This window comes from Gastrolobium bilobum, unplaced genomic scaffold (assembly GCF_033153095.1).
Source record: "Gastrolobium bilobum isolate Gb01-03AN ecotype WA unplaced genomic scaffold, APGP_CSIRO_Gbil_v1 utg12132, whole genome shotgun sequence".
Lineage (NCBI taxonomy): Eukaryota > Viridiplantae > Streptophyta > Magnoliopsida > Fabales > Fabaceae > Gastrolobium > Gastrolobium bilobum.
The window spans coordinates 96,361-215,453 of NW_026899550.1; the positions used below are offsets into that span (position 1 = coordinate 96,361).

General features: G+C 35.6%; 7 protein-coding genes across 14 annotated transcripts; 3 read left to right on the forward strand and 4 right to left on the reverse strand.

Moving 5' to 3' along the window:
• Nucleotides 1–1,016: 1,016 nt before the first annotated feature.
• LOC133291419 (uncharacterized) lies at nucleotides 1,017–40,954 on the reverse strand. 4 transcript variants are annotated; one of them, XM_061489685.1, is made up of 37 exons: nucleotides 40,832–40,954; nucleotides 39,813–40,528; nucleotides 36,325–36,450; nucleotides 36,161–36,246; nucleotides 35,442–35,550; nucleotides 34,008–34,103; nucleotides 33,692–33,754; nucleotides 33,544–33,603; nucleotides 33,261–33,329; nucleotides 26,161–26,242; nucleotides 24,609–24,672; nucleotides 24,446–24,515; nucleotides 23,136–24,368; nucleotides 21,794–22,786; nucleotides 21,370–21,705; nucleotides 20,770–21,025; nucleotides 20,578–20,688; nucleotides 20,466–20,496; nucleotides 19,983–20,373; nucleotides 18,515–18,664; nucleotides 18,206–18,427; nucleotides 17,873–18,094; nucleotides 12,295–12,942; nucleotides 11,602–11,862; nucleotides 11,168–11,515; nucleotides 9,560–9,972; nucleotides 9,043–9,472; nucleotides 6,342–7,643; nucleotides 5,376–5,636; nucleotides 5,000–5,290; nucleotides 4,799–4,922; nucleotides 4,437–4,756; nucleotides 3,518–3,949; nucleotides 3,086–3,364; nucleotides 2,407–2,955; nucleotides 2,062–2,271; nucleotides 1,017–1,365 (listed from the first exon to the last, which is right to left on the reverse strand). In XM_061489685.1, exons 1-37 carry the CDS (start codon nucleotides 40,887–40,889, stop codon nucleotides 1,246–1,248), a joined length of 11,532 nt encoding a protein of 3,843 aa, XP_061345669.1. In that variant the 5' UTR covers nucleotides 40,890–40,954; the 3' UTR covers nucleotides 1,017–1,245. The 4 variants fall into 4 exon arrangements, with proteins under 4 accessions (XP_061345669.1, XP_061345668.1, XP_061345667.1 ...); XM_061489684.1 differs by lacking the exon at nucleotides 20,466–20,496 and having other exon boundaries at nucleotides 20,541–20,688; XM_061489683.1 differs by having other exon boundaries at nucleotides 4,805–4,922; nucleotides 20,466–20,688.
• A 15,056-nt stretch (nucleotides 40,955–56,010) lies between these two features.
• LOC133291420 (WEB family protein At3g51220-like) lies at nucleotides 56,011–57,449 on the forward strand. The gene is made up of 2 exons (XM_061489686.1): nucleotides 56,011–56,154; nucleotides 56,961–57,449. Exons 1-2 carry the CDS (start codon nucleotides 56,011–56,013, stop codon nucleotides 57,447–57,449), a joined length of 633 nt encoding a protein of 210 aa, XP_061345670.1.
• Nucleotides 57,450–58,504: 1,055 nt separating this feature from the next.
• Nucleotides 58,505–60,755, reverse strand: LOC133291392 (transcription initiation factor TFIID subunit 14b-like). 2 transcript variants are annotated; one of them, XM_061489655.1, is made up of 7 exons: nucleotides 60,461–60,755; nucleotides 60,228–60,316; nucleotides 59,922–60,143; nucleotides 59,624–59,811; nucleotides 59,412–59,533; nucleotides 58,799–58,886; nucleotides 58,505–58,693 (listed from the first exon to the last, which is right to left on the reverse strand). In XM_061489655.1, the coding sequence occupies exons 1-7, from the start codon at nucleotides 60,581–60,583 to the stop codon at nucleotides 58,689–58,691; spliced, it is 837 nt and encodes a 278-aa protein (XP_061345639.1). In that variant the 5' UTR covers nucleotides 60,584–60,755; the 3' UTR covers nucleotides 58,505–58,688. The 2 variants fall into 2 exon arrangements, with proteins under 2 accessions (XP_061345639.1, XP_061345638.1); XM_061489654.1 differs by having other exon boundaries at nucleotides 58,505–58,886.
• Nucleotides 60,756–66,223: 5,468 nt separating this feature from the next.
• Nucleotides 66,224–71,024, reverse strand: LOC133291378 (uncharacterized). 4 transcript variants are annotated; one of them, XM_061489635.1, is made up of 3 exons: nucleotides 70,975–71,024; nucleotides 68,794–69,656; nucleotides 66,224–66,828 (listed from the first exon to the last, which is right to left on the reverse strand). In XM_061489635.1, exons 2-3 carry the CDS (start codon nucleotides 69,651–69,653, stop codon nucleotides 66,654–66,656), a joined length of 1,035 nt encoding a protein of 344 aa, XP_061345619.1. In that variant the 5' UTR covers nucleotides 69,654–69,656; nucleotides 70,975–71,024; the 3' UTR covers nucleotides 66,224–66,653. The 4 variants fall into 4 exon arrangements, with proteins under 4 accessions (XP_061345619.1, XP_061345618.1, XP_061345621.1 ...); XM_061489634.1 differs by lacking the exon at nucleotides 70,975–71,024 and adding an exon at nucleotides 70,068–70,910; XM_061489637.1 differs by lacking the exon at nucleotides 70,975–71,024 and having other exon boundaries at nucleotides 68,794–69,242; nucleotides 69,354–70,910.
• A 13,593-nt stretch (nucleotides 71,025–84,617) lies between these two features.
• LOC133291423 (protein WUSCHEL) lies at nucleotides 84,618–86,116 on the forward strand. The gene is made up of 3 exons (XM_061489688.1): nucleotides 84,618–84,987; nucleotides 85,112–85,209; nucleotides 85,757–86,116. The coding sequence occupies exons 1-3, from the start codon at nucleotides 84,618–84,620 to the stop codon at nucleotides 86,114–86,116; spliced, it is 828 nt and encodes a 275-aa protein (XP_061345672.1).
• Nucleotides 86,117–98,174: 12,058 nt separating this feature from the next.
• Nucleotides 98,175–98,489, forward strand: LOC133291410 (protein SMALL AUXIN UP-REGULATED RNA 12-like). The gene has a single exon (XM_061489674.1). The coding sequence runs from the start codon at nucleotides 98,175–98,177 to the stop codon at nucleotides 98,487–98,489; it is 315 nt and encodes a 104-aa protein (XP_061345658.1).
• Nucleotides 98,490–102,245: 3,756 nt separating this feature from the next.
• On the reverse strand, nucleotides 102,246–112,533 carry LOC133291412 (filament-like plant protein 5). The gene is made up of 6 exons (XM_061489676.1): nucleotides 112,432–112,533; nucleotides 106,785–106,924; nucleotides 106,487–106,685; nucleotides 104,083–106,312; nucleotides 103,824–103,884; nucleotides 102,246–102,937 (listed from the first exon to the last, which is right to left on the reverse strand). The coding sequence occupies exons 2-6, from the start codon at nucleotides 106,908–106,910 to the stop codon at nucleotides 102,482–102,484; spliced, it is 3,072 nt and encodes a 1,023-aa protein (XP_061345660.1). The 5' UTR covers nucleotides 106,911–106,924; nucleotides 112,432–112,533; the 3' UTR covers nucleotides 102,246–102,481.
• Nucleotides 112,534–119,093: the final 6,560 nt, after the last annotated feature.

The following is a 119,093-nucleotide window of genomic DNA, read 5'->3' on the forward strand; positions in this document are numbered from 1 at the left end:
ATTCAAAATTTATTGTAAAAATTACAATAATAAAAATAAAAATATTGAAATAAATATAAATCATCAAAGCCAAAACTTTCCAATGATTTTCTTATTGATATTAGGTTTAATTTTTCCATTTTTGAGTAATCACCTACACAAAGGATGCCTCCAAGCCCAAGGGAGAGAGAGGAAGTGAGGAGAAAGAAAAAAAAAAAAAATTTATATCACAAAATCGAACGATATTAAGAGAGGTAGGCAAAGGTAAGTAATATAAGGGTAGGTAGAATAACCTAAAGTTGATAAGAACTTTTATAAAAACTCCTATGAACTTTTGACAAAGAAATTTTTCTCAAAATCTATTTGTCACTTCTACTTTAAGCAAAAGAGAGAAATTAAAAATAAGAGGATTAAAACAAACACTAAGTAATGCACAAGTAAGAAACCAGATAGGACCTTTATTTATCAAGATTTATTAGGATCCTTAGATTGCAAGCAAAAGTGACCCGAAAATTTTAGTACTAGAAAATTGTTGATTAACAGCAATAATTCCGTGGTAAGACGACGCAGTAGATATGAAAGACAAGACATTTGAGTTTGAAAAACCTAGCTCAGACGGAAATGCTTGGTAGTAGAGAGTATATTTTATTTTTCAACATTTTATTCTGTGGGACAAAAAGTTCTCTCTTAATTATCAAAAGACAAATATTTTATCAAATGATGATAGTTCAGTTGACGCATTAAAATTAAGCAGGTAAGGAAAAAATATATATATCAATCCTCTCCAATACCATTTTTGAAAAATGTTTAAAATTTAAATTCTGCACCTTCCCCGAATAGGATTGTCTCATGAAAAATACATGTGATTTATCCAACAAAACAAAAAGGACAAATATTTACATTTTTATTCCGTACTCTTACTATTCCCTTTATTTAAAATAAAAAACAAAGAATTTTATCCTGTTCACTCTCTTTAGCAATTCAAGTGCACAAGATGTCTTCAACTCAAGATTTCCACATTTATAAATATTGTACGAGTAAAACCCAGTTCATTTTTACGAAGCAATATGGCTACCGGATCAAGCTCCTGTAATTACTTTTCTACAGTGGATACCGTTCTACTCTACAGAAGAGAAAAAAGAAAAAAACCTAAACTATTTACAACTGAATTTCAAAATAGTTAGTAACATTGCTCAATTCAGCTGGAATATGTACACACATTTACAGTACTGCTAGAGATACCCATGAAAAGACTGCAATTGGACCTTAGAACCAGGGATGCCATGTTGGGTCCATCATGCACAAGTTCCTTGGGTTTAAGGCAGCTTCAACCAACTCAGTAACACCCCTCTGCACGGATTGGGGTGGATCCATGACATTCTCCTCCTATATAAACACAAACGTAAAAGCTAGAGATTAAAATAGCAGCATAAAATACACCAAATTGAGAGAAATTGGTGATTCAGCCAATAGATAAACATTCTCCAAAAGCATTAAATCTACCATGTGAATTGTGCTAGAACTTCAAATCTAATCATAAGTATGAACTGGCAAACTGGTGATCAATAAGGGAATGAAGCACAGAGCAAATACCTATGCACAAGACTCCCCAAATATGCGGATATGGGGTGAGGATCAATTGAACACAATCTTACTTTTGTATTTTTACAAAGAAAATGTTTTCCATATTCAAACATGTGACCTTCGGATCACAAAAGAGCAACCTTACTACTGATGCAAGGCTTGCCCTCCAAATAAGGGAATGAGAAATCAGGAAAACGAGTGATGTCAATAGGAAAAATGAAAGTGCAAAAGCCCTCATCCATTTCTCCCCTTTCGTTATTTTAGCAATTATTACAAACATAAATAGACTAATCCAGAGGATCAAAATGGATCCCTTTCATTTTTGGTAGAATAAGGCATAAAATATTTTTACGAATTTGTTATATAACCATTTATCTCTGTTCCATCTATCCAGCAACTAAAAAGGAAACCTGATCTTAGAATTTCCAATTAAATTAGATCAAAAGATAACAATTTGAGAAAACTGAACAGTGAACACAATTTTGTTCTGTTGCTCACCTCTTCAGAAAAATTCTGAGGGGCTATTCCCTTAACCCTTGCAATAACATGTTCCACATTTGTGACAACCTTCTGTTTGAAGTCAACGGGGCTCATAGTACCACCCGCAGCAGGGGCCATGGGCATCCCAAGGGGTCTTGGTCTCCAAGACCAAGATAGTAGCTCATCACGGAAAAACATTGCTAGATGATGCCATAGATGCTGACTTTGCTGCAATACAGCAATTTAACAACGAATCAGTTGACAGCCTTACATTGCATGAATTACAATTAGAACATCAAAATATTGTAAAACATTTCGGTTGATAAACGCGCTCGCACGCGTGTGTGTGTATATAGTTCTCACTTTAGGTGAAGCCACAGCCTGTGCTGCTGCACACATTGAAGATACAATAAGGCCTTCCACTCCATGGGAGAAGAACGCTTGCATATTCCTTGTTAGCCTGAAAGGGACTGGCTCATTAAACTCTATTAGTCCATTTGCATCATATGCAGGATGAAAATCAGTTTGAAATATTTTTCCTGTGTTCTTTGCAAACAGAATCTTGTTCGGAGACCTCCCCCCAATTTGTAGCATAAAGGACATGAAACTTGAAAGGGCCAACTGGATGGCAAATTGCTTTTTAAAAGCCCACATATGGTTGCCACTTGGTAGAGTCTTGTACATATACTGTGAAAAGATGTTGTCAGTAACAAGATTTTTTGTTATTTCATTATAGGCTTGCAGACGGAGATCAACAACAGCTTCTGGAGATATTTGCCCGGATATAGCCTGGTTCAACTGCTCCTTGAAATAGGTGATGGGAAGATCAGCCTCACGGTCATTCCTAGCACAATGATTCTCATAGACCTCAAGGAAAGTACTATACATCAAATCATCTTCTACCATGCGAACCTGTCCATACAAAATTTCAAGCAGGGATTAGTGGATACTTTTAAGTAGGTAAAGGGTTTCATTTGCAGTATTGGTTGTCCTGATTCCATTTTCAAGAAACAGTGATGTATGCAAGGAAAGTCATTTTAACCTGGGACCAAACAGGAATAATTATTGGTGTGTGAATGCATATGTGACGGCGTCTCGATTCCTTGTGCTTCTCAAACATTTGGTTCATCACACGGAAAAGCTGTAATATGCGCTCATCACTTCTCGCGTTGGGTGTCAAAGACGTCTGCACAATAAAATGGCGTTGGGAACCGTCAGAGCCAATTAAAGTCAAACGCCGAAAACTGCTCCCATGCCTCCGTACAATTGGAATATCAGCTGCAACCCTATCCAACTTCACAGTATGATCTGGTGTAATTTCCTGGAACACAATGAAGTAAATAAGGAAACAAGAATCAGCATAGGATGCACCAAAGACTCTCTCAGGCTAACTTGTGGACAAACATATAAGAAATAAAATTGAGAAAATTGAAGTTTTGGCATTGTTCAAGAAAAAAAATTCAGAAGTGGTCACCTGATCAGTGAAATATTGCCCTGGAACTTCAACATCAATAACATGGAAGTCCCGCAATACCCTGCTTTCTTCTTCCAACTTCAATACTGCTGGAAACCTGTCCTCAACATTACTTTGAAGAACATTTTTCCAGTGTTTCAACCGCTCAGTCAGATGAGAGAGGGTAGATGGGAAAGTAGCAGTGCTTTCTGGATCAAGATCACGTTCAAAATCCTGTTTGTATTCCCTCACAAATTCAACATGCTTATTTACAGCATCTGCTGAAAAGCAAGCCCTACAAACACCTGAGAGCTCTTTCTTTAGAGATTGAGGAACTTCTGCAGTTGTAGCAGTTGGATATTTGTAACAGCGGTGGAGTAAAGCATTAACCACTGCCAAAAGTCTCTCCTCAGGCAGAGTGACAAATCGGGAACCAATTTCAGTTAGTAGAACCTGCAAAATGAAATGGTTCGTCATAATCATCTAAGTAACATCTAGTTCAGGCAACACTTAATCCAGATCCTATTCTCAGATACATTGGTGCAATTCATACCATATAGGCATATACAAATCATTTTTAATACTGGCGCTAGTTCAATCCACAGAAATGCTATTTCTTGAAAACAACATAAAAGATGAGCTGCCAGGAAGTACTAAACAAGTAGAAATTTTTAATACTTATCCAAGTTTACTCTATATCTATCATTCCTTTTCATGTGCCTATATCATTCCCTTAATGTCTGCTCTGCTACATTGATTCATAGGTCCATTCAATCAATTAAGTATACAATTATCTCATAGTTTCTCCCAGAAAATATAGTTTAATAATAGGCCAAGAGCAGCCATTTTTAATGCATGCGACCAGGAGAGGGAAGGTGAGGCTGCATGCATTTACTGTTAAGCAAGAGAAAGTAACTTAAAAAATCTGAATGAAGATCACCTCGAGTTCACTAGCTAAATTAGCATGCTTGCCCCTGAGAGCCTCCATTATATCTTTTGCAGCATCAAAAGCACTGGCAGCTGAAGCCACAAAACCTAAAGCACCAGCACGCCTTAAAGTATTCTGACCACTTTCATTGAGGTTTGCAGAACCTTGCTGCAAAGGTTGGTCATTTCCATTGTGCATGCTGCTTTCTGCACTAGTAGACCTTTCAGACTCTTGCCCATGCGAGTTTCCACCATCATGAGTTCCAATTCCACCAGCAGACTGTGAGCCTTGGTGAACTTGAATATCAGACGATAAGGCACTCCCACCTGGACCTTGTACCCTTGCATTTCCATCAGCCAAACCACCAAGAGAACCTGCACTAGTACCAGAGACACTTTGCTGTGTTCTTTGCTGAGCCATAGCAATTCTACCAAGTTCAGATTTATTGGCAACATCACGTCGTTCCAGCAAGTACGTGCGCAGCCAATAATACAAAGCCTGAATATCAGGAGAAGAAACTCAGGTTAATTTCAGATCGACACAATATGCCATGAACAAATGCAAACAACACATACCTGAGGATACAAGGTTGCAATTTTCAGAAGAACAAGTTTACAATGAGGAGCTTCTGTCCTCTGAAGGGAGAGCAAGAGTTGCGGAATCCAAGAAAGCCAAACCCAATGCGGTACTTGTTCATAGTACTTATCAAATGCCCTTCCAACAGGCTCATTAGGAGTATCAAAGCTAAGAAGATAAAGCACGTGAGCTAGATGACTTCTTGAATTGGACACACCAAATTTTATACCTTGCAAGAAGCAGCTGACAGCATATTCCAACCAAATCTCTTCATGAGTATCTCTGTAAGCCTAATTGAAGAAGATGATGGATAAGTATAAAGCTCAAGTTAATAGACATAAAAAGTATTAGCACGAAAAACAGACGAGGGATTACCATGTCGCAATAGCTTCCCCAGCTTATCCACCCCTTAGGCAAGTTCTTAAAAAGACTAATGGCATTCGAATAAGAAAGATTAGCACTCTCAGAGTCATTCAATTTTAACAAGAAATCCCCTTTCAGACGGAAAATTTCAGCCTTGTGCTTTGCAGGAAAATACTCTAGATTAGTGTTGCTGATCAGATTAAGACCATTTGTAAGTTCTCCCTTTGTTTCTAAATATGCCTTTGCCTGCTCTGTTATCTTAACAAAGGCTTCCTGTAAATATGTTTTAAAGAGCATATCAGATAAAACCTACACAAGTTCCCAAATGTCAGAGTTCACTGTAGTTTAAAAAAAGAAACATAATCAGGAAATAAAATGGGCATGCTAAGGCTATGTGTGTATATGGATATATGCAAACACTGTAAAGAATGCCCACGTATGCCTACATTTTCAAATACCATCCATATTAATCACTATTAGAGAAATATAATATAGAATTATTAATGCAGCTTTCACCTTTACAACTCAAGATTTTTGGTTAAATTGTTTTTTACATAGTATTAGAGCTTCTATATCGAAATGGTCACGAGTTCGATCATTACTGCTCTAATTCTATTAATAAATAATTAAATATTGTGGAGTTTCTTAGCATAGATAGGTGGACTCATGCATTGTCAATTCTTCAAACCTAATGGGTTCCAGTGTGAAGGGACACGTTAGAGAAATAATATAAATCATTAACGTGACATTCACCTAACAATTTAGCCTTTTAGGTTGAATTGCTTCTTTATAAAAACAAAACTAGAAATACAATGATAAAGTCAACATTTTATCAAAAGAATCATCCATAAGATGAATGTGAAGTCACCCCAAAAGAATTGGCTTATATATAATTTAAAACGCCATGAATAGATACCAACATATTGGCAAAAGGGAAGTAGTTCAATCTCACACCTTTAAGAAAAGTAGTTATCATACCTGCACTTCCATGGTTGAATGGCCATATAATTTTTCAAGTATGGTGACACAAACATCAAACAGGCCTTGCTTACGAGCAATGTGAGCAAGCCGGTTGACAGTCCATGCTTTGTCACGGTAGCCAAGATGATGAAGTGTTGAATTAGTGGAGCTAAAATCTTTGAAAGCATCTATAACAGAATTATACATTTCATTCCTCCACTGCAGCAAATCATACCAAACAGACATATTATCCCATTCATTTGGAGTTCTTAGTCTCCATGTCTCGAGGATGTCCTTCAGATCAGCATAAAGGTTTCCTTGCACACCACCAACCACAGAATTTCCAGTGTGTTTATTTCCATTGGAAATGTCCAATAGAATCCTAGCTGACTCTTGAACTTCAACAATTTGTTGGAATTGCTGCAGAAGGGGAATTCTGGAATGAACAGACATTTCAGGCAACTGCCACCATTGTTCTAGAGCAAGATCAACACCTTTACCAACCATGTTTTCAGCATCCCCCACACCATTTGTATTTTTGTCATGAAGGGCAAAGTATGCTTGAATCAAACGAAGTTTTGGAGTTTCTTCCACTTGAGCTTTAGGAATGACATGCTCCTTCATGTACGTCCAATCAGGCAATTTCCAAAGACCGTCAAGCAGAATTTCATAATTCTCAACAGTCTTGCCAAATTCTGCCAGTGCATCCCATTGACCAAGTTGACTAGCACAGTATAACCATTGCTCTTCCCATAGACACATCTCAGCCTTTGGTACAGTGTTGTTATATGTTCCTTGAGTTGCCTTCACCATGGCTTGATAAAAGAGACTTTGAGCACGGTGCCAGTAACCATGCTGAACAAGAGAAAGCCCAGCCCTAGTTTCTGCAGTGACTGATCTCTTCTTCCACAGCCCACACCTCATATCCTCTTCATTGAGCAAACGATAGAGCTCAGCTAGAGACTCAGAGCATTTGGAATCATTCTGGAACAACATAACATGACTTTCTAGCAAAGCCAGTGCAATGTGCCATGCATTATAAGTTTTCCCGATATATTTAATGAGTTCACTTGGCATTCTGGGTTGAGGATGGCTCAACTGAAGCCCTTCTAATAGAGCTTGCACAACATTTGGTCTGCTTGCTTGCTGCCTCTTATGGTAATCTTTAGACAAAAGAGTAATCATTGGTTTAGCAAGTGTTACTTGTTCTTCTTTATGTAATGTAACCCAGACAATTGGAAATACCAGAACCCACAAATGGTATGCAACATTAGCATCTGTATGGGCTAACTCTCTCAATGGAATTAATAGATCAGCCACCTGGAAAAATTGTTATGATTGTGTAAGTGGGGAACTATATAATATTTGCCACTCTGGCTGACAGCTAATTACAATAGGTGCCACAGAGAAACAGTGATGGAACTATAGCACTTTTCAAGTATTTGTCAATTGAAGAAAAATGCCAAAAAAAAAAGTCAACAGTTTTTATCATTGAAACAATTTTTTATTTATAAAATATAACAAATTCTATAAAACAGCAGTAAGACCTGCAATGCTATATGGAGCTGAATGCTGGCCAGCACATAGGCAACATGAGCATAAAATGGGAGTAGCAGAGATGAGGATGTTAAGGTGAATGTGTGATTATACGAGGATGGATAAGATAAGAAATGAAGATATTCGACGAAAGGTAGGAGCACTACCTATGGCTGAGAAGATGAGAGAACATAGATTGAGGTGGTTTGGGCACGTAATGAGAAGGCCCCTGGATGCTCCCGTAAGAACAGAAGTTTGTTACCAAGAGCTCAACACAATAAGAGGTAGAGATAGACCGAAACTTACTTGGGGAAAGGTAATAAAACAAAATTTAATGGAGTGGGATATAGATTGGCGGACGGTATGTCTTAGAACGGAATGGAGAAAAGTTATAAGCATGGTGGAGGGTTAGACCCGTTGTTATTCCTATGTTCCAGATGGTCCATTTTTAGTCCTTTTCCCCTCTTCTTCTTTTCCCTTTCTTTTTTACTTTTATATTTATATATATATATATATATATATATATTATTACTATTCTATTTATTTTTTTACCTTTTTTTTTCAACCTTTTTGTATCTTTCATTTGGGTTCATCTACCACCGACCCCACTTAATTTGGGATAAAGGTGTTGTTGATGTTGATGTTGAAAATATAACAATTTCTCCATAGTACAAGTGTGTCACTGCCATAGGTCCTATGTTGCACCGACACAGGACACGGAACACGACATGTTAATTCTAAAAAATGTTAGATTTTGACAAGTTAGGAAATATTTTGATATTAAATAATATTTTTAATATATATAATACAGTTTAATACATATAGCAGCCCATAATAAATAGTATAACTAATCAAATATTCAAATTCCATAACATAAATATAAAGCAAAATTAAATTTCCATGCCTTGTTAATTTTTCATATCAAATTCCATAACCGAAAATATTTGATTTATAAATTAATTTTTCATGTTTAGTTAAAAAGATAAAATAAAATAAAATTTGGATCCAAAAAAAAAAAGTCGGAAAATGTTGACCGCGTGTCAGAACGTGTCGGAGCACGTCGGTGTCCAACACGCATTTTTTTAAAAAAAGAAGCGTGTCCGTGCTTCCTAAAATAACCATGACAATCAAACTAAAAATACAAGCTATACAACCTTGAATACGACAACATCAGTCGGTCTACCTGGAGTTTGCTCGTGCTGTTAAGAAACTGAGCATGCTTAAGCACAAGGGTCTCAAATGTTAGTGGAGCATCCTCAGTTCCTTCAGATCCATCATTAACCTTTTGCTGCATCCCAGATGGTTCCAAAAGAGGGCATGTAACAAGAAGTGGTTGGACCCTGGCAGAATTTGGAGCAAGTGTTATAGGTTTATCCTCAACTAATATTGCCAAGAGAAGATCAAGGCCCTGTTTGAGCCAGAAGACATCACTCAAAGCTCCCCAATCTTGAATTTGGATAATGAATTGAAGCCTAGTGAAAAGAGTTTTCCCAAGTGACTCGTGATAGAGAGAGAAAAATTTCATCCTAATTTCAGGATCTTTAGCTCGTAAACCAAGCATAAACAGCCTTTCCACCTTCTGGAAAACCTCCTGACGCAGGGATAAATGGTATCTGGGAGTCAAAAAGTAAAATAAAATAAATAAAGACAGAATACAAGCCAAGCATAGCACAGAAAAACTTAAGATGTGCATTACTTACTTATTTGAATCTGCACAAATCCCATAAAGAAGTTCGAGATATTTACGGTCCCACTCTTCTAGAGCAACTGGAGTGAAGTTTTGTTTATCAACTTGTGAAAGCTTCTGAAGAAAAGAAACTATCTCCTTGGGAGTGAGAAAGGCACTCGGTGCAACTGAAGTTCCTTGTTTGCAGATATCATCTTCTATCCACCCTTTAATCACATCAAGTATGCAAAGAAGTACACTAGCATCAATACCTTTCTCTGAGAGCAAAGCATTCAATATTTGAGATGTAGAACGCTTGCACTCAGGAACAACCATCACTCTTTCAGTGATAAGTTTTAGGATTGATTTTATGTTTGAAATAACTGCTCCAACATCAGCACCCTGACGAGAAGATGTGACAGCTGAATCTGGATCTGTTCTCTGACCCTAATAATGTAGAACAAAATTCTTAAATCCGAAAATTGGGAAGGGAATAAATTAAGCATACTTGTTATAGATTAAAACCAGAAACAAATGACACTGGAATCACCTCCATAGACTTAACATATAGAATAAACATTGTCAGACATGTGCAATAAAACTAAAGTGGCAGGAGGGGAACGCCTGCATTACCAGTAGACATTGTATGAAGATTGATCAATGATCATACAGCTCTAGCTGCTAGATCCACTGCTCAAGTTGTCCTAATTCACTGTCTAATAGGTGAACAATTTCAGTGTATTGTGTCTTTGTTAGAGGTAACTTAATGATGGAACTAGAAAAATAACACTGAAATTATAGAGATAATGTAGGCATTGCCTCTTTTTACACACACTAATATGCAGAAAATAAACCTAGAAATCTCAACTCCCAAAGATCCCCAATTTCCCCATAAGCCAATACTAAATTCATGCATAATAAAACCTCACCCTAAATGTCTATATATACTAATCCTAACTAATAATAACTAATGGGCTTGGATATTTATTGAAGGCCCATCACTTAATTTCATGCAGTAAGAAACAAAAGATAGTTGCTACATCCAATTTAGAGGCCGAGTATTGTGCTATGGCAGAACTTACATGGTTAAAAACAAGCTCCATTCAATAATACATATTACTTCTCACCCAGTCTTTCATGAAAGGACCAAATGCAAAGATTGACTGCCTTTTTGCAGAGAAAAAGGTTCTTTCAGGCGAGATCATTTTTGGTTTTGTCAACTACAACAACCAGTAAGCTGATATATTTACTAAGTCCCTTAAAAGGCCTCAGCTTGACTTTATACAAGCTTTGTGCATACCACATATATGCTCCATCTTGAGGGATGTGTTAGAATTAAGCGCAAGTAAGAGTAGTATTAGTTACTACTGACTCACAGTCATAGGTGATAAGTACTGAATAGCTCTTAATTTAGAAGATGATTTTTCTTATAATTAATATAGTACATAATAATTGTAATATATGCATGTGTAGGCTGATTAGTGACACATGTTTCCTCTATACTTCTAATCTATAATTCTTAGTTTCAAGTTTAATTTTTACATCGATCAAAGTTGCATTTTAAGCAGTAAATTAAAAAATTAAAAAATAAATCATAAAACCAAAAAAATATAGTAACATGAGGGACCAAAAATCCACATACTTGTTTTAAATGAGAACCTGCTGATGAACCCATATCACGCTGGAGCCGCTGAAGAATGCGAACCAAAATAGAAGGATCAATGAAGTTCCTTTGTACCTCTGTCAAGGTTTTTATGACAAGTAACAGGAAACTAATTGAACTAGCATTATTATCATCACTAGCTGTTTGAGGAGCAGTGACATTGGCAACATGCTTTTGTATCAAATCATCAAGTTTCTGGTACAACAACTTAACATCAGCAGGTGTTGTAGCTGCTTCTTGAGGAAAAGCAACAAAGATCATTTTCAACAGTGAGCAAAAAGACTTGCCAGCATCTAAAAGTTTATGCTTGAAACACGGTTCAAGAATCTGGAAAGAAAAACAATGACATCACTACAAACACTGAATCATTTGGCAAATCAGAAAAAAAATAAAAAAAATGACGTTAGGCCTACTTGAGAAATCTGGTTAATGTTGTTTCGTATGAACAAGTGAGGCTGTTTCTCTAAAACTTTGTTCATGACATCCAAACCCTGCGCCAGCGCAGTGGAAGGATCCTTTGGTTGTGATGGCTGAATGCTGCTCAGTAGCTTTTCCAAATAATTAAATTTTACATTTGCATTCGGCCACACCTCTAAAGCTTGAGAAAGCAGCTCCAAAGCTTGTTTGTACATAGAACTTGCTTCTTTGTCCTTCGGCTCTATTACCAAGGCAACCTAATTCCAGAAGTCAGAGTTAATCATCAATATCATAACCTCAGAAGCAGAATGTTCTAGAAGGGATTGTTGAACATGCACTGAGAATCTTTTAATTAACTATATCATGCATACACATACTTGTCATCTCTAGACATCAAAGGGTAGGTGTAGATTGCAATAATAAGACAGAAATATAGGTTATTCTCAGAATACTTAATCTGTTCCAATGGCAGACAAGAGCTACACAAACTATTTAATCTCAGATTAGAATAAAAGAATGACAATATCGCAATGAAAGTATCAACATCACCAAAATCAAACCAAGTTGTACAGCCACAGCATTAAATAATGGATATAGCTTCTTCCAAAATGAAAAAATGTCACTAGATTTAACCTGGAAGCACCAACTCTATGTAAAAGGTAAAAAAGCAGGTTGGAAGTAAGCCTTACTCTGATCAGAAAATTGATAATCATTTCCTCCATAGCAGCATTTGGTTTAAATTCTTCATCAGGTTGAATGGCAGATCCTGGGGTTTCAATATTAGGGATAGATGATGGACCACCAGGTGACATGACACACAGGGATTGCAGACCAGGTTCTGCTTTTATTCTCTTAGCTGTATCTTCAGGAAATGTGGACCCATCCACAGATCGCTTAGAATCAGCTGAGTTAGGATTAAAGACATCATTTAATTGGCTGGAAGCATCAGAATCATTAACAACTTTCATCTCATTTTGTCTTTGCCTCTCCCAGTAAACAACTAATCCAGCAAGTTCAATGGCAAGACGTCTGTTCTCTGCTGTGGTATTATAAGGCAATCCAAGGCGACTCAGAGAATTCACCATTTGAGGAACAAACTGAGCTCTGCAGCTATAGAAGAGATCTGAATGGCGGACAATAAGTTGGAATATGTGAATAAGATTTGGTATTGAATGACCTTCTTCAACAAGGATCTTCTTAGTGTATCTTATCCATATGGGCATCCTAGAATCACCAAGGGGCAAACGGCGCGGCAGCGCTGGCATGAGTATGTCAAGAGCCTGCTTGACCAACATTTTATTTTCCGGTTGGCAAGTCCTAAGAAGAGCTACAAAAACCTGCAGTTACAAATCAGTGTTAAGGTGCTGGTGCATCATCTAGATACAGATATATAGACAACATATTTTTGCATGTCATATTAAGTTAGGTACACAGAATAAAGACAGGCTTTCAAAGCTCATCCAAATTTCAGACAAAGCCAAAAACTCCTCTTATGAGCTAGTCTCAGTAAGAAACTTTTTCAGTATAGAGGAGTCAAGTTTCGACTCAAGCTCTTGAAACTAGAACAAAAGGTAACTTCTCTTTTGTCTTGTGTATTTATTTATTTTTTTAAAATCCCAGCAAAAAGTACTCTCAAAATATGAATATAAAGACTATCTCCAACTTCTATATCAAACACAAAAAACAATAGCGATTAGAAGGAGGATGATGGATCCCCAATTCGAGTATACAGCAGCAGAAGATGGAAAAATAAAGGGAAAGACAAAGAAGCCCAAGACCAACGAAGAGAGTACTCAACAGCCCAATGAAATGAGTAATGAAAATATCAAAGCCAATGAGGAGCGTGTAACTGCTGAAGATGGGAATTCGAGAGAGAAGGAAAAGAAAAAGTTTGTTAGAAGGAGGGACACGTGGGTGGCTCTAAATGGTGAGGTAAGTGCGGGTGGCGTAGAGAAGGGAGAGTTAGTTATAAGGGAGAAAGAGGGAGATGTGAAGGGTATCTGAGAATATTGCATTGCAATAGTGGGGTTGAAAAGGGAAGCTCAATGAGGTGGTGGATTGCCTTGTTGAGGGAGTTATGATCACTGTTATCGTTTCTATAGTGTCATTAGTGTTGAGTCTTAATTGAGGGAGAAGGTGCTAGGCAGATTGGGGACGATGGTGGGAAAGGCGGATGATGGGCGAGGATCAAACAGAGCCCATTATACCAAAACGGCCCTGCCCAACAAGTCTGCTAGTGTGGAAAGCAGACCCAACGCGTTTATAGGTGGAGGACAAAATGAGCCTGGACAAAGTGGGCCAATTAACAATACTCTAAACGGATCTCCTGAAGGCCAAAACAATTTGAACCCAGCATCGAACGTGGATAGCAGTGGGGCATCTGTCAATCGAAACCCTAGCATCAATGGGGGAAATTGAGCTCGATACAGACGTCCACAACCGTAAGAACTCATCGATAAGAGAAGTATGATACCGTTGTGATGCACCATATTCTCCGAATCACATCTGTCCGAACCCCAGTCTTAATGTGCTGTTATTGGGAGTCAGAAAGACAGATGTCAGCGGTCCAGAAGCCAATCTAAACGTGAATGGGCCAGAAACAGAGACAACTCTTCAGCTGAGTGAGCATAGCATCGCAGGGCTAACTACTAACAAATTGCTCAAGTTGTGGGGCGAAATATGTGGTCGTAGAGTGGTGGTGTTGATAGATTCAAGAGCGTCGCATAACTTCTTGGTTGATCAATAGGCTTTGGAGTTAGGCATCCCAGTCTACAAGGCAAAAACGCACACGGTTACAGTGGGTAATAGGTATCAGGTTCGCAATCCAGGGAAGTGTCACGAACTCAAACTGGAGCTGTCAGGTATGTCGATTGTTCAGGATTTCTTTCTATTTAGTTTGAGTGGTGAAGGCGTCATTTTGGGTTATACCTGGCTGGAAGGGTTGGGAGAAATAAGGGAAAATTTTAAGGAGCTTACGCTTCGGGTGCCAAGGGAAAGAACGTTGGTAGAAATAAACGGGGATCCTTCTTTGTCAAGAGGAAAATTTTCCTTTAAGGATTTGGGTAAAGCCATTAAAAAAAGGGCTGAGAGGTACTATCTGGAGCTGGGTTGCAACAGTGGCGGATGATGACCCACCCAATCTCTCAGAGGGGGTAGCACAAATGGTGCAGCAACACTTGGAAGTCTTTAAGCAGCCTTCGGGTCTACCTCCCATTAGGCATTGTGATCATCGCATACTTTTGAAGGAAGGAGCCAATGTCCCCAACATACAGCCGTACCGTTATCCGTATTATCAGAAGGAAGAAATTGATAAATTTGTGAAGGATATGTTAGCTGTAGGGTGGATCCGCCCCAGTACCAGCCCTTACTCCAATCTGCCAGTACTCGTAAAAAAGAAAGACGGAAGTTGGAGGTTCTGTATGGACTTTTGGGCATTGAACCACATTACAATTCCAGATAAGTTCCCATTGCCAGTAATTGATGAGCTCCTGGACGAGCTTGGGGATACGACAATTTTTTCAAAACTGGACCTGAAGTCCGGGAATCACCAGATAAGAATGAAGCCAGATGATATTGAGAAAACGGCTTTCCGAACTCATGAGGGCCATTACAAGTACTTATTAATGCCCTTCGGGTTGCGGAACACCCCTTCAATGTTCCAATCATTGATGAATTAAGTCTTTCGGCCGTTTTTGCGTAAATACATTCAAGTGTTTTTTGACGACATCCTTATTTACAGCAAGGATGAGTAGCAACACCTTGCACATTTGCAACAAGTACTGGATATTCTTGAGAAGAACCATTTTTTCGCAAATCTCAAAAAATGCAGTTTCGCAAAGACTAAGTTGGAGTACCTTGGTCATATTATCAGTGGAACGGCGGACCCCTCCAAAGTGGAAGCAATTAAGAATTGGCCTATACCTAGCACTCTCAAAGCATTGAGGGGATTTTTAGGCTTGACGAGATATTATCGGAGATTTGTCCGTCAATATGGACACATAGCTAAGCCTTTGACTCGGTTGTTGAAGAAAGATAGCTTTAATTGGGATGAGGCAGCGCTGTTGGCATTTAATGACTTGAAAGCAGCAATGATGCAATTCCCAGAATTAGCTCTACCTGATTTTAATGTGACTTTTATAATGGAAACGGATGCATCAGGGGTAGGAATGGGGGCTGTCTTAATGCAAAAAGGGCGCCCCATAGCCTTTGAGTCAAGCGTTTACTAATACGGTGAAAAGAATGTCAGTATATGAGAGGAAACTTAAGGCTATAGTCTTTGAGGTGCAGAAATGGCGCTACTACTTGCTGGGGCGTCACTTCATAGTAAGGACAGATCAACATAGCTTGAAATATTTGATGGAGCAAAGATTACTAGTAGAAGGGTAGCAATGGTGGATTGCTAAACTCATTGGGTTTGCTTTCAAGGTGCATTATAAACCCGGTAATGCGAATTAGGGAGCGGACGCTTTGTCTCGGGTAATGGAGTGTAAGGAGTTATCTGATGTGTCGAGCCCAGATTTGCATTTGTTAGCTGAAGAGGTGTTGGCAGACCCAGACACTAAGTCCATCATGACCGAAGTCATGTAGCATCCTCACTCGCGGCCTCATTATAGGGTATCAAGGGGCTGCCTGTGGTTCAAGGACAGGTGAGCAATTTTGCGATCCTCACCACTAATACCTAAGATAGGGGGGACACTCGGGTGGAATTAGGACTTATAAGAGGTTGGCTGATGTTTTCTATTGGAGGGGGATGGGGAAGGACATTGAGAAGTTTGTGCAGAAATGTGGGATATGCCAACAACAAAAGTATCAAGGGTTAATGCCTGCAGGACTACTGCAACCTTTGCCTATACCTATTCAGATTTGGGAAGACTTATCTATGGATTTTGTGGCGGGTTTGCCAAAATCCAAGGGTGTGGACACAATCCTTGTAGTGGTAGATCGTTTGACTAAATATGCTCATTTCATGACCCTCATTCACCCATTCATTGCAGAGGATGTAGCTTTGTTGTCTGTTAAGGAGGTAATTGGATTGCATGGTCCAACTAGATCCATTGTTTCACACTGTGACAGAGTCTTCATTGGTAAATTCTGGAGTGAATTATTCAAATTGTCGGGGACGAAATTGAAATTAAGTTCCGCTTACCATCCACAAACAGATGGTCAAACAGAGGTTATGAATCGCACTCTTGAAACTTACGCTGTTTTGCAAGTGGGCACCCAAAGAGTAGGGCTAAATGGCTACCATGGGGTGAATTTTGGTTCAACAGTACTTACAACCGGTGTACCCAAATGACTCTTTTTAAGGCTGTGTATGGGAGAGATCCTCCTTCCATTGTCACATTTGATAAAGGGACAGCTTCCATAGTAGCAGTGGACCAATGGTTGGAAGCTAGGGATGCAATGTTGGTGGAACTAAAACAAAACCTCTACAAGGCTCAAGAAAGGATGAAAAAGCAGGTTGATATGGGTCGAAGGGAGGTTACCCATGAGGTGGGTAACATGGTTTATCTTAAAATGCAGCCTTACAAGCTAAGATCGTTGGCCAAGCACTTGAATCAGAAACTGAGCCCGCGATTCTATAGCCTATTTGAGGTGGAAGAGAAAGTAGGGCCAATAGCTTATAGATTAAAACTTCCTGGTTTTTCAAAGGTACATCCGGTCTTCCATGTTTCTCAACTTAAAAAAGTTGTCAACCCCAATGTACCTGTTCTCCCATTACCGAAATGTTTATCGGAATCTTTGGAGCTCCAGGTCCAACTAACACCTGCTATGGATGCGTGTTGATTGCTTAATGGTCGAGTGGAGGTACCGGTGCAGTGGGAGGGCCTCCCTGAATGTGAATGGACATGAGAAGATGTTGATGAACTACAGGAGTTGTTCCCATCTTTTCACCTTGGGGACAAGGTGAATGTCATAGGGGGAAGTATTGATGGACCCCCAATAAAAGGAAAGACAACGAAGCCCAAAACAATGGAGATAAATAAAATACCTCAAATTGATATTTTTCCAATTAATGGTGCAAGATCTGACTTCTAATAGGGTTTTAGGAGAACAGCTTCTCCTCCCCTTCATGGTTACATTTTCACAGTATACAATGAAACTAAAAATTATAGGAAGTAAACCTTAGAAATCACAAGGAACTGCCTTTCCATAAGAAAAATATTCCACTGAATCATCCGGAGAATAACTAGCAGTAGTAATCCTCATGTTTACAAGATACAATTTGAGTAGAGAAAATTTAAACAGAAGTCTAAGTTTCCACACCTGGAGTATTATTTTTTCTGGGGCTTGATATGCCTCCAAGAAATGGCAAACATTCACAAAAGCCCATTGTTTGCTTGCAGTGTCTTCACGCTTAAGATGATTCCACCCAAATTTTATTAGTTCCTTCCTATGATGAACAAGATCATTCTGAAGATATTTAAGAAGCAAAGTGGCAAGCTGCAATAGTTCTATTCTTAAAGGCTCGTCGTACTCAGCAGAAACCTACATAACAGGTATTCAGAGGCATATATGAACTCAAAAAGTTGTATCAGACACTGAATCAAGAAGATTTAAAGAGCCAAATAAGAAATTACACATAGTATCAGGAAATACCTCTTCTGGAGGATCAAGAAGTTTATCAACTATAGTCTTTATAATAGCAGGATCAACAACTTCCCAACTTTGGCCATTTTGAAAGGCATGTGCAAGCATTGGAAGAATGAGCATTTGCATTACAATCACCAAATGATCGTGACCAAGTTGTTTGGATTGAAAAAGGTTGAGAAAATGCAATAAGAGAGCCTTTTTCATTGTTGGTTGATAACCTTCTGCAACCTGAAAGGCATCAAGATAGTTCGCAGGTGAATGGAATAAAGAATAAATTGAGAATTTATCAGAAAATTCAGATCCAATTAGAAGTACCTCAATGATGTAAAACTCCTTCAGGAATGTATAGTCAATACGACTATGAAATAAGAACATGGTAAGTATATCAAAAAGAACATTCACTTCGTTTTTGTCATGCCTCAAGTAATTCAGGAAGCACTTGACAAGCCATTTACTTTCTTTAACCTGTGATTCCATAGTGACCATGAAAAAAAGTTAACACCATCATGTCAATCTGCTTAAAGACAATACATAAATGTGCAGTTAAAAATATTTAAAATTTAGAAATATACTAAGACATGATGGGATGAGACAACCATGAAAAACCAAAAGAAAATTAAAACCTGGAGATACTGATAGGAGTAACAATTATAAATGGAAATAATTTATGCAGATAATGGATACGACATACACATTTACTATCTAGGGGCACATAGTAAGTGTGCTAAGTTGCAGTTGCAGCTGCAGAATCACAACAGCAGGAAAATAATTTAAATGCAACTTAGCCTAAGATTTTTTGCTAGGAAGAATAAGCTTCTACGTTGTATGGCCTAAATTTTAAATATATTCATAAAAAGTTAACAATGCCGTCATATTAATTGGAGGGGACAAAAAAGCCGCAAATGCCAAAGCATTTGTGCTAAACCAAAATAGGCAACAAAAAACATATGTCCATGCATCTAAAAATATTCCTTATAAAGTCCAAAGTGAAGATAGCTCGAGAAAAAAGCCAGCAAAATCAGTACAAACAACTTGGTCAAGGCTGCAAATGCTAAATCTAAAAGAAAAAGTCAATTCCAAAATTAGACATCAATGATGTGCCTACTTCTCCATCTATGGTTACTACAAAAAGCAATGACAAGGGTAAATAAATGCATTCAAAAATACATGTTCGAAAGTTCGATGTAGACTCAGTCTAGTAAATTCACAGAAGTAGCATATAGAAGATGAGCTTTTAAAGCTAAATAAAAGTCATTATTTACTCTTCCAAAATGTTATAAAACCATCGTAAAACAGGATCCATGTCAACAAGGAGGGAAATTGCTGAAGAACAAAAATAATGTCTGACGCATTAGATACAAATCTCAAGTTGAAAGCAAACATTTAAATGCTTTTGTCAAATTAAAAAGTACGGGCATGACCACATCTCCAACGCCGAAGATTTCAGCAAACAGCATGATGGGATCACAAGCAAAGAAGACAATTAAAACCATTAAATATCTTAAAGATGCTATGAAATCAAAATTATTGAAGCAATCACTGAAAAATAGAAACAAGAAATCATGATAAGTGTAAAGAACCAATTCAAAGAACCCATCACTGTAAAGAACCCGGTACACCGAGGCTCTGATACCATGTAAAGAACCAATTCAACCCAAAAGCTTAAGCTGTTGGATGAGGCTACATTATTGGTTTTATATATCTCAATAATAAGAGTCTTTCCTTGATCAACAATCAACAATGACGATACAACAGTAACTTAATTGAGCTTGCTTATACTTACTTGCACTAGATTCAGCTCCTGTTCATTTTGCAGTCGGGATATTCTTGCAGGTGACTTCCAAACAAGTACTAATGTATCAAACACACTGCGATTACTTTGTAACCACCCAGGGATTAATTTGACCAGAGTTTTTACAAGTGCAAGTCCCTGAAAGTAAGCATCAGTAGATGCATTCGAACTAGGAGCAGGTGGATTAGAAGCATCCGTTGAAGAAGCAACAAGGCTCTCTTCACCTAATAAATTAGTATGAGTACTTGTGGACGCAGGAGCCATTGCCACATCAGATTTGGGCAGAAATTCAAAGAACGCACTAGCAAGTATCTTTTGTGGTGATTTTGCAAGTTCATCTCTTAATGGCTGGCCGGCTTCTGAACGAATTATATACATAAAACTGAATTTACAGCAAACAGCATGAAACAAGAAAACAAAGTCAGCACCCAATCTTATTAGGTATATGATTAAGCTCAGTATTCCAAAACTTACCGTCTGAAATATTTTGGTTCACTTAACCGAGCTAGAAAATAATCAACTGCAAGGGGAGCATATCGGTTTAAAAACTTTGTAAGTGGAAGGCGATATGGACTATTGATTTCACTGTACACTTGTCCTGGGGGAAGAGCTCCTTCCAAATCAATAGTCAAGGTTACAAGTTCATCAAGGAACTTTGAAGCAGCAGCAGGAAGCAAGTGAAAAAGCTCAATTATAGCTGCAATAATAGAGAATGAGGACATTAGTGCACGTAGGTTAAACCGCTTGCATTAAATAGGTTAAACCATAGATGTAAAACCTGCTGCAATCTTCGGTTCTTCACCAGCCTTCCATGACTTCTGACTCTGTGCCAGCTTTTCAGGCTCCAGCCACCTCTTTAGATGCTCTAAAAGTTTGCCACCCAAGGTAACATTAAACCAATTGGATAACAGTTCAAGCAGGCGGGCTAGGCCTTGCAAAAGTGGCATGCTGAGATTTTTTGTGTGCGCCAAATTGACCAATATAGGCCTAAGGCTGCTCTGTAGAAGTTCTTTGGGCATCCTTTGATTAATAACCTAAGTGACATGGTGACAAAGCAGGAAATGAGGTTAAAAAATAATACCAAGTCTACTAAAAGCATGCACATACAAAATAGAACACATCCACAAATAAGACATTGCAACAAAATCATTTGGTTGTTTTACACTTCCACCAGAAACAGTAAAAGACAATATATTGATGGAATGAACCACATAATCATGAACAAATATCCCAGACATAATAGGTGTTAAACCTTCAAATACAAAATAACAAAAATATCAGATGTAGACAGCCTCATTCCTGAACATACATCACTAGGGATATATCTGAGCGTGCATTGTGATCAAGCCACGCTATACATCATAAAAGCTAATTATACCTGTCGCAGGCCCTCCTTTGCAACAGCAACAATTTCCGGTGTCCGGCAGGTTAAAGACTTAAAAAACATCGCAATAATCTTTGTGCGTAATTCAGAATGATTTGGAGTCTTAAAATCAGCCCATGCCATTGTTGTACAGAGCAACTCAATGCAAGCTGTACGAAGTTTAGTCAATGATGTGACCATTTTGGGGTTGACAAACTTAGAAATCCATGCATTGTCATCAGACTCTGCTATTTGCAATGCATCTTGCAGGAAGTTAACTAACTCTGAAGTCAGCTTGAGAAGAGGTGGCCTCAAAGCTAGACAAAAATTCAATGCTGTAACTGTTCCAACCTACACAAAATATATAGTCAAGTCAACTAGTAAACAGATATAAGCTCAAAGAAAGATCAACTAAATAGCCAACAGAAAATAAGAATACCTGTTGATCAACATTCTTTAACTTGAGTGGCCGTATTATAAGAGGCTGGAGGAAAGGTTGATACAATGGTTCTAATAATTCAGACACCTCACTACCAGTCCTGCTTGCTAAAAGAGCCAAGCATGATTGTACATTCTTTCTCACAATGATAGATGCATTCTGGTTGAACAACTCTTGAGCAAGAAACTCAACTACTCCTTGAAAACTTTGCCTCCGTGCCTCGCTATTTGCTTCATCAGCATTGTTTACTACTCGAAGAACTTGAGTGAGCACTTGACTTGTCTCTTCCTGCTCCTTGCTAGCATATATGGGAAGCTTCTTAAGGACATATATTAGACCACGCACAATTCTTACTTGAAAAAGGCAGAGAGTTTCAACAGTGACCTTTCCAACCAAAGCACTTAGTCCCATGACCCCACCCATTTGTGCTTGCCACGTAAGTCCATAGCAACAATGCAGAAGTCGGGGAAGCAGTTGTTCAAATACAGGAACACGAACACTTGGGGGTGGAGAATATACAGGATTCATTGACGGACTAGAGACAATCATAGGCGTACCAGGCCCTCTGGACATTATGAAATCAGTATGTTTTGAACGAGCAAGGAATACAAGTGTTTCTGCAAACACATTTAAAGCACCAAGAGCAGCTTTGGCATGGAGCCTATTTTCATCTGCTAGTACATCAACTAAAGCATCCAAGAATATTAAAGGGTCAAGCTCCTTCAGATTTGAACAAGCACTAGTTTTTGGCTTATAACCAACATGAACATTATTTGAGAGTGATGAACCCCCAAGTGCAGCGGCTGACACATTGCTAGATGAAGAATCAATATGAAATATCACTGCAAAATGGCGACATATATTGACAACAAAATCATCTGAGGTATCTGTAAGATCTGGCTCACCGTTGGCAGCAATGACAGTCATTAAAAGAATCTTGAAAACAGACTTCTCAGCCATAAGTTGAGTCTTCGTCTTTACACCTAAGTCAGCCTGAAAATGAGGTTGTTATTTATTATTGCAGCAACAATAAATATACCATAACATAAACCCATCTGACATAAGCAAGTAAAAGATCAGAGAAGACAGGAAGAGACAAGTTGAAGAAGAAAGTAATAAAGGTATTAAGTTAACCCAGCATGAACATTATACAGCAACAACAACAAAAAAGCCTAATGGTAATGAACTGAGGAAGAATTACTGATCATTTGATTAGACTGTTTATGGAGGAGTGATACATGAAATTTGATGAACAGGAGTTATTTACTTCTACACATTAATCAAAAGCGATGGTACAATGTTTTATACAATATGAAAAGTACTACAACAACAAGAAACTAACCTTTACATCTGTTGAGTCAGACCTGCGTGATAATTGATCAACCTTAGAAACCAACAATGCAGAAAGCTGCTTGGATGTACATCCCTCGTCAGCAACAGTTCCAGGCAAATTGAGCTGAGATGATAAGCAAACACGAAGAAACTTTAGAGCCTGCTTCCGATAGAAAGCATCCATGCCGCAATTTCTGTTCATTACAGCTTCGACGGCAAGATTTATGCATCGATCAAGCGGCACCAAGAATGGGGTCGCGGGCTCAAATGTCAAAATCAAGCGAAGCCCATGCTCAGGGTTCTCTTTACACTCAAGTACCAGAGGCTCTTTGAGGAATCGCCTGTTTCTGCCACCTAACTTGCCAAGAAGCTGCAATGCTTTTGCCCCCCAGGGATAGGGAGCTGGTCTTAAGTGAGACCACAAGGCCAGAATCACCTCAGACATAACATTGGCCATACTAGGCTCAAGAAAGTCAGGATTTAAACTATCAACCCAAAACTCAAGCGTACGTAAACCAAGACTCACTAGTTCATCACTGCCCTTAAGACATAATACCAAAGGCTTCATAAGACGAGAAAGGTATGGTAACAGAGAGCTCAATCGGGCAGGTAAGGTCATGCAGAGCTCCAATAAAAGATCTCTCATGTCTTCTCCAGTTGGCCCTTCCAGCATAGCCAACAGCATATTAAGGCAGGGCTGCAGCATGGGGATCAAGTCCCGCAGCAGAAGTTCAAATTTGCACCCTGAAAGTGTCTTGAACATTGTACGAAGCAACTGCATGTAACCAAGAGGTCTTTCAACTTCAGTAGCATTTTTCATGCAAAATTCCATCATAACAGGCACATGAGGCTGCAAAATCCGTTCAAAATCTGAAGGTGCTTTAGCAACAGCACCAAATATAAACCGAAAGAGATGCAAAACCAGTTTCGCTGCAGGTGAATCTGGGTGCTTCAAGACATCAAGCTTACTGCTCACAAGAAAATTAACAAGCACATCGGCGAATGGCCGGTAAACTTTGGGGGCTGCAAGAAGAGTGGAGAATATATGGACAAGTTGAGTGTTGGAGATCATGCACTCAAAAAGGTCAGGCATACACAAAGAGAACATATCCATGAGATCTCGAGGTTCCATGATGGCCAAAATCTGTGAGAAGAGATGAAGCATTTCCCTCTCCTCATCTTTCTCCTTGAAAAGTGCTAAGCAATGAACACCACTTTTCAAAACACCAGAGGCTTTGCAGACCTAGACAAGACACTTTAAGTCAGCTTAAGCTATGAATTTAGAAACTCCAAAATTAAAGTTAATCCTATTTGTAATACCTCATCTTCTCTCATGCCCCTCAATGCCTGAGGTGGTGGTAAATTAGATGATGGTGAGACAAGCACCTGCAATGTTCCATTAAAAGGAAAAATCTCATACATGAGAAAAATTATATGGGAGTGAGAGGGTGGACAAATCCACGGACAGAAATTACTATACCAAGGCTTCATTACCTGAGATCTAGGGGAATGTGCATGAGTGATGCTATATATGATGGTCTTCATTCCTGAAAGTTACAAAAAAGCAGTATAATAAAAATGGGTATATCTGTCAGTCATTATAAAAGTATGTATTTTACATTGTATTTCTACTGTATTTGTATTATTATCTGAGTATGTTCACTGTAGTGCAGTGGGCAATCCATATCTGGTGCAACAGAACCTATATTATCTCTGTTGCTCCAGTAGGTGGGTGGTTTTAGGTCTGTTAGTCTGTTAGCTTGCCTGTTAGTCAGTTAGCTATTTGTTAGTCCATCTGGCATGTTTGTTGCGATCAGGTACAGCTGATCTCAGATCTAGTAGTACTCAAAGCTTGCTCAGCAAGCTTACTCAATAGATCTCTACATTCTCCTCTCAACTCCTATCCTTTTCCCTTACTTCACATATATATATATATATGTGTATATATACACATATATATGTATATATATATACATATATACACACACACACACATATATATAGGGTCAGGATCATTTTACACCAGTGTAAGTTACAAACTCAATCTTGACCGTTGATCCTACTTATATCTAATGGTTCTAATTTTTTAGTAATGTGAGTGGATACAAGTGGATCAATGATCAAGATCTATGTAGCACCGATACGACACGCGACACAAGACATGGCACGACACTCCGACATGTCAATCCTAAAAAAATATAGATTTCGACACGTTGGGACATGTTTTAATATTAAATAATATTTTTAATTTATATAGCGTATATTTCATTTAATATTCAATAATTTAACAAAAAAATGAAACTAAATTAATAATACCCATCAACACATTATAAAAGTGGAAGCTTTAATAAAAAAAGGAACTAGGATGAGAGAGAGAGAGAGAGATAATATTAGAGAGAGAGAGAGAGAGAATATCAGAGAGAGAGAGAGATCAAATCAGATTAGAGAGAGAGATCAGAGAGAAGGAGACACAAAGTAACAGGAATGACAACGATGGTGCTGAGATGATCTCTTATCTACTTAAGGGGAAAAAAGGCAAAAAAAAAATTGATAGGATCACGTGGAAACTTTATTAATATATTTTAATTTTTAAAAAAAATAAAATATTTTTACGAAAATGCCATTTGACCGTGTCGGACACAGTCAAATTCGCGTGTCGAAATGGTCAACGTGTCCGGAATGTTGACAGCGTGTCGAACACGATACTCTCTGTTTTTTGGAGTGCCCGTGCTTCCTTGATCAAGATTGAGTGTAAGACTTCTAACTCTTACACCGGTGTAAGAATATCCTACCCCATATATACATATATATATATATATATATAGGGTAGGACCATTTTCCACAAGTGTAAGTTACACTCTTAATCTTAGTCGTTAATCCTATTTATATCTAACAACTCTAATTTATTAGGTATGTGAGTTTTAATACAAGAGAATCAATGACTAAAATTTGGTAATAAGATTTCTTATTCTAACACAAGTGTAAGTTGATCCTGTTTCTATATATATATATAACGATTAAAGGAAATAAATTACCCATCACTAATGTCTTAATCAGATGTTTGCAATCATTAACTTCCTTTGAATGTTCTACAGGGACCTGCAAATTCAAAACTGCCTGCAAAGAAATCATGAGCAAGAGTCAAACCAAACAAAACTCAGATAATGGCAAATAAAATAGTACTTGATCAATGCAGAATAAAAAACAACAATAGTAATAGTATTTTTACTCAACAGGATGCATCTTATTCAACAAAACAAACTTTGCATTTACATCCGTACTAGCACTGAAAATGGTTTCATTTCCTTCTGCTCAAAACAAAAGAGCCCAAGACCTACTCTTTGGAGCATGGTAAATATTAAAATTAGAATTAGACTATCAAGTTTTCATTAAAAAAACATTTGAACCATATTAAGGGCCCATTTGGATTCGCATTTTTTAGAAAGAATTTTTTTCTAAGCTAAAGTTAATTTGAATTTGGATGTAGTACCTAAAAAGTACTTTTAACTAAAAACATTGTTCGAATGTTAAAATAAAAGTGCATTTTTTATGCATAAAATTATTAAAAAGGACATATAAAAACAAATCATGGAAGTAAGATTTGGAGTTAGGGCAATAATAATAATAATAATCATGGAAGCAAAATGTCATGGAGGCAGTGGTGGCAATTATAAGAGGGGTTGAGGTAAATTTGGATTTTGAGAAAAATATTTAGCTTCTGACTACTGCATTTTTTAGAAGCCAAAATATTTAGCCTGAAACAAAAGTCATATTTTGTCCTTTTTTTGGCCTATGTTTGTTTTGTAAAAGCTAACATCCAAACACTTATTTAAAGTGACAAGCACTAAAAAAAAAAAAAGCGCTTTCGGAGGAAAACAAACCCATCCAAACAAACTCTAGGTTCGGAAACAACAACACGGGAAAACACAGTTGAAGTTACAAAAAGAAAAATATATATTGCTATCAAAGCTAGTTGAAAAGAATAGCTGAAATCTAATATACCGATAGCTCAACTCAGTATCTAGGAAACATGTTATTGTTAAACTTCAGAATACGGAAATATGAAATAATAATATGTTGCGCATTAAGCTGATACAAAGAGATACCATATGTAGAGACCCTAATGGGCTTAAGTGAGAAGCCCAGACCTAACCCAAATCCTAAATAAGGGAAAAAATATTTATAGATATGAATGTAATCTCTACAAATCTATACAGATGATATTTCTTATTCTAACACTCCCCCTCAAGACGGTGCGTATATATTATGAACACCTAGCTTGTTACAAATGTATTCAACCCGAGGACCTCTAAGAGCTTTAGTGAAGACATCTGTGAGTTGATCATTAGAGTTGACAAATGTTGTTTTGATTTCTCCTGACTGAATCTTTTCTCGAATGAAGTGACAATCAATCTCTATATGTTTGGTTCTCTCATGAAATACAGGATTAGATGATGTATGTAGTGCAACTTGATTGTCACAAATGAGTGTCATGGGTTGTTTTTGTTCACAAAGATAAAGCTCCTAAATCAACCGCTTTAACAGATTAGCTCACAGGTAGCATTTCTCATTGCACGATACTCAGCTTTTGCACTAGATCGAGCAACAACAATTTGTTTCTTACTCTTCCAAGAAATTAAGTTTCCTCCAAAGAAGACACAATGGCCTAAAGTAGAGCGCCTATCTGAGGGATATGCTGCCCAATCGGCATCTGAATTACCACAAATTTCTATATTTTTTTGATTTGAATACAAGCCTTTCTCTGGTGCTCCATTAATGTACCAAAGGATCCTCACAGCAGCATCACAATGAGAATCACAAGGGAAGTCAAGGAACTAACTAGCCATACTAACAGCAAAAGAAATGTCTGACTTAGTCACAAAAAGATAATTGAGCTTCCCAATCAACCTCTGACACCAGTCCGGGCAATAATTCGATAGTAGGATCTATGGGTGTATCAACTGGTTTACATCCCAACATACTAGTCTCTTCTAGGATATCTAAGGCATACTTCCTTTGACAGATAGAAATGCCTGTCTAGACTATGCCACCTTAATCCCTAAGAAGTAACGAAGTTTACCGAGGTCCTTTGTTTGAAATTGACTGAACGAATACTGTTTTAACTAACGAATTCCAGCTTGATTGCTCCCATTGAGAATGATGCCATTGACATAGACTAACAAATAGATGCACTTATCAGGAGATATGAACCTAAAAAACACAGAATGATCGACTTAACTACGGGTTAAGCCAAAAGCTTGAACGACAGAACTTAAACGACTTAACTATGCCCGAGGAGAATGCTTGAGACCATATAAGGATTTACGAAGTCGGCACACCATCCCAGACTCCCCCGGAGCAACAAAGTCATGTGGTTGCTCCATTTAAACTTCTTGTAAATCACCACGAAGAAAAGCATTTTTAATGTCGAGTTGAAAGAGTGGCCAGTGACGAACAGCAGCGAAGGCAAGAAACACGCGAACAGATGCCATCTTAGCGATCGAAGGGAATGTGTCACTATAGTCAAAGCCAAAAATTTGAGTAAAACCCTTGGCAACTAAGCGCGTCTCGAGACGGTCAACATGGCCATCAGGCCCAACCTTGACAGCAAAGACCAGCGACAACCAACAATAGACTTCTCTGGAAGAGCAAAAACAAGATCCCAAGTGCCATTGGAATGAAGCGCAGTCATCTCATCAAGCATCGCTTGGCGCCACCCTGGATAGGAAAGTGCTTCACCTGTGGTCTTGGGAATAAAAATAGAAGAAAGACTGGAAACAAAGGTGAAATGAGGAGTAGAAAGACGGTCACAACTCAAAAAAGTATAAAAAGGAGAATGGTTATGGGTAATAGCCTTTGGTGAAGGAGCTGGAGAGGAAGAATCAACAAGAGAGGGCGATGAGTCAGTCAGAGTCAAGTTCACAGGAGGCATAGTCTTACGACGCTGATAGGTGAGAAAAGAACAATCCTCAGGTATGGAAGCAATAGGTCGCTCCTCTGGGATAGAGTCATCTGCAGCTGGTAAGACAAGTCAAGAAAAGGAACAGGAAGAACATGATCAACCTGTGACAACTGAGATGGGATAAATGAAAGGGTTGTTGATCAAGAAAAGTAACATCAGCGAAAACAAGATAATGCTTAAGATCAGGAGAATAACAATGATAACCATTTTGAAGACGAGAATAACCACGAAAAATACACTTAAAGGCTTTAGATGTTAACTTGTCCTTACCAGGAGTGAGATCATGAACAAAATAGGTACAACCAAATACATGTGGGGATAGAGGATAGAGAGGAGCATCTGGAAGCAACAAATTATAGGGAATGTCATTGTTAAGCACAGAGGAAGGCATGTGGTTGGTGAGAAAACAAGAGGAAAGGACTGCATCGGCCCAGAAGTGAAGAGGAACATGCATGTGAATAAGAAGAGTCAGTGCAGTTTCAATGAGATGTCTGTTTTTACGTTCAGCCACTCCATTTTGTTGTGGAGTGTGAAAACGAGTGGTCTGGCGTAAAGTACCATGTGTGGCTAAGAAATTATAAAAATCAATATAAACATATTCCTTAGCATTATCACTATTTAAAATACGAATAGAAGCATCAAATTGAATATGAATCTCGGCAGAAATTTTTTTATAAATAGAGAACAACTCAAAACGATTCTTCATTAAATAAATTCAGGTATAACGGGAATAATCATCAATAAAAGTAACAAAATACTGAAACCATAAAACAGACAAACTACGAATGGAACCCCAAATATCTGAATGAATAATTGAAAAAGGAGCATCAGCTCGTTTATTGACTCGACTGGCAAAGGAGGAGCATGTATGCTTCCCTTGCTGACATGACAGACAATCTAAAAACTGAAGACCAGATAAAAGAGGAACCATCTTCTGCAATTTTGAAAGACTGGGATGACCAAGGCGATAGTGGATAAGTTGTGGAGATTCTATGAGAGAACAAGCAACTGAAGGACGAGGCACAACCAGGTAGAACAGACCCCGTGACTTACAGCCCACTTCAATCGTCTTCCCCGTACCCGGATCCTGCACAGAAACAGAATGGTTTGAGAAGGTAACAATGCAAGTAAGAGAGTTGATCAATTTACTAATAGAAATTAAATTATGAGGGATGTCAGGAATGTAATAGACAGATGTCAAGATCAAAGAAGAGGTTGGACAAACTTGTCCAATCCCACGAACGGGGGCTTTAGTGCCATCAACAACAGTGAAGGAAGGTAAATGATCAGAATAAGTAAAAGATGTAACGAGTTCCTTAATACCACAAAGGTGATCAGTAACACCTGAGTCAAATATCCAAGGGCCAAGCGATGTAGAATGAGAAACACAAGCAACAGGATTACCAATATCTGGAGCAGAAGGATGAGACTGAGGAGAAGTATTCCTGATAAGAGTCTAGAGTGTTGCATAGACTACAAAAGAGAGAGAGATTGTACCATATGAAGCAGTATCTGACTGAACTATATTCGCAGCATGAGAGGGTTGCAGGTGAGAATACTACGTGTAACAACGCTCCTCATAATGACCAAGTTGCTGACAATAATGACAACGAGGTCGCTGACAACGTCCGCCTTGGACCCTACCACGACCACTATTCCCGCGAAAGTCAGTACGGGAAACAAGAGCAGTGGAATCAACAACAAACGATAATGCAGGAGCAGATTTCTTGTTGAGGTTCAGAAGGCGCTGATAAGTCTGTGATAAATCAAGATCCCCACTAGTCAAGATAGTATCACAGACACTATCATACTCCTCGGGAAGACCAAAAAATGTGGCAACCATAAAGAGACGCTCCACTTGTTTCCTATATGCAGAAGCATCAGTAGGGTAAGGCAACAAATCTAAGTATGCCTGCATCAAAGATCGACTTTTGCCAACATACGTCTCCATCTGAGTGTCAGATGATTTGCGCAAATCCAGAAGTTGAGACATGATAGAATAGAATTGTTGAACATCATTAGTGTAGACATGATTGGATCAATAGACTGCCAAAGAATACTCAAAAGCTGGTTGTCAATCCTTTCCCAATTAGATTTTTCTTCCTTAGGTAGATTTAACTGTGAGATGTCGCCCATACCCCTGTCCAAAGAACCAGACTTGAACAGAGGTGACCCAATTCTTGTAATTAAGAGAACCCTTCAGTTTGGAGGAGGTAATGGGCCCAACATTAGTGGAGATGATACCCGAGGAACTTTTGGGAGGAAGAAGAAGAGAATTAACCTCCGAGTGAACAAGAAAAGTTTCTGCCATTAAAATAAATCAGAAAAGTACAAAACCAAGGGAATAGAAACAAAGCGATGGCCAATCAAGAAGAGACATACGCCAAAAGTGAGACCACGAAAAACCAAGGGCAGATCTTGAAGGGGAGGGGAAATCGGGTTGTTCTGTCCTGGAATGGCAGGAAAAGGACGCCGGAACAGTTCACACGCCAATGAAAGGTGGCACGTGAGCACCACGCAGGTGTTCTGATTGAAATCGTCGCCAGAAAAGTTCTCCAGTGATAGTGAACAACGCAGTTCTGGCGGCGAACGAAGGTTTTGATAGGTATAGAAAGTGATCTGGAGGGGCACACGACTTAGATGACTTGCCGAGGGGACACACGAGAGGTGAGGGTTTGCCGGAAGGACACACGGCAAGGAAAAGAGGACACATAAGCAGTGGGCTTAGGGTTTTTGGCGAAAGCGAAGGTCCCCAGAACAAAAAAGCTCTAGTACCAACTTGAAAATATAGAAATATGAAATAATAATATGTTGCGTATTAAACTATACAAAGAGATATAATATATAGAGACCCTAATGGGCTTAAGTGAGAAGCCCAAACCTAACCCAAATCCTAAATAAGGGAAAGAATATTTGCAGATAAGAATGTAATCTCTACAAAACTATACAAATGATATTTCCTATTCTAACAGTTAAAGCACAGTAATATTTTTCCTATTTCTCCACTAATTCATCGATTACCCGATTAATCCAGTTCGAGTCAGGCAAGACCACAAGGGCAGCAAAGCTCTCCGTACCAAATTTTTAACACAATTGCGTACCCAGGAGTCAAACTCGAAACACTTGATTAAGCTAGAACTACTTTGTGCAACTAATACGCGTGCTCAATGGCAAAGCACGGAAATATTAAATCATTTTTCTTCTGTATAAAAATATTTTAGTGTAACTAGAGTGAGTACAAGCAGAAACTATTTTTGTCTCGTGCAGAACCAGTATTTTTTTCATATCATTTTGTTTGATAGGAGAGAAATAAACACTAGTACACAAGACCTTGGCACTCTTGTTTGCAACTGGAAAAAGAACAGAGGAAGAAACCAAGAGAAATGAGCAGAAACAAACGATGGAGAAAAACAGTCCCTTATTCAGAGTTTTAGTAAAAATAAGAAATAAAATGGAAGGATTAAAATCCCAATATAATAGAGTTCCTAAAACCTTCAAAGGTGGTGAGTATGTGTAGAAAAAGAAGCGCACAGATTTATAACGAAAATTAATCATTCCAACAGACGACTCTATCCAAAAAAATCATTCCAATATGAGTTAACAAAAGATGTAAACCTGATCACAAAAATCAACAACAGTTTCAATATAGAGTCATAATTAACAGTTAACCAAAAACAATCTTTATTTTCACATGATTTTATGAGGAATGTCCAACTTATTTTCAGAATGGCCTTTAATTAAATGACCTTATTGTCAATTGAGAAACAACCTAAATGGCTATCAGCATAAAGATATTTTTTATTTCCTTCCAAGTTTCACACTACTTTTTTATGTTCTCCAGCAATCCTCCTCTTAGTTTATAAGCAAATGCAAAAAGAAAATTATAAAATAAAGTGTTCCCAAGAATTAGAGTACATAGGGCATGATGATGAAGCCCGAAATTCAATGTCCCCACTTAATTTCTACTCTAATTGCAAACGTCAGCAGTTTCTCTCATTTTTCTTAACCAGTATACCATTCCTTATTCTTTTCCTTACCAAAAAAAATGCAAACATAGTATGAAGTTAAGCAAATAATGACAGTCTGACACCAAATTCAATTCTGAAGATAAATATCCAAGTGCTATCAAATAGTCTGAAAGAAAAAGATTCTCAAACAAAGATTTCTGACAACCTGCACAGGGAGTTCGAGCTTTGATCTCAAGGTAGCACGATCCTTTCCTTCCTCACCTTCCTCCAAAAGCTACATAAAAAAAAACGATATTATAACCATACCTGTTATGCTTTGCACTCAATACAAGCCAATCAGTTAACGCATGTGTTATGCTCCAACAAAATGATCACGCCCATCACCAAGAAAGGTTACCAAAAACTCATACCAATGAAACTACAAATACACAATTACATTGAGGCAATTTTTAGACATAACATGGAACTTCAAAGTAATCGCAAATAACCTGGGGAATTGTCCGCTTGAAAGTACTAAATTTCCCAACAAAAGCGTCTAGAATGCGGCCCTACAAAGCAACATAACATGTGTCAATCCCAGAAAGAGATGAAATGCAATACCAAATTGCGAAAATCAACAGAAATTATGCAACAGACCAATAGGATCCTCGCTTCATCTGTAGACTGTTGATCAACCCCTTTCTCAAAAATTGGTTCCACCTAGATCCAATAGAAACAGCATAATATAAGAAAGCTTTAGGAATTTAATCAGCTAACAAATCCTATATCTCTTTTTGTCGGGAGAAGGGGAAGACGGACACGAAAGGAAAGTTCTGCTGAAAAGGAAGAAATTACAGGAGAGAAAACAAGATATCCTCTAAAAAGATGAAAGAAAACCCAAGAACAACATAAAAGAGAAATTAAAGAAAAGAAAAATATCAACTATATTCTTGAGAAGAGTTAAGATGAGCACCAGATTCAACATCAAACGAGCACAAGTAGTGTGGATGCTCAATGATAATGAAGCGTCATGCATGTTACTTGAGAATAAGTAAATAATACGCGACAACTGCAGCCATATACAGTTCAAATTAGTAAGATCATGAGTTACGTACAAAAATCAAAATATATAAGAAAAAACAGATAAACTAACCAAAGCTCACCAATCTTTCTTTATACACAACAAAAAGACCCCTCTAGAATAGCCATTAGCTGAGCATCACAAAAAGCTCACAAGATCACTTTATCCGATATAATATGAAAACATTATCCTTGAAAAACTCAGGTAATCCTCTCCAATTACAGGGACCAGATCATTTCACGCTCACTAGGCACCAGCAAAGAACCTTCCCTTCTTTACTCCTCACAAAATCTCTAAATTTGCATTTGATAAATGCTCCAAATTCTCTGGAATCTGGAGAATATGTTCATTTGAATTACTCATTACCTTCTTTAATACTCATCCAATTAAAATCCCAACCATATGTTTGGTTGATTACCATATGCTTTTGATACGGCTAGGCCAAGTAAAAGGTTAGGAAGACATAGGAAATCATGGCTCTCAAATGCAAATGCTGACTCAGCATAGGTTAGTTATGAGAGAATCTTTTGGTTAGAGTCACACTCTCGGTGCATCAGATGAAGGCTGGTATTCAATAGGAAAAAACGTTGGGCACATCTGGAATATTGGACTGGAATTGGGAGAGACTAGAGCCTCTCTAATAGCTCTAGGCTATCTGTAATTTTCCTTCAATTTCTTGTATTTTCCTTTTCATTTCAGAACTTCTTTGTAAACATTTCATTACTGTTGTGGTTATCCAAATGTATACGGGTAGATATTGTATTAAGTTTCCATACCAGAATTAAAGTTTCCCTTTCTGTTAGTTACCTTTGTGTTGTGAATTGTCGATCTCTATCAGCTTTCAACGGTTATTTTATTTTACTTTGACATAAACTTGTATGATTAGTATAAGAGTAAACCCTCATTTAAGTCCTCTAAAATCTTTTCAAAGATCAATTTAGTCCTCAAATGATACTTTTTTGACATCAAAAGAATCCAAAAGTTACCATTCACCGGGACCAAATTGATATTTGATATCATGACCAAAAATCATCATTACAGGAACAATGTGATGTCATTAACCTTTCAATGACCAAATTGATGTTTGGAAAATCATTCTAGAACCAAACTGGGTGTTTACTCTTAGTTTACTTATATAGTGCTCTTCATGAAACAATAATAATGTAGTGCTCTACAATAATATCAATTAGGAAACAATTCTTTGAGAGCGTGTGAATATTAAAAAGAAAAAGAAAAAAATTCATGAATTTACTATTCTGCAAGAAATATCTATAAGCAACAGACAACTCCTACCTTAAATAAGATGAAATAAAAGAAAAGGCATACCTGTGATAAGGAGAGATCTTGCCGAACATGATGTACAATCTCTGCCAAAAGACTATAAGCCAAGGGCCTCAACGTCTCAAAGCATGCCCGTCCAGTCCCAACCAGAACCCTAGAAGTTTGAATATCTATAACATAAGAGAATGTCCAAAGCAGTTGTACTGCAGTCAAGTCTAGTTCATTTTATTAAACTAAGATTCCCTGTATCCTTTCTTAAATTTTTTATCTTCCTGCCAAAGATTGATTTAGATCCTCGCAACTCTAGAATCTTTACTTCTCTATAGAATCTTAATCATCTAATATTATGAGCACAAATCCAGAAGCATAATTTAAGAAGCTACATGAACATAAGATATTAAACAACCTGAATTATAACCCTCAACAATATTGATGGATAAGTTTCCAATACAAATTTAGTTCATAATGCATATAGTTTAATCGTTCTTTGCTTAATAATTATATGTGATTGTCCTAATAAATAAATTTATCACCATCTAAATTGTACCACCAGTGACCTTCCAAAACTCATACAGTTCCAACCAGTCATAAAAGAAAAGAGAATCCAAAAAAGGACCTCTTGATAAAATATTTGCCATGACAGAATAATAACCACTCCGGTGGTTATTTATGCTTCATGGAAAGTACTATCAACATGAATTCCTTATTTGGAATTCTTCCACAAAATCTAAGCATCAAGATATTGGAATAGGTCATAATGTTACCTTTCTTCCAGTAGAGTGTCAATCAGAGGAAATAAACCTCTCCTGAAATCAGTCCCAAGAACATGTTTCAGAGATATTAATAACTCCTGCATCCAACATTTTTGGCTTTAAACCAAAGAAAGAGAAACTCAATAGAGAAAAGACAAAAGAAACAGCTGTATCACCTTTCTAATGGATACGGAATCAGAACATGTTACAAGCAAATTCACAATGCTTTTACATATACTTTCTTCATGTGGCCTAATATAATCAGCATAGCTTTTCAACAGATATGTTAAAAAAGAAACTGTCTGCAATAACAAAAAAAGAAACTAGTAAGTATACAATGGATGATATCAGGAGAAGGATTAAGGAAATAAATGGATTAATAAACAGATAAAATGTGTTTTTTCAATTGTTCACACCAAAATAGCTATGATATAGTAGGATATATATCCCCACAGCATGGTGGCCACCACAAGGAGATTTCTAGTTTCCAAAATTGATTCTGCAATACAAAATCATCTCTTTACATTGGCTGGAAAATAACTTACACACATAACTGTGTACAGATAAGGAGAGGCGTAGAAACATAATAAAAGTGCACAGGTAATCGCATCTGCTTAGCAATCTGTTAGGAAACCCCCTTATTACTGGAGAGTACTCTCGGAAGGGGTTTAGAGGATTAATGTCCAAGTAAGGCAGGAGGAGTGGAAAAGCTGTTGTAACCGCTGAGGAGGTAGCAGGGGCAATAAAATAGAATGTAGGGGGCGGATAGAAGGTTAATACAGAATTAACTAAGGATTTTTTTTGTGGAGAGCACCTCTCCATACCCTAAACTACCTCCGATATCTCTAAGATATCAGCACAATACTACAAAAACAATCTGATTTTTCGTTCAAATTTTTGTGTAATCTTATTCGATATCCATCAAAGTGGTATCAAAGCTCCCGATCTGGGAGCTATGGATGGTACAGACCACATGAACGCCTTGGAGGAGAAATTCGAATTATGGCAAGAAATTCACAATAAATGGAAAGTGAACCATGAGGCTCAAGCCTAGAGATCAAATGCAGTCCAGAAGGAGATTCTGTGTTCTATACGTGGAGTAGGTAGGGACAATGACCAGCACAAGGCGGATGGAGATGCAACATGCAAGTCGAGTTGTAGCAACAAAGACACACAGAGGACCGGTCGAAAATGGTGGAGTAAGAGGACCATTCAACACATTTTCTGAGAACGAGGGAAGAAAGAGGGAGACATGAAATTACGAAAAGGGATAGCACCCCACGAAAGGGAAGTGAAGTATGCGCTAGAGGGTATGGTATATCTCAAGCTCCAGCCCTATAGGTTGAAGACTTTGGCCAAGAAGGTAAATGAGAAACTTAGCCCCAAATACTACATACCATTCAAGGTGCTAGAAAGGATAAGTGAAGTGACTTATAAGCTAGGGTTGCCTAACAACAACAAAATTCACCATGTCTTCCACGTTTTTATGTTAAGAAGGTTGTTTCATGTTAAAAGATATAATAAAATCATTCACATACCATGTTACACAACCATTTATGGGGATAGATGGTTGTGTAACATGGTATCAAAGCCTACGACCAAGTGGTTTAAAGTTCAATCTTTGTTGTAACCATTTATCAAATAAAAAGTTGAATTTAAGCACAAGATAACCGTAAATAAAGATTGGGCTTGAGCATTATCCACACTTCAAACTCGGAAAAAAATGGTCAAGTAAGGGGGCATGTTAAGATATATAATATTATATGAAGAATGGGAGCTAGTTGTTCGACCAGAAGATGTGATCAGCTTCAGATTTGATCCAGCAGGCCATCCAAAAGTACTGATCAAGTGGAAAGACCTCCCAAAATTTGAAAACTCATGGGAGACGCCAATTGTAATACATGCCCAATTCCCTGATTTCACCTTGAGAACAATGTGAAAGCTTTAGGCGGGAGTATGTTAGGAAACCACCTATTACTAGAGTGTACAATAGGAAGAGGTGAAGATGATTAATGCTCAAGCAAGGGAGGGGTTTGAAAAGTTGTTGTGAAAGCTGAGGAGGGAACAAGATCAATAAAATAGAATGAAGGAGGCGGATAGAAGGTTAAGCCAGTATTGACTACAGAGTCTCAGGCCTCTTGAATGCCTGTTATCTTTTTATTTTCTTCTTTCAACTATAATACCTATACTACCTCTGATATCCCTCCAATATAAGCACAATAATCCAAGCTACACTATGTTTTTTGGTTCTATTTTTTATTAATCTTGATCTGATATCCATCACAATCAGAGTAAACCCACCACCTATGTCTGGATGCAATGGGCTATTTATCATATTGAAATGAATGAAGAGTAATTGCATTGCTTCTTTACCCCTGTATAATTTTTGGGTGTGTTCAGGGCTCCTCACCTTCTAAAAAGTTACTAAAGTTTTATAGCAATATGCAATTGTTGCAAGAACGATGTGTATATAGATAACAAATTCATTCATTCAGTACATCCTGGTGTGCAACCCATGGTTTATATAGGAACATGATTCTCCAAGAACGCTCCTAGAAAACAGAGATCTATGCTTCTTGGTTTTGTTGTTTAGCTTTTTTGTGTAGAGCTCATTTTAGCATCTTCTTTGTACTCTTCTCCTACATTCTTCAACAAAATCTTTTACTAATACTAAACCAAAAAAAAAAACTGAAATGTCCTCTCTGCATTTTAGGCTTGTTTAGCACCCCAAGGATTTTCTCATTAAAAAAATCTAACTATTAACATCTATATGCACCATATGCCAAATACTCATGGTGTAACTTTTCAGCACCTCATACTTCCTCTTATAATCACTGATATTGAAAATTTTTAAAGGACTTCATAATTTGACACACAGAAGAGACAAAGATGGACCAAAGAGAGGCGGAAAAATAACAGCAGCAAAATTAGGACAGAAAGTATTGTCTTTAATAACTTCACTAACTTGCAACCTACTTAAATGTCACTATTTTGCAGATGAAAATTTTGAGAGAATTCCAAGCAAGTATGACACATAACTGTTGGATATTTAAGGAAAGAAGACTGGCTATTTCAATAAAAAAATGAGGTTTTTTCTTTATTTCTCCAATAAATTCTATGATGCCCCTAAGAAGTGGAAATCCTGGGGCTGTTCGTTTTCTGTTAACATTTTCAGTCAATAATTATTCACTAATAATCATATAAATGTTACCTTGTTTTCACTTTGTTTCCTACTTTCAAATTTTCAAGAGCAAGATGGTGAAATGGTGACAAGAAGAATATGTTGTTTTCACCACATCCTTCGCAAAAGTTTGAAAACAGGAAACAAAGTGAAAACAAGGTGGCATTTGTAATTATTAGTGAAAACATACCAACTGAAAATTAAAACAATAAAAAATCAAAAACCACCTTAATTTCCCTTGTAATTGGAAACCTATTATTATGAAATTTAAGTATCAGATGTTGGAAATTCAAAATCCTAATATTTGGAACATCATCACCAACATGGGGATATCAATGCTGTTATATACCTCATAAACCAAAGGTTATATAACTAGGCTTCCAAATACTTGAAGTATTAGAATATGCATTTTCCAAAAAACTCCTTATTGAAAATCTTGCAAAATATTTAGCCAACCTTCACATTTTCACCATAAGCACTTACCTTAACCTGTGCACCCTTGAGCTCAATGAAATTAGTTTTCAAATGAGGAGGAACCCTTTCAGGGCCGGGAACTGATATAGCAGTAACCATCAACGGCAATAATTGAGGAATATTTGCTTGAACAAGACGACTATATAATTGAAACAGAAACATCACCACCAGCGGACTCTCCGTAACTATCCTGAATGAACGAGTACTCGGATTAAGCTGCGAACCAGTAGTTGTGGTGGAGTTTATACCTTGATCAGAAAGAGAAGTCTCCATGGGCTTGACATCTTCCCCAGTCATTGCCATGTTATCAAAGAAATGGCTAACAGTCAATTTAAAATTCTGGTAAATCTTGCAGACAAAATCCAGAAATGGCTGGACTTCATTTTCTAGAGTCGGTCTAAAGTTCCTCAAAAGGTCAAAGATTATACGGATACAAATTAAGCCATTCTCTTCATTGTCTGTGGTAAGCACTTGCATAGCAACCTTCAAGAGATCCTGTACAAAGGGACGGAGAACTTCACTGTGTGGAAGTCTATTCAATATCTCAACGACAATATTCCGAAGCTTGTGCTCGGGATTGTCCTCAAACTGTGGCTTTGTGATTTGCAGCAGTATTGCCGAGAATGCCCGGAAGTAACACTTCAAAAAATTCAAGTACTCAGCAGTGTGAGCAATCTCCAGACTATCCCTAACCTCCATCACCATCTGCAGCCTCTCCTGAATCACTGATTTTACAACAAAAAACAAATGCTGAGCATAAACGAGAGAGAGAGAAAAAAATCAAAAAAAATGCAAGCTGAAAACAATTAAACGCTATTACAACACAAGCATATTTGAATCCATTTTCCTACAGCAAGTGAACTTAGAAATCAGCAAGAAGAAAAACACAGTTGAAAGCAACCTACGAGGTATCCCAATGTCTATATGTTTCTTTTTCATTTGTATTCCGCAATCAAACAGTTCAAAAAAAGAAAAAAACACATAAGATGCTGAATAGTGATCGTTGGAGCAAGAGAGAGAAAGCATACTGAGGTTGGACTCCACGAGATGACGAGAATGTTGCTCGAAATTCTGAACGGGACTCATCTTGTTTAGATTGCAGAAGTGAAAGGGAAATCCGAACAAGCCCAAACCCTAGCCGGCTGGCTAGCTTCAACCTTCGGAGACCAGAATATCTGAAGAGTCAATTTCGCTTTTGCTACGATTCTATTTCTAGGGTTCAATAAAATAACTAATCTAAATGCGCCGTGACCACACCAGACCAGACCAATCACTCTGTAGTACAATAAAGTTATCGGCAACAGCAAGTAGTGTTCTCCTTCTTGCGATTACGAAGCGCAACAAAAAATACTGGAAGCGATATAAGAACAATTTGCAGTGAAACCAAGTTAGAATGGAATTTGTTAGGGCTTGGAAAAAGGGTATTTGAGTAACAGTATTTTCCCTCCTCTTCCTTGCGTTGCGTCCTCTCTTAGGGACCCGGGACGTGCTGAACGGGGTTAGTGCGTTCCTTTTTATACAAACCCATGCACCATTTGGAAAGAAGGGCAGAGACGTAAAAATATTCCAACTTAGAGACTTGGCATTAGAAGCTAGAAATATGACAATTGATTAAGTTTACGGTAAGATACTCTAACCATCAATTAATATTATTATTAATGTTATTATTGATCAATTTTATTATTAGATTGATTATGTTGATCCAACGGTTATATTTATTTTTATCTTTATATGGTTAAGATTTCTTATATTTAATATTTTATATTTATTTCCATCTTATTTATGATTTTCCATATTTATAGTTGTTACAATATCCTTTGCGAAAGATTGGTAGTAACATCGAGATAATAATAAAATAAGTGGGCCGCTTAATAATACTTTTGGGCCTGGTGTTGTTGGGTATGACTCATATTTCGCATGCTGATGAGGACTCTAGTTGTCGGGGTCAGCAAAAAGACAACTTGGCCCCGTGAATAGCTGTTGTTAGGGTTTTCTGATCCTATTTATATTTTCCTTGTAAACTGAGTGACTAACGAGTGGCGGTGAGGTGAATATAGTACAGACAAGCTGGACGGAGCCTATATTGGGTGAACCAGGGTAAATCGCTCTGTCTATTCTCTCTCTCTTTTTCTTTTTCGTTTTCTTTTTCGATTTGTGTGATTGTCGATTTCCAACATTTGGTATCAGAGCCGGGTTGGGCTCGAGCGAGCCTGGTAATTGGCTAGGAGGCGGGCCGAGTACTTTGCGCTTGGGGTACTCGGATAAGGGGGAGCATACCAATGGTGGGTTTCACACTTGAGGGGAAGATTGTTGGGATATTCAAGTGTGATGATTCCCACATTGGTTGGTAATGGGCTAAGTGAAGAGTATATAAGTGGAAGGGACCCAAGAACTCAATGCCTTAAGGTTTTGAGTTGAGACATGGTGTCGGATCCACCTGCTACGGTTGGTGTAGCCTTAGCTCATTGGTGGTGGTTCCCCGCCACGGGCTTCCCCCTGGACCCGCCTGACATTGGTATCAAAGCTTTGGTTATGCGACCGGGGTTCCTGTGACAGATTGGGGTTTCGCGATTTGGAGTTTTTTCTTGGCATAGAGAAAACTGCGAAATTGATCTGGAGAGAATGTCGACTGGCCAATCACGGATCGAGGTTGAAAAGTTCGGAGGAAAAGGGTTCGAGTTATGGAAGCTGAAGATGGAGGCTCTGCTCGTTGACAGGGACGTGTGGTACGTGATCGAAGATGATAAGCCATCAGTACCAACGAAACCTGTCGGTGATGAAACGCCAGGTGAAGGCGAGTCGAAGGAGTTGAAGGCGTGGACCAGAGACGATCGAAAGGCGCAAAGCCTTATCTGGTTATGCCTGGCAGATAACGTTCTGGTGAACGTAACTTCTGAGAAGACCGCGAAGGATCTCTGGACGAAGCTGAGAGGTCTCTATCAGAGCAAGTCACTCGTGAACAAGTTGTTCCTGCGAAGGAGGTTGTATAATCTGCGGATGAGCGAAGGTGATTCTTTCTCTGCTCATTTAAATGAATTTAATACTATTTGTGCACAACTTTCGTCTATAGACATTAACCTGGATGAGGAAGACAAAGCTTGCACCTTATTGTGTTCACTCCCCAACTTTTGGGAGCACATCATTGTGTCAATTGGTACTCGTGTTAATAAACTGTCGTTTGAGACGGTTGTTGCTGCCTTATTATCTGAGGAGATGAGAAGGGTAGGTTCTGAAGGAACCAGCAATAAGGCTATGGTTGCTAGAGGGAGGAGTGGTGAAAAATCAAAGTCTGGTCACAGAGGAAGATCGAGGGGACGGTCAAAGTCCTGTGATAAATATGATAAATCTGAAATGAGGTGCTGGAGGTGCAAACAGGTTGGACATCTGAGAAGGAATTGCAGAAGTAAAAGCGTAGGTCCTGAGAAGCGGGATGATTCAAAACCTTCTGCTTCGGGTACAAAGAAGGATGATGATGATAGTATAGGGGACCTGTACATGGCGTTTGACAGTCATAATGACTGTAATGACTGGATTATTGACACTGGAGCATCGTTTCATATGACACCTCATAGGGAATGGTTTTGCACCTATGAATCATATTCTGGCGGTATAGTTAGAATGGGAGATGACACGACTCGTGCAATTGTGGGGCGTGGGAAGGTAAAGTTGAAGATGAGTGACGGGACGGTCAAGAATTTGCCGGGTGTGATGCATATTTTGGGGCTTACTAGAAATTTGATCTCCGTTGGTAGTATGGCAGATGCTGGTATTAATTTTAGCAATGACAAGTATTGTTGCAAGCTGACTCGAGGAGCTTTGTTATTGCAAGAGGAGAGCGTCATGGTAAATTGTGAAAATTGTTGGGTAGCACTGTATTCAGTGGTGAAAGCTATGCTTCAGAACAGGCGGAGGAGGACACTGTTATGTTGTGGCATAGGAGGCTGGGGCATATTGGAGGAAAAGGTCTGGAGACTCTGACATCAAAGAAGCCGGTGGATGGAATTCCGAGCTGCTCTACGGGGTTTGGATTTTGCGAGCATTGCCTGCAAGGGAAGCAAAATCGGGTATCTTTTGATTTCATAGGAGGAAGAGCTGAGGGGATTCTGGATCTGATACACAGCGACGTGTTTGGCCATACACCTTTAGCATCACATGGAAAATCAAGGTATTATGTTTCTTTTACTGATGATTTTTCAAGACATGTGTGGTTATATTTCTTGCGCAGCAAGGATGAAGTGTTCGATAAGTTCCGCGAGTTTAAGGCTTTAATGGAAAATCAGTTTGATCGAAAAATCAAGGTGCTGAGAACTAACAATGTAGGGGAGTTCTGTTCAACAAAATTTGACCAGTTTTGTGCGAGCAATGGAATTGTAAGGCAGAAGACTACGCCTTACTCACCTCAACAGAATGGGGTAGCAAAGAGGTTGAATCAATCTCTCATGGAGAAAGCACGGAGTATGCTGAGCAGTGCAGGCTTGGCAGCTGAGTTTTGGGCAGAGGCAATGGCTACTGCTTGTTATTTGAAGAGCAGGTCTCCTACATCGGCCTTGAAGGAGAAGACTTCGTATGAAGCACTGTTTGGAAAAAGGCCAGACGTATCTCATGTCAGAGTGTTTGGCTGTGAGGCATATATGCACGTACCCAAGGAGAAAAGAAACAAACTTTACAGTAAATCTGGAAAGTGTATCTTTATTGGGTACAGGGATGGCGTCAAAGGTTATAAGTTGTGGAATCCGGATACTAGAAGTGTAACTTACAGCAGAGACGTTGTATTCAGGGAATTAAAGTTGAATCAAATTTTTCCTGAAGCTTCTGAAAAGTCATAGATAGTGGAGTTGGATGTGGGTTTGAAAAAGGATACAGTAAACTCACAGGTTGAATTGGAAAATTGAATTCTGAAGCTGCTGAATATAACGAGGTAGAGGATGAATTTTTTGAAACCGAGGCTGAGGTTAAAGCACCAGTGCTGAGGAGATCCACAAGGAAAATAAGACCATATGAGAGGTATACACCTGAAAATTATATCATGTGTGCTAGTGACGATGTTTGTGCATTTAGTATTACAGGTGATGATCCGAGCACCGTAAGACAAGCTAGGAGCTCGGAGGATGCCAAACAGTGGGAGGAAGCTATAAAAGAAGAGATGAAATCTCTGATGAAAAATCAAACTTGGATTTTGGTGAATCTACCTGCAGACCGAAAAGCAATTGGTTGCAAGTGGGTGTTCAAGAAGAAGGTTGGTGCCAATGGGGAGATTGAGCGCTACAAGGCTCGATTGGTTGCAAAGGGATATTCACAGACAGAAGGAGTTGATTATGGTGAGGTATTTTCCCCTGTTGCAAAGTTAAATTCCATAAGACTGGTTTTGTCTGTAGCAACTGCATATGACCTAGAGGTGGAGCAGTTGTATGTGAAGACAGCTTTCCTTCATGGTGATTTGGAGGAGGTTATTTTCATGAAGCAACCAGAGGGGTTCATTGCAAGAGGCAAAGATGAGCTAATCTGCAAGCTGAATAAATCTCTGTATGGCCTGAAGCAGTCCCCGATAATGTGGTACATGAAGTTCGACACTTATGCTGTGAAGCTTGGCCTTGACCGCTGTGATGCTGATCACTGTGTTTATGTTAAAAGGTTAGGAGGTGACTTTGTTATTCTAACTTTGTATGTTGACGACATGTTACTCGTTGGAAACAGTTTGAAGATGATCAGCACTGTTAAAGGACTGCTAGCAAAGCAGTTTGAAATGAAAGATCTAGGCGCTGCAAATGTGATCTTGGGTATGCAGATTAAGAGGAAGCGTGACAAAGGAAGATTATGGTTAAGTCAGAGGAAGTCTATAGAGGATGTTCTGAAGAAATTCAAGATGACTGACTGCAAGCCTGTGTTGACTCCCATGTCTACTGGTTCTAAGTTATCGGCTGACCAGTGTCCCAAGACTGAAGAAGAAAAAGAGGAGATGGCGTTAGTTCCTTATGCTAGTGCAGTTGGGAGTCTGATTTATGCCATGATTTGTACTCGACCTGATATTGCTCAAGCAGTGGGAGTATTGAGCAGGTATATGTCAAAGCCAGGAAAAGAGCATTGGACGGTTGTGAAACGTGTGTTCCGTTATCTTCGTGGTATGTCTGACCTTGGGTTATGCTTTGAAGTCGTGAAAGGCTCAAGGGGACAGACATTATTAGAACTGAGATGCTTTGTGGATGCTGATTGGGGAGGTGACATCGATTGTAGAAGGTCTACAAGTGGATATGTTGTTTCATCATTCGGGGTAGCTATCAGTTGGATGAGTAAGAGGCAGAGCACTGTTGCTTTATCTACTACATAGGCTGAGTACATGGCCTTGACACATGCTGTTAAGGAAGCTATTTGGTTACAAAGGTTGTGTAAAGAGCTTGGCTTTGCACAAGGAGAGATGATCGTTGGGTGTGACAGTCAGAGCACCATTTTCTTGGCTAAGAACCCAGGTTTCCATGCGAGGACCAAGCATATCGAGATACAGTACCACTTCATCAAAGAGAAGATCGAAGACAAGGTTGTATTGCTGGAGAAGGTTGACACAAAGGTCAACAATGCTGATTTTCTGACCAAGGCAGTGACTTCAAAAAAGTTTGAATGGTGTACAACTGCATTGAGATTGAAGAAACATGCGAAGCATTCACCAAGGGGGAGAATATTGGGTATGGCTCATACTTCGCATGCTGATGAGGGCCCTAGTTGTCGGGGTCAGCAGAAAGGCAACTGGGGTCCCGCTCCCAGGTGAATAGTTGTGTCTATTCTCTCTCTCTCTCTCTCTCTCTCTCTTTTTCATTTTTGATTTGTGTGATTGTCGATTTCCAACAGGTGTCACCATGGACCGTAACAACACCTTATTTGATTATTCCATTACTATATTTATATGAGAAAAATATTTATCCTTTTAAATGACACAACTTGTGTCATTTCACTTTCACAAAGAAGTGAGACTCACACCTTTGTTTTTTTTTAATCAACTTTCTCTTCTCCTTTATCTATCTCTTTCTCTCTCTTAAAATGACACAACTTTACATCCTTTAAAATGATACACATTTTTTCCTATTTATATTCTTTTGAAATAATGGCTTCAAACACTCACTCTTTCATCTTATTTCCCCACATCAGTGCTCTGTTTTTGTTATTTTGAAATATATGTTCCATACAATCCCTTGAATGATTCACTTGTGATTTAAAATTTTGTATTTTGAATTTACAAAAAAAAAAAAAATTTGTATTTTGATACTTATGGTTAAGTTATTTTGTCAATTTATAATTGTTAGTTTAAAATCATTAAATTTTGCATTATACATCACTCATGTGATATATTTCCAGCTATTTTTCAGCATGTCTCAAAATTTTACTATTCAATACAATTTATGATTCAAAAATTAGTTTTGGGGTTCATGATTTGAAATGCAATTTGATATCCAAGTTAAATATGAAAAAAAACTCTAAAAAAGTTTCTAGGCAAAGGTTTTATAATAAGATAAGATATTTTGCCTATATTTTTTCATGCATACTTTACCTATTTATTTTCAACACCATTAGATCAGAATTTTAAAAGAAGAAAGAATGGATAAATGTTAGTTGAGAAATGAAAAAAAAGGTATAATAACATATCTCATTCATAATCTCCTTTAACCACCAAAAAAAAAAATTATGCAAATCATTAACTTGTCATAAATTCTTTAATTTAATAGAGGCAAAAAAATTTATATACAATTATTTTAATAAAAAAATGGATACATAGTTGTTTTGAACTAATTTACGGATGTATTGAACTCAGTTTCGTCCCACTTAGGCAAAACATATTTCGCCCAAATTACACGAAATAAGGAAGGGGGTTTCGCCCAAGCTAAGCGAAGCTAGTCTCGCCCAATTAGGGTGAGACTCAAGTCCTATATTCGCCTCACCCAGGCACGATTGGCTCAATTATCCCTATTTAAACCCCTATCATCTCCACACTATTCACTATCATAAACCTCTTCTCCACACTTTTCATACTCTCTTTTATTTTTTATGTTTATATATTTAAGAATGAGTTCACATTTTGATTCTGTTTGTGTTGTTTTATATTATAATGGTAGAAAAATTGAAGGCTGATGTGGTGTAGATAAGCTAGGCTAGGTTTTGATTTAAATAGGTCAGGCCTTTGAAAAAAAAATTAAGTCTGTTCTGGCCTGTGTAGGCCCAAATTACAAATCTGGGTTGACCTATATTTATAAAATATAAGTGTTGCGACTTCGACAAGTGTACCAGTCGTAAAAGTAATAAAAGTGTACTGAGTACGAGATCGTTCCCACGAGGATTGGTTTTCAAGCACTAGTTCGCTAACAACAATTTAGTTGGACAATCAAATTTAAGATGAAAAGATTGAAATTCAAAACAAGCAATAGCTTTCAATTTCAGAATTAAAAGCAAGAAAGTAAAAAGATGAATGTTTTGAAAATTAAGAAAGAGCGTAGTCAAGGTTTCGACTTCCCCCAATTTCCTCTTTACGCTATGAATTAAATAGTTAAGAATCTGCTCTTAATATAATGTCAATAAATTCTTTCTAAGTTAATTATGGCTCAATTCCTTGTTACCCTAATTCTATGTGATCTTGAAAGAATCCTAGTTCCCTGGTTATTCATCAAGAAAACATGTATTAAAATCAAGATTTCAAAATCAAGATTTCAAAGATTGCACAATTGTCCTATGTCTATCCTAAGGATTATGATGAATTTATCAAATCAGGGTTCATGCATCAACATCCTTACTGTCATACAATTTCCCTAAATCAATTTATAAGTAGCGAACTCATAGAAAACATTAAAAATAGATAAATTCATTCAAATATAGAAAGAGAATAATTTGAAGACAATTTAATTTATAGAACAAAGATTCAATTGAGTTTCATCTTCCCCTAACTACATAAAAAATCTAGCCTAGCATATTGAAATTAATAACAATGGAAAATAAAATAATTGCTCAAGACTCTATTGATGTGATGTTGTCTTGACGCTTCAGTGTTTTCATGCTCCGCAACAGGATTCATCCTCTTGGCTATTCAAACTTTCTCTATTGAATGATAAATCCCTTGACCCCAAGGCCCTTTATTTATAGAAGAGAAACATACCTTTTAATTTCTATTCACATCTTTATGAAATCTTTTCTCCGCTCTTGATTCGGATACAGAATCTAATATGGGACTGAAGTTGTACGCATGAGCGTGTTTTAGCGCTCATTAGAGGCTAAAACGCTCTCATAAGATAATTATGTCTGCCTTAGAGCGTTTTAACGCTCATAAGGGCGCTAAAATGCTCTCTTCGAGAAGAACCTTTGTTGTTGTCAGTACGTTTTAGCGCGCTGTTGGGCGCTAAAACGTGCTCCTACAGTGGATTTTGGCTATTTTGCTTCATTAGCGCGTTTTAGCGCGCTGTTGGGCACTAAAACGCTCTCCTTCAGCCTGTGAAAGACTTGTAACTTGCTTTCTTTGGACTTTCTTTGGTATTTAAACATCTCTTTTCATTCTTTTGCTCCATTAAGCATTCTTTTATGTCAAAATACCTTTAAAAGAAACAAGATTACAACATGTTAGCTCGAAATCCAATTTTTATGATTTTATAATGTAAAACCCTAATTTTAATGCAATCCACTATGTAATTCTTGCATAAATTAGCCTAAAAATATGGTAAACTAAGGGTTTATCAAAAAGCTTTGGCATAGGCCTGTTAACCTGTTTAAGCCTATTAAATATTCATTAATTAAAAATAACTAAAATAATCTAACTTTATTATTCAAAATTATTAAAATAGTTTTTTTATTTTATTTAAAATAAATAATATAATATGGGTCGACCTGTAGGCTTATAGGCCCGACATGTATAAAAATGCCTATGTGCTGCTTTCTAAATAAGTTTTTTTAAAAGTCTAGATCTATTCTATTTGACTGTTTGTAATAGGCCAAGTCTGGCCTAATATAAGGAGTGGTAAAAATGAGCCAACCCGTCAAAATTGAGCCGGGTTGGGTTGGCAAAAATGAGTTGCCAACCCGACCCGAGCCAGCTCGGAAAAAAACGAACCAACCCGCGGGTCAAACGGACCAGCTCGCGGGTTAAGTTTTTTTTATATATAAAAAATACAATATATAATATACAAAAATTGACAAAACTCACGCATGTTGTGATCGTCGTTTTTCCTTCTCTAAACCTAAGTCCCTAATCTTCTCACATCCCTCCCATTTTTATATTGTTAGGCTTTGTTGGCTGTGTTTGGTTCAAATATCTTACCCACTTGTTAGCAAGTGGTTCAGATTATTTCTTGATGTTGGTGCAGATTTTGTTGTGAAGAAAATTCGAAACTATAATATTTTGCTTTTATTTCTCATTTTGTAACCTTTTGTTTAAGTTGATGGAAGCCACATAGCTGGTGCATTAATACTACATGTTCATTTAAATAGCCTGAAAATGAGCCAACCCGCGAGCAATTTTCGAGCCAACTCGCTAACTAATTTTCGAGCTAACTCGCGAGCTATTTTTTCAAGTCAACCCACTAGTTATATTTTTTAGCCAACCCACGAGTCAACCCTAACCCGACTTGGGTTGGGTTTTCTGGCTCATTTTTTTTTCCGAACCAACCCTAACCGGGCTCATTTTTTCCAGGTTGCATGCGAGTTGGGCCGGATCGGCCCGTTTTGCCAACCCTACCTAATATAGGTGAGGCGATAAACCCCTATAGGCCGGTCTAGCCCATTTACACCCATAGGTGTAGTTTTTGAAGGCGAAAAAGGCCAACATGTATGAAATGCAACTCAACAATTGTTGAACTGCATCAGAGAAATCATCAAAAGTTAGCTCTCCAAGGTAATCAATCTTTCACTCTATTCACGACAAGATTATGACAATCTGAACAATACATTAGTTTGCAAGTGGTGGATGATGAAGACATAGATATGGTAATGGAAGAATTCTTCAACCAGCCAAGGAAAGATTTCTTAGAGTTGTACGTGGATATTGCTGGAGCAGAGGATGTCGTTTTACCCATGAGGTCAGTTACTTTTAATTCTTCACGTAATGTAACATTATCTGTTGCTCCAGTTTTTAATATGTCTGAGGAAGATGAAAATGACCCTACCTGGGTTATGGATGACGACTATGATGATGATGATGATGAAAGTATCGCAATGGAAAATCATCTTCTTGCCGAGGATGCTAGTGCTTTAGACAATGATAAGGATTGTGGTATGCTCGCGCCTCAAATAGAAGAATATCATGATCGAGGGAGTCTCAAGTTGCGGAACATCATGACATGGGATCGACTCAATTACCACAACATTATGAATGTATGTTAGTAAACAACTCGTATATACATATATGTTTATGTTTATGTGATTTTTTATTTTTGTTACTGATAAACCTCTAGTTTATCATGTTTATAGGGCTAATATTGCATGTGTTATATAGTCAAGAGCACGAATACTTATGTTTAATCATGGAAATTGAATTTTTATCTAACATCTCTTGTCCTTATTGGTTTTAAAGGCAAATTAATATAAATTTGAGCAAGAATGGATTTAAAGCTTGAAGTTGGAATTGGAAGTTCATTGTTCATCCAAGAAGTTAAATCTACAGTGATGAAACACATTCAAATGTTATTTAGCACGTTAAAATGTGATAAATACTGAGCAAATATGAAGGAAGTTTCTGGAAGAGAACATTCAAATGTCATAACTCAACATTTAAATGCTCAAACACGAAGCAAAATCTTTGTTGGAGCATATTTGAATGTCACTAGCAACATTCAAACGCGCTGAAAGAAAGGAAGAGCTCAAGAAGAGCGCATTTTAACGTGGGTTTCAACATTTGAACGCTTTGTGGCAAAACTAAATTCAAGATCTAGCGCGTTCAAATGTTGATTTCAACATTTGAATGTCCATTTGCGATGCAATTCAGATTCAATTTATAAAATCATCTAATTGAAGATATGATTGGAGATTTTAGTGATGGTTCCATAAGATCCTATGGAAAACTAAAAGATATGGTTTCTTCATTATAAATAAGGGGTTTATTCCGAAAGAAATGAGCTTTTGAACAATTGGGAGAGAGAGAATTCTAAATTGACGAGAGAGAAACACGTTCTTCATGCTTTGGAGCATTAGAAGCAGGTGGAACTCACAAAGGCACTGGAAGAATTGAAGATTCAACTGCCATCACACCAATGGAGTTTGAGGGATTTTCTTTACCTTATCTTGTTTTTGATTTTACTATGCTAGGCTAGATTTTTATGTAGTTAAGGGTAGATGGAACCCAATTGAATTCTTATGTAGATGGATTAAATTGTCTCTGTAACTTTTCTTTTTATAATTGAATGAATTTATCTATGTTTAATGCTTTATATGAGTTTGCTCCTTTTAGATTGATTCAGGGGAATTGTATGACAATAAAGATGTTGGTGCATGAATCCTGATTTGATAAATTCATCATAATCATTGTGATCTAGGGATAGACATAGGGCAATTATGCAATCTTTAGATTCTTGATATTAATGCATGTTTTCTTGGGGAATAGCCTGAGAACTAGGGTTCTTCCAAGATCACATAGAATTAATATAACAAGGGATTGAGCCTAAATTACTTTAGAGGAATTGATTGGCATTATATTAAGGGCGGTTACTTGATTGTTTAATCCATGACATAAGAAGGATATTGGAGGAAACCGAAACCTTAACTACGCTTTATTGATTTTCAATATCAATTTCTTTTTAATAGCTTGTTTAAATTCTGAAATTGAATGCTACTACTTATTTTTAATTTCTATTTTCTTCATCTCAATCTTGGTTGTCCAACTAACCGCGATTAGTGAACTAGTGATTGAAATCCAATTCTATTGGGAACGATCTCGTACTCGGTACACTTTTATTACTTTTATGACCGGTGCACTTGCCGAAGTCGCAACAATTACTATTACTAATTCATACATATAGGTAGATGGAATCCCACATTACACATATATTGATTGGAATCATCCGAGCAAACAAGAATCTTATACTTCGGCTTTCGGTTCGGGTTCAATCCAGGATCTATGGCAAATCTATCTTAAATTACCTATGTCAAACGTCATTAAATTATTAATGTTTTACCTTGTTGGTTTATCTGTAATAAAAAATGAGTCCATAATGTGCACAGTCCATCACGAAAATCATAAACAAAATAATGAAAAATTAACAAAAATAATGAAAAATTAAACCCTAAAAATGTCCATAAATATAATACAGTCCATAATGTAACAATAATGTGCACAATAATAAATACAAATAAAATCTACGACCAACGCGGCCACAAATTTTGATGCGCCTGACGATCTGGCAACTTGTGTATGTCGCGCCCACGTGATGACTCTGCAGGAAGGTCCGAAGCTAGAGCGGGAGCTGGCACTGGATCTGTAGCTAGTGCTGGATCTGGATATGGATCTGGTATTGCATCTGCAGCTGGAGCTGGTACTGCAACTAGACCCGGTGCTGTATACCGAAAATCAAGTGACGCAACATACAAGAAATCAAATTCTGTTGTACCTGGCTGTATGGGATATGATGTCGGCTGACACGAAGGCCAATCCTCTAATGAATCTACGTCTAAATCCACATGCGACCACGTGTCAACATTGCCATGAGACCACGACTGATACCTGTGACTATTGCTTTCTCGCTGAGTGGAAGTCCTCTGTTCAGATGACATGTGAACTGGATTGGCCTGATGCAATGCTGACTCTGCGAAAACGTCAATGGATGCGATGCAACCGGAGTAGTGAACATATTATCTGGCAAATCTTCTTTCTGAGTCTCTCCATAATACATGGTATGAGTGTTGTATGTATGACTATCACCGGAGGCCTGAAAAAACTAGTCATGTGTGGCCTGGGTAACTGAATAGGCTATAGAACCAGTGGCAACAGTTGTCAATGACGTCCTAACCCGCGACCCTCCTGTGTACAACGTGGAATGTTAAGAGATAATTGGGGCTCATCCGGAAGTTGAGATGGGGGTGTATGTGGTCCTGGCTCTTCCTCCCGTCCACTCTCTATAAATACCACTAACAAGCAACCAATCTCATCATGGACCTACTTCAAAGAGAAACTAGGGAACAACTTAGTAGTGGTCGCGTAATACAACATCTCGAGGCCATCAATCTGTAATTGACAACATAAACGTTATACGAAAAAAAACCATATATTAATAAGCTTTAAACTTATAAACATAAGTAACTTACACCGTGTCCAAGCTTCGCAACCCTTTTCGTCACGTAACGCTTGCCATTCAACCTATAACAAACCATGTACCTAGGTTGGGTGACATCAATCCCGCCAGTTGGGGGAGGGGGCACATCTATGTGTTGCTCTCTAATCTTCCATCTATGTATAAATGGCCTGAGCTTATGAGGCCAATTATCATCTTTTTTGCCGCGAAGAGTAATGTCATGGACACCTCTTAGCTTTCTAGGCCTAAGTGGTATCTGCTGATTCAAACTGAACTATCGCATACATTTGTCAGGTTGACAATATTTAACCGTGCTAAAACAGATAATCGGAGTCTTGGCCAACCACAAACACCGCTCACACGCTCAGATGCATGTAAGAAATGGTAGAGATCGTATGGTTGCCAAACCACCTACACCAAAAAAAGAAGCATACAATTAGTATTTACTGCCGTATATAACCACTTATCGGAATTTAAAACATATATATTATATCTCATCCCTATATAGTGTGTCTAATGTGTACTGATACCACAAAATATGATGTGCTTTGAAGTGGGGCTAAAGCATTAAACCTGATTTTCAAATTTAACAAAAATATTGATTATGATACTCGTAAAAAAAATACTTAATCAAGCATTAAAAAAAACACAAATCGGAGTCCGTAGTGCCACTTGGATAAGTGAGATCAGGAAAAAGGGAAGCAATAGGTGGGAATCTGAACCACGCCCATATCCAAAGATTGGTTCAAAATGGCTATGTATCCATTATTATTTATTAAAATAATTATATATAATTTTTTTTGTCTTATTAGCATTTTATCATGACACTCACGAAATATTCGCCACTAATGTTATTTATTTTTTGTTTTTTAATGTAGACTTGTCTACTCGAAGAAAAAAAATTATGATACACCTCAAAGACAAAAAAAGAATTAATTTTTTTTGACGGAACAGTTGCATATTCTCAATATTTTTAATTTTATTCATTTATTTTTTGGTTCTTATTAGTTTTTTAATTACAAAATTTTGGTCCATCTGGAACTAATACATTTATAAAATAGATTATATGCATTAATCTTTTATTAAAAAATGATCGTTTAATTTGATAAATAAAAATTATAGAGACTAAAACTCAAGTTGTATTTGTAGTATAAAAAAATAGTGTTTACCCAAAAAAATATAGTAATCGACACTTAAAGATAGAGACGAAAAACTAAATAAATAAAAATACAAGTGTCAAAAAAAAAAAAAATAGAGATCAAAACACAAATTAGTGAAAATTGTAGAAAACAAAATACAATTTAAACATTTTATTTTTATTAATCCGTTTTAAGGTATATATCAACAAATATGATAAAAAATATCTTTATCCTTGAAACTCGCAAGTAGTTCTAACTAGAGGGCGTTGGCAAGCATCATTTAATCATCAATTTGGACAAGGCACCAGATAGAAATTTTATTTTTCTCCTAAAATACATGAAAGTGCCCAATTTTTATGTTCTTATGAAAATTTACATGAGCTCCACTGATGCCTGAAACGGAACCCATAAATGATTTACTATTTAATGTCTCTAGTTGAAAGGAGACAAGTCCTAATCAAGGCTGCAAAAGGGTGCTTTCAAAATTTCAATTTCAAATAGATTGAACTAACTAAATTATCAAGACGGTCCAACCACCCTTGTCAACTTCAATTAACGAAATACCAGTGAAGTGGACGCGAAGAAAAGAAAGTTTTTGTGATTCTACTAAGTCTCTTTTCTAGTTAGCCCAATTATTACACCACCAATACCCATTACTAATGACCTTTGGACGAGTCCTTTTGTCTGTTACTTGTATTAAATGGAGCTTTTTGTGGTTCCTTTGCCTTCAGAATCAGACAATCACTCGTACAAGTCTTACAATCGTTTTTGGCTACTTTGTCATTCTAGCATAGTTTTCTAGTTTGCTAAAGGACAAACATATACATGGACAGGGAAGATGGTAGAATGGTGATCAGGGGACGCGCAGAGATTGACACTGATGCCCCATTCAAGTCTGTTAAAGAAGCAGTTATGTTGTTCGGAGAAAGAGTATTGGTTGGGGAAATTTATGCCAACAAGCTCAAAGAGGTTCTCCCATTTCTCTTTTTTGTTATCTATACTATTGTTATTTACCAATGCATGTTGTTCTGGACCAGACTCAGAGCTCTTACCTATTGACTAATCTCTTACCTTGTATGCAGCTCACCTCCTGCATGATAGTGAGGTCATTGAGCAAAACGGTTATAGCTTTCTCTTATGATAAGAGAATATTTTCGTACCTATATACATATATCTCTTTATTCATATGAGAGTATCTTGCATCTATTACATTTATAAGTTATTACTCTGTTATCGTTGTAAAGTTATAATGCATATTAACTCATCAATGAGGTTTGTTCTAGATACTACTCACCTTAGGCTCACCAGTTGAGTCCAATCTCCTAAGCCACAGTCTAGAACCTTCTAGAGGACACCCATGACAAGTCATAGAGGCTCACCACTAGGACATCTCCCTATCCCTGCACTGCTGTCCCTGTACACTGACAGTGGGCAGCTTAATGAGACAGCTCAGGGGGCTGACCAACGGTCTCCCCCATGCTAGAGAGGACTCTCCTCTCTAAATATCCCTTTTACACATGGAGAGGGGATCGGCTTCCCCACACCTCTCCTATGCTATTACTCTGCCTCTAGGCCGAGCTCTCACACACACTCCCCCTTGATGCACATACATGGAAAGCTTCACTAGTGCTTTGGTCTTTACCATTGCCACTATAGATACCTCCTATATCAACATACTTCACCCTCATGGGACACATTTTATGTACACTAACGGTACAAGGTTCAACCATATTGTTAATTAACTTTCTTCTGATTTTGCAATTGAAATGATTAAGATGCGAGTTGAAGCTAGTGAAACTGGGAGTGCACAATCCAGAGTGGGACCATTGTCCACTGAGCTAGAAGAAACAAAGCAAAGCCTTCAGAGAGCTAGAGAAGAGGCTAACTTCATGGCTCAATGCTTAAAGTCCCTCAAAATGGAACTTGAACAGACAAAGAAAGAACTAGAAGACACAAAGGCCAGAGAATTGATGTTGCTTCAACGAAGGGATGATCCAGAGACTGAAGACCTTAAGTTCATTGCAAATGCAACCAATGTGGGAATCAGAACACAAATGGATGAAGAGGTAACTGAGTTCCAAAAAAGAAGATACGTGAAATTCGCAAGCCCTCATGCACTAGCTCAAGTTATTCCCAATAAGGATGAATTGCTAGGGAAACCTCCTTCAGTTAAGAAGGCTAAACGGAAGCCATTAGTACCTTTGATAGGTTGGCTTTTCTCTAAAAAGAAGGGAAGCCACGAAGTCGACTCTCCCAAAGCCTAAGGAGTATAACATGCTTCAATTCCTATGAACATTTCCTTATTCACAAAAATTTGTCTTCGAGTGCCTTCATTTTCGGATTAATAATAACCCGTCATTGTTTTTTTTTTTTCTAGCCACTCTCGTTTTGATAGTGAAACGGGGAGGAAAAAGTTGCCCCCTTTAATATTCTAAATTTGTGTCTTGTATTTGCTTACTGAGCTGGGGTTGTGTTGGAGTTTGCTTAGAAGCAAAGGAATTTTTGGAATATATTATACACTTACATATTTTGTGTTTGGACTCATAGCACTCGAATATTTTATTTTATTTTGTTTATTTTAGTTCAGTATACTTTGGCTAAAAACAAACCACTCCACATTAAGCATTTTTATTCTTCTGGGTTATTCAGCACTAGCCATGGTAACTGCGATTAAAAAGTCCTATGTATCGTGGGGGTTACCCTCGAGGGATTGAAACTTGCTTGGGAATCGGGCTTATAAGAATGTTATCTCCAAAACTAAAGTAGCATGTTAACTATGTATTGCAAGAGGATTCCACAACTGTTTCATTCGGTCCTACAAGGAAGCTACACGTTGGTAATGGTATCGAGTAATGCTCCTTTTAAAACCTTGTATTTTTTTTTATTTTTTTTTGTAATGAACCTTGTATTTATTTTAGTAGCAACTATCTAGTATATTTCAAGAGATTTTTTTAAATTTAAGTAAAATATATATATAAAAAATAAATTAAAAAAAAAACTCAAGGAAAACCTTAAAATTATAAGAGATATACATAATTAATTTAAGTAAAAATTTAAAAATTTAGATTATAAATATTTAAAACTATAAAAAGATATGCATAATTAATTTTAAAAAATAAAAATAAAAATATTAAGAATAACATGTGTCATTCTTTAATGAAGAGTACACTAATTGTGGACTCTAATTTAATATACTGGAGTAAATAAAGTATATATTTGTGTATATAACCTCATGAAAAAATTTAGATGGAATCAGACATCAATATTGAGTCAAATTAAGCTAGAAAGATTATTAACTACACACTTGTTAACAATCATCTAAGTTCGGCCTAGATGATTAAAGTGAAAGAAATCTAAACTAGAGATAACATATTAAACTCCTCAAAAGTACAGCTAATACACGTATCTATCACCATTTAAGATTTTAAGCATAAATTTCACTTACCATGACCATTCTTCTAAAACTCCAATCTATTTGTCTTCTCCATATAGAAATATTCAATTCAATCTACAAGGAAGATGACGAGCATATATACATAATTATTCATCACTAATCTTCCCAGTTTAACCCTAAACGGAAGCTCCAGAAATTATTAAAATAAAAATCATGTACATTCATAACCAGAGGGCGGTTTTGACAGCTGAGGTAGCCCTTCCATCAAACTTAATTGTCTTCGTAGCTTAACAATGTGTGATTGCACCTAAGACATTGCAAATACAGTCAGCACATAAATCCCCACTAAGTTTTAAAAGCCTTAAATAATTCATAAGTAAGACATCAGTACAAGATTTAAAAAATGCTTTCAACCAGTAAGAAAGAGAAGTCCACATGTGCAGCTGGAGCAGTTAACTAAGTGCTGACCATACGCATCCAAAATAGTGCAAAACAAATATAAAATTTGGCATAAACCATGGACTACACCATTAGATTTAACCATCCAATAAAAGCCTCCTAGACTACAAACAAGAAGAATGCAGACAAAATAAAATAAGCATCTCAATTGTGAAAATATGACCTTGACCAGTTGCATATCAGGGAATTTATTGTATTTGTTTTTAGATTGTAATCCCCATAACTGCATAAAATATTGTAGCTTTAAGGAAGGAAAAAAAAGCCGCAAAGCATCCACACAAAACTTATGCAGAATAAATGCCATTACTAAATCCCTAACGATAAAACTAGCTAGTTAAATAAAACAGTCATGATAGAACAAAGCAACCATAACCTGCTGGCGAGCTGCTGCAAGTTTTAAGAGTTCATCAGCCTCTGAGAAGTTCATGAACCACTGGCTTAGAGGATGATCTTTGGTGTCACCTCTCTCCTTGTCATTCATAGCATCAATTGGTACTGCAGAAACCAAAATACGGGGAAATTTGATGGAATTATTGCGAAGGTAAAAACAGAAGAAATAATAGGAAGAACATTATAGGAACATACCAGGGCTAGGTAAATTCAAACCGACAGGAGGCCTAGGCACAACAACAGCAGGATGATTTTGCACACGTGCGAGAAATCCCTCAGAGGGTTCAGGAAAGACAATCTCATTGTAAGATTCAACAACAACAGGTTTCTTCGTTGACTGAGGCCCAGATTCATCTTCTGGATATAATTTCAAATGGTGAAACCTATAAGAACAATATCCAGTAACATAAGTTATTAAAAAATTAAAATAAAATGCATTCTCCAAGTAATCAACAAAACATAAAGGCGCCAGAATAAGCAACAAAAAACTCACAAATCCAACTGTTTTTCACAGACATCACTGTGGAAAAAGAGGGTGATGGATATTTCAAATTCACCCCAACCGCATTCAGATATTTCAAACGGTGGCGATTCAACAACTCTAGTGGGGTTATTGAAACTAGGATGCAACTGAAACACAACCCGCGTTATCACCACCCCAAGATCTTCATTGGAAGCTCCACGTACATAGACCGTCCACTTATGGGATTGAGACCTGATAGCATAAAGGATTAGAGAAAGATTGAAAGATTCAGAGACCCATAAAAGAAAAAGGGAGATAATCAGAGACAAAACTTACTCACTGGCCTTCCTACCCAGATAGAATGCAATAGTCCCATACACTATCGGGACACAAATTTCAACATCTTTAAGCCTCCTGTTCGCATTCTGAACCAAAAATGAAATCTTTATGAAATAAAATTTGGGTCCCAAGAACCAATAAAGAAGCAAGGCAACGAGATGGCACAATTAGGGTTGAAAAAATTATGCTGATCGAAGCTAAGAACCGCCAAGAAAAAAAGGGGGGGTTACCTTCTTGTCGGTATCCTCAGAGGGTATTGCAATTTTGAGGCGAGAAGGCTTTATGGCAGAGGCGCCATCATCGGACAAGTGTTCACCTTGTCTCTTCAGGGGCAATGGGTGAGAGTGAGACATTTGCCAATTGTTTGTGTTTTTGTTTCCTGGATTCAGAAACCCAGAAATTAGAGGATTGAGGTTTAGGGTTTTAGTGAGAAATTGCGGGTACTACATTACAGAAGAAGATTATGCTTTGCGTTGGCTTTTCTGTTTTTGCTTTGGTTTGATTCCTCGGCGGGTGTTCGGTTTTTGCCTTGCTGAGACCCTGCTTCAAAATGGGAATATTTTAAAAGTACAGTAAATGACTATTTTATTTGGGGCGGTTATTTTAGGCTTATTATTAATAGTTAAAAAATGAAAAATATTAATTATTACTGATTTTAATCACTAGTGTAGGAAAAGTTTAATTGAGGTTACGTATCGATATCTCACTAGAGTCAGGGAAGATCCCAACCTCTTTGAAATTTTTTGAGAAGAATTACATATCACCTACCAACAAAGTCTTTACATCGACCAACGAGATTTGAACCCACATCCTTGAAGGGTATGGACCAAACTCATAGCCAAGTGTGATCATCTTTATTGGCATCCAACACTATTCAATTAAGTAGTAAAAGTAGTAAGTCTAAAATAATAATAAGTAATTAAGTATAAAGGCTACATTGTATTCTTTAAAGGGTTTTATAATTCTCATTCAACATGAGAATTTAAACTTTCTTACACATCCTTCGATTTTTGTGCTAACATGGGTCCTACATATAATTTTTTCTAACACATGGGTTCCACATATTTTTTATTTCTACAACATAAGATTTCAATTAGCTTTCAACATAAGAATTATAAAATTGTTCTTTAAAATACATAGATAAATTTTTTGACATGAACTATATTGCAGATATGACTCATCATTTTTTTATAAGAGAAATAGACAAACTTTTAGGAGAAAGTCAATAACATTGAAGTTAAACCCTCATATATATACTTCTATGTTATTTGGATTTACTTATTTTCACGTAATATATTTTAATCTTTATGATAAAGATTTTCAAAATAATAATTATTATTTTTCTTAAATTTTTTAGACATACACTTAATTATAAACTTAGTCCTTCAAACATTAGCATATTACCATGTTAGTTTCTTCAAGATTTTTTTTTATTAAACCAGACCATCAAAAGATTATTATTATTATTATTATTGTTGTTGTTGTTGAAAGACCCTCAAAAGATTAATTTGTTTTCATATTGGTCTTTCAAAAATTTTGCAATCAAAATAGTCTCTAAAAAATTTAAAATGTTACCATATTTGTCTTTAAAAAAAGAAGAAGCAGCAGACTAAGTTGGCAATATAAACGGGGAAATTTGATAACTATTTTATTTTTGAGGGAATCCAGTAACAAAAATCTTTAAAAAATAAATGCGACATAATATATTTGAGGCAATATAAACGGGGAAATTTGATCCAGGTTCAGATTTGAGTCCGAGCCAAAAAATTATGTGTATTTTTTTTTAATCTTAGTTAGTTTAAATCATAATATATATTTTTTTTTTGGAAATAAATCATAATATATTTAAAATAGGAAAGAATTCGTTTATAAACTTTTTCAAATTATACTATATACTCCAGGAAATACATATTGTAACCTAGTGGTGTACTTTCGGAAGTACATAATGTAATTTGTAAGAGTTTGTAAATAAAAAGTTTGTAAATATAACACTCCACATTTAAATTATATTAAATATAGAGCACCTGAGCAAGCAGTACCAAGAAGAATTATAATTTTATTAAATATTTTTAATTTTACTAAAAATATTTTTTTTATACAAGTGAAAATGGAACATATAACCTAATATAACTTACCCAAATCTCTTACCAAAACTATTTTTTTTATACAAGTGGAAATTGAACATATAACCAAATATAACTTACCCAAATCTCTTACCAAAAATATTTTAAGTTTTAAATAGAGTCAAATTACAAATTGTAATCCAGGCCAAATTATAATTTTAACCCGAGCCAAATTATAATTAATTATATAATTATATATAATAAGTATAATTTGTTAAAATTTAGCATAGGTCGAGACCACACCCAGCATATATGTGGCTCTGCCACACCACCCCCCCCCCCCCAAAAAGAAACAAATAGAACAAATCATTGTTGTAAAACCTGGCCTGGCCCGACCCGACCGAGTGGACCCGAAACCCGGTCATCAGATCGGTTCGGGTTAAGCATTAGATTGATCATGCATCGACCCGGTTAAACTCGGTCAAAACCAGGACAAAAACGGCCAAACTTGGTGACCCAGTGACCCGGTCGGGTCATGCATTTAAAAAAAAACCAAAAAACTAAAATTGTTTCATCTTATCAGAAAAAATGTAAAACTCATTTTAATTATAATTTTATTTGCTAGTATACTCTTCTACAATAAGTTCAAATTTTAGTTTCAATACTGAAGAAATTTGCGGAATAATAAATTAGAGAATGTGACATATGTCATTTTAATGTAGTTGAATTTAAAAAATATGAGTTCAGGTGGTGTTTGGTTGGGGGGTTTTAAATTTGCCCATGCAAATGATGTTGGGATTATGAGAAGCATGTGTTTGGTTGGGGGAGAAATGGAGCAATACCCAGGGAAACATGATGCATGCCATTTTCAGTTTTGCCCCATTTAGCTATGCATCGATACTATTTAAAAAGCAAAGTGAGAGGTGGTTTTTTATGAAAGCTGATTAAATCACATGGGCCACAACAAATCATGCCAAATATACCCTCACCATTTTTCTTTGTTTTGCTTCTGCAGCTAAATCATCATGGGTCAAAGTTTCGGTTGGGTTCAGGATCGGCATCAGTCGATACTGCTGGTAGAGCCTTGAGGCCTAGGAAACAATACAAAGAAAAGGATAATTCCAGGAAGAGGTGCCATTTTTATGAAATATTGTTAGGTGACATGGATGCACATCAGGTACTGAACCATAGAAATAAGGTCTTTTGGCCTTTGGACCAAAGTTGGTATCGTGGTCTTGTCGATGGCTATAACAAAGAAACAAAGCTTCACCATATCAAATATGACGATCGAGAAGAAGAATGGATTGATCTCCAAACTATTTCTTTTTTTTTTTCGTTTTAAATTTTTTAATAATAGGGATATTTTCGTGGTTGTCACTTATTTCTCCATCTATATTTTACCTCAAACCAAACATAGGTTTTATAAATCTTACCTAATTTGCCCGGTAAAAATTGTTCAAACCAAACATAGGTTTTATAAATCTTACCTAATTTGCCCGGTAAAAATTGTTCAAACCAAACAACTTTTTTTACATTTTCCTACCTAACTCACTTTCCAACCATTTTCCTATCAATTACATTTTCCTAGTATTCAAAAAAAAATTCCTTAACCAAACGTCCCCTCAATGTCATTGAGAGGTATGTTTATGGTGATTCTGACTTGCAATTTAAATTGACATAATAATAACGTGCATTTTTATTTATTTATGTTTCATGTTTTTGAGCTTATTTAGTGAATCTTGTTTAATTCATTTTAGATATGAAGAATATAATTGAATTAATATGTTTATATTTTTATATATTTATATATATATATATCCAGGTCAACCGGTCTGATCAGTGACCCACCGGTCCCAGTGACCCAGTACCCTGATCTGGTTGATACCCGGGTTGAGTTTAACAACACTGGAACAAACTAAGACTTTGTTTGATTACTGTTTTAAAAACAGTTTTTAAATTTTTAGGACAAAAAAAATCATTTGGTAAGTTTACTTTGTAAAAAAAGTTTAAAAAATTCTAACTATTTTTTTATTCTTAGAATCAAATTTAGATAATATGTCTAAGTTGTTTTTTGTTTTGTTTTGATTTTTAACTTTCAAAACCAAAAAAAATATAATAAAAAATAACTATTTTCATAATTATTCTATAACAAAAATTTAAAAATAAAAAGAATCAAAACACAATCAAATAAAACTCTAGATTACACCAATCGTGGATCAATAGAGTACCCAAGCCAAGGAGCCGGAATGTAGTGCTCCGGGATCATTTTTGATTGGGTGGGAGGGAAGAAAGAAAAAGTTGGAAAGAGAAAAAAGGAAAAAGAAAAATAAAAAATTAATAAAAAAAAAAAGTGTTGCATTCTTAAAGCCCATTTGGTAGCAGGAATATATTTTATTTCCTGGGGAACTATGATAGGGGAAATAAAAATGCTATGTTTGGTAGGAAAAAAATAAAAACTTTCCTGACTCAAAATGTTTCCCGGAATTTGGTTTTCTTTGAAAAATTGTGTACAACCCCCGTCTGAAAAATTCCATAGATTATATGGAAAAGTTTCTTGCCTGGGCAAGTGGAAGAAGACCCGCAAAAATGTCGACCAAATTAACCTTGTTTATCCGTACGATCTGTGACCATAGCATTTGCTCCCTCCCTCTAGTTGGTCGCATGTCTTTGGAAGAAGATCTACTTTACTGTCCAAGGTTGGAGCTTTACCCTGTTTACCACATGACAAGGTATACTGGTGTTGCAATATTGGAATGGCCTTGTGCTTTGAGAACTTGAAACCAATGCTATTCCGCTCTTTTATGCAGAATAATTGGCACTTGATACCCTTTCTTTATGTTGAACATGCTAGAATCTGTTAGAAGGACCCCTTCAATATCATATTTCAAACAAAAGGTAAATAGGTAAATGTGGGGTTATTTTCATAAAATAATCTCACTGACTGATATTTAACAATCAACCAAACACACACTACACTCAGTAAATTTAACCATAAAATTCCAGAGAAATTTGGTCACACCAAACACCTTTTAGTAAAATTTCAGTAAAAATATATTTCTCACTATATTTCAGTAATAATTATTTTTCAGATAAATAAAAATTTCTCTTCTACCAAATGTCCCCTAAAACGTTTTCCTCAGCATGGCACTCTAATCTTGCCAACCAATGAGCACAGCTACTGCCTTCTCTTTTCATATGACTTAAATGAGCCTGCCAATCTCTATTGCACCATTCCTTGATAGTTCTCACTTTTTTCGGTACAGTGACTTCGTGAATCTAACAATTATAACTTATTAGATCACATTTATTAATTAATTAATTATTATTTTCTAATAAATTATCACTGTTAAATTGACAAAAATTAACGATTAAAATTTAATGTCAAAGAATCATGTTCCTATTTATATATATAATAAATCTTATATTAAATTTTAACCGTTGATTTCCGTATATCTGTCTGTTATAATTTATTAAGAATTAATTAATGAGTGTGACACAATAAACCACAATCATTAAATTGACGAAAATCATAATTAAATTTTGATATAAAACTTAGAGAAAAGTTATATTTACAAACTTTTTGTTTACAAACTTTTACAAACTACACTAAGTATGACCGGTTATACGTCAATCAAGAGTGTATGACCAAGTGTATGACCAATCATATTTAATGTAATTTGTAAAAAAATATTTGTGAATGAATCCTTGCCCTAAAACTAATTATTCTTAGGTGTAAATTAATCCTCTTCCACACACACACACACACATATATATATATATATATATATATATATATATATCAAGCTGACATTTTACAGAACAAACTTGAGATTATTTAAGTCGAACCTAAATTAACTGTATTCATGACATCAGTGTAATGAAGAAATGTGTTTACACAAGAAAGAAGACAGAACACCCCCCTCCCCCGTTTTTTTTTTTTGCTAAGGCAAACTGGATGGATGATCTCGAGGAAAGGTTCATACTTTTGCCTAACAGTAATTAACAATTACAATATCAACTTGGTGGTATCTATGATACTAGGTTTTTTATTCGGTCTCCAACATTTGCAGCAAAGAGTCACATCATATCTCATTTTTTTCCTGTGAAAGAGCACGCCAAGTATACATTCCAAGTACAAGCATTTTCTGCGTTCAATTTTGACAGGGACAAAAAAAATTGGCACCATAAAATAAAATAAAGGTATTAATGATGTTTATGAAGAGCCCTTTGTTTGTGCTTCTTGCGGATGAGAGGACCTTGATCAAGTTCTTTATCCAGTGAAGCTTCATTTAGATGCCTCCGGAAGTCAGCATGGAAGCAGTCAAGAAGAAAGCAATCAATCTGTCAGGTTCATTTGCATTTACATGTTTGAAGCACTCAAGGCCATTACCTTGCATTGCTCATTCAATGCCAGAAGTTGAGCCTCTTTCTTGTCAAGCAGAGCACTCAACTTCACATTCTCTTCCATAAGTTTCTGAACTTCAGCCTCTTTCTGCATTTTATCACCCTCTAATTGAGTAGTCTTTGCAACTAGCCTGCTCCGGAGCAGCAACAGGAAGTAAGACAAATAAATCTCGAGGATTGAAATTAATATTTTACTCCATTAACAAGCAAATGTATGGATATTCACATCTACATGCAACAAAAGCACAAGTATGTATTAGCACGGAAATGGAGTAACAGCCTTTTGGACCTGAACCTCGTGCCTTTTTTTTTCTTTTTTTTGAGGGGGAGTGGAATGGAAAAGAAAATGCTTCATTAGGGGATGTTGAACCCCTTGTTGGGAATTTGCAAGCAAATGTTACAACCAAATGAGTTAGGCTCACGGAAAGCCTCAATTCACATTTTGTTACAATGGGTATATCCCTTCATATATTTTCAAAAAACCATTTGTGCCCTTGTGGCTAGAACATGCTTACATTTGATTAGACAAGGAGAGACACTTCCCAATAAGTGCTTGATTTATATGTCTGGCTTGACCTATTATAAAAAAAAACTAAAAAGCCTAAAAGTTAATATGGCCTGTAAGGCCTACCAAGTTGCAAACTAAAGTTTATAGGCCCAAACCAAACTGAAATATAAAATATAAAATTTCTTATTCACAAAGATCATATGAAAATATTATTTCATCAACAACACATGAAATAATGTTCATAAAAATCACATGAAAATTTTATATATATATATATATATATATACAATTTGCACTTTCTTTACTAATTTAATTTAATATTATATTTTAAATTTTAAATAAATATTTATTATTTTTGAAATAACATCAATTATATTACTTTAGAAATTAGTGTTACAAATCATGATCTCAGATTTAAGTGAACTTTTCTAAAATAGACATATGGCCTAATTTTTAAGGGAAATAGAAGTATCATGTTGTAGGAATATGGCTATGTCATGCTATAGACACAACCAGTGTGGACCCTGCCACTTTCTTTTCTTTTTTATATTTTAAAAATGGTGGGGGTTCACATTGATTGTGTCTATAGCATGACATAATCATTTTACTACAACATGATACTTCTATTTCCCAATTTTTAAAATGGACTTTTCTAAAGGCCTAAACATGCTCTATTTAGAAAATAGAGTAGGCCAGGCTGTAAGCCGCCTGTCTATTTACACCTCTACTTCCCAACAATTTTATCAATACTAGTATTTAAAGTAATGGGATTGTAAATACATAAATCAGTTGCTAACGTCAATCAAGCAACAACTATTCAAGATATGCTGTAATTACACAGAAAGATTAATAATCCACAATTTTAGTTTGCTATTGCAGGGAAGAATAGCAGGAAAAATGCATTCATAAACATGCTAAGTTGCAAACTTCCAACAAGGTTATATTTTTAAAACAAATCCAGCAACTCTCAAAAAGGTTAAATGCTACAACACCTAAAATGGGATAGATTAATGGGATAGATTAAACTAAGTCAATTAGAACCAATAAATAAGACAGCCTCTTAAACAAAACAATAGTCAAGTTATAGTGTGTTAAAAGATGAGATTTTGTTCCAATAAAAGCATTATCGTTAACCAAATTGCAATGAAAAAAATTATAAAGAAGAATGTAGTTAACTCTTAACTCACCTTGTAGAATTTATCATAAATGTCAACAACAACTAATTTTATAGTAGTTTCTTCTTCTGTCACTAAAGGGTCCCAAATTTATTTCAGTTACAAGAACTTTGTTCCTAAAGATTGGAGACCAAGATAAACCTTGCTTATATGCATACAGAAAACCCTATCCACGTGCACAAAAAGGACAACATTATTTAACAAAAGAAGAACACTTGACCCAAGAAAAATCACATGATGACATGGCGTCAAGTAAACATATATATCAAGCACAAAAATGCAGCAGGAAGTGTCTGAGGCATTTAATTCAAGCAACTTGATGTAGGTCAAACATCAGATAATTATCAAGACTTGTAATAATAGGATATTTGCATATAACATATATTTGAATAAAATGAAATGTACTCATTCACCTTTCAAACAGCCTCTCAATAGTTTGAAATTGCTTCTCTGAAGAAAGTAAGGTTTCTCTTACTGTGATTAGACCATTCACATATGATTTCAGAGACTCAAATTCCTGCTTCACTCTACAAAGCTCGTCTTCATTTTCAGAAGCTCGCTGTCTCTGTCTGGTTGTTTCTTCCACCAAATCCTCAACTCTCTGCCGCATCTCATTTAGAATGCTATTTGTACTCAAAGCAAAACACTCCATCTCCTCTAATTTCAAAGACATATTCTTTAACTGGGCAGACTTCAGCTTAATTTCTACCTGACTTAAACTTACTTTTTTCTTCTCTAATGCAGTTTCTGATTCTGCCAATAAAACCCTTTTGACAAGAGCTTCCATCACATCTGCGACCATCTGTACAGACTTGAATATCTCACCTATATAAGCTGCATCCTGTTCATCTAAGGAACCATGCTGATGACTCATTCCTATCCAAGATTCTTCATCTGTGTCATCAAATGAAGAAAGATCAATACTCCTGGACCAACCTGATAATGGTATCCCATTTTTGTCAACAAGGCCTACCCCCTCTAATTGTTTGATGCCACAAGATGTATTAGCTAGATGAGGAACAGCCATGAGTCTAGCTTTTGATTTTAAGTAGGTCACCAATGTAGCAGCAGTCTTGACTCTTCGCCAAAGAACCTCCAACTCCTTTTTTCCATCTTTCTCTGAACCCTGTATGCAAGCCTTTACGTCAATAAGCTTTGCTTGCAATACATCCACTTGGGATTTGCTTCTTTCAATCTCCTGCTTCCATGTTTCATGTGATTGACTCAGCTGAGACTTCAAAGCTGACATGTAAACATCTTCATCTGCTGCCATGCCCTGTCCAATGTTGCACAAAAATGTTAGAACATAATATAAAAGTTATGACTAAAAGATTAGTAATACAAAGCACATGTATCAGGATAAAGATAAGCTCAAATGCGTGATATTTCATCACATTAAAACCATTAACAAGGCAATTACAACTAATAATGTATGGCAAAGCTCTATCATATCAGTAGCTTAAGTTGGATGCAGCACAATAAGTTGTAATTCTAGAACTAAAAGGATGCAGCCCAGTAAGTTGGACGCATATATTGAAATAAACTAAAACCAGATCAAGCCTTAAAAGTAAATTCATCTATACTTTAATCACATATATATCACCCAATTTCTCCATTTCAAACACATGTACTATAATCATCTATATTTTCTGCTTCTCTGAAGCTTCAGAAAGTTTATAGCATTCACCTATACTACTGAAATGATATTACACAAATACAAAGCAAAGTGCACGTTCTCCAGACATCAAATCTCCTGCAACTGGAGTTCTACATCAAACATTGTCTGGTTAGCATTTGAAAATGTCTACAACTTACAGCACATGTAAAGAATTGAATCCTCAATCCATGCTTAGGTGAAGCTAGTACTTATTTTTGAAACAATAACTCAATAAATCACTCGTCATTAAACCCCGACTAGCGATGATGGGATGAGGACAATCCTTATACGCAGCCTTATCCTTACCCTTGCATATTTGCAAAGAGATTATTTCCCAAATTTAAACCCATGACATTTCAATCATAAAGGAGCAACTTTACCAATGCTCGAGTTCTCTCTCCTAAACTATAACTCAATGGCAAACAAAATAAAGTTAACCCCGTATATCTGAAGCTTTGTTGCAAAAAAATAAATAAATAGAGAAAAGCCCAACGAACATTAATGCATCGAGGTGCAAATTCTTGTACGCCTACATTTAAAGCTATAGCAAGTTCAGTATTTTTGGGAAGCAATACAAGCAACAACTACAATCAAAGCAGCACATCGAATTGTTAAATCAACAAACGAACTTGAAAAAAAAAAAAACTGTAAATAATCTCATGGGCAGGAAGAGAATCAAATGATATTCCAAAAAATTGTTTTTTTCCTCTCTCTCCTAGCAACTGATCTCAGAGACGATGGGAGAAAAATTGAAATTCAACCCCAACCCATAATCAAACGGACATAGTTGAAATCGAATATCCACCGACCACCAAAACCAGCTAAAAGATTAAATTGCTTAAAGAATAACAAATGTGAGGAACAAGCGAAGGCAATTTTGGAATCTGAGAAAAAGGGAATTGAACAATATAATCAGATAAAAAAGAAAGAGGAGCACCTATTTTGATAAAAAGATGAGGATCCGCTGAGTTGAATGAAGATAGTGGGTTGGAGTTGGAGAAAGACTTTCCTTCTCTTTCTTACATAAAAAAAGAAAAAGAAAAAAAAAGTAAATAACCTTTTTGTTCACAATGCTCACTTTAGTCCATAGCAAATAAAAAGATCTTTCATGCAAAATTTAAAATGGACTCGTTTTAGTTCTTTTAAAACTAATATGAATTTTTTTGAATTTATAAAGATCTACGATTTCAACTAAATGAGTCCATTTTAAATTTCTCAGAGAACATAAACTTTTTTTATTTGCTACGAAACGGAAATCCTAAAATATTTGGAGGACCAAAACGGAAATTTACTACAAAGAAAAAGAAAAAAAGGACGATGAAAACCAAAATCTGCTATAAGCTGCTAGTGCTCCTTTCCCTTTTGCTCTTTTGTTTTTCTTACTCGCTTTTTTCCAAAAAGAAAATATAGTAACATTACTTGTTTTTCTTTCTAGGGTTTAATATATCTGGTAGAAATATTTTGTATCGGCCAGACACGACATCTTAATTCAGCCTACAAATAACACTTTTTGTGGGCTCAATTCTGAATGAAAATATCAATTATTAGGAATAAATCACTAGCTCAAAAATTAATTCAAAAAATAAATGTTCAATATCTTATAAATCTCACATTAATTATCATATAACTAATGTGAGACCCAAGACCTCGAACAAATAATTAAGATTCATATAGAAAATAAATAAATAAATAATAATAATTCGTTTGATTAACGTTAGTCTGTATATCCTCATTCTATTAATCATATTAATATTATCAGGTCATGTTAAATAAACGATCTCAACTATTTATAAATAAATATTATTCTTTCTTCACTTTCTATCTTTATGTGTTTTTTCTTTTATCTCTAATTAGTAATTACAATTAATTTGTTTATGGATGGTTGAGATTAATTTATGCAAAATTTATAATAAAATGCCACTATTTTATCATAATGTTTATCTTTAAATCTTTAAAGGATTAATAAGATGTATTTAATATTATTTTTTAATTATTTAAAACAGTAATAAAAAATAATAATAATGTTGGAAAGCAGAAAAGTGTAGTAGACAGATAATTGATGTATACTTATATATAAACCCAGAGAAGACTCTTCATCGTTATAAACTTTATAAGAAGGAAGGAGTCCTTAATCAAAATATATTTATTAATCAAATATAGCTTGAGTTCGACACGTTGGTCCCATCATCGTTGCCATGACTGCTGCTACTAGTGCAGTTGTTGGGTTTTAATCTACGAGAACCATGGTGTTGAAGGAGGGACATTTTGGTCGTGACCCGTTGTTGGTAGCATAGTTATCATACGATATCATCCGATTGACAAGCACACTTATACATATAGTTAGGTATATCAGAAATAAATTTGTATCGAACGATACAGTATATATATTATATGATACAAAAATTAAATCAAAAATTATAATTTTTAATATAAAAAGAAATAAATATTTGATTTATGATTTAAATTAAAAAAATCTAAAAATTATTATTAATAAGGAAAGAAAATAAAATTTTAATTTGTGATTTAAACACAAAAATCAATATGAAAAATCTATATTAATAAAAAATAATTAAATAAATATGCTAAATCTCTTCAATTTCTAAGGAAGAAATATTTTATTTTTGAAAATCATTCAAAGGGTATAAACGTCCAACGAATTCAGCCAACAAGAATGATAAGGAAAAAGATCTCAGATTGTTGAACAATAAATGAGAGATGAGTCAAATGACTACCCTAATAAAAATGATGATAAATTAGCTATGTCACTGATAGATGTTGATAGTGAAAGTAGTGATAATATTAATTTTGTTAGGGGTGTGCATGAGTCAGGTCGGGTCAGGTTTTTGTGCCGACTCGACCTCACTTAGTTTTATAGGTCAGTTATTTTGACCTGACCCGCTTTAATTTGATCTAAGTCAGATCTGACTTGGTTTGAATTTTTTTGAACTAGTTCAGAACCGGTTCGGATCTGACTTGACTTGGTTTCTGAAGTGGCTCTGATTTGGTTTCTGAAGTGGTCAAATTCAACCTGATCCGTTTTTGACTTGATTTCAAAACATGTTTTTAATTTGTTTTTTTTATAGTTATTGATTTTTTTTTTAAACTCATGAAATTTCTACGTTGCAAACGACGAAAATTTCGTCCCAATTTTTTTTTTCCGTTGGAGTAATTTTTGTCGAAAAGCGTTGAAATATTTTCTTTAATGAAATTTTTTACAAAAATAAATTTTCTATCGAAATTTTCGACGAAATTTAGTTTCCATAAAAATTTTTGACGAAAATGATTTCCTCCATCAAATGTTTTTAACGAAAAAAAAAATTCCATCAAATTTTGACGGAATGTTTTTCGTTCAAAATTTCGATGGGAATGTGTTCTGACGAAAATTTCAACTGAAATTGTTTTGAGGAAAATATTTCATTCGAAACTTTCGACGAAATTTAGATTTTCTAAAGAATTTTGACAGAATATTTTTTTTGTCAAAATTTTTAATCGAAATATTTTTTGTCACAAATTTTTGACAGAAAAGTGTTCCGTTGAAAATTTTGATGGTTATATTTTTTATTAAAAAAATTGACGAAAATATTTAGTCAGAAATTTTTTATGGAAATGTGTTTCGCTAGAAATTTCGGCGAATTTTTTTTTTCAAAAAGTTTAACGAAAATGTTTTCGCCGAAATTTAAATTCTGTAAAGTTTTTTTATAAAAAAATTTTCCATCAAAAAATTTCGATGACAATGTGTTTCGTCGAAATTTTTAATGAATATGTTGTTTTTTGAAACATTTTGACGAAATTTAGCTTTTGTAACAAAATTTGACAAAAAAAAAATTCCGTCAAATTTTTTTATAGAAATGTTTTTAGTCACAAATTTTGACGAAAAATATTGTAATCAAAATTTGTGACGTAATTGTTTTACAGTAAAACGTTTCTTTTAACGTAATTATAATTTTCTTTTTCTTTTTTTTTCACATATGGGTCTGGGTCAAGTTTTGGGTCAATGGATCATTATTAAAACAAGTCAGGTCAAAAATTGATCCAAATAAAAATTGGTCAGTATTTAAACCCAGTTCAAAAAATAAGTATTTATGGGACAGGTCAAGGTCAGATCAAGGGTAGGGTAAGTGAATCAATATTTTTTCACACCCCTAATTTTAATGATTGATGAATAAGAGAATAACTGATTTACACTTTATGTATTTTGATCGTTGGATTATTTTTGGAATTTGGGTTTCTATGATATTAATTAATATCATATATTTTAAATTATTTTTTATTATATTTTAATATTTTACTATTTGATACAATTCTCGATATACGATACGAAAAATCGGCTAAACGATATTCGATACGGTACCTATTGCGATTCAACAATCTAAGTTGGTAGTGAGAATACTTTTGAAGGCAAAGGAGGGATCTGGTTTCCTACAAAGTGGCCCATTTTATGACCGACAAGCCCGCCCAGAAACTGATTCCTTTGGGCTTAAATCTTTATGGATAGTTGTTCTCAAACTGGTTTGGCTAACGCATAAATTAAGTATTTTAATTTTGATTCCAGTAAATAATCTTGTGCATTTAATTTATCAAAAATAAAATCTTTGGGGTTTTGAAACATGGTAATAACTCTTTTCTATGATCCTTATTACACATGTAATTACCCATAATAAAAACTTGAAACAAAGAAAAAATGGATTTCACTAATTAGACCTATTGAGGATTTGTTTGGTTGAGTTGGCAAAAGTAATCAAGTAGAAATTTTCAAATAAAAATCACTGTAGACAAATTTAGTATAACAAAAATATGATAACGTGAAAAGAATTTTAATTTTTATTCGATATTATTTAATAGAGTGAAAGCTGATTCGAACATAATTTTCACAGTTCCCTGCTGTTTTGTGTCGTAGAGAAAAGGCCAAAACACATGTCTGAGTTAAAACGATTTGCTCGACGTGTATATGGCTTTAATATTTTTATAGTGAAAGTAAATAAGTTATTTATATTTATTTCTAAAATAATGTTGTTTTGAGTTGAAAAATTAAAAAATTATAATGAAAAAGACTATTATAATCTTGAAATAAATTTTAATTATAAAAGTATTTTAATTTTCGTCCTAAAATAATGTCATTTTGAGCTCAATATAAATAACTTATTTATATTGACTGCAGAAAAATAAATCCATATTTAATAACTAAAGAAATTTCCATTTGTTTTATTTTTCAAATTTGGTAATATATTTTATAATTTATGTATTTTATAAACAGTGTGTCCGACAATAAAAATAATATATATATATATATATTATATATTCAAATTTAATTTATTACCTACCGGTTTATGTTCTATATAGATAAATAAATCAGTTTTATCAAATATAATTTTTAACTATTTTTGTTCCTAAACTAAAAAAATTTAAAAAAAAATTACTTTAGTAATTTGGCCAGTTAGATTTTTTTATTAAATTCTGAGCTTAAACAAATTGATAAGAAACATGTGTCAATGTAGAAGGGGAAAAAAACTACGTGTCAATTTTATTACAATCACTGTATATATAATCTATTGATTGATAATTACCCAATTTCCTTGTAATGTGTTTTCTGAATAAGATTATTGTAAATGAGATGAGAGGCAATACAATGCATTGCACCCAAGAATGTCTCGGGTGCAGCAATGGAAATTTCACCTCGATGAACGTCTGACTCTGATACATGACTAGACTTTTCAATGTTTTCACCAATCTGAAAAAGAATCTGCAGAGGATGTTATTGAGAAAAGAAAAGAAAAAAACATAAAATAATATCAAATTTTTAATAAAAAAGAAAAAGGAAAAGAAACTCAGGTGCCTAAGCCCACGCGCGCGGGGTTCACGATGTCAAATTGGCTTGTTTTGGACCAGGCATGGAGGTTGTTTTAGATAAGCATTCAATGTAAGTTTAAAATAGTTTTATTTACCAGTAATTAATTTAAAACTTTTTTTTTTGTTTTTTGTAATTAATTTAAAACTAATATCAGCAATCTTTAACTTACTATTATTAGTTACAAATCAAGTCTATTTCAGTATTTCAAGTCAACTTTTTTTTTTTCATTTGAAAAAAGATAAATCCACAAGAAGATGTTTATATATATTTTTCACATAATGTAAATCAATGGCCCAAAACTTTTTAAGCTCTACGTAAAATAATGGATTAAAAAGTGTCATATATTAATTTGAAACTTGTGAATATTCTACGATTTTTTATACTTTGCAACTAATACTGTTGTAGATGATTTTGTTTAGATGTCGAAAACATTTTACATTATGTTTCAATCATCTTGGTGTAATGCACGGATAATTCAGAAGTTAGTATTCAATATGAGAATTTATAAAGGATAAACAAATAAGAGATAAGAGAGAATATTAAGTAAGAGATAATTAATCAGGTGATCACATTTTTAAATTTCAATAAAAATTATTTTTGTCATATATATATATATATATATATATATATATATATATTTCTTCATAAAAATAATATTTTTTTAATAATTTTTTAACTCCTATGATAATTATTAAATGAATATTATGGTAAAGAAGGGGGTATGATCAGTTATAGTACAACAAGGAGATGAAAAAAATTAGACTTGATTGATTAACATATTTAACTATCTAATTATTATTATTATCATTAGGATTTACATCGCAGTGTTTTGAATGCATGAATTCGTTAACCTACCTAAAGGCTAAACTTCTTGGTCTATCTAATGATAATTATATTAACTTATTTGAAGAACTTAATGTAAAACAAATCTTTAAGAAAGTTATGGTCATTTCCACCCTTAAATATTGTGAAGTACCTTTTTTTTTTAATACTAGAATTGTATTAAAATTGAAAAAAAAAACACACACACGCATATATATGGGTCACGATCATTTTACACCAGTGTAAGTTATACTCTTAATCTTAGTTGTTGATTTCACTTTTATTTAATGGCTATAATTTTCTAGTTATATGAGCTATTGGATACAAGTAGATCAACAATCGTGATTGAGTGTAAGTCTTCTTATTCATGCACCGGTGTAAGAAATAAGAATAAGAAGTCTTACACCATATCTCAACCGTTGATTTTTGTGCATTCAACGATTATGATTTAGGAAGTCATATGAATTAATTAATATTAATTAATCATTAATTACACTACAAATACAAAGGATTTTCGTCCATCAACGGTAGAGATGTAGTGTAAGACTTGTTAGTCTTACACTAGTGTAAAAAGAACCTGCCCTATATATATGTATGTATGTATATATATATAAGCTTTAATATTTTTACAGTGAATGTAGATAAGTTATCTACATTCGCTTCTAAAATGACGTTGTTTTGTGTTGAAAAATTAAAAAACTATAATAAAAAAAACTATTATAACCCTGGAATAAATTATAATTACAAAAATACCTTAATTTCTGCCTCAAAATGATGTCATTTTGAGCTCAACGTAGATAAGTTATCTACATTGACTATAGAAAAAGCAAACACACATATATATATATATAGGTTCATTTTTTCTGCAACGATTGCAGATCTTTTTTTGGTGCAGCCAATGTTGTGAAACCCGGCCGGGTCTACCCGCAACCCGACAAACCAGTCATCGAACCGGTTCGAGTCAAGCATCGGATCGGCCATGCATCAGACCCGGTCAAAATCCGGCATAATCGACCAAACCCGGTGACCCGATCGGGTCATGCATTTTTATAAAAAAATATAAAAAAATCAAAATTGTTTCATCTTGTAAAAAAAATGTAGTACTTATTTTAAATTTTTTTCTAATTTTATTTGCTAGTAGTATACTCTTCTACAATGATCTCAAATTTCAGCTTCCAATACTAAAGTAATTTGTGGAACAATAAATTAAGAGAATGTGTACATATGTCATTTCAATGTAGATGAATTTGAAAAATATAAGTTCACAACATATGACATTTTTTAAAGTCATTGAGAGGGTATTCTATGGAAATTATGAGTTGCAATTTAAATTGACATAGTAATAGAGTGCATTTTCATTTATTTTTGTTTTATGAACTTGTAGAAGTGTGATTGGGTAATTTTTTTAGCTTATTTAGTAAACCTTGTTTAACTTATTTTAGATATGGAGAATATAATTAAATTTATATATATATATATATATATATTCTGGTCAACCGGTCCAACCAGTGACCCAGTATTCCCACCAGATCGATACCCGGGTCGGGTTTAATAACACTGGGTGCAGCAGACACAGAAAACTGGAACCCACTAATTTTTTATAAAAAATAAAAGGCCGGGATCCGCCAGCGTATCCTGGCATTGTTATGTGTTGCTGCAAAAGTTTTTTTTTTTTTTTTTTTTGCACCAACAACATAAGTATATTTCCATATATATATATATATATATATATATATATATATATATATATATATAGGGCATGTTATATTTACAAAATTTTTTTGTTTACAAACTACACTGTATTCTCCCGGTTGAAGATAGTGTAATCTGTAAAAATTTGTACAAAAAATTTGTAAACGGATCCTTCCCCATATATATATATATATGCTGATATTCTTACTACCAAAAAATTCACTATCAACTCACTACCTATCCCATAACCATTGGATCAGAGAGAGAGAGAATGTTGAAAAAAATTTGAAGAGAGAAAAAATATTGATCAAATGGTAATTAGATATTGGTAGTCAGAATTGTTGGACAAGTGGCTTCAATACTCAAGAGAGGGGGTGAATTGAGTTTTACAAAATCTTTTCGCAAAGTACCTCCTTTGATATTTTAAACACTATTTCTTCAATAAAGTGATTTAATAAGAAAAAATCTAAGTGTAAGAGCAAGTGTAGTGAACAACAAAGTAAGCAAGCGAGTATATAAAGACAACCTAAAATGCAATTTCAATACTTAAATAAAGAGATTAAGGTTAGAGAAATTGCAAACTAGATGTATCCTGGTTCGGTTACCACCACCGTGACCTACGTCCAGACTGAAGCCGCTCGATCAATTCTTTTCACTAACTATCAAGCTTGAGGGTGCTTGACAAACCACTACAACTTTTCAAGACTTCGGGCTCTTGATGCCTTACAATTTTTCACTCCAAATTTTCTTAGGAATTTGGTGACCTTTCAAGTGTATAGGGTTAATTCCCCTAACTATTCAAGAATTCAAAGGAAGGTGTTTAATAATGGCTAAGTACTCTCAAAGTACAAATAACACAAGTTGAAGAACAACGGTATATGACACTCTCACAAGAATAAAGCTCAAAGAGAATTTATGATCAAGAAGACAAGAATAATGCAAATAGGATGAAAATTAATGAGTAATAATGATCAAAAAGTGTGTCCCATCAATGAGAACAGTAGTCTCTATTTATAGAGGGCCCCCATGGCCTTTTTCCTACTCATTTTCGCAAACTAGCCGTTTTATAGCTGTTATTTTTGTCTTCTGTACAGTAGGTAATCGATTACCATGAAGGGTAATCGATTACCATTGTTGGGTAATCGATTACCAACCTGTTGAAAGGTTGGATTTCGCCTTAAAATAGTTTTCTCTTGATTCACATCAGTTTCAAATATTGTTTAAACATTTTATGAATATTGAAAACTATGTTTTCATGCTAGGAATGTATTGAATGTCAAATGATGATTTAATGCATGTATTTGAAAAATACTTTGAGCTTCGTTCTTGTAAGGAATTAATTTACAAATAATCCTAAGTCCTATAGTATATTACTCTGAGTTTGGACTTAGAGACTTCTCTTGAAGCTTGAGTCTTGATCTTGTTTAGACTTCTTTTTTATGGTTGCACCTTGAAGCTTTCTTTCCATGCTTGTTTGTTATCATCAAAATCGTTGAACCTTTATGTTCTTTTCGTAGAGTGCATTGGTTCCACAAGAACGTTATTATAACTATGTACTCCTGGCCGAAAGTATATAGTTATAGTAAATATTATAACTATGTACTCCTGGAAGTACATTATTATAATATTTATTCTAACTATGTATTTTCGGAAATACATAGTGCACTGGATCGTCCAGAATATTCATTATTTCCACACACACACACACATATATATATAGGAAAAAATGTGTGTCATTTTAAAGGATGTAAAGTTGTGTCATTTTAAGAAAGAGAAAGAGATAGATAAAGGAGGAGAGAGAGTTGGCAAAAAAAAGGTGTGGGTCCCACCTCTTTGTGAGAGTGAAAGGATATAAGTTGTGTCATTTAAAAAGATAAACATTTTTACCATATATATATTCCCTCCCAGGTATGTTATGTCTTCCTGCAATATGCAAAAAGTAGATAGAAACCAATCAGGAAATCAGATATAGATTGGTATCCGCAAATGAAACTAAATTGATCAGTCTCGTGTCAAAAAAATTGTTGAATTTAGTCCGTATAATATATGCACTTAGTAAAAAAATCTCACATAAGTTATTAAAAAAATCTCCAACAGCAAAGTTAATTAGAGCTTTTAATGGAAACCCTCTCTGCATTTTGTTTGGTTAATGATCGGTGCTACATTTTTAGATTAAAAGCAAGACACATCTTGCACTCCTCTAATAAAATATTTGTTGTATTTAGTGTTTGTTTGGATTAGTTATGTAAAAAAATTAATATGTTAAAAGTTAATCATGTGTATAATCAATTTTATAAGAAAATCAACTATAAAAAAATATCATTTATGTTTAGATATATTAATTCATAAGTAATTTTAAGAAAATGTTTTAATAATGCACAAAAAGAATCACACTTACATATTAAATTAGTAAAAAATACATGAAATGAGTGACAAAGATATTTGATTGAGGAAAAAAAATAATATTTTGTTACGATTCAATTGCAAGATACGAGATAGAGTCCCATAACGAAAACATAAACTTCTAATGTGTAGTTTATATAGATTTCGGGTCACCCACCTTATGAGTTAGCTTTTAGGACGAGGCTCTTCTAAAATTTGTATCAATTAATATCAATATTTTGCCGAGGATTAGAAAAAAAAACTACCAAATGTGGGCCGAGCGAGGCTCTCTCAAGCTTGGTATCATATTTATATCCAAAACTTTTGAAATAACCATTTTTTTTGTTAAAATTTTATTAAACAAATTTTAAAAGGTTGAATTTATCTACGGTTTAAGAATATAATTGTAGTGATCATAATTCAAACATTTATGGCTGGGGTGTGGTCCCCCCCCCCCCCCCCCCCCCAATTCCTATTCCAATGGTTATTTTGAGTTATAAGCCAAAGCTTAATTGATTGGAAATAAGGGTCAAGTCTACAATCATATCACACATGAAATAGGATATTAAACTCATGAAAGTAACCATTGCCTTCAAAACCTTCAAAGCCGTATTGCAAAAGAATATATGTAAGAAATCAGTTCTGTACACAATACAAATTAAAAAGGCCATATCCTATTTGAATCTAATTCTTTGAAAATGATCGTACAGAATATGAACAAAATCAAAATGAGAAGCGAAAAAGCTTGTATGGCTAGGATTTTACTCTATATGGCTGCAAAGTCACTATCTAAAACATGGAAAGAAAGAAAGGAAAAAGAAAATGAGACAAGTAGAAGTAGAAGTCTAGATAGAGAGATATGAAATGATCTTTGTGATGTATCTCTAGAGATACGGGTGGAAAATTAGATGATTACCCGTAAGACTAGGAAGTGTACCACTGCGGCTGTGAGGTCTCTAGCTAGGGCACTCCCTTATGAGGTAAGCGGCTCAGGATTTCGGATAAGAGAGATAGAGATAGAGATGAAAGATGAAGGACTTTGCTAGGAAAATAAGGCATATAAAAGGTAAATCTAACAGAAGAATGTGACCATTTGGCCAATGAATTTTTAAAATAATTAAAGGGTGAGAAAGGCAGGGATAGCTAGAGAGAGGGGAAGCTCCAAGCAATGCCATGTAAATGCATGATAAAGAAAGCCAAATCTCATGATGGCGGTGTCAAAATCAAGCAAATTATGCAATCTGAAAAGTTGAAACGTAAAGACACGTACACGAAGGATTGAATAACGTTTCCAATGTTTTGTTTTGTATCAACTATCAAATGAACGAGACTGTTACAACTGAATGAATTCAAGGAAAGATTGAACAGTTCCTTCCACCCTAGTTTCCCTGATTGGTTCGTTTTTATGTAAAACTTGTACTACTTTACCGTAGAGTATTATATACGTACCCGAGAAAAATAAAATAAAACAAAAGCCTTGTTATTATTATTATTATTATTTTTTTAATTGTATGTTCATTTGCTTATATACATATTGCTTTTTAAGAAACATCTAATTATTTTTTAATTAAAAACACCGAGCAAGAGGCAACATGGAGCTATATATATTCTATATCACAATTGCCCTAATGAAGCATACACACACACACACACTCATATCACGAACTTCAATTTGCTTATTTGTTAACAATTAGGGATACCCCAGTGAAGTTAACTTATAATTGATAAGGATCAAGGTTGTAAGATTCATGGCTTGAATCAATAAATTGTTTGGAGTGATGAATTCAGTTTTGGGTAGTAATATTTTTTACAGACTGGTACTAAATATATATACATTGCAGCAGTTGCTCGGGCACATCTTTTCACTGCGCTCACTCACTTTCAAGGGTTGCTTACAGAGCAAATAGCATAAAACGCTGAAAGCTGAACCGCAGGTTAAGCGGCAGTGGCAAAAAATGATGTAGCTTTCGAGTTCTGATCTCACACGAAGATAAACACAGAAAAAGCTCCAGAAACCATGACATCCATTGCATTTAATGCCAAAGCATTTAATTTTTGGGGCGCGTGCTCCGTCGCACAGAGACCTGTAGCCATCACAATTTCATCAACTTACTTTTACATTTGTACCCTAGCTAGCTACAAAACTACTTGCATATTATTTTAATGGTTGTGTTTAATATTTGTGAACTTCTTTAAATTGTTCACCTTCAGCTTAACTATAAGGTGACATATAATCTGTTTATGAAAAATTCAAATAAATACGGCCTAAATTTGCATGGCTCGTTGATTTTTTATTTTATTTTTTCTAGGTATAGCGTATTGAGGTACAAAATATCAACATATTTAAATTATCCGATTGGTTTATGGAGAACAATATATCCGAACACTATAGTACTACCCAAATGGGTTGTTAATTAGTTGCTTTGATCAATCATAAATTTGACGTAAATATTTCCATATACAAATAATATAAATTAAAATTATGTATGAATAACAATGTTGGTTTTATTTTGGGATGGGAGATTTTGTGGGCTACGCATGGAGACAAAAGAGAAAAGAGACAAGAGAAAGCAAAGGGTTATTAATTAGCTTATTTGACAACTAACTTATTTTTTCTAACTAAACCGTTTCAATAGACTCACTATACAGAGTTTAAGATTTTCTCTTCGTTCGAGCCTATCTTATTTGTCTCTCTATTTTCTTTTTCTTCAGATAGAGAGAATCGTAACCTCCTTGTGTGATCTTGATGGAGAGAAAGCAAGAAGAAACTGAAACTTATTTCTGGTTGAGGATAAACAATTTTAAAAGGTTACGTGTAAACAAAAGTGGCTTATTTTTCTGTTTTTGTTTCTGTTTTTCGGTCATTGGCCAGCACTGATAATTCAGGCTTGTGCCAAAATAATTATAATAGGCCTTTTGAATCTCTTTTCTCAAGAGACTGTATATATATTGAAAATCTTTGTCACATTGGGTGTACCATCCAAACCACAATGTAGTCTTCATTGCACATCAAGCCCAAACATTTATCAGTCCTCCCACTGACTCAGAAGTACAATTAGAATTCCTGAAATACCTATAGAATATGCGGACCATATGCAGAGCAACAAAAAAAAAAAAAAAAACCCTAATGGAAACACGGCTTATGTATTGGTTGGGACCCATGAGATAGATAATAAGTTCACAAATACATTTTTACCCTTCACATTTTTCAGGTAAGTACAAGAATATCTTTGTAGCTTGCTGATTCGACTTAATTATAAAGTTGAAAAAATAAAAAAAATATATGTAGGGGCCATGTGTGATATCTCCATCAAAAGAAGAACCTATTGAACTCCCAAATCACAACCCGCATCATTCTATTGCCATTCATTCATTCATTCAGAACATCTACTTTTTTTTCTTTCCTTCCATCCAATATATATCATTTCATACCTCATTTTTCTACCTCTCACCGCCTCTCTGTGTGTATGTGTGGAAAAATGCTTTATTTCATACCTGGTCATGCCTTTTCATACAAGTAATTCCTGGTGGTACCCTCACTTTCTAAGCTCTCTTTTGTCCCTTCCCTTTTTATGAACTTCACTCTGTCAACTTCAGTCCTTCTCTCCCAGATATTTTCTGTGATTTTCTCTCTTTATCACTCCATGTACCATGTGCCTCTTCTTTCCCACCCTAGTATAAGTTTATAACCCCATCATCCCCTTCTTATTCCCTCCAATTCACGCACTCTCCCTCACCTAACCTAACACCTCTACTCTCTCTCCCTCTCTTTATCCAAAACCCAACAATATTGTTTTGTTTGCTTCTCTTTGTTTTCTTCTTGTTTTGAGTCCATCATGGAACCTCAACAACAACAACAGCACTCACCAAACGAGGATGGCGGCAGTGGAAAAGGGGGATTTCTGAGCAGGCAAAGTAGTACACGGTGGACTCCCACAACAGACCAGATAAGAATATTGAAGGACCTTTACTACAACAATGGAATTAGATCCCCAAGTGCAGAACAGATTCAGAGAATCTCTGCTAGGCTGAGACAGTATGGTAAGATTGAAGGCAAGAATGTCTTTTATTGGTTCCAAAACCACAAAGCTCGAGAAAGGCAGAAGAAGAGGTTCACCTCTGATGTTCCCATGCAAAGAGGTGGAACTAATGCTCCTTGGAAACCTGAAGACCCCATTCACACCAAGTATTCCAACATATCTGCCGGTAAATCAACCATATCTTAACCTCTCTCTCTCTCTCTCTCTTAACTTACTTCATTAGCTCTGGACCTTTTAAGAGGAACTAATTAATTGGACGTATATCTTATATTGTTGTCATGTTTTTATAGGGATCACTTCGGCGTCTTCTTCTTCTGCTGAGATGGTTACTGTTGGTCAGATGGGTACTTATGGGTATGGATCTGTGCCCATGGAAAAGAGTTTTAGGGTAAGTTAGGATTACTCTGGAACTTTATATGGACCTGAATATAATTTTTAATTTTTTTTTTCCCAAATGAATTCCTAGCTTATGTAGTTTTGTAATGCATTGAAACGGAAAGCATATATACATGATCCATCATCACAGACTTTATGGATCCGTGTGAGATTGGAGAGTGCACAAGGACGTGATAGTCTACCACTGTATTTCATGACCCATGTGATATCTTATTTAACAACAAAAAGGAGCGACAATTCACGCATTTACATTGTTCAATACTTGAAACTTCCATAAAAGGAAGAACCACAATATTGGTCTCTTGAAACTCTTCTAAAACGACAAAGTTAAGCATAAAGGAAAACTTTTCATGAAGTTAAAGTTACATTTCTCTTGAAGCCAGCAACTTGAGAGAGGAAGTAGCATGTTTAAACAAGGAGTTCACTAGTTATCTCGTAACATGTTACTAGTTTTAGAGATCTTTTCTGCAAATTAGTTTGAAGCATGCATTTCAATCAAGTTTTCATGATCCTTCATTTGTTTTGAACCCTTTTTTTAGGACTGCTCAATATCAGCTGGAGGCAGCAGTGGCCATGTTGGAAGTGCCATAAACCACAACTTGGGATGGGTCGGCGTGGACCCCTATTCCTCAGCCTACGCCACTTTCTTTGACAAAATAAGGACAACTGAAGAAACCCTTGAAGAAGAACAAGAAGATGATAGTGCCCCTGAGATTGAAACCCTCCCTTTGTTCCCTATGCACGGTGAGGATATCCATGGCTATTACAACCTCAATTCGAATTCTTCTAACTATGGTGGTGGCTGGTATCAGACCGAAGATGGGTTCAAGAACGTTTCTCGTACTTCCTTGGAGCTTAGTCTCAACTCCTACACTGGCAGATCTCCAGATTTCGCTTGAATGCTTATGTCCTAGCTCCCTACTCAACTTATTAATTTGAATATGATAGCTTTGCTTAGTTGATTATCTTTCTATAATCAGTTTTAAGCTCTGTATGTTGAGTTAGTTAAGGTTAATCAGTGGGAAAATGTAATGGTCTCGTACTGTACTCAGTCAAGAGTTGTTCCCAACTTGACACATGTCATGTTGGGAACTTAATGGACTGACACTGACTAATTAATTATGATTATGTTATTTTGTCCATCTCACACAAACATTCTTTCATTTATTTGCTAATTGAATGATTGGCTTTAGAAAAAGATAATAATAATGATAATGGAAGTTAAGTTTTTCCGTAACTAAACATAATAAAAGAAATAACAGTGTTAATCATATGCAACTACCAACTCTCATAATTGTCATATTTGGCTTGGAATATATGAAGGATTTGAGTACTAAACCATTTTAGTCTTTTTCATTGACCACATTCAAGAACAAGAGAATCAGCCAGGGCAAATCCTGTGCATCAAAGAAAAGTCACTCGGTCATTTTCTATGAATCTGTGATGCATTAATGACCTAATTTTTAGCCTAAGGTTAATAGACAGTGTGACCTGTTTCTGATATTATTCTGATTATGGCGCGTGAGGGTGTACACCACTCTCGACAGAGATCTATGTGGGGACCACTGAAGCCGTCTCGGTCTTAAGCCACTGACAACTTGTACGGTAAGTTTGGCTTTCTTTTTTCTCTTAGCTTTATCTTCTTGTACAGCTTTATCTTTCTCTGAGCATTTTATGGAGCTATCTATCTATCTATGGACACAGAGACAGACAGACAGAAGGATATGACTATCAAATTGCATAGAGAAACAAAGAATGAACGGGTCCGTTAAGAAGAATTATTATGAGAAACCATAGACTGTGCCAAACTGCGACCCTGCAACTAGGAGAGTATATATTTTGAAGTTTGAACCCACTTAATTCGTAAATAACGCATAATTATTCGGTTGTCGTCACCGTAGTTAATAGTGGCCCGGGCCTCCAAACCCTAAGTCCATACTTCTATCACACCAGGCCCGGTCCACCAGTAACCTGTTCCATTATGTCCTTAAGTGTCAAGAATTTTGGGATACACCACCCCAAAAGCTAGCTCAAAAGGTGTGAGTGTGTAAGGCCTTATAAAGGTCACATCAATTACCCATACAATCAATGTGGAACTATATATCTGTAGGAAATCTTAGATTTATGCGGAAGCGGTTTAGAACCTAGTACATTGATATGCTTACCGAATCATCCTTGTTTCACAATTACCTCTCGGTGCGCAGGTCTCGTGTTAGGATTCCTCTTCACGAACAGCTCACCTCAGCGCCGCAGCACGAACAACCTCCTTGAAGCTGGACTGTGGCAGATCTTCCAAACTATCTCTCGAGGAGGAAGGGGAAGTGTGTGGGCACTGATTAGATTCTGAGCTTGCCTCTTTCTCACAAAAAAGACCTTGGAATGCTGATGACTTAAGAGGTACTATTTATATGGGTTCCAAGAAACCCTAGCTCATTGGGCTCTAGGTTCCTTGGGCTCTTCTCATACTAATAACTCATTTGGGCTTTAGTAAAAGAGCAAACCCAACAATATCTCAACACTAAGTATAGTCTGGTGCTTGGATGAAATTGTTTTATGATTACAAAAAGTTTAATAAAAGTGTCAAATATTTATTACATTCGCTAATAAAAGTGTCAAATATTTACGTACCGGAAAATATGTCACATAACTTATCATTGAATGAATTGAAGTTTTATCATATATATTCTACAATAATTTGTCAGTATCTATGTGATTCCCCCATGTGAATGTGGGGGAAGGTTATATAAGACCGCTTCCGTGTGAGGTTAAAAGATTATGGAAATATGATATGATCCACATAGCTTGTGGCAAGCGCACGAGTGTTAACCGAGAACAGAAAACTAGGATTCAACAACCACAAGCTTCACTTTGATCTGTTAATTTTGATTGCGATGATTGAACAAACGTAAAAGGCTTACATTCGCGAGTTTAATTTGGATGGACGCTTTTTCTTGAGATGGTCCCATATACGCGAGGAGAGCATGTTGGAGATAACGAGTTTGACAGATAAAGATTTAGACGTGCTTGAAGTATTACACCAAGAGACAAAGAAATATAGATTGAAATGTTTAACAGTGTTACCTCCAGCTTAACAAACCTTAGATATAATAATTGCTATTGGACTTCAGCCTATATGGATCAAAATAACCATGCTTTCACCTATTGGACTTATACATAAACATATTATTGAATTATATTATTAATGTATCCCACAGAGCACAAGTACTGCTTCTATTCCTTATCGATAGAAAGGGATTTAGTTGCGAATCCAGTAAGATCTTTGAAGCTTTTTGAGGCATGGAATACGTAAAACCCTTTAGCGGCAACAAGAGGCATATCATGCATCACACTTTTTCAACTAAATTTTTGTGTAGTGTTATGTGAAGTCGGTTTGCAGCCATATAACATTAAAGCTAGCTCTGCTTAATTGTATGACCTCAGGCAAAAAAGGGCCAGAAAGAGAAAAGAACACACGAGCAAGACACTTTGGCTACGGTTGGATTGATAAAAAGTGATGACATGGAGGGACATAAAATTAGTTGCAATTGTTTGAAATAAGCTGGTATGGAACGGAACCCATCTCATTTCATCCAGTAACTCTTAACTTTTTCTTTTTTCATATTTGGAAGTACATGATGGACCAACTAATTAGTCTTCTTCCATATTTTATCATAATATATCCAAATAATAATATAATAATTTTATTCCATTAATTCTATCATATTCAATTTCATTCAATTCCTATCATTAAATATCCCAACAAAGCCAGGTTCACCATCCATTTTATACTCAAGCAAAGTTTTCTATACATTTCTTGATTTCTTCCGTATCTCCTTTGGTCCACAACAAAAATTGAAGAACAGCGAACAATATAATCATTCTATCCTTATTTGACAAATAATTAAAGAATGTGGGTGTCTGTAACAAAAGAAAACAACTCTATTCCCTAATTCTACATCTCCTCCCCATGGCACAAGAAACCCATTTCCGTGTATAGAGCCCTGACAGCGGAGGAAAGCAAATCACAAACTAGGACTTCGATCTGCAATCAAATAATCATTCTGCCGTGTCATTATATAATTTATGATTATATTATCCATATAATTATTTTTAATTTCATCTATTTTATAAAGAGATATATATATATATATATATATATATGAGATAATTTTTTAATAAATAACTTAATTAACGATACTATATAATAAAAGGTTAAATTATATATTAATATGTATGTTAATGTGAAGGACCAATTGATAGAATAATAATAATAATAATTTAAGAACTAAATAATAAATTTCAAAATTAATAATACCAATTAAAAGTTTCGAAGATTCCATGATTATATATAGGGTTATATTTATCTTATTTTACATGATAAAAACAATTTTTCTACACACACAAAAGAGGGGTGGATTTCACCATTATTTTTCTCTCTCTTCCCTTACCTGTAGGTCCCATTTGTAATTTTATTTTTACAATATGAGGTAACTATTTTCCTACAACATAAAAAAAATATTTTCCTTATATATATGGGTTTAAAGCTTCTAAAATTACTTTAGATAACTTTATTTAATATTTACCAAAATACACATAAAAAAAATATGTGGGGTCCATAAAATCCATTTGAAGAGAAGAAAAAGAAAAAGAAAATATTAGCCCCACATATTTTTATTTGTGTATTTTGATGAACATTAGATAAAGTTATCTAATTTTAGAAACTTTAAAACTTATATATATATATATATATTTCTTTGTGTTTTCAACTCTTGCTGTTATTACAAAAGTTGGAGATGTGCAATAGAGAGAAAAAAAAGGTGGTGTCCACCATTTTTTTTTTAAAAATTTTTTTTCTTTTAAGTCAGGTGCAGGGGAAAATATTTCTGCAGCAACAGAAGAAATATTTCTTCATTTTTCTTTTCTTTTATAATGTTACAATGACACTCAACTATAGGTAGGTGTTTACAGGACGTTCCAGAATCCAGGAGATCGTTGTTGCCCTCAAACTGTAGGAAACAAGCACAACCCTAATGTCTGTTTAATTAGTTGACACACAAGAGTTGGAAAATGATGGATAAACGTAATAATTAATCCTTTTTATAAATTTTAATAATTGAAAAAGGTATACTTATTATCATTTTAGCCTTACTACTCTTACTACTTGTTTGATTATCATTAGATCAATTTGAATTTAAAATCAATGACGATAGGTAATTTTTTTCTCTTTTTCAACCGTTGAATTCAAATTGATCCAATAAGAATAGGTAGTGTACCGCAGGGTAGATGTGTCCCATGAAAAGTGAAATACGTTAATATAGGGATACTCATAGTGACAATGGTAGAGACCAAAACATTGTAGAGGCTTCCCATAATGTGCATAAGTGGGTGTGTGTATGGCAAAGATGTCTCTACAGGGGCAGAGTAACAACATAGATAGAGAGTGAAGAAGAAGATCTCCCTCCATGTGTAAGGGGGTATTTAGAGAAGAGAGCCCTTTTTAGTATGGAAGACCGTTGGTCAGTCCCATTAACTGTCTCATCAAGCCATGTCTTGTCCTGAGACAAGGCATGCTGCCCACTGTCTGTGTATAGGGGCAGCAGTACAGGAAAGAGAAATGTACCAGTGCTAAGCCTCTATGACTTGCCATGGGTATCATCTAAAAAATTCTAGATGTGGACTTCAAGAGATTAGATCCAACCGGTGGGCCTAAGGTATGCATTCAGAACAGGTAGTAAAAATAATAAAGTTAAAATAATAATAAATATAACCGCCCCCTTAATAATATCATAATCTGCTGCTGAAACGCCAACTTATTCGTCGCTTGATAATATTAGCAACAGTGACTGGATGGGCTTCATTTCTTAAATTAAGTATACCAACTTGGGCTTACACATTGGCCCGAATTTCATAATAAATATGTTTAATTTATACTAAACTTATTATAATACTTATAACTTATTTTCGTTTAAAATCTTTTACAATTATATTTTAATTATTGATTTTTGTTAATAAACGGTTATTATTTTCGCAAATCAAACTCATTAATTAATTATTAGTTCGCAATAAATAATAACCGTTGATTGGCAAAATTCAACGGTTAAGATATGATTGTAAGAGGTTGTAAATGAAAATAAGTTGTAAATATAACCTTCCTCACTTATCATATATTGTAACTATTATATTTCCTTAGAAAAATATTTAGTAAGAGATTTCGCTCTTTATTTAATTATCTGGATATCAAATTGCTAAGAGTCTGCATGAAATTTAATCTTCATCAATTTGTTACATCTGGCGTAAAATACATTGATTGAACCATTTCAAACAAAGGACTAGCAGATGAATTCTGAACAAATATATATCTCTACGGTATAATAAACACATAAAAAAATAAAATAAAATTGTGTAGCATTCGTACAAGAAAATAGGGGAAGTATTATAAATGCTACACTTGATAATAATTTTAAAATTTTGAATTATCAAATAAAAATATACCATAATGTATTTATTTATTTGATTAAATATTCATTCATTGATACATTAACGTCAGTTTCAATCTCAATAAATTACCATTATTACTATTATTAAATTTTATCAAACATATTTGTTATTTGAATGTGTACAGAATGAGTAATGTATTGTCAAATAACTGAAAAAAAAAAATTGCTATCACAGCCAGTACTTATATAAGTATAATTGAATGGGGGAACCTATCTTTACCTCTAATTACTTAAGTTTCATATGTTAATATATGAACTGTTGGAGTTCAGTTCATAGATGTATCTCTTAGAGAGAGTGAAGTTGTTGGTATATGGGTGTTCATAGTGATAATGGTAGAAACCAAAAGCACTGTTGAAGCTTCGCATTGTGGTGTACATTAATAGTGGAGTGTGTGTGAATGACTACATTTGTGTAGAGTAACAACTCATGGAATGAGTGGATGAGAAGATGCCCCTTTCATAGGAGAAGGGGATATTTCGAGACTACTCTCAAGTGTGAGAAAAAGAATGTATAGCTGTACCACTTAATCAGTCTTGTCCCTTTGACTAAGCAGTGTACAGGGACAACATAAAAAAGTAGGGGATTATATACTGATGAGAGTGTCCTCTAAAAAATTAAAAATTATAGATATGAACATTTAATGTTGAGCCCAATAGACTTTGCCTAAAAAAACCTCCAGAACAAGTTATAGCTTAAGAGTTAATTTGGTATCCAACTAAAAGAAAACAAATTAAGGAATCACCATTTTTTTTCTACATGTAATTCATTTATGTTTCAGTTTTATTTCAAGAATAAAAAAAAAAATGCCTTCATCTAACCAAACGGGTCCAAATCACACACTAGTAAAAGATTCTAATTCACACCTTCACTCAAAAAAAAAAAAAAAACACAAAAAATGGGTTGATCCATTAATTCGGAACTAGAAGACATAAATGCACGTTAATTTGCATCTACTACTTTGTCCAGTTCCAACAATACCCTGTCAAAAACAACACTAAGAAAAGAGGAAAAGAAGAACAAAATAATGAAAATATATCTATACACTACTCCAACTTCACAAATACATAAAAATCTCGAATTCTATATCTACATCCTCACACGCTGCTGATATCACAAATTCATCACATCAAATTACAAAGTAATTAGTTTTCCCCCCAAAAAAAAGGAATGAAAATGATCGGAAAACTGGAACCTGGCTGCCAACAAAATAAGGAGGGCATTTATGTGTTACATGACATGACAGACACTGATACGACGATCTCTGTCGTGTCGTCGACGGAGCTACTAGCACTAGAGTGACGGTTCTCATCGGTGTCGGAGGCAGCCTTTTTCTTAATGAACTCGATGCAATCTGCTACAGCTTCGCTGTGGTGAGGATCACAAGGGCTATGACGTCGTTGCCGTCCTCCGTCACCGGAGCCACCGCGATTGTTGGTTGCCTTTGAAATAGCAGACAACATCATTAAACGGAGCACTGCTTCCCTAAGACGCTCTAATAAGGTCATTGGCGATGGACTTTTGTTCTTGCACGTGCTGCTTTTCAGCCTGGGGATGCATTGACCCTTCATCATTTTCCTGGGACTACCTCCCTCTTTTACTTTCTTCTATGCTCGTTTATCGATCTGTTCCCTGAGACTACCTATTTATAAGAGAATCTATTGCATGGAATAATGATTCATAAATATATGTTGGTATGGTTTTATTTAATATTTTTCTACCTTTTCATTCAATATTTTACTATTCTGGTTTGAGCTTGGCAGAATGACCCTATTAAGTTTTTAATACAAGGGGAAGGGGAAGTAATGGTAAAATTGTTCCTTCATGACTGAAATGTTATGGGTTCGAATTTAAGAAATAACCTAACTAGTCGGATTTAACGGGAAGTGTTTTTTTTTGTATTCAGATTTAAAATCATGATTATTAATTAAACTGGAACAATCTCATACAGTTGATGTACTCGCACGGTGGTAATATGTTAATATTGTTGGTCTTATGTGTGAGGCCTTGGCTGGCTTGGAAACATGTATGTTGCTAGCTTGTGGTTCACTAGCTACAAGTTAAGCCTAGTCCAATATGTACATGTATTTTATATATGGAATCTATAGCTGGGTCTATTTACTTTGGCACTCCAACTAAGAAGGTTTGACTATTCTCTCAGTACTTAATTAATTGGTACTATTTGTTACTTCTTGAACATAATCTTATATTTTTTTGGGTAAGCAAGATTGAGGAAGGGTCTGACGGTTTATTTAGATTTGATTATTCCTATAGTCAATGTCTGTCTCTAGGTTTGTTAAACAAATGTGTATGTGTACAGCACAATAACAACTTAAATTACGGTGGAAGTTTATATTTTGCGAATGGCCAATGGCTTATTATGAGCCTCACGGATTTAAGTGGAAAGACGAGCAATGCTCATGTTACTCTTGTATTCAAATTTTGTCTTTGACTGGGAAGCCCTCACATGGTTACATGTGCTGGTTTACATTACATTGTATCTGTTTAAATGCACACACCCGTTTTTGCTTTACTGATATGGTATCAATGACTAATTCTCTTAAATATTTAAACCTTTTAAACTAATTAATGATTAGTTTAACATCTGACAACTTGCAACTTAGGATTTCCATTTTATAGTGCGTGGTGTCTGTAGGAACTATTGGATTTATACGGAAGCTATTTAAGACATAGTACATTGGTATGCTTACCGAATCATCCTCGTTTCACAATTGCCTCTTGACGCGCAGATCTTCGTAGAATCACCTTGTGTATGATTTTCCTTTACATACTGTTCTCTTCTGCGTTACAGCACAAACTCACCTACAGTTCTCTTCTGTATCATAACATGAACAGATTTCTCTAATTCAACATATCTCTCTGCTCTATGGTAAACCTTTCAAGCTATCTCTCGAGGGATAAGGGAAAGTGTGTGAGCACATTTTTATATCTGAGTTTATCTCTTCTGTTCATTGATCTAGGAGGTTGATGATTTAAGTGGCAGTATTTATAAGGGTTCCAAAAAATCCTAGCCCTAAACTCATTGGACTCTAGATTTCTTGGACTCTTCTCATACTCTTAACCCATTTGAACTTTAGTAAAATAACACAAACCCAACAATGTCATCGCTTGGCTTTCCGAGGCGATGTTTTATGTTATTCGTGGGGTATGTCTGGGTTTGATATTACTGTAATTGGTACTGTAGTTTTTATTTTTAATTAAAACTTTTTTACACCATCTTTTAATTATTAGAGAGTTAGAATCTTTTTTATAATGATTGTTGATTAAATTTCTTTAATCACTTGACAATACATGATTGAGAGATAGTATAATTTAAAGAATTAAGTTATATATTAATTATTACAATAAATCCTAACTTGTCAGTGACTTAATAGATTTGATGTACAACTACTCTTTTTCCTACCAATGCTGTTCTTCTGTCCTTACTTCTATTATTTCTCGAAGCTATCACGAAGAAATGCAAACTATTAATGGCATTTCAAATGTATTTGTTCTTAATTAATATTTGCTTATAGCTTATGATGATATTTTGATAAAGATGTGCCAGCTTCTGTTTCATAGCTGCTATAAGCACAAAATCTGATTCTGTAAATTGGGCATAAGGTTTGTGTTGGAGTTGTTATGAACGAAAGATTTTTTCTTTTCTTTTTCCACGTGAGATAGTACTAGTAATGCAGTAAAAACAATAGTCTATAAGTGACTTTAGATGAACTTCAATGTATTAGATAGCGGCACATATATAAAGCCTGATAGTGTTATTGTGAGAAGACTTTGTCACAAAAATTTCTTTCTTAATTTTTCTGAACTAATATCATTATTCATCAGCTTAAATAATTACCTATATTCCCTCATGGTTAAAATTTTGAACTGTGTACTTCAAGTACTTTCTGTATGGAAAACAACACTTGTACCTACCTCCCATTTTTCTTTTAATAGCCTAGAGCAAAGCTTATTACATGACAACGATTATTACAGGAACTGATGCTGGCAGAATCGTTTGGCAGGTAATGAGAGAGTTGCTATGTGTTGATTGGTTTAACTGTAAACCTTCACTGTTTGAGCGACCTTAGAGCCTGCCCTGTTTTGTCTTATATAAGAATTTGGGAGACAAGAGTAACATGGCTTCACATGTTTATCATTTGATACGGCCACACTTCATCTATAGACACGGAAGCCTTCTGTTTATTGCGTATTATGCTATGCCTATTTTTGACAATGATCAAATATCCTCTAAATTAGAATATTTTCTTGCATATACCAATTTTTTTTTTTTGTGACTGGCTGGTTGCCAATATGAAACATGCATTTGTGAAATGGTCTTCATACCTTCTTCATTGGGCTGAAGAGTTTTAGCCCAGCTCCCCTTTCTCTTCTCTCCCTTTTGTTACAGGCCTGTCTAGAAAGGTTGCTTTTGCCCGTTGTTTGCATAAGAAGAAGAAATATGGTAATATCCAATAATTGACATTATAACGTCCGGTACAACATATTCCATGGAGCCCAATTTGAAGGGAATTTTAAAAATTTAAGTTTTATCAACAGTCTCTCTCTTTTTTAGTACAATATCAACAGTCTCTCTAGTTGTTTGATAGTGATGTCATTGGAAGTACAAGAAGAATGAACATAGTCTCAAGTATTATCTAGTTTTACTCTTGAAATAAGAGTTTATTTGGGGTCAGGAACCAATCAAATCTAGAAATGTCACAAACTCAACCCAACTCAATTCATAAGCATCCTAACTAGAACAATTGTAGTTGGAATAGTTAAATTAGCTTGAAATTAGGTTCTCTCATTGTTTCATTCTTCTAAGCGAAACTGGATTTTAAAACGTGTTTTAGTCTCATATGCTAGATGAGAGAAAATGGCTTGGGCATCATTCTCAACTTTCATGGTCCAGGGCTAGCGCAAGTTGGTATTCTTATTGTACATGATTACTACAAAATAGTAAAAATACCGTTCGGACATGACACCAAAAAGACAATATAATTGAATGTTCCGTTATTTGGTTTCTTGGTCATGTACTATATACAGGTTTTAAGCTCCAACTCTATCTGAAAACGATTTTCACCTTATGTGCATAAACCTAATTAACTAATTAGTTACTTAATAACTTTCATTAATTGTGGAAGTACAGATTTGGTGAGTGTCTAATAACAATTGAACTAGATTATACCAAAATTAAAAAAATATCAATACAAATATCTTGATTCAACCTTAAATTACAGGGAACATTGACCAAAATGTCACTGTTCACCAATTTTTTTACCTAAATGCCATGCGAACAGTGTTATTTTTCAATATGCCATGGGGGCAAGTTCGCTACCTTGTGTAGCAAACTCGGTTTGCTGACGTGTCACATTTTTAATGGATAATAAGTATCAAATTTTAAAAAAATAATAAAAAAAAAAAAATGAAGGTCGCCTATCATGTAGGCGAACTTGGTTAAAATCAAGTTGGTGTCCACTAGAAACGTGACACGTCAGCAAACTGAGTTCGCTACACCGGGTAGAGAACTTGCCCCCGTGACAGATTGGGAAATAACACTGTTCGTGTGGCATTTTAGTAAAAAAGTTGATGATCAGTGACATTTTGGTCACTGTTCCAAATTATAGTTTGTTAGCTATAAGGAGTATTTATATTTACATTTGCAAGAGATTGATTACGTAATTCGAACCTTTGTTATGATATCTGGGTCGTAACTCGTACAGCAACAACGCTAATCTCCAAGGCTCCCATTCATATTAAAATCTTTTAACAATTAACACCATGTTTGCAGAACTGGGATTTCACTGTAGCTCTTCCTCAGTTAAGCACATGAATGAAACCCTTATGAATCCAATTAGCATGAATATGAAGTTATGTTACTACTAGTTGTGTTTAAACGGGGCTTAAAGTTAAAACATATAGATGCATTGGTGCATTTTTCTATTAAAATAAAATCAGAAAACCCATATTTCTTTTAAATCAAGATCACCTATAGTAATAGTTATTATGCCATTAACCCTTGTATGAATTTATTAGTGGAAGTCCTTTTGTTGAGAAAATAAAATAAAGGTTTTGGATAATTATAAGGCTAGTGCTGAAATGCACCAGCCACCAGGAGCAAGAAATGATGGAAAACAGAATGTGTGCATGTGGAATTTTCCAACATATAGGATGAGTGATTACAAACAAAGTGCAAGAAAATTTTGGGTTTAGAGAACAATTGGCCCACGTTGTCTAATGGTGTTGGAACTTGCGTTCCCCGGTAAACAAGTTTAGCCTAAAACACTTGTGGTTTGCTCTTAGTCCCCACACCCACATGACTCTGGTCCTATTTTGTATTATTCTAAACCATGATAAATACCTCTCCACTCTCCCCCAAAATCCACACTTCTCTCAGCTTTAGTTCCCCAAACACTTCCCGCTAAAAAGATCAAAAATTGAAGGTTCAAGAGCAAAATAATGGCCATAAAAAGATCCAATAAACTACCACAAGCTGTTGTTCTCAAGCAAATTCTCAAAAGATGCTCAAGTTTTGGAAAGAAGCAGAGCTACAATGAAGAGGGTCTTCCTTATGATGTACCAAAAGGCCATTTTGCAGTGTATGTTGGAGAGAACAGGACCAGATACATTATCCCAATTTCATGGCTGGCTCACCCTCAGTTTCAAAGTCTGCTCCAAAGAGCTGAGGAGGAGTTTGGCTTCAATCATGATATGGGACTTACCATCCCCTGTGATGAAGTTGTTTTTGAGTCCCTAACCTCAATGATGAGATAAGAAGGAAGGAAGGACTTTTATGCATTTGAGTAGTGGAGGATTACCAACATAAATTCCTTGTCAAGCGGTTGTTTACAACTGAAAATTCCTTTGTCAAGTGGTGGTTCTGACTTGGTCATTATTATTAACATTAAACGTTCGGTAGTGTAATTGTATATAGTATATAGATTGATGTCCAAGCAAATTTCCTTGGCAATATCATTTGTATCTTTAATGAGTAATTGTTTAAATGAAGCAATGTTCTTGGTGAGGGTATTACCTCGTTCTAGTTTTTTAAACCCTCTTTGCTTTAGCTTGCATTTGCTTGCTTGACAAATGAAGGTTGAAAAAGTAGTTGTTAAGTCCAAAGAAATTGTTTCAGCCACCAAAAAAAAAAGGAAGATTTTTTCTTTTGAGAACTCTTAAGTTGGAGCTCTAAGATAAATATATCCAACACAGAACTAATTATGGGGGTTTTCCTTGATGACCCGGTGTTACGAGTAAAAGGTGAAGAAGCAAAAAAAGAACGCTAAGGTTCTAATTACTCGAAATTGGAAACTTTTTATCCTCTTATGCAAGGAGCTTTTGCAGAGAGAAATGGGGTGTAGGGTAAATTTTATAGTTAGTTTCAGAGTCTTTTTGGTTCTCAGCAAATTTCACGATACCCACTTTAGTCCCTAGCAAATAAAAAGGCTTATCGTGGTCTCTAAGAAATTCAAAATGGACTCATTTTAGTCCTTTTAGGGACTGATATGGGTCTTTTTTTAATTTGTGAGGAACTATGATTTCAACTAAATGGGTCCATTTTGAATTTTTTAGAAATCACTATGAGCCTTTTTATTTGCTAGGGACTAAAACGGACATCATAAAATTTGATAAGGATAGAAAAGAATATTTACTCTTATTTTTACAAGCTCTATTTTCTCAAATCCCAAACAAGATTTAGGTGGCACCAGTTACCTGTGTTCTGATATATCCATGTTTTATACTTGACCCATTATCTTGCAAGTACTTTGTAAAGATGAAAGTGATGTATCAATAGTTGAAAGTAGGGATGTAGACAGGCTGTTGTACCATTCTAAAACTGCAAAAGTTTATTAGCATTACGAAATGCTATATAAAACTACATATGTGTATACTTAACTGATCATTATGTCACATCCCTTTCGGATAAGATCCGGGGTAAGCTAGTCTCTCTCTCTCTCTCTCTCTCTCAAATGAAGGTATTTTATTGACCAAAAGAATTATCACTGCAAATAGCACAAATAGTGAGAGAAATAGCCACAATCATGTTTAGCCTTGCATGGTAAAAGACTTCATTAACCACTACTTCTTTTCATGCATTGGCTTCTTGCTATCTCATTCTCAGCTAACATGTGATCTAAAATCCATTTAACCGAAACTGAATGTGTTTAATTAAACTTCTCATCTCAGCCCTTGATTAAGGAAGTATAGAGTCTTGCGCCATTTGTTTGTAATTTATTTATAATTTTTTGAATTAAAAAGTGTTTAATTTTTTTTTTATGGCATCATATAATATTTAAAAAAAAAAGTTTTATTCACACGCACACTTGATCCTAAGGTGGACATACTAAAAAATGTTTAATTTATTCTTCCACCCGACATATAGGACAAAGCACCTTCCCTTACATTTAGAAGTGCTGAAATACTCAGCACTACTTACAAACTCCATAATTGACCACAATTAAATTATAGACCTTTCACAAAAGCATCCTTAATCTCTTAGCAACTTTGTCCATTTGGTGCACATGCAAATGGGGTCTCATTGTCCATTAAATGGGGTCCCCTGGACAATTAAACCCTTAATCTCTTTGTCCCTTCCTTGATTAACAGATAACAAAATCTGTTTACCTTAGCCACACACAAATAAAGCAAAAGTTCAGCTTCTTTTCTTTGATACCGTACGTTAGGCTGCTATGGACAAGTGGGTTAATAACATAGAGTCACAACTCCAGCCCGAGTCGAACCGTGGTCAAATACATTTTCTTGAGTAGCTTAGAAATTTTTAGGTTGCTAATTACCCACTATAATGTCATTTAGATGTCTGCGTATATAGAGGACAAGGAATTAGGAATTGATTAATTACTGAATAATTGTCTTAGCCAAATGATATTTTTAGTAATAATTATTGACCGAAAGAAAGAAACAGACAACAAATTCAAATAATAACAACACTTTTCCAGTAAGGAAATATTGACAAGTTAACTACTGAAGTTCACATGTGAAAGTACTGATGTACATTAATTCTTTGTGTCGTCGACCTTTCTCTCAGTACTGCATGATTCGATAAAGAATTATTACAGGTAAGCACGGATTAAGTTTTTGCCATGTTTATCAATTTCAAAACTCAAACCATCACCAAGCACGAGGATCAATTATTACAGGCTACAGCAATAGTCTCAAGTTCGAGTCTATGTGAATGCAACTGTATTAAAACTTTTTTGAGTCTCTTCAATCGGTTCATCCTTCGAATTAGTCCGGTTGGTTCGAGCACTATATTAAAACTTGATACTAAGAGCTTTATCATCTGTGTGATCCTACCCAACTTGAATAAGACTAGTCTAGTAATCGATAAACCTGAAGCACCCAAGCCAGAAGTCTAACAAAATAATAGATTTCAAATGTTGACTCGTAATCACATGAACTTCAAAGACACGAGGCATCATACAAGACTTGTTTTTGGATGTTGTTTTCCAAATCTAAAACCCACTATTGATTGTTTGAAGAAGCACACAAGTTAGGTTCGGTTGCTAAAGAAGTTGTAGGGTAGACATGTTAGGTTCATGAACACAAAATAAAACCTTCGCTTCCCACGTACCCATTCTCAGTATTTTCAATGCTACAATCTCATCACTTCCACGCCAACAAGGCCTAAACTAATACCAAACACAAACAAAAACTCAACCACTCTTTAAGTAATTATAAAATCGATAATATCAAGTATGTCTCCCAAAATTCAAACTAAATGTTCAACTTTGGCATCTATTTGCACGGTTTAATGGTGACAAAGTCATAACTTAATGTCGTCATCTTCGTTGGTTGCTTTTGCTTCCACCCGAACGCGGATTTCGGGTGCACCCTGAAATATTGTCCGTCATAATTGAGACGATGGTTTTAAATTTTAATTGAGCTTGCACGTGAAATGTTTTTTCAATTTTTCATTCGTGATTGAGCGAAAAAATGATGTATGCTTTTCTTCTTTTTAAATTAGTTGACTTCTTTCATTTATATCCAAGCTTATCAACACACGGATTTGGTCCATGGTATTTTTGGACAAAGCCATCAACAATTTCTAAAGTTGTTTGACTTGTAATAAACACTGCTAATTAGAAACATATACACGCTTCTCCTTTTTAAGTCAAGCTATAATGTAATTGATAAAAGAATATAAATGATATTAAAATCATGTTTGGTTTTGAGTTTTTGTACATAGTCAATGTACTTATTTTCCATTCTGGCTAGTTTCTTTTGTACCTAGCAAAATAATACTAAACAATTTTTTACCCTCCACCAACATAATTTAAATTCCCATAGGACTTGATGTCAACATTTTAGTATATGTTGAAAATATCAGTCAAAAATAATAATAAATAAAATAAAAACAAAGTAAAACATAGCATTATTGTCTGTCAAGTTGCATTCACCAATGACTAATTCTAATTTCTAAGACAGTGATAATACTCAATTTATTAAGAATCATATTTTTACACCTTTCTGTTCTAACGGTGTGATGTAACTCTTTGAAGAGAAATAGGTGAAGTAGGCATGAAGGAAAAAAAAAGGGAGAACATCGTTACATTTTACAGCCAGATTGGTGAAGTCTCACAGATTCATGGAATCTAAGTGCTTCAATAAGAATAAAGGTTTATCTAATTCAAAATATTGAGGAGAATTACAGACAGAAACATCAGTCTCCAAGAAGTTTTACTATATAGTCTATATACAACATAATCGTGGAGCTTCCACTGATAGTTGAGAAGTAACAAACAATGCTAGTGACTAGTCTTCTCTTTTGATGAAAAGAAGTGGCTCAAAACATGTACATGCTTCCCTGTAGCAGAAGCAGAAGAACAGGAATTTGTTTCAGTAAGCATATAACCAGGCTGGCTTGAGCCTATTGAAGAATTCAATGAAAAGTTGCCTTCAGTGTCTGAAAGACATGATGTGGAACCACAGTTCTGTGATGAAAATTCATCATTCACTCCTTGAATGTCAGAAGATACACTACATGCCTCAGCCTGATCAATTTCATTTGAGTTACAGGAACCAAAAGAATTTGACCAGCCATAAGTGGGTTTAACTAACATTTCATTCATTTGTAGCCTTTTACTATGATGAGACATATTTACGCCTATCTTAGGGCACATAGCTTGCAATTGCCTACCAAGTACATGCAGAGTCTCCTGACATTCTGCCAGCTTTTTCTCTGCAGCTGCTAGTTCTTTATCCTGATGACATGAAGGCATTGGAGAAAACTCATATTGAATGATGAATCCAAGGATTAAAAAAAGAAAAAGTCTAATAAAACATTGATGAACTGTTTCTAATTCCCAGTGGATCTAAATTCTAATTCCATACAATGAAATATAAAAAAGCTGCCTCAGAATGTAGTTAATGAACCATGAGAAAACATTAAGAAGAAAAAAGGTGATGAAGCCATGAAGGATGCCTATGAACATTACAAAGAGAAATGTTCATAGGAACATTTACCGAGATCGACACTGTTCTGTTTGATTACCACTTGCAGCAGTATTTTAGCAATACTATGATTGATTTCCTTTTGAAGCCAAATGTACACATCACTTCAGATATCAATTCAATAGAAATGCAAAAGGAGTTCCCTACATAAAGCAAGAAAACCATGCATTTTTTTGGCTCGGTGGAGGGCATATGAAGTTGTTCGAAATACCACTTACAGAATGTGCTTGGGGCATCTCTCGCTGGAAAGATTGAAACATCAAATGCATTCAAATTTTTACCACGATATTAAGGAGCAACAAAACATTGAAATAGTCTCTTCCTAGATGAAGATTTGTTCCAACTTTTTTTTCTAAGACCTACACCAACATATTTATTCAAGGGACTCCAAGGCTTATCTATTAGCTGTCCATATGGAGCTATTTTGGAAGCACGGTTGGAGAAAGAAATGCATTCGTGATTCCTTGAAAAGTAACCACAACCTCAATTTTGAGCAAATAACACTATATGTCAACTCATTCCATTCTTTCATATGTAGTTTGTTCTCTCCTTAAGTTTGCAGAACATGCGTGATGATAGATAGGAAATAATGCAAGACTGGCTGCAGCTACGATGATATGTAAATTTCGTAAATACCTTCCCAGTATTGATGCCATTATCTGCTGCCGAATTTGATGCACACACCAAGCACTTGTCCCTTCAAGTGGCAAACACACCGTAAATTTAGAAAGTATCACACATCAAGCTCAAGAAACAAAACTCAAAAATAGTTACGCAGTATAGAAGCTATGTTAGTGCTGCCAATTGGCCTAGACTTACAGAAGGAAATCATTTGGTTCTTATTAGCTTGCCTGTAGTTTTTATCCAGATCAAGTTTTGGGGGCTCAGAACTAACCTTTTCATTTTCTCTTCAATTTCTTTGTACCTCGCCAAGGCATCATGATGATCTTGTTTTTCCTTGGAAAGATCAGTCTTTAGCTCATCTATCTTTTCCTTTAAAAACTTATTTTCAGCTTCTAACGCCTCTACATGTGTTTGAAGTGACTTGTAAGACTCTGTCATACATTTCAGCTGAATCTCAGCCAAGCTGTGTGATTTATGACATGAAGCCAATTGTGCTTTCAGTTCTGCTATAAGCTGCACCTTTTCCTGCAACAAAAGCTTTTTTTCCACAAGATCTTGCATGTATTGATCATGTTCAGCTGCCTTATCATCTTTCTCTGACTCCATCTGTTTGAAATCTTGTGATGAGTACTTACAGGATATAAAATTCAATTCAGAACCTGGATTCACTTCTTCTTCGGGAACCTCAGAAATTGAACAGATTTGAGGAAAACAGCCATCTTTATTAAAATGCATTTCGTTTGGAATGAATGTGTCTAAACCATCAGAACTGTTAACATCCACTCTCTTTCCTTTACAGCCCAAATAATTCAAATGTGATTCAATTGTTTTGGTTAAAGCATGAGAAAGTTTAAGAACAAACTCTAAACTTGCTTTGTTTGTAATCAATTGATTAAGAGAGGAAGAGAACTCTTCCGAGTGTGCATCCAACTTGTGTCCATTGTAACAATTTCCCTGAAGTCGAGAAGCTTCTCTTCCCAGTGTTAGTATGCAACGGTGAATTGAAGAGACCGCAGCTGCCAAATCGTGATGTTCAGTAACCCCAAATTCAGTGTAAACTTTACTATCTTCAGTCACTGGCATGTTAGTCTTGAAAGACTGCTGATAGGAAGAATCATCATTATTAGGATTGGATTTCAAATAGAGAGGGCAGTCTGAAGTTCTTGGGAGGTAACCTTTTAATTCACATATGGTACCTTGAAGATCCTCAAAAAGCTTTGAGTCTTTTGTTTCAGAATTAGTGATCATTGAAATTATAGATTGAAGCCTATTCAAAATGGGAAGATAGTCATTGTCAGCATTTGGCTCCATTGTTGGGTTTGTGGCGTCAAAACAATTTTGATTTGATGACAAACAGCTAGCCTTTTGCTTACAAGGTAGCACATTGCCATTTTCTGACAAACATGCCATTTTCTCCACTTCCAGAAAGTCATCCATCAGTTCTGAGATAGTTTCAATCTTGTGATTCTCAAATTTACCTATGGTTCTAACTCCCTTGATATCAGCATGGTCAGGAATTGAGGCTGCACAAGACTCAACCGGACTTTCTGGATCCTCATGCCAATTATCAGATATAGAAGTGATGCTTGGTGGACTGCTAGAAATTCTACTTGAGGAGGTTCCATAATTGATTGGAAAAATTGATTTCTGGGCGCTTCTTTCTTGATGAAAAACCTGTAACTCTGCTTCTAAGCTCTTAAGTCTGCCAACCGTTTTAGCATACAAGTTTCTAGAAGCCTGAAGTTCAGTATTACTTGAGGCCAAAGCTTCTTTCAATGTCTTCGTTTCGTCTTCCAACACCTCCAATTGTTTGGAAAGAAAGTCAGATTCTTGCAGACTATCAGTTTTTAAATAAGTTTTTCTTAGATGTTGGTGTGAAGTCTCAACTTCTAGCTTCATTTGTGCCAATGCAGCAGGTCCAGGTAACTTCTTTCGCAACAAACCACGAAGTCGTTGGCACTCACCCTCTAGCTTGGCAATGTTCTTAACATCCTCTGCGTGTTGTTTGTTTGCCACTTCTGCTGATCTCATAATTATATTCTTCTCTTCATTTCGGATATCCAGCTCCTTAGAAATTATATGCAGCTCATACTTCAATGAAGTTACTTCTTTTTCATATGACTGAACATTCTTCTTTAAAAGCTCTACTTCAGCCTCAGCTTCAGACTTTTCTTCTTTTAATTTCACTATTTTATTCGAACTCTCTTGAAGTGATCTCAGAAGGGCAGCATTTTCACCAGCTTTCTCAAGAAGTTCTTCATCCAATTTATCTATTTTTGCTTCAAGCTCTAACTTGATTTTCTCCCACTTCTGGGATTTCATAAGAATCACCTCCTGCAGTTTCTGCTCACTTATCTCCTTTACAGTTCTTATCTGCCTCATGCATTCTTTTAGAGCTCCATCTAAGTGAGATGCTCTCTCATCAACAGTAAGCTTTGAGAGAGTGTTAGATTCAAGTTGACGTCTTAAGGAAACAACTTCTGCATCAGCTTTCTCCCAACCTAAAATGCATAGAAGGTTGAATTAAGTCTTTCTCTTTTTTTTTCTCCCTTAACAAGTGGAACATAGAAAACAAATGATTGCTTATTTTAATTGTTATAGCTGAGTTTTTTAGTTTTTTTTTTTTTTAAATCAGTTAGTGGAATTATTTAAATTTGTGTATATGTAAGTATCACCTGAGACTGCTTCCTCAGCAACTTTTGCATGTTGTTTAACTAGATTATCCTTGGTATTTAGCTCTGAGTAAGCTGCAGATAGCTTTGCTTCCAAAGCTTTTACTTGATCCTTAAAGTTTAGAACTTGATCTTCCAATCCAGACATACGTGTGTATGACTCCATTGATATTTGAACATAGTTCTTATTTTTGCAGTTGTCCTGCTGAAAAAATATCAAAAAAGAATAGGGCTAGTGAGCAACTTAGCCAGTGACTACATACAAAAAAAAAATTCCATCCTGAACCTTCTAAAAACAAACCTGATCCACTAGATGTGCCACAGAAGACAAGGTAGAACCAACAGATTCAGATGTAGCCACTGGTTTCTCAGCTTGTATGATTTTATCAGATGATTTTTTCTTCCAGAGCCAACCCCTGCGGTCCATCTCAGAATTGTACCCTGCTCACAGCATGCTCAAATTGAGGACTAATGCACATTATTTAATCATTGGGTGAAAAGAATTTATAATATTGATATGCATAATGCATCAACAACATCTTTATCCCAAACTAATTGGGGTAGTATTGATATGTATGAATGACCAAAAATCACTTCTAGCTTCCAAAATTGTTATTATTATAAAATCAAACCAAAACAAAGAAACCAGCTAGAAATACACTTTACATAAAAAATTTGTGTCAAAGTTACAAATTATAAACACTTGAATATAAAATAATAGAAGAATAATATGTTGTGTATTGATCTGTGTCAAGGAGTTACAATATATAGAGACCCTAATGGGCTTAAGTGTAAGGCCCAAACCTAATCCAAACCTAATCCTAATACAGTCAGAATACAGTCAGACTATTTACGGATAAGACAGAATCCAATCATATCTAATCAAATCTAATCATATCATATCTAATATTCTAACACTCCCCCTCAAGCTGGTGCGTATATATTATGAGCACCAAGCTTGTTACAAATGTATTCAACCCGAGGACCTCTAAGAGCTTTAGTGAAAACATCTGCTAGTTGATTAGATGAGTTGACAAAAGCTGTCTTGATTTCTCCTGATTGAATCTTTTCCCGAATGAAGTGACAATCAATCTCTATATGTTTGGTCCTCTCATGAAAAACAGGATTAGAGGATATATGTAGTGCAGCTTGATTATCACAGATGAGTGTCATGGGTTGTTTCTGTTCACAAAGATGAAGCTCCTGAATCAACTGCTTTAACCAGATCAACTCACAGGTAGTATTTGCCATTGCACGATACTCAGCTTCTGCACTAGAACGGGAAACAACAGGTTGTTTCTTGCTTTTCCATGAGATTAAGTTTCCTCCGAAGAAGACACAATAACCAGAAGTAGAGCGTCTGTCCGAGGGTGATCCTGCCCAATCGGCATCTGAGTAACCACAAATTTCTGTATTTCCCTGATCCGAATACAACAAACCTTTTCCTGGTGCTCCTTTGATGTATCGGAGGATCCTCACAGCAGCATCCCAATGTGAATCACAAGGGGAATCAAGGAACTGACTGGCCGTACTGACAGCGAAAGAAATATCTGGCCTAGTCACAGTAAGATAATTGAGCTTCCCAATTAGCCTCCGATAACGTCCAGGATCAGATAACGGCTCCCCCTGTCCGGGTAATAACTTGACATTAGGATCCATAGGTGTATCAACTGGTTTACTCCCCAACATACCAGTTTCTTCTAGGATATCCAAGGCATATTTCCTTTGACAGATAGAAATGCCCTGTCTTGATTGCGCCACCTCAATTCCCAAGAAGTAACGCAGCTTCCCAAGGTCCTTTGTTTGAAATGTACTAAACAAATGCTGTTTTAACTGACGAATTCCGTCTTGATCACTTCCGGTGAGAATGATGTCGTCAACATAGACTAACAAATAGATACACTTATCAGGAGATGTAATCCTATAAAACACAGAATGGTCAACTTTACTGTGGATTAAGCCAAACGCCTGAACAGCAGAACTGAAACGACTGAACCATGCTCGAGGAGACTGCTTGAGACCATATAAGGATTTCCGAAGACGACACACCTTTCCAGACTCCCCCTGAGCAACAAAACCAGGTGGTTGCTCCATGTAAACTTCTTCTTGTAAATCACCATGAAGAAAGGCATTTTTGATGTCAAGTTGAAGGAGTGGCCAGTGACGAACAGCAGCAAGGGCAAGAAAGAGGCGGACTGACGCCATCTTAGCGACCGGAGAAAATGTATCGCTATAATCAAGGCCAAAGATTTGAGTAAAACCCTTGGCAACTAAACGTGCCTTGAGACGATCAATATGGCCATCAGGTCCAACTTTCACAGTAAAAACCCAGCGACAACCAACTATAGACTTCTCTGGAGGAGCATAAACAAGGTCCCAAGTGCCATTGGAATGAAGTGCAGTCATCTCATCAAGCATTGCTTGACGCCACCCTGGATGGGAAAGTGCTTCACCTGTGGTCTTAGGAATAGAAATAGAAGAAAGACTAGAAACAAAGGTGAAATGAGGTGAAGAAAGACGGTCATAACTCAAAAAGGTATAAAGAGGATAAGGGTTACGAGTAGTACGTGTACCTTTTCTTTGAGCAATGGGAAGAGTCTCCGATGAAGGATCCGGAGGGGAAGAAGCAACAGCAGTGGGCGATGAGTCAGCAAGAGTCGAGTCGACAGGAGGCACAGTTTTGCGACGCTGATAGGTGAGAAGTGGACGGTCCTCAGGTATAGAAGCAATAGGTTGCTCATCTGGAATAGAAGCACCTGCAGCTGGCAAAGACAAGTCAAGAAAAAGGACAGGAAGGACATGATCAACCTGTGACATCTGAGATGGGATAGAATTAAAGGGTTGTTGATCAAGAAAAGTGACATCAGCGGAAACTAAGTAACGCTTAAGGTCGGGAGAATAACAACGATAACCCTTTTGAAGACGAGAATAACCAAGAAAGATACACTGAAAGGCTTTGGATGTTAACTTATCCTTACCAGGAGTGAGATCATGAACAAAACAAGTACAACCAAAGACATGTGGAGTTAGAGGATAAAGAGGAACATCTGGAAGCAATAGATTATGAGGAATGTCATTGTGGAGCACAGATGAAGGCATGCGATTGATGAGAAAACAAGAGATGAGTACAACATCTGCCCAGAAGTGAAGGGGAACCTGCATATGAATAAGAAGGGTACGGGCAGTTTCAATGAGATGTCTGTTTTTACGTTCAGCCACCCCATTTTGTTGTGGAGTGTGAGGACAAGTAGTTTGATGTAAAGTACCTTGTGTGGCCAAGAAATTAGAAAAATCAATAGAAACATATTCCTTAGCATTATCACTATGTAGAATACGAATAGAAACACCAAATTGAGTCTGGATCTCAGTAGAAAACTTTTTATAAATGGAAAATAGCTCGGAACGATTTTTCATTAAATAGGTCCAAGTGCAACGGGAAAAATCATCAATAAAGGTAACGAAATACCGAAAACCTAAGACAGACAAGGTACGACTTGGACCCCAAATATCTGAATGAACAAGAGAGAAAGGGGCATCAGCTCGTTTATTGACTCGACTGGCAAAAGAGGAGCGTGTATGCTTCCCTTGTTGACATGACACACAATCTAAAGACTGAAGACCGGACAAAAGGGGAACCATTTTCTGCAACTTTGAAAGACTTGGATGACCAAGGCGACTGTGGATAAGTTGTGGAGATTCTGTGAGAGAGCATGCTACTGAAGGACGAGGCACATCCAGATAATAAAGCCCTCGTGACTCACGACCCACTCCAATCATTTTCCCCGTACCCGGATCCTGCACAGAAACAGAATGGTTAGAGAAAGTAATGGTGCAAGTGAGGGAGTGCATCAACTTACTAATAGAAATTAAGTTATAAGGGATGCCAGGAATGTAATAGACAGATGTCAGGGCCAAGGTAGAGGTCGGACGAGCTTGTCCAATCCCACGAACTGGGGTTTTGGTTCCATCCGCAAGGGTAAAAGACGGTAAATGATCAGAATAAGTAAGAGATGTAAAGAGTTCCTTATTACCACAGAGATGATCGGTAGCACCGGAGTCAAATATCCAAGTGCCAAGTGATGTAGAATGAGAAACACAAGCAACAGGATTACCAGTATAAGGCTGAGACTGAGGAGAAGCCTTCCTGAGAGGGGTTTGGAGTGCAGCATAGTCTGAACCTGAACCAAATGATGCATTGTCTGACTGAGCTATATTTGCAACAATAGAAGGAGAGTTAACCTCCGAGAGATCAGGAGATGCTGCTGCCATTTAAAGATAAAATATAAAAGCCGTAAACGAAGGCAAACGATATCCAATCAAGAAGAACCACGCGTCTAAGGTCAGACCCACAGAGAAACAATCACAGATCCAGAAAGGGGAGGAGAAGGCGAGCTTCTCTGTCCAAGACCGGCCGGAAAAAGCCGCCGGAATAGTGCTCACGCGCCGGCAGAAGGTGGCGCGTGAAGCCCACGCGCAGAGAAGACAAGTGGCGCGTGACGGCGCGTGGGAAATGCGTTGCTGACCGGACCACCACAGACCTGGTCGCCGGGAAGAGAGGGTCCTGATCGCGTGAAGTTTGGTCGGAAAAGTCGCCGGAAAAAGTCTCCGGTTGCCTGAACAGTGATTCTGACGGCGGGCGGTGGTTCCGGTGGCCGTCGGAGGTGCTGACACGTTTGGAAAAATCACTCAGAGGCTGTTTACAGCCCTAGAAGGCTTGCCGGAAGGACGCACGGCAAGAAAGAGGACTCCTAAGCAGTGGGCTTAGGTTTTAAAGCAAAAAACAAGGTTTCTAAGCGGAAGCGAGGGTTCCCAGAACGAAAGAGCTCTGATACCAACTTGAATATAAAATAATAGAAGAATAATATGTTGTGTATTGATCTGTGTCAAGGAGTTACAATATATAGAGACCCTAATGGGCTTAAGTGTAAGGCCCAAACCTAATCCTAATACAGTCAGAATACAGTCAGACTATTTACGCATAAGACAGAATCCAATCATATCTAATCAAATCTAATCATATCATATCTAATATTCTAACATAAACCTTTTAGTATCCAATCAATTTTTCATAATTATAATGCTTTATAACTTCTTCTTTTTTGTTCATCTACCTCAGACCCCAACTAGTTTGGGATAAATGTGTTTTGTTGATGTTGATGATAATGCTATAATGCGTTTGCATTCCCATAAAAGAATTTTATTATAAAAAAAAAAAGGCCTTCCCATCATCAATATGAATCCAAATAAGCCCTTTTTTAAATTTTAAACCATGGTTTCTCTCAAAGCTAAACTATTCTGTTTTGCATATTCTTAATGTCGTATCAAGATTGCCATTGCTGAATAAGTTACTTATATATTCTGCTAAACAGCCTAAACTGAACATGGAAATTTTGAAGAAAATAAAAATACAGAGTCTAACATTGCTTCTCTCTTTCGTTCTGCCTTCATTTTCCCTACATTTAAATTTAGCTTAGAACATATCAACAACCTCATGAACTTCAAAAGCCACTAAAAGAACCCCAGAATCAATCAGCAGTAACTAAGCAGAATGCACTAACTACCCCATTCCGCAGAAAAATCACTTGTTTGCAATATTTTATATATATATATATATATATATATATATATGGGGCAGGATATTCTTACACCGATGTAAGAGTTAGAAGTCTTACACTCAATCTTGACCATTGATCCACTTGTATCCAATGGATCACGTTACTAAAAAATTAGAGCCCTTAGATATAAGTGGGATTAACGGACAAGATTGAGAGTGTAACTTAGTAAAATGATCCTTACCCTATATATATATATTGTAAGTATTATTTTGCAACATATAAGTATAAGCTGACACACTGATATTAACAAAACATGGTACAAGAAATATACAAGAGAAGTATAATTTTTTTTTTCCTGTATCTCCAAGAGAGAGAGAGAGAAGTATAACTTACCCAAAAAGAAGAAAAAAGAATGAGGTTTTTTCAGTTTCTGTGATGGAAACAAGGAAAGCAGAATGGAAATGGGGGTTAGATTTGAATGGCTGTGTTGGCTCCTTGAGTCTTCAAAGAGTGAGTTAAGTGTTTGACTCTGTTAACAGTGAAGAGAAGAGAGAGAGAGGAGCGGAGTTTAAGGTAAGGGACTAATGGCCAAACGTACGCGTGCACGGTCACTGCTTAAACGCTCCTGCGGCTCCACTTGAATAAAATAATATAAATTTAAAAACTACTAAAAAATAAAAAGGAAGAAGTTCAAAAAAAAAACATATGATTTTCCTTTGAATCAATTAATTTTTTTGTTTCTTTTTTAATCACTTATATATCTGTAATTTTTTTCATTCAAGTCCTTATATAACATTGTTAAAAATTTGATAAATTTGTCTATTCTACCCTTTTATATCATCTTATTTCTCAAGCTTTAAAAGGGTTTATAATAATACAATCAAATTTCCTTTCATTATCCAATTTCAAAAAAAATTGTGAAGTGACACATGATTGGTGATAGGAACATAAGAAAACAATTCTAATGATATTTTAACCAAATAATTTTATTAAAAAAATATTAAACCAAAAAAACTAAATGTCTAAGAATCCATTGATACATTTTCTCCCATATATGAGTAAATAGAAGTAGTATTATTCAACTAACCAGAATTTTTTTTTTTTTGGATATTGACTAACCAGAATTTTAACATCAAGCAACAAATCCAAACACATCAAGCAAAAAACCAAAATAGTAAGTATAATCCATATTTTATGCATAATCTATTGGAATCATATCAACAAATTAGGAACTTGAATGTGTTTAGCTCCAAGTTACTTTAATAAGAATGAATTTGGAATTTGTCAAGTCATGGAATCATTGAAATAACGCAACATCTTCTGTTTCTGGGGCTTAGTCCCTCTTTATTTACAAAAAAAAAAAAAAATAACGCAACATCAGAATCAATTTTTCTTTAATTAAATAAATAAATAAATAATGGTACGTATATATTTAATTATTTAAAATTTGGAAAAGTAGAAGAACAAATTAGAAGAGAGGATGAAGGAAGGCCATTAATATTATTTAATTATTTCATTTTTAATAAAAATTATTTTGCCTAAAATCTCATTGTAACTGTTGTAAAGAACCAATTCAACCCAACACAGTTGCGTTGAATTGGTTCTTTATATGGTATTAGAGCTTCAGTGACCACAAGGTTATGAGTTCGATCCTCACTTTCCTCACTTGTAAAATTAAATAAGTATAAGATAAACCAAAAAGAAAGAAAAAATTGAGCCTCTATAATATCTACGCTTCAAGTCCAAAGAGTTCTTGCATGATGGAGATGTTAGAGAATAATATAAACCATTAGAAAGGCTCTCACCCAATACCTTAAGATTTTGAGTTGAAGTATTTTTTTTACTCCTTAAAATTTTGTATTGAAATGATTTTTTATAACTGTAATTTTTATGTTCCTATCACTAGTTATATGTCACTTCACAATTTTTTATTTGAATTGGATAATGAAAGAAAATTTGATAGTATTGTTAAAACACCTTTCAAAGCTTGAGAAGAAAGATGACATAAAAGGTAGAATAGACTCATTTATCAAATTTTTAACGGTGATGAGTAAGGACTTAGATGAAAATATCACAGGAGGCAAAATGATTAAAAAAAAACATAGAGAGCTAAGTAATTCAAAAGGAAACCATTTGGGGGTTTTTAAATTTTTCCCAAATAAAAAGGTGATGAATGTCGAAACTGGAGATGGGTACATCTTTTTTTTCAAATAAAGAGTAATATAATTATTATTTTTATTTTACCCATTTTTCTGATTTAGGGGAGATATCTTAATCTCTTGTCTTGATTTGTAGTTTATTTTTTTTAGTAGTAATAATTCTATGAAAAGCACGCTTAAATAGATTTACATGAGTTACTCAGTCAATAAGTTGATTAAACTTTAGGAAGTATATGTGATATCTTGTGAATATTCACAACTAATGACTGCCATGATATTGCATTGAGTTGCTTGAGTTTATGATTGCTTGTTTGAGTGATTTTCTTTTTGAGAATTTTTAGATAATATTTTGATGTGAAAATTAGGAATTAGATTCTAGCTTGAAACCATAGTCTGTGAGGTTTGAGCCTAAACAATTAATTTTTTTTTAAAGGCCTCACTGTGGTACTCTAGAACTTGATCTGTTTCTCTGTGATGCATGCATGAATTGAAAGGATAAATACACTTTTATTTTTGTTAACCACTTGGCCAAATAACCCACCTGAAAAGAATTTTTTTTCCATTGCTAGCCCCTTTGAGCCTTAGCCTAATTTTTGTTTAATTTCCCAAAAATTACTTAGCTGATATTCCTTTTGACTCACCCTTGTATGAGATTGAAATACTTATCAATGAAAATTCAAGGTGAAGTTCTCCATTAAAAGTTAAGTGATAAAAAGGAAAATAGTACTTCAAAGAAAAAATAATATGTCTGAAAAAAGGATGTGCAAAGGAAAAGAAAGAAATTGTGAAAGAAAATTTATGCTTTAAATTACTAGCAAGAAGAAAGAGAAAGGTGGTGAAAAAAGAATAAAAATCATGAATTGAAATAAAGAAAATAGTGAAATCTCTTGGGGAGGGGGCTGAACCTTTAGCCATCACTGTTCCCCCGCACTCCGGATTAGTCTCATAGCCGGCTCAAAGAGTCGAAGCTCGTGGGGATACCGGAGTGAGCCAACTCGTCTCAAAGAGATAATTAGGGTTGGGTAACTCCAAAAAAAGAAAATAGTGAAATCATTGTTTGAGAGTTGACTGAGCCTTGAATTGAATTAAATGTGTTTAAATCTCACACAATAAAATTAGCTAGTTTTCACATATTCCTACCCTCACACCATACCACGTTACAACCCTGAAAAGACCTTTTGATCAATTTCTGCATGTTATGTATGTTCCTCATCTTTAGGAACTTGAGAATAAGATCAAGCCTATGGCAGTATTATTACACTGATAGATTGAGAGATTATACCCCAAACACTTGAGTGATGAGTGTATTGTTTATCTTAGTGAGGCGTATTCAAGTTAGATTCTAATTTTCTTTTTAAAACTGAAAAGTCTTGTTTGGAATTCTCAACACTGAAAATCATTCATGCTTAGCATAGTACTCTAATGAGCTTCTGCTCTAAATTATTTGTTTGATGCGGTGTTATGCTTGAATTTTATCTGTATCTTCTCATAAGGTCAAGTTCCTACTTCATAGTGTTTATTCTAGTTTATTGCTGAGGACATCAATGTCTAAATCTTGGAATTATTTGATGAGTCTCCAATTTATTATGTATTAAGGGTTAATATGAGCATGAAATTAATTTAAAAGTAATTAAAAATTATGAGAATTATAATTAAATTATTATTTTATTCTCCGTAGTATTCTCATAAAAATTCTTATATTTTGCAGTAATTTTCTGCTCAATAAATAGATAAATTGGAGAGCTCAAGTGGATTTGCTTTAGATTTCTGAATCATATAATTCATTGAAGATCTTATTAAATCTTCCCTTGAATATTTTTAAGAAAGTTTTCCGTTAGATATAAAAGGAAAGATTTGAAAGATTTGATTAAAGATATGATTAGAAATTCTAGTGAAGAATCCATTGAAAATATTATGGAAAATTAAAAGATATGGTTTCATCACTATAAAAAGGCAACTCTTGGAAACACAGAGAGCAAGCACATTCAGAGGAAGGAAGAGAGCACCTGACCCCAGAGTTGGAGATTTCGAAGAAATAGGAGCTTGAAGGAGATTGAGCAACATTGATTCTTCTTCTTCTTCTTCTTCGTGACTTCTTCTTCTTCTTCTTCTTCTTTTTCTTTGTTTTGTTTAAGCCAGCTATGTCTGGCTAGTTTTCTTTTGTAGTTAGGGTCGTGGATATGATGTGAACCCTTTTGATATTTGATATATTTTCATAATTCTTTTATTTCAATTAGTTTTATTTTACCTTGAATAAAATTTTTATATCCTTATTAGAATTGATCACTCTTATAAGGCCTTGAGGGTTAGAGCTTATAATAGACATATTGAAATTTTAATTCTGACTGGGGTAGGATAACAATTTGGGCATGATCTAGACATAGGCTTGTATGAATTGCAGACTTCTTAATTCATTGAACTTAATGCTTAATTCAAGAAGGATTACTAAGACATTATAATTTTATTTGGGTTAAATACACTAAGACCTTAGGGTTTAACCAATTAATTTAAAGATGAATTGTCAGAATAATTGAAATAATTGATTATAAGAATTAATTTAGACTAATAAGGGGGATCAAAGGTGAAGTGTAACCTGGCTACAGTTCTTTATTATAATTTCGTAATCGTTCTTGCATGTTCTTGGTAGTTTTTACAATTACTTTTCGTTTTATTTTAATTCAACAATTATTCTCTACATCAAAGTGATTTGTCCAAATTAAAAGGAATAGTGAGAATAGTACTTGGTGCATTAATCCTCGTGGGACGATACTCTACTCACATTTTATTACTTGAAACGTTCGGTATACTTGTCGTAATCGCAACACAGACATGCCATCTTCCTAGGGCGGTCTGTGATGACATTGAGAAAAGGTCCAGGATGTTCTTATGGGGCTCCATTTTAGATAAAAGGAAGATCCATGCTATAGCTTGGGAGAAGGTTTGCCAGCCAAAAAAGTTGGGTGGTATTGGCATTAAAATAATGAAAGAGAATAATCAAGCTTTCATTATGAAAGTGGCGCACGATATTCATACTCAGAGGATAAGCCTATGAGCTTGTGTTCTCAGGAACAAATATGGAGTGAGCGAGGATCTCATCCCTGAACTGAAAGTGAAAAGTCAAGCCTCTAACCTTTGGAAGGTGGTGATGCGTGTTTGGTCGAAAGTTGCTGAAGGGACGAGAATTAAAGGTTGGTAATGGTCAGCACACTAATTTTTGGATGGGTAAGTGGTTGCCGCTGAATGATAGGGTTATTGTCAAGGAAGATGTTCAGGTTCCTGAGAATGACAGCGACTGGATCGTGAACAAGATGGTAAATTCCTAGGGGAACTGGAATTGGGACCTCTTATCCCAACTAAGGTCCCCTATTTCGTGTGTCATTATTGCCAACATTATGTCTCCCAATCTTGAAAAGGGGGACGACTTCGTTGTTTGGGGATTGACTGGTGATGGTTTGTTCTCTATGAAGTCTGTGTATGACATGTTAACAAACGGGGAAAATAAGGGTACAAGCAATCCTAGTGAGAAAGCATGGTTGTGGAAGGGTCCGAATAGGGTGCAGTCGTTCCTTTGGCTGGCTATAGGTAACAACATATTAACTAATGAGAGGACGTTCCACAGACATTTAACGAAGAACGTCGTGTGTCCTAGATGTAAGGAGAGTATCGAGGATCCACTCATATTCTTCGTGATTGTAGTTGGAGCAAAGCTTTGTGGAACCACTTCGAATCGGAGAAGAGATGGACTGGGTTTTTCTCCTCACAAGGCCAACAGTGGCTCTGCCAGAACTTAGATTGTAGAACTAGGGTGCACAACTATGAGTGGAGAGAGATCTTTGGTGTTATTTGCTGGCTCGTGTGGAAGGACAGGAATAGCCTTGTGTTCGAAAACAAATCTACCTCTCAGGATTCGATAATAAGGAAAGTGAAAGTTTTTGTTTCGCAAGTGGAGATCGTACGTAGGGAGCTATATCGCCAAGGTTTGAAGGTGCACGAGAAGGAGAAAAGATTCGTTTGCTGGAAATTTCCTGAAGAAGGGTGGTGCAAACTCAACTTTGATGGCTCCTATATAGATAGAGGTAGGAAGACTAGTTGTGGTGGTGCCATTAGGAATGCATCAGGCAACTGGATGAAGGGTTCTTGTAGAAATATTGGTGATGGTACCTCCACTAGAGCGGAGTTGTAGGGTTTGTTACATGAACTTGAAGTAGCTTGCAAGATGGCATTCTGAAACTCTGGGTTGAAGGGGACTCTCAAGCAGTTATACAGTTGGTGTCCAAACAATGTGAGATGCATCATCCTTTAGCCCCTTTGGTCAATAACATCAGAGATTTGATAGGTAGATCATGGAACCTCAGATTTAGTCATTCTTACAGGGAAGACAATATGCTTGCGAACACATTAGCTAGATTAGGTTATTCTTTTGACGATTGGGACATGCATATTTTTGAGCATCCCTCTAGGGACTGTATTGTTTTGTTAGACAGTGACATGAGTGGCACTTCTCATCCAAGAATTTGCCCTGTTTTGTAATCTATTTCCTTCACTTTCAAAAAAATAATAACATGCATGCAGTTTCAATGCTTCTTATTACATTGCGGCAAAGGTGAACTGTTGCGACTTTGGCAAGTGCATTGGTCGTACAAGTAATAAAGTGATAAGATTAAGTTGTCGATCTCACGAGGACTGATGACCAACCACTAATTTATCTATTTAATTAAAGTTGGATCGATCGTGAACGAGTTCTTGAGAATATTTTAATTAAATTAAAACAGAATTTTAAACTACTTATTTTTAGTTTTCAATATTCAAGAAATTAAATTTAAAATTAATAAATGCTAGAAAATTGGATTTAAGTTTTTATAAAAGACGTAGCTTGGACTTAACTTCCCAATGGTT

What these genes read in the sequence shown, in the direction of transcription:
- LOC133291419 (XM_061489682.1), bottom strand. Translation starts at nt 40,889, where the DNA reads ATGAGTCCCGTTCAGAATTTCGAGCAACATTCTCGTCATCTCGTGGAG. An exon ending in AAGATCTCTCCTTATCACAG is followed by an intron (nt 34,104 to 35,441) that starts GTATGCCTTTTC and finishes ATATGGCTGCAG; the next exon opens with TTGTCGCGTATTATTTACTT. An exon ending in ATTTGTGCAGATTCAAATAA is followed by an intron (nt 9,473 to 9,559) that starts GTAAGTAATGCA and finishes TTTGACTCCCAG; the next exon opens with ATACCATTTATCCCTGCGTC.
- LOC133291420 (XM_061489686.1), top strand. Translation starts at nt 56,011, where the DNA reads ATGGACAGGGAAGATGGTAGAATGGTGATCAGGGGACGCGCAGAGATT. An exon ending in ATGCCAACAAGCTCAAAGAG is followed by an intron (nt 56,155 to 56,960) that starts GTTCTCCCATTT and finishes GAAATGATTAAG; the next exon opens with ATGCGAGTTGAAGCTAGTGA.
- LOC133291392 (XM_061489654.1), bottom strand. Translation starts at nt 60,583, where the DNA reads ATGTCTCACTCTCACCCATTGCCCCTGAAGAGACAAGGTGAACACTTG. An exon ending in CTGAGGATACCGACAAGAAG is followed by an intron (nt 60,317 to 60,460) that starts GTAACCCCCCCT and finishes TTTTTGGTTCAG; the next exon opens with AATGCGAACAGGAGGCTTAA. An exon ending in TTTGAATTTACCTAGCCCTG is followed by an intron (nt 59,534 to 59,623) that starts GTATGTTCCTAT and finishes TGGTTTCTGCAG; the next exon opens with TACCAATTGATGCTATGAAT.
- LOC133291378 (XM_061489635.1), bottom strand. Translation starts at nt 69,653, where the DNA reads ATGGCAGCAGATGAAGATGTTTACATGTCAGCTTTGAAGTCTCAGCTG. An exon ending in ATTGAGAGGCTGTTTGAAAG is followed by an intron (nt 66,829 to 68,793) that starts GTGAATGAGTAC and finishes GCTCCGGAGCAG; the next exon opens with GCTAGTTGCAAAGACTACTC.
- LOC133291423 (XM_061489688.1), top strand. Translation starts at nt 84,618, where the DNA reads ATGGAACCTCAACAACAACAACAGCACTCACCAAACGAGGATGGCGGC. An exon ending in GTATTCCAACATATCTGCCG is followed by an intron (nt 84,988 to 85,111) that starts GTAAATCAACCA and finishes ATGTTTTTATAG; the next exon opens with GGATCACTTCGGCGTCTTCT. An exon ending in CCATGGAAAAGAGTTTTAGG is followed by an intron (nt 85,210 to 85,756) that starts GTAAGTTAGGAT and finishes CCCTTTTTTTAG; the next exon opens with GACTGCTCAATATCAGCTGG.
- LOC133291410 (XM_061489674.1), top strand. Translation starts at nt 98,175, where the DNA reads ATGGCCATAAAAAGATCCAATAAACTACCACAAGCTGTTGTTCTCAAG.
- LOC133291412 (XM_061489676.1), bottom strand. Translation starts at nt 106,910, where the DNA reads ATGGACCGCAGGGGTTGGCTCTGGAAGAAAAAATCATCTGATAAAATC. An exon ending in ATTGAAGAGAAAATGAAAAG is followed by an intron (nt 103,885 to 104,082) that starts GTTAGTTCTGAG and finishes TGCCACTTGAAG; the next exon opens with GGACAAGTGCTTGGTGTGTG. An exon ending in ATGGCATCAATACTGGGAAG is followed by an intron (nt 102,938 to 103,823) that starts GTATTTACGAAA and finishes TCATGTCATCAG; the next exon opens with GATAAAGAACTAGCAGCTGC.